Source organism: Plectrocnemia conspersa, unplaced genomic scaffold, assembly GCF_051122295.1.
Source record: "Plectrocnemia conspersa isolate PC_06_02 unplaced genomic scaffold, ASM5112229v1 ptg000003l, whole genome shotgun sequence".
Lineage (NCBI taxonomy): Eukaryota > Metazoa > Arthropoda > Insecta > Trichoptera > Polycentropodidae > Plectrocnemia > Plectrocnemia conspersa.
The window spans coordinates 9065673-9209851 of record NW_028277167.1 but is presented as its reverse complement, the minus strand read 5'-3'; the positions used below and the strand labels follow the sequence as shown (position 1 = coordinate 9209851).

Here is a 144179-nt window from a genome sequence, read left to right as displayed (position 1 = left end):
GTAATTACGATCGTAAACGTATTTATGCCCTAGTGCCTTTTTTAAGTGAGTTGGGATACAATTCATTGCATTTTCTGTGTAGTATCTACTCAATGAAATACTTTTTAAAGTTGCTAAGGGGTGGTATCGACAATGATTGCGATCGCGACCCTTTTTCATACCCATTGCGGTCAGATTGTCAGCGCTTGAGAACGCTCTTCTTGCACAAGACGCCCTGCTTCTTCACGGGCTTGCCAAGCACAATGATGTCTTCGGAGATAGCTACGAAGAACTGAAAATAAATAAGTGGCATGATGCTTATATGTTTTAGGTGTGTACCAAAACCTGTCTAGTCATGATTGTCAAATTTGTAATAAAAAATAAAATATTATTGATATTACTTACAATTGCTAATAAATTAAAATAGTATCGCTTAATTAAAAACCTACTGACTATTAATTCTGTAAAAGAAACTAGTTAATGTGTTTCCTTATATAAATTATTTATTAAAAAGCGTATATTCAATTTGAATCATATTATATGTATTTTACAGTTTAATTTCTGCAAAGTTTACACCATATTTCTATAATAACTACTCTAATGTATTTTTTTAAATTATCTATACAATGAGAGACATCTCTTTAAAATATATAAAATATTTATTACATGTAATAAGACTGTTTTTTAAATATACATATATTTATATGATAAATGAAGGATTTGGTTCAAAGCTAAGAATCAAACCATTAAATATATGGACGTACATACTATAAAATTTAATTTTAATATCAAAACCTTTTTTTTCATATATTGATTATAAAAGTACAAAGTTTAAATATTAAGCAAGACTAATTACGCAATTTTGTCATAATCGCAAATGTTTTTGGATCAATTATTTAGTGTCGAATAAAATATAAGGGGTTTCGTTTACGAGACGTTCGTTAGCGTGTTGAGAAATTCGTGCCAATTTATACATCTTCCTTTTTCGGCCTTTGTGAGGATCAGATTCTGAAGCGACAATCTGTTTTTCTTAAACCTGTTCAAATGAATTTCCCTCGTTCTTCGCTGCAGCCGGAAAAATGCGGGATTAACTACGTAATGAGGATATTACAACAAACACTTGGACCACTGGGATGTATTCCATATTATTTGTTTTTAATTTTATTTACACTATATTTATTAAGTATTATAATATTTTTAAGCCAATATACAAATACTTATATTCATTGTTGTTGCAGAGAATTCAAAGAAAATTTCTAAGAAATATCTAGAAGAGATCTAGTGTATTTTTTTAATTATAATTTCGACAACATCTTACAGTGTAAGATTTTCAACAACGAAATGCTGCCAAAAGTACGTTTCAAGATTTAATTTACTCTAAAATACCGAAATGATTCACCACTGTAATTAATTGCCAAAGATATGCTAACTTTAATACTACCTGTTTTGATTCATACAGTTAAATATTGACTGATAAAAATGTATTTTATATTAATGTACAATTCTAATATGTGTCCATACTAAAAATAGTAATGAATTTTTCATAATTTATTTTATCAGAATTTAATATATTTGATTGCTTGTGTAGGTACACGTATTTTATTACACTTTTACTTTATAAATAAATGTATACTTACACAAACATATAAAATAGTTAATATTATTCACGCGGCTTACCCGATAAATTGCGTGAATATTGAATAAATTGTAATGGAATCATTCGGGCTTCGCCAGATGTTCCCGCGGGAGTGACAAATAATACGCATTAGAAAAGCGACTCGTGAGTCTTGCAGACGTATTCCCGACTATCAGCGCTTCTCAAACGTAACGCAGCGAAAAATGTCTGCATGTCTTGTCAAAACAACGAAACATAAATTTAACTTATCACACAATTATTTGAGATTATTATACTATAATAAAATTTGAAGTAGGTTTCAATCACGCAATATATGTATTTTCAGGACTGTTTGAGAAACATTGTAATATGGTAACGTATCTACAACTTTCTACGTCTTTATTTCGTGTCGTGATAATACACACGTACTTTTAACATATGAAATTTTTTATAACGCCTCTTGCCAGATTTTTTACATTTCAGCAACAAAATTTAGATATGATTGTATATTTTTAAGCATAATGTATGTTTGTTTTTTTATAATACATGTTGGTAAAATATCATATAATAAATTTATTTAATAAAAACATAATGATTTCTTAATAATATCATTTCAGATTTAAATTAAATTAATTTTTTAGCACAAGTTTGCTTTTTTATAATATAATATTTAAATTAAACGAATAATTAAGATAAAGTACACATATTTTTTTCGGTATCTGTTTTTTTTAAATACGTTTATTTCATTAACATACTAATTATATATAATATACATACATGTTACTGGTTTACAATTATTTTCATGTTTACAATTAGTTCTTAGCTAAATTCAATAATAATATAAAATAAAACGTTTATGGTTATAATTAAAGGAAAAAATACAAAACTTTATTTGTATCTGTTAAATATTGTGGTTTGTATAAATAAATATTATCATATAAAAAAGGTTTATCTTACAATTTTGAAGCTTAATCTCTTTATATAAATCAGTAGTTTTTAATTAAAAATCGAAAAAGGCAAACAAAAGAAAATAATTAAAGAATAATAATTCATATATTATCGTATTTTTTTTAAATTACAGATTATTTATTTTTAAAGTAAATCTCATTACTATTTTCATTATATCATTGAGGCAAAGGTTGATATTTTTAGATGTTTCTGCTAATTTAGAACCTATCATTAGTTTTTTTAGCACGTGTTATTAATAATCAAATCGACTTTACATCATACTTATTGAATATTAATAAATGCTTATAATATATTTATTATATTATTTAAATACAAATCCTTATTGAATAATGCATACTTTTTCCCCATTTTACAGTCGCCTTTCTTCCGGTCTCTCCGTCACGCCTCAGGAGCTAACTGCTTGACAAATGTCAGCCGATTAATCTGCCTCCGTTCCTGTTCCTGATTTACCCACCCCCTAGCCACGTTTGCCACCCCCGTGCATATTGAATCCAGCTTCTTAGCCCCGGCTTGTTTTCTTTTTCTGTTTGCGCAAATTTCCGGCAATATTTTATTGGCCAATTGGTATACGAAAGCCGAGCGAAAGAGGGAGTTTTCAGCCCGGGAACAAAATATATCACATTATTTATAATTTGCAATAGTACTGGTAGAGAAAATACGCTTTCACTTTTCTTCGCTCGGTGGAAAAAATGTGTTGATATGAAGATTTTCAACGGATGAAAAATGGTGGAAAATTTCATTGAAAAGTTCAACGAATCCATATCTCATGATATATTATATAATATATACGTATATAAAATATAAGTTCAACTTAAACATATTGAGCATATGCAAATAATTGTAATGCGTTAATATCAAAATATATCATTGCACGCATTAAAATGACACGAGGACCTGTTTTAAAGTTTTTAAATAAACAGATATAACGTCGAAGTTGAAGCTTTGTTTGTTACACAATGCGCAACAAGGGTAGTTCGATGGCATATGTCAAAATGTAATATTCCTTATGTTTATATATAAATAGCCCTTCGAAGGGCCGCATGTGCTACAGAGTTTAGCGGCATTAACATGTTTGTACAATGCACGCACCTAATACAGAAAAATATCAAGAAATGTATTAATAAAAGAAATGACTCTGCCAGATTTACACTCGACATAATGCGATCGGGATTCAGGGTAGAACAGTTTGGGGGGAAATTATTATATATTTTTTATATATTTATATATTACTTTTAAGATATTTATATAAGGAAGAAATAGCTAATTCTCATATCTAAATTGAAATCAAATACATTTAGCGAATGAATATACAATATTTAATTAGTCTTATATGATATGTCCTGCAGTAAAATCATATCATAAGTAAATAAGCAATTACATATATCCATTATCCATTGAAGTAATGTTTTCATCAGCTATCTGTATTAAAAATGATTTTCTGCATTTATAAACAATATCTCTTATCTATATAGTACTTTCGTATGAACATCTTTTATCATTATAAAATATAAATATATTTGTATATGTATATATTTTAACAGAAACTATTAATAAAATATATTATTTCGCTCATTAAAAATAATTCGTTAAACACGAATTAGGACATATAAAGTAAATATATGTTTATTTTATGTATATGTTATTATTTAACTATTACCGTTTGTGGACTCAGATACACGTGTTATGTTTACATGTTTCAAGATAGATTTTAAAGTTATTCGAGCATGTTCACGATTAACATAAACAATTATGCAATTTGGCGGTGGCTCGTTAATTTGCCAGGTCTTCAGGGTCTCAGGGCCCCAATCCGGACCCTCGGATTATATGGACGGTCGGCTCGCGGCCCTCAACTAATGAGGTTCGGGGCCCCAGCTGCGTCAGAAGTATCCTATTAAATGACCCACATATAAAATAATAATATGATTTGTTTCCCTTATTTTGCTCACTCATTCACCTTCGGCTCAGCGTTAACAATATCATAAATGGCCGTAAATCACGCGAACACCCATTCGACTCTGCAAATTCGTTCCGCGGGGTCAATGACGTGTTAAGATAACATTAGGCAAAAATAGGATTTAATACATAATAATTAACTATGTAAAATTGTGCTTTTTTATTGCATGAACAAATTGGGTGTATAATCTTGGCATAGCAAATATTTAATTAAGAGTAGAAAAGAAACGCTTTGTTAAAGTTTTTTTGAAAATTCAGAACATACAGTAAGCTTACTTAGTTTTTTATTTTTTATCCCAAAGAGGATGAGAATATTTTAATTTAGAGAGCAAAGAAAATCATATGTTCAATTTGTATACATATGAGTAAGCTATCTACTATTTTACTAAATATGTATATTTTTTTAATGCTTTTGCAGAACATCATTTTTATTACAGAAATATAATACATAATTATATTTAGACTGTAAAATTTCAATAACACATTATTTTAAAATACAATTTAGAGCAGTTTCATTTTTGAAATGCTATATTTTATACATAATATAATAAATAACAATAATAACGTATTAGTATGTAATAAAATTCGAATTAAATCTAAAACGATCGTTTGTCAAAGCTATTATAGTTTAAAATACAATAGAGTGAGATCAAACCGGATGCTGGATTTTTCTCAAAAGGCAAGCCGAGTCCATCAAATAAAATTCCGGCGGATGTTCCCTTAAAATTTTCAAAAACGTGTCGATGAATGAGTCGATGGTGCAAATGGACAAATGATTATTTTTGATCGATGGCCACTAACTTCACGGTTATATATATGAAGTCGAACACCTTTCGCTTGTAAATAGCGACAACCCTTAAACAACCTATATTGGTAAAAATGACCCAAAAATATAAATTATTTTATATGAATTAGAAAATGGATTTAATTTGTTATAGCGAAAGAGCAATTGGTTTTGCGATATTTTTTTTTTAAATTGATTTTTATATTTTTAGGTCGTTCGAGGGTTGAAACGGCGTGGTGTTTGGTGTTAGCAAAGAGAGCATTTTATTGTATGGACTATTGACAGACTCGGTTGTGCAGATCACGTCACAAAACTTGACGGCCTGCACAATTAGCCATTGTAATTTGTCGGCTGAAGGGATCTTTTGTGGATATGCGCTTTTCGTTACTTCATCAAACCAGGGGTGTATTTCTTTAAATTAAAATACAAATGATATTTATTGCTTACTAAAACTTCTGGGTATATTTAAAAATATTTTTATTAATAATAATTTAATTTAATTAATGAAGATTAGAAACAAACATTTGTTGTAGTATTTTTTTTCAGGGCTGTGGAATCGGAGCATTGTACGCGGAGTCGTAAAAAATAGACTGACTCCGACTACTATTTAACCCTTTCCATCCCGTTCAATATTTTTTAATTGTTCGTCATGCGCCTTATGAGTGAAGAAACGTTAAAAAGTACACGTGATTACTATTCGATCGTTTTATTAAAAAAAATTATTTATATCTAGCTATTTTAACGTTATATTTATCTAGTTATTTTAACGTTTCAATTACTTTTTTTAAATTTTAATTTCAGTAAAATATATCTAGAAGCAATTTGACAATCTACATTACAAGAATATATGAAGTGTCACAAAATATTGTAAATAAATCAGGACGTATCATATCGTTTTTTCACCAGCAAATGGCTTAAAAACTGGTAAAACTATTCAAGTTTCCACATTTTATTTTGGTAAAATTTAGGTTAAAATTTGTTTTAATTAATTTGCAAAAAAAATCTTTATGATAAATTATGGCATAATCGGTTGAATAAGCTATGATAATGTATTACGAATTAATTATATATTTTTATGGTAATATGTTATATAAAAAAAATCAGTTAATTTATTATTAGGTTTATCAATAATAAACAAATCATGACATTGAGTTGTTTACCGATAAACATTAGTGAAATTAATGGATTTTTGTTTATGATTAGTTAAATTTACTATTTATATTTTACCTATCTAATTAATAAATAAACTCTTTAGTGATTATAAACACTGATAAAATATTAAGAATAATCTGCTTATCAAATTAATATTCAATCAAAAAATTTTATTTGGATATTTACTACGTAACCTAACAGGTTTCTCCAATGCGTTACAATGAGCAAAAAACAATACATGGTATTATTACTATACAAAAAAAATACATAATAAAAAAGAAAAAAAATGAATGAAATTAAATGACATGAACTGGACCAGCTCCTTGTAACTGACTCAAATATCCTCTTATAAATGTATCTTAAGAACCTCTTCTGTATTTATTTACTTGGAGATTTTCAATTATAGATCCTGATTCAAGAATATTGCGAACTAAAGTGTCATAGAAGACGCGAAAAACTGACGGATCGTCAAAGTAAGATGCAGTGGCGTAGCTATGGTGGGGCGGAGGGGGCGGGCCGCCCCGGGCGGCACTTGCTTGGGGGCGGCATATTCGCGATGGGATCGTCCAGTGTGGTTCTTAACCCTGAATGCACTAAAAATATATATAAATTTACGAATAACAAGAGCTTAATAATAACCAATTTATTATTTTAAGAAATGCTGATTTTATGATCCTGCAAAAAATATATGGTAGGGGGGGGGGGGCGGCAATCGCCCTGGGTGGCACATACCCTAGCTACGCCACTGCATTGCAGTTTTCATTTAGATGTAGAGAGAATCTCCACTTGCTCTTAAAAGTGATTTCAAGATCGCTACTGAAAGTTTCTCTAGCTAAAATGTTCCCACCGAGATTGCCAGGCTAAACTGATAGCGAACGGGATCAAGAAAATTACACAGCACGGCACTTTCGAGAGTAAAGAGGTTGACGGAATCCAATCTCCAAACTGAATCTAAATCACTTTACAGAGAGAAAAAGCCCGCAACAGATCGAATGCATTTTTAAACAATTTTAAATCGTCTTCATACATATAAAACTATAATTTGTAACTGCCATTAATAAATAACTTGTAGAGCAGAGGGCTTAAGTTTAATCCTTGGGAAGCCCCCGACTTTTCGACAAACTGTCTACGATCGCTCAAATAACTCGAAAATAACCGAGTTAAATGACCCGAGTAACGATTTTTAAAATAATAACCCATGACAAACCTTGTCAAAAGCCTTCTCAAAATTGTTATGTACGACGTCAATTTGAATTCCCGCATCGAGAGATTTTGTCTTCGTTTTGGTGAAAGATAGAAGGTTCGTAGCAGTGGAATGAGCGGGATGAAACAATGCTGCTGGTCCAACAAAAATTGCTGAAAGTAATTGGAGAAGTATCCATGGATAATTATTTAAAATAATTTAGCGGGAGCTGACAACACTGCGACTGGTCTATAGTTCTTTATGCATAATATGTCAGCATTTTTATCTATGTCTTGAGAATTAGATCAAAAATAGGGTTTAAAAGAGCAGCAATATTGACTCTGCAACACTTAAAAATATTTTTTCTCTCAAAAATAGTAAAATTACACCAAATTTTAATTGACTCTTCGTCATTTTAATGTTATTTGGCAGTAAAAGTGTTCTTACGAAAATAAGTTAGCCTGCCATGTATATTTAGTTGCATATATTTGGTGAAAATTTAAAGTTCTGTATAACCATAATATTTAAAATACAGGCATTACTCAAAACAATTTTAATTTTAATGATGCAAATTTCCTTTAATGATTTATCACCATTTGGTATCTCAAAAGTATTTTTGATATTCATATTTTTAGGGGTTTAGTGTTTAATTTGATCTATATTAAAATATAATAATGTTCTTCTTATAAATATTTTTTTATATTTTTTATAATTTGGAAATCACATCATGTAGCTTTGTTTATAGAAATCAGTCGCTCCAACCCTGGGTTTATATCTAGGTAATTCGAAGGGATGGTACGTGCAGGGGATGCATTTATCGCAGCCAACCCCTCCTTTGAAAGGTACGAAATCCTTGCATGAATGGGCTTCTAAACTTTTGTGCTCGTAATAGGCTTAATAACATCGTCAACATGCCGTAAAAATAATTCGGACTCGGTCCCCTCACTATATACCCGGATCCATTTCCCGGGACAAAAGGTTAGTGCGGTTTGAATTATAGTGACTTTCCGACTTTTAAAATGCCCTTCAATTATACTTACTAATACGCATCCGAAAAAAATACACAATATAATATAGTTAATATTAATAAACACTATTAATTTTAATGCATAAATATTGTCATTGCATCAAATACTATTTTTGTTTATATATCAAAGAGTTTATTATAAATAATCATAAAAATATTTTTTTATTTAACTTGTGAAAGAATCGGCAATAACAATCGATAAACTTCCCTAAAGCCCTATTAGTCAAACTTTAATACTTCGCTCACACTTACGCACACGTACGTAGCGCGGAAACGCTAAAAAGTTGGATTGTTGTTGCCCAACTGGGGTTATATTTCACAAAGATTATAAAGTCACAGTTTTCTCGTCGCTCCAATAAATTGGATAATGTCCCGCGCGATGGGAACGATAAATCTAACGCATTGTACGCACACTAAGAGTGTGTTTTTTTTATTCATTCGGAATAATAAGCGAGTGTCCAGAATCAATATTGGTTTTATGGAGACAAAGCGATCGTAAGATAAATCTGAGGCGCTTGACCAGATAGTCGAGGGTTGTAAATTTTTCCGAGGGGAACAATCTTAAGATTTATCCGTCGGTAACCTGAAAGGCCACCCGAAATTGATTTAATCCTCAGTTACTATTCACGTACCTCCGAATTTGAAAGTCGCATACTTTGAAAGCGTTCGAGCGACGATCATTTTACGCTCAGATTAACAAACTGGATTCAATTCGTGAACAATTGTTTCCTTGGAGTCATTCAAATTGTTATTGCCGTGCGACATCAAAAGGTCGGCTGCTGTACTTACAAAGCCTCTCAAATTTTTATTTATACATTCATATATACTATTTTTAAAATAAGTAAAACGATATTTGAAGTTACTCCAATAGTAACGAAAAAGCAAATCTTTAAACGTAAATACGCATAAATTATTATTTATTATAATTCCTATTAATCTGATGCACTAACTAATATATTTCATAGTAATATTAGTACAATTTTGTGTATTAAAAATATATTACATAAAGGTATTTTTAATGTAATGAAAAATATAACTTTATTTATAGTTCTGTTTGTAGAATAACAATCATAAGTTATATATGTTACAAAAAATCAATATAAAAACCTCGTAAAACTATAAAGAATACAGTTCATAAACTTCTAAATTCTACCCTAAAAAATATTTTAGCTAGTATTTATATCTTTATACTATCTGTATTTATTAACATATTTACTAACCTCTTTTCCACAAAAAATATAATAGTGAAAAAAAAGGCAATAATAAAACTTGTAAATATATATTAAAAAAATGACTTTTACTTATGAGTTTTTTTCTTTTTTATTAATAAATCTTACGTTGTAACCTGATAGGCGTAAGCCCAATGCGTTACAACAGGGTAAATCTGTACCAACTGAGTAAGTCAATCAGATGTAATGAATACATATAAGAGTCAACCACCAAACTCAAAGTCTAAGAATTGGTGACACCTATATTATATGTGTTATATAATTTATAACCAATTGATGTCGCTTTAGCTGGGTCAGTTTTTTTTAATAATAGCGCATTTATATAAAATAAAAATTCGAGTGGCGCTGCCGGGGTTCGAACCCACAACCTTAGAGTTATTACTCTGAAGCGTTACGGACTACGCTATTCCATCCTTATTAAACTTATTTTAAATTTTTGGGAACAAGAATCTGAATGGAAATTTTGTAGTTAGCTTGAAAATGGAATTAAAAATAATAATAGGATATTTTACATTAGAAATATGTTAAAAAAATATTGAATACTCGTACACATGGTCTATCAGAAGGATAAGGGACAAGAGAGACAAATGCTCTAGGCTTCACAATATTAAAAGCCTCATCTTTGTAATCGAGCAAAAATATTTACCCCATCTTATAAAAATTCTCTTACATTAAGAGTATTATTTTTTATTTAAAAAATACAAATGAGAACCTTAGCTGATAGAGGAATATTAAATTTGCTTATAATTGAAATTAATGAGCAAGTAATTGGAAAAAGCTGCTTGAGCGCTAATTTAGTAGGAGTATAAAATATTTTCTCTCAGAAAGAGTGCTAGCATTTTTTGGATTTGATTCATACATTGAAAGTCTACATAAAAGTAATATTATGGGATTACAAAACTAGTTAAATAATATTTGTAGTTCGTTTGTAGAAAACGCGATCATTGAATAAATTAAGAAGGATAAATATTTTAATATTATTGTTGACGCGACACCAGATTCATCTTATTAATTATTCATTACTTTAAGCTCAGCGAATTGAAGTTTTTAATTGAAGAAGTTTTATATGATTTGATATTTTTTATGATAAAACGAGCCAAGAAATTGCTAGCCCATGCTTAAACTCATTTCAGGAATTAACATTGAATTTTAAAGACTTTGTGGGACAATGTGGTAAAAGAATATAATGATGTTCAAGCAGTTTTTTTGCGTGAAAATAGCAATTGTATATTTTCTGGTTGTGCAAATCATACTTTAAATCTTGTCAGAGTGGATTCGTTTAGTTTTATATTAGTTTTGTTGCTAGTGTTCAGCAAATTAATAAGTTCTTTGATGGAAGTTCAAAAAGATAGGAGACTTAGCAACAAACAACATTTAGCACTCTATTCCTAATACAATATTTCAAAAAGTGCCACTTCTAAAAACATGGAAGTCAGTTCTTGATGTTTGTAAAAAATTGCTACCAAAAATAAAATCACTAAAGAATTTTAAATAAATCATCATAAAGAAGATTTTAGTTAAACGTTTTTGACAAAATTATCAATTTATTTAAATCGCCGAATTAAATAAATTCATTAAATAAGACAATATAGTTTTTAATGCAGCCCTGATCATATATAAAAATATATTAATTAAGTGTGAAAAAAATATAAATTTAATGAGAAATATATAAAAGCACTTATTTTTTTTAATTTCACTTATACAATTTAAATGTTAAAAAAACATTATTTAAATATCAAAATATGATGTGAAAAACATTTAAAATCAGGAAAAAATATTTGAAAAGGTTTGGAACAGTTCGACACTGTCCAGGTGCTTAGGAAACTGGTGTTAGCTTCAGTCGTAGCACTAATATTTGTTACATTATACTAAGTTGTTGCCATAACTTCACAATGGAAATATGTCAATGCGATTACGATCTAAAGACCGATACATTGACATCCGCCATTCATCTGCCGAACCGACTTTTCGTGACTCTGACTAAATTGATTCCTTTTTTACGAAAAACGCAACCGTTAAACTTCCTGAAAGAAGCAAAAAATACTAAGGAAAAAGACGCAATATGATCGATTGATACGGATTAGAAAAATACACTGATAAATAATAAATATATTTTTTTATGGTTAGATTCAAGATTTTCTGTAATATTTTTGGCCATCCTGTATATATAATAATGTGTAATATATAGCCCATTTAGCATATGAAACTTGTGAATATTGCGCTACTGTGCAGAGCAACCGCGTTATTCTAATTTATGCATCATCATTAACTATCTGCCATTTGGGCTCAAATGCGGCCCAGTGAAGATTAGACACAGGGTTGTATTGGAGTGATGATAAGATATTTATGATCATGTTAATTTACTCTTTAAAGTACAGATTAAAAAATATTTCAATGCAATATGTAAAGTCTTATTATTGTTCCTATTAAAATATCTTTATTCCACAAAAATACGCGTGATCCAACTCTCGCAATTTCCACTCTCACATTTTTAAGCTATTACATTAAATGTTACTCATTTTGAATTTTTTTCTACGTCGTTATAATTATAGATAAAAATACTAAAAAACACGTATGTTCATATATTAGATTTGGATAGTTGAATAGTCATCTAATGATATTTTAATTGTATTTCCATATACGTCTATCTAAATTTGATTGTAGTATATGGCTAATGCGTCCCTGGTAGCCGGCTGTCCCTCTGTCCAGACGATCGGATTAACTGTCCTGTTGTTAATTTGATCAGGGCCATAGATTGTCCACCTAAATCAGGCTGGGTTGCGGCTTGTGGCGTTTCACGTCCTGTTTATAATGACTATATGTCTGCGATTAGAACGACACTAATAAGAATTGAATGAGCTGCGGTTTCAGTGGATCATTGCAGCTGAGCCGCGGTTTGGTCCAGGTACAGAAGCTGCATACGAATGTAAATAATCAACGCGTTTGTAAATATTTGATATTGAAGTGTATGTATTGGTCTGAATCTGAATCATCAGACAATTACATTGATAATAAATATTGTAAGAAAGTGCTAGTGTATATTTATCAATTTCAGAAGTGAATATTAAATTTCAAATAAACTATTTTTATAAATTTATAAAATGAGGCAAAGCTTAAATAAAAAAAATCAGGTAAAGTTAAGTTAATTTTCTAGTTTATTAAATAAAATGGATGAAATAATTACTTGTGTAAAAATAAAACAGAGTCAACAACAAATATAAATACTTTTTCTTTAAAATGATCTTTAATATAGTATTTTTGATTCGCCAAATTTATACATATGAATTATCAAGCTGTCCATTTACCACTGGTGTCCCTGATACATTCAACAGTATTGACTGATAAATATTTAAATAACTAAACAGACACCAAAACACTAAATAAAAATAGTTTTTAATAAATCGATCATTTCCCAAGCTCAAGCAAGATTATCTCGCGAAATTCTTCATAATGACTGTAAACGAGCGAGAAATATACGAGCGACAATAAATTATCACAAATATATGCATTGTTTATTCGGTGTTGGTATGTACATATGTTTTTTTTCCGTCGGTCCAAAACCGGTGATTTCCGTTGACCGAGCGGGTAATTTATGTTACAAATCGTATTTTATGGCTTTTATTTCACACTTTGTATCGTTTAAGCTGCGCGCGCACTTACGGCTCAATTATTATACCCATCGAGGGGTGCCCAGCCACCAAAAGTTTCACAATCTCTGAGCAACAATGAAGGAAATCGATTAAACACCGCACTTTTCACACCGTAATAAAAGCGTAATAATTATTATAATTTTACACTCGCCCGAGTCGTAAATACTTTCAATATTGGGCCAGCGTTATCACGTAATTTACCTCACGGCCCACGGTTTGAACATTGTTCGGGAGCCGCATCAAAAGTATTAACAAACGATATTATATTTATATAAGGCAATAAAGAGGCGAGTCAGGAGGCCTCGGTTGAGGAGCACCACAAAAAAAATGAACGGACCTCATGTACAGACCTCAAATCCGGGCTATTATTAATAAAGAATAAAAGAGGATGCTGTGAAATATCACGAGGTGAGAAAGGCGGTAATGATGAGTAATGTTTTTATTATGATCACACATGGTAGCACATTTTGTTTGGCTTATGAATATGTTCCTTCCATTCGCTGTGGGGCCGGACTGGAACGCACTTAAGCAAATATTGGGTTATGTCGTTAGTTATGGCGATAAATCTTCAACGATAATAGAAATGGGATAGTTTTAATAGTGTAAAATAAGATGATAATGAGAAATAGAGGATATGAAAAAGTTTTATAAGATATTCTATTAAATTATGATATTATCTATATAGTTATTTTTCTACAACATGTGTAGCTCTCAATTATTATGATAAGCTTGAAAAACATTATATATAGCTCATACGGTACAATAAAAACCACAAAATAGTAAAGTAAAGCACTGAAAATAAATGCAAACATCTCCTAACTTTAGTTAGCTTTATTCCCCGAGAACTAATCATTTTTATAAAAAATGTACACAATATATCTTTCATGTAATAAAATATAAATACTAACTTTTATGATACTAATTAAAATAAATAACTTTTATAAATTAAATTTTAGAAATATTATTAATTATTTGCTTTATTATACATACATATTATATGAATATATCATAAACCATCTTTATTAGATAAATTCATAGCAAAATAAGTAACTATCATTTTTTTTAAATGTATTTTAAAAATTTTAAGCCGGTGAAAACTTTCACTGTAACATATATAACCATAGTTTAAGACTGTCTCAATTTAATTATCAACTAAATTAATAAAGATTTTTACATATTATATACATACTATATGTTATACTATATACATATATATAATTATATAAATAATAACAAGCATTATATTTGATTGAGTGAGTTTTGAATAAATGGAATATTTAAATTTTGATAGTCAGTATTTAAAAGACTGGTCAGTATCTAAACTATATAGATATTGAATGGTCAGTATTTATATTTTTTTATTATAATTTATTAAATGGCTTGTCTTATAATTTAATGATATCTATATTTTAATAAAATTTTGATATTAAAAAATGGACGATATGTTTTGATAAATATTAGGTATTATAAAATTGCTTCATAAAAAACTAATATAAAAATCACATTGAATCCTTAAATTATTATTAATAATTTACGTAGAAATGAAATAAAAAAAGAAGTTTTAGTGTTGTTGATTTGACTGGTTAATAGCGGCAAGCGAAACTTATATAACATTTAATAAAAATGTACTGACCATATATAATACTATAAATATTGCAGATCATTTTATTTAAAAGTTACTGACTTTTTATTTTTACGTGGTTATTATTATAATGTTCTATGGTTTCTTTGGTTGCCATAATTGTGGTATTCATCCAAAGTTAATCATTATTAATTGATAAAAACATAGGTGAAAAAAAAAAATATAAATGAAAACAATTATTTAGGTTGACTTTCCATAAAAGTGTATTAATGTACTTAGGTTGTTTAATTAAATTTAAAATACAACTGATTTATAAGTTACGAAAATGAAAAAAATAATTTAAAAAATATTAATTTTGCGATTTTATAAGCCACGAGGTTTCGACAAAAATATCTATCAGCATCATCTGGTGATGCAGAAAAAAATATATAATATTCAGCATGATGCTGAAATATATTTTTGGCTAAGCATCGTGAATTTACAAAAATGCAATGCAGTAAATATTATAATAAACACAAAAAATACTGCGTAAAATTAATAAAAACATACATTATTTAATTAATAAAATAGTAACCACTTCATTATAAGTCATTTAGAATTGTCAAAATAGCAGTTCAAAAACTTTTTTAATATTTAATAAAAAGGAATATATTTTACTTTTATTTACTCTATATTGATTATATATTCAGGATAATTAGCAATTATATGATAATAGTATCAGAATTAATTGCATTTTTTTTATAATTTAGCAAATAATGAGTACAGTGGAAGTAATAAAAACTAAATTTTCAAACTATCTATTTTAAAAAAAAAATATATCAAATAGTCGTTTGGTTGATAATAAAATAAGTGGGATTCCTTAACATGTTAGTTATTCGTAAATTTGTTGTTTTATTTATTTTTTATTGAATACATATAATATATTCTTTATGAGTTAAAGAACCTTATTATTAGAGAATTTTCAATAGCCGATATGTACGACTTTAATTAATCATTGTGATAATTATCTCCGTGATTATGAAAATATAGGTAAAACTAATCTGTAACATTCGATTAAAATTATAATTATAAAATAATCGCTAGTTTCGATTTCTAAGATACGAAAAAAATAAAAATACTTAAATCTATATGGCATTGAATTTCAATAGTAAGCGACTTATACCACTTGTCTATCGCGCTAGTTATTATATTATTATGATTGGATATAACAAAATACACATATTTCTCTCAGAAGGGATTAGTAAAAGTCAAAATGGCATAGGCGTTTAATAAAGTTACATCCTCTATTCTCTTATTTTTTTACATACACTTGGAGATGACCATAGAAAGGAAACATATTAATGGTCATTTAATTTTTCGCTATTTTCTACGGTGATGACATAAAGCAATTCAGCATGAAGCAATAAATGACGAATATTTCAACAAGCAAATGCATCGCTGAAAATAATATTCGAATGTATAGAAATAGTGTATGCGATTTCTGGATTAAAATCCAAAATTGAGATGGAGTAAGAAAAATATTAAAAGGAATGTCATCAACTTTTTTTAAGAAAAGAAATTTGTAATACGGAGTAAAGCGAATAGCAGGAAGATAACTGAAAAAAACTCAAGTCTGATGAGGAAATGGTTTCACTTCAGCACATATTTAAATAGTGGCTAATATATTTATTTTAATTAAAATAATCATAAAGATTGCATAGTTAAATAAAAATTAAAACAATTAAATAAGGTTTCCCGTTACATTTTATGTCAGCAAAACATCTAGTGGTACATTTTGAAAACGTTTTAAAAACACACGTAAAAATAATGTTTAATAGATAAATTATTTAAGATTTACTTCCTTTTTAACGATTTACAATTATAATATTAATATTCTAAATCTAAATACAAATAATATTGTAATCCTATTGGTTAAAAAAAATATAAATTTTAATCAAGATTAATCTCCCAATTCATCCCTTTTTATTAATCTGCCACCAACACATGCAAATGAAGATTCAGTGATTCGTTGACCGGGAAAGCAGTGTAATACAGTAGCGGCAGGTAGATGGCCATTGCCACCGTCGCGCTTTGAGATCAGAAGATACAACCAGATATGTTCATATATAAAACATATATACACATACACAATATAATATACAATCAATAGAATTTTATTCAAATTAACCATGGCATTTTCAATGCAGTGAAGGTCGACTGGAAACTTTCGAGCGGCTAATTACGGCAAAAAGCGCCAAAAAACGGAAGCCGATTCTAGAAAAAGCGTGGCGATAATTGCCACTGGGTTTAACAGATTACCAGATGAAAAATCGCTAGTTCCTAGCGACGGGGGAGATAAATCAAAGCTGATGAAACGTCGCAAGGTGTTCGTGGTTCCCACGGACGGACGGTCGTTAATGTGTTAAAGATGCCACGTAATGAGGTCACATTTGTTGAATTTGCTTTTATTGAGCCGTGAGAGTTTTCATATTTTTTTTTAACAATATTTAGTTACTTTGCTAGCTGAATGTAGCTATGATCAATTATTCATTTTTAAAGTATGCGTTAGTACTTTTTTTGAAGTTCGTATAACAAAAATTATAGCACTCAACATGGTCGGAAGATTGATTCCTACGCAGACGTCTCGTGTTGCCAGCAGCATTTAGCAAAATTGTTGCAAGAAAACGCATGCTTCCTGATTTTTTTTCCGTGTCGTTTCGTTTTCCAGATGGTGTTTGTCTGCCTAAGAGTAGCAAGGTGCCTTAACCATATAGCACAACACGTTGTTTTAAAACTTCTAGATGGACAAATTAATATTTACAATTAGAAAATGTTTATCCTGTATCTTTGAATAAGAGATTTTGTAGCCATAAATTATTTTGTAGCTGGAAGAACAATTTCACTTAATAATTGTATTTTTGACACCGGAAATTGGACTGGGATTTCAAAGAATATGGTATAAAGCGAAAAATAATAAGAATGTAATGAAACATTTTAATAAACACAAAAGTTGTAAATATATTATAATTCTCTCGCGGATCATGAGTGGTCCACGGACCACAAGTTGGCTACAATAAATATATCGGATGTATATCTAATATAGGTATTTATTAAAAAAAATATTGATTAACTCTAACGTATCTCTCTGATATAAAATATGTGCACAATAAACTATATAGTTTAGCTAAAAGTTTTCTCATTTTCTCATTATATTCGTGCCCTATGTATCGTTGTTCGTCAATATTGCTGGGGAAATATTTTTTTAAATGCCTAATCTTTGCTATAAAGCTATTGCTCTATGTGAAAGTCAAACTGGAATAATTAATTTAGGCATTTAATAAAGTATCGCAAATAATTGTAAAAAGTGACATTTCTTCTAACATTGGAAACCAAACTGGTTAAATAAAACATTGTTCAATATCTCTGAAAATTTTTAATTTTCAATAATCATAAATACTAGATAGGAAACCCCATACACTTAAGTTACGAAAAATTAGATCAAAACGAAAGCTGAATTTAATAAATCTCAGTTTTATCAATAGATTATGGGCAGGCGAAGATCCCTTCTTTCAATTAGACTTAATGAAGCAGCGAATTAATGTGTGTTGTAAAAAAGGAAACTACAACATAAACTTTTTAGATAAATGTATTGTTAACAGTCTTACCAGAGCTTAAATGGTTTTAGATATAAAGTTAAGGATGTTCAAAAACTATGCTAAAAGATTTTAAACCTTGTGAAATTGTGGAAAAATAACACTGAATGATTCTTTAAATTACTTAAACATCAATATAAAAAACAAGGTTGCTTCTTGATGCATAATGAACTGACCATTTTGCAGTGATAATATATTTATTTTATTAATTTATTTACCTAATAGATAATTGTATATTATTACAAGCAAAAAAATAACATACATATAAAATATAATACAATGTCTCATATGTATGATTTTTTATAGAATGTATTAGACAATTTAGGGAAGTATAAAATATTTTAAAAATGTAACCATCAAATTGTCAGTTTTTTCGAATATCTTTGCCGACTTTTTAAAAATCCAGATCACATCAAATTGACATAAAAATAATTAACACATTTTTAATTATTTATAAATATTAAAATACGGAAAAATATGGCTTACAATCAATAAAACATATTAATTGTAGAAAATTGTTTAGAGCTTACACTTATATTTTAGAATTAATAACAAATTATATAAAAACTGTGTAATTACATATATAAATAATAATAACAATTTATTTTATAAGACAAAAAATCATATAACATCAATACTTTATAGTCTTCTTGTGTTAAATTATTAAATGACTTTCTATTGTAAACTAAACATTATGATTATGGTATTTAAACTATGGCTAGCACACTGAAATATTAGTGAAGCCATTGTTTAGCAAACAATGGTTCAAATGCCATATGAACATGTAAAACTAGTGTGCTATTTAGTAATATATTATATAGATAATAAATGATTTCAATTTATTAAGCTATAAAAATGTATTTAAGATATTTATAAACAGATTGCAGATAAAGAGAGAGAAATTAAACATATTTATATTATTATCATCGCAGTATTCTAATCCTAGAATTGTTAAAAATTCTCAAATCTGATTAATAATAATGTTTTTTAATAATGTATATCAAGTAAATATTACTGTATTTTATAATAATAACCAAATTAATTATAGCATGTGATAATAATATTGTAATTTTTAATTTAATAAAAATCACGTGTTAATATATATTTAGATATATAAATCTTATTTGTATAGAAAATTAAAGTATTTGATTTTATATATTTAAAAAATGATAGATAAATAATTTCAGTTAACTTTTGAACCAAACTTTATAAGCGTTTTCAATGAATTTATGACATACTTTATATAAAATTACATGAAACATATTCAAGTGAAAAAAGTGTTCATACACATATTTAAAACCATCTGATCGTATTACAGTTCCTAAAATTAAATATTTTGTATAAGATTAATAATACAGGAACATCTGTGCTTAAAAACTGTATTAGATTTACAAAAAATTTTTCAAAGACGACAGCTTAAATTTAGTGTAAATCACACCTAACACTTCTTATTCAAACGAGCATTTAGCACAGTAATTCGAGAATATACAAGAAATTCTACATCACTTATGTCATGGCATTGACAGAACACTGGTCTCAACTCGTCCGTTCGGACATTCCAAATATTTATATGACATTATAAAAAAAGAGCACGCCCACGCGTTTACAAGTCATTGCACAATAGAAATAAATTCAATTGGACAGGATGCGAACGTGTTTTATCACATCTTGGCTTTTCGGCCACCACAGCATCATCATATTATGGACCAACAATGGGTCGAAAGGCCAACCACTGAAAAGATGGCAAACTCACCATAACCATACGAATAAAGCACCTGCACTTTTTAATGAGCTCGCAGACCCTCAATCTAAAAGATCGTGCTGTAAATAACCACATCATTTGAATATTGAGGGTTTAAATATTTTAATTAGTCCAATATAAATATTATACCTTTTTTTCCTAAACCAATTAAAAATTAAGATTAATTAGGATAGCTTTTAGTAAATATAGATTGATACATTTTTATTAACTAAAGATTTTTAATAATGCGATATTTTAAACTGTTATCAGAGCAATTTAACCATTAAATTTGAGAGGTAAATACTAGTTTTTATGTCTATTCTATCATGTATGCATATACCAAGCATGTATATGAATATAAGTCATGTTCAAACATCATTTAAAACGTGACGCAGTTATTTTTACGATATAAAAACATGATTGATGATCATTTTTTTGTGTTTTACTCCTCATTATTTCAATTGACAGTAGCCCGGCGATCATTATCTACTGTGTAACGATTTATTCATTAATAGGCATAAGCTACCTGTGATTGAAGCTGTAATCAATATTAATCAATGCACATTACATTAGCTTGTACTTCAACGAATATCAAGAGCTCAAAATATATTTTTGGCTTTCAAAAAACACATACAAAACAGAACACGTGGCTCATTGAAAATGGAAGGTGTCAAGTGATCATCCTTCCTGGACACTATTTGTTATCTTTTCAAAGTGACACACTTTAGAAATCGTGTGACAGGAATCACCGTAATCTGCTTACTGAGTTTCAGATGTAGTAAACCTTATATTTAAGATTTTTATTATATTTTTCGATACTTTTAATCTGGATCTCTCAACTTCGCAAAAGAGCCTCAAGTCCAAAATCGTTCTTGTTTTGTATTGTTTTTCATCTCTTTAGCATTCTCAAGAATGCGCTCTAACACCTCTGAATGTGAATACGAAAAGGTGAGCTTCATTTTGACTTCTCTCGTCGACAATGGAACGGAAGTGGCCCTACAATTCCTCTCAGACTCTTTGAAAGTTATCCTTGGCCAGGTACAATAATAATAAGCCATCCATTTATCAGTCGCGCTTTTTTCGATTCAGGCGTTGCTTCTTTCGACCCACCATTGTACGAGGCTTAAGCACTAATAAAGCCAGGTATCTGTATGTGTGTATGTTGAATGCCTAGATGAGGTACAGTTATTGGTACGCTTTAATTGCGGTGTTAAGTTGAATAATGAAGAAGCTCGGTGTTCAGTAAATGAATATGAATGATGTACTTTAGATACGTTGTGTAGATTGTTTATTAACTTTTTGAATAATTTAACAGATAAACTAAAGTACATTGGATTATTTTTAATGCATTATATGTATTTTTAACATTATCATATACGGATTATAATTATAAAGGCGTATTAATTAAAAATATTACTTTTAGAGATTCATTTCTAAATGTTATAACGGAATCCTTAGTTAATATACACATTCCATCAGGATAAAGCGACTATTTTATTCGATTAAATAAAAATAAATAAGCTTTATACATAGGGCATCCAAATACCCGCCTAAATTCATTACCCGGTTCTCGGGTAATTTCTTCAATTATTATAAACTGATCCGGAGTTCAAATTTACGAATATTATGTATCTTGAATTTTAATCATAATTCATTTTACATTTTTGATACCCTGCTTATCACTACCTACTCTGTATGCAGCTGTGATTTTAATGGACTTCATGGAAGCACCGAATATCGTTGCCCGGAAGGGCTTAACTAATCTCTAAATCGGTTTTGTAAAATAGAAAAATAAAAATATGGAGAATTTTGCTTCTTTAAAAATGTATGATAACAAATGTTTAAAAAAAATAAACATTATATTGAAATGAAAAGGATCGGGTACCCATTAAAAATTACCCGGTTCTCGGTTCATTTAAAAACACGCGGGTACCCGGGGGGCAATTCCGGTTCTTAACCGGTTTGAAAGCCCTAATTATATATATATATTTTTTCTGTAAAACTTACAATTACCTATAAATGTAATATTTTGCAATTGCATTATTTATATTTCACAAAAATGTGTTTTATTGAAATTTTGTGCAACTATTTAATTAATTTAATTATGGAATTAAATAAATGTTATTAGTTAGTTCAAGGTATATTTATGTTTTAATTTTCAGATCAACCTGTAGTTATAGAGATGCACCGCCGGTTAATGTTCTCTTCCTTTTTGACACCATTGATAGTTTCACAAAAATATTTTTATGATTTCCTCTACCTGTTTTTTTTTACCTCCCCTACACACATCCATTGATGGATTCTACCGCGAGCGACAAAAATGCCAGGAATCAGACAAAACCCCACCTTTAGAAAAAGACAGGTGAGTCTTATCCCAGCAAGAGACAGAGACAAAATTCGAGCTTGGCAGACAGAGTGGCACCGCGGTGTCGTTGCCACTGGAATGTTTGAAATTTTTTTATCTATGTCCGAATAGACCTCAAGATTTGGGTAACAACCGGTCCGTCTCAGATGTCAGATAACAATCTTATTAAGGTGGCACATAATAATGGGATCAGGCGACGAAGAAAGGTGGCACCGGTTGATTGGATGACTAATCCCCGCAGGAGCGTTGGCAAAAATCAATTTAGAGTTTCCTGTTATCTATTATGAGATGGATATCGAAAATTCAAAAAGCGATCTCGAAATGTAACCTGTATAATTTCACAAAGGACCTTGTTCTTTAGGGGAAACGTTGATTTGAAAACTTGTCCAGAAACGGTTTGAAACTTGACGCTTTGTAGCAAGATATAACAATATATTTAATATAATTTTTAGCATTATATTTGTACTATGATTTAAGCAATTTGATTATAAATATACAGATATTTAGTCTTACCTGAGAATCGCCTATTATTTTTATATTTTCCATTGTCACTAAATTCGTCACACTCAATAGAAATAAATTCAAAGCTTTCTCAGGGGTGTCATAAATTATGTGAACATTTTTTCTAGATATCTTATTTTTTGTTACTAATGTTACTAATTTGAAAACCGGATGATCAAGCGTCACGTGTATCCGATACACCGCAAATTTGTTATTTTTTCATGTCCAAAGTTTATTATTACTAGTCTTCCGGATGCGATTGAAGACGACGAGGATTGACAAGAATTGAACTCTGGGGAACACCATGCGGGTTGCATCACCGAAGTTGTAAAAACAACCAACATCCTAGACAGACTGACGCCGATATTTTATTTTTAGTGTATGAGATAAAAACCCGCATCTAAATTTGAAGCTGTTTAGAATTGGCTGCTATTAATATGTACCTCTGGATTTTCAGATACATTGTATAGCAGAAAAATATAATATTAATTAATTATGTACATATCTATAGTTGTTAATTTACACAATAAATAAATTTAATTATTATCTGTTATATTTTATTTTTAAATAAAATTTCAGAAGAATTTTTATAGTATTTAAATTAAATATAGTTATTATACTTTTAAGATAGCATGTGTTTTTTACAACATAACTGATCTTTGTGACTAAAATATTGTTATCAAGTACAACCCAACCAAAATAATACATACAAAGTCAATTTAATTGAAATAATAATTATCACTTATCAGCAATACAAAAAATATGTTAAAATATATAAATAATGTTTTTATAGTGATTAATTAAAAAATTCGGTAATTCCAGTGAAACGTACGTTTATTTTAATTTTATATTTTGGGTTAAAAAAATATAAAGAATATTTAATTTATATTGCTTATAATTTATAAAATATTGCTTATAATTTATATATATGCAATAAAAATAAATTTATTTTTTCTACTAGTTATTGCAATTAAAAATACCTACTTCGTTATTATGGTTATATATTGTGTTGTGAAATATAGTTATATTAAAAAAATATCATTAATTAAAGATTCAACACGATTTGTGTGAACATATGTTTCTTAAACATTTATTTGAATATCATAAAATTTATATTTTTTAAATAAAAAATCCATAATTATAATTTAGAGCTCATAATTCAGATTTATATAATTTATATAGAATAATTTTTATATTAAATTTTAAGTTAAAAAATCATGAAAAATGTTATGTTTTATAAATTATAATTATTGATTTTACTATTTTATGATTGTAATTAATATAGAGCATTCGTTTAAATACATAAATTTTCCCACTTATCAATACAATATAAATAAGAATTAAAGGATATTATTGTATAATAATGTTAATATATTAAATTGTGAAATATAGTTAATTTTTAAAAATGATTTGTGGTAAATCATATATTTTATAGCATAAAATTTATATTTTTATTGTAAGAATTCATAAATAAAATCTAGCTTTATATAATTTCATATTAAATAAATATGTATGTTTTTTATGAATTATATTTATTTATATTTAAATAAAGTTAACACCGTGGTAGCCTCAAAAGTTACCATAATACGTCAGATTGGTCAAGAAACTATACGTAACGTTATTTTAATGCACAAAAAAATATAATAAAAATAATGCATAAGAAGCATTATGAACAATAAAATTAAATGTTACGAACCAGAGCAGCTCCTCGTATTAGATAGATCAATATGGACACGGATAGCGACAGTCATAGGCGAGTCGGCTAGTGTGGATGTCAAGATATCAAAAGAGGACGCGATCGTGATTCTCGAAGACGTTCCGGAAGGTAAAGCTGATTTGATTGCTCACAGCACCCTTTAGTAGTACAAATAAATGCTTAGCAACATACAAATTTCTGCGAGAACTTAGCGAATTGTATTCTAATATATTATATTTTAACAGCTTACCGCATGGGATTTTTTTTTTGACAAGCTTTGCTTGGTGATCTGGCGACTTCTCAGAATAATAGCAAACAATTATATTTTTTAGTAACCTTACAATATAAGCTTCAATGTATAACGAACTAATAAATATATTATGTGTTGATTGCGCGTTACCTAGTTACATAATATTTCGAAAAACAATGGAATAAAGAAAAACGGTTGTTTTTTTTATTAATTTCAATGTGCATTGTTTTATTCGTTCAGAGTCTATCAAAATTTGAATCGTAACGGCTAAATATAATTCAAGGATTTTCTTTCGAGTAAGGCTAAATGATAGATGCAGAATTTAGTGAAATATATCGATTCTGAAGAAATTTCACAAGTGTCCACATCTTGCCGTGCTGTCGATCCATCAGAAAGGCTTTCGGATAAGCTGAAAAATCATCAGCCAATAAATGTGTGAGAAGATAATGTCGTGTTTGTTCTGCAAGTGAAATAAGGAAAGATACAGCAAACATGTGTTGAAGTTGCGAAATTCCTCTTCATATTGAGGAATGTTTTTATACGTATCAAAAAATAGTGAAATATATAAAAAAGTGTAGTGAGGTTTATAAGTTTAATGATAAATATAGTGTGGTTTATAAGTGTAATTATGAAAATAAATGTGCCCGTGGCAGTTGTACGCAGAAAATGGATGCCAAAAAATTTGGTGAGTGCAAATTTTATTATATTATAAATAGATATGTTTTATAAATCGTTTTTTAAACATTTTTTAAAAACGCATTTAAACGTACATATTATTAAATTACAAATAACTAGTTTGTAACCATTGCAACTAATTTCAATTTACACAAAATATTAGGAATGAAAAATAAATATTTATTCGCTTATGATTTTATTCTTCAAAAATTCTTTTAAGCGCAATAATATTTTTTTTTAATTATTTTACTTAATGATGGCAATAAACTAATACGGCTAGAATTTATCCGAATTGTAACTTTTTCTCCCTGGTTTCTTAATCTATGAATCATCGCGTAGAATGGTTTTTAATAAAAGCCTTATATACATAATAGACGAATATTCCATTTATATTAGTATACATTAAATACATATTAATTATTAGGTAATAGTTTTTCACTCCTAAAAAAATTCTGTTTGTTATTTTAATTTAATTGCATATTCTATATATTATTAAAATCAAAATTAGGTACTCCATTATTATGTATTTACATTCTTATTGTAAAGTAATTATTAAACTTATTTTTATGTTTATAAAAATTAGGAATTTAATATTTTTTTAAGACTACATTTATATTATAATTGGAGCTATGTAATAAAATATTCGTTAAAATCTCATGTTTATATAACGGGTTGGCTTAATGCCCGTGCGTTGGAATCTATTTGCTTAAAACATACTTTTCTTATTGAAACTATTTTTAAAAGTTATAGATATTAATTTTTATTAATTTTTAAATACATTTGCAAACAATGCAAATTGTAAACATGAACCTACTTGACTCGTTGCAATCGATACTGGGCTTAGCGGTATTCGGCATTGAAACTACTTCATTCACAAAGACACGAGACTAGTTCATTGTGATACTTCTGAATGAGAATTCTTATTTTTTTCTCCAACAAATCTGTCGTACACTATCACAATAGCGAAATAGCGTAGGATACGTTTCGCAAACAATGTCCCATATCCGCTTATCCATTCACATATTTCATTTGTGTATTTTGGAAACCGACACTCGGTCTGTGGGTCCGACTTTTTTTGTACAATAAAATATATATGCAAAGTTGTATCTCACAAATGAAAAAAAGAAACAAACATAGATTTAATCTAATGATTTGAGCATTTGCGAATAAAGTAGCGGATGCAAATAAAATATTACAGTATGTAGATTTTTTAAATAATGACCAAATAAAATCTCACAATTATTTTACAGTTAATATTTTATAAATAATTAAATTAATTTAATCCGAAAGTAGCATTTTATCGCATCGTAAAAAAGTTTTTTTAAATTGAGCAATGAACAATGAAACAATAATGAAAAAAATATATTCTTACATATAAAATCATAAATAAATAAATAAAAGTTTTATGTTATTTTAGCAATACAATGACTTAATGTTCCAAAATTTATTGCGCGCGGTGTGTATAGTGTATAATATTTTTTTCATGGCTCGCGGTCGTAAAATACCATTAGCTTAATGCAGATTAAATTGAAGAACATAAAAAGTCAATATATAAATAAACACAACTACGATTCGGAGATAAAATTTGATTTTTAGAGTAAGTCTAGAATAAATCTAATGTTTATGGCATGCGTCAGATTCGATTGTTTTGGTAGTTAAATATAGCTATATATATATACAATATTTATGGATTATATTGATATCAAGATATTATTTTTTATTGAAAGTATACATAAATATATTATTTATATTTAATTTTACTTCTGTGCGCGTTAAGGCAATAAAAGGTCGTGTTATATGTTCTTGACACAACAATGACAAAAGGGGTCTGGTTTTTCGATCATTCTGATGTGTGATTTGACTGATAGTCGCATTAATGACGATCGCATGTCATTTGACAGTTACGAGTCCTGACGAATCCTATCTGGGGCGAAGTCTCTGGATTATAACCACGTGATTTACGCAGATGCCACTTTTAAGACGCAATCAATCAATATGAAAACGATTTTCATGGTTTTGTAATTGTATAGTTTTTTTATGATTATGTACTTTCAGGGCTGGCCCAATAATAATATTTTATTTTTAATATAAGCAACTACTTTGAATATCAAAATAACTATTGACATATTGTTTTGTGCAAATTTAATTTTAAACTATATGTTTTCGAGTTTCGCAACAAATCAACTACAATACATATTAGCTTCTTTGTAATACATTTTAAAATAAGGTTCGATATTTCATTTTGTGCCAACGGATACTTTGGAAAGATTAAAATTCTGAACCTCATCATTAATGACTATGGATACACGTCTGGAAGCCACAAAAATTTTATCGGCGTCAAGATTTGTGTTGGCAGTAATAATGGTTATTTTCCACCGATGCATTTATACGACTATCACCGTCTCGAGTCCAGACACAAAACCGAGGGGTAAGCAATAAAGCGATGCCATTAAACATAATTTAACGTTCCAAGAATGCCATCGTTGTCCAATTCCATTACCCAAGCCGACACCCACTGATTGAAACCTGCCAATTATCTGACATTTTCTTCATAGAGAGCTGTTCTTGCCTCTAAATTATATTCACACATTGTTACACATTTGCCATATGGTTAAAACCGCAAAACTTTTTCGAGAGACGTTTAAGAACTCGACTAAATAACTCATAATTATGATAATAAATCATCAATGTTCGGCCACCATGGTATCCATTGAGGATGTGCAAATTATGCCATAAAATTGAATACAAAATAATGTGATGTATAGATGAAAAAGAAAGGTATGAAATATATTTCACGATAACAATTAAAAAGTTTTTAATAAATCTAGTAAAACTTATGAATTAATATAGTCATAGAAAATATTTAGTGAGCTTTCGGAATTTCCACTGGGATGTGTGTTATTAAATGACGTCTCGTAATAAAAATTGAAAACATTTTATTTACAAGGCATTGGAATGTTTGTTATAAGTTTTGGTTGCTCGGCAATTAGGTGTTCTTCAAGATTTATTGCCTTATAAAAGGATAAGCTTAAAAACCCGAAGTCGTTACACGTTCGTGCCGTTTAAAGGTGACTTCTTGTATTGAAATTATATATAAAGTATTTTTTAATATCACTAGATTGTGTGCATTATATAATATTATACACACATACATATATTATATTATACACTAATAAATAGTGTAGTAATTTATGAGTCGACTTTGAGTTTTAAATATATAATTTATATCCCGTACCTTATTACGGCCGTTTAATATTGTAAAAATTTCAATTTTACGATTTTGACTCCTAATAATAAAAAATTGATTGATTGTCAATTAAAAGTGTTTTATGATTGACATTATTTTACTCTCAACTACAACACAATTCACTGCTTATGTCATGAGATTTTTTTGTTGGTATATTGCGCATTTTAAAAAATCGTATTATTTTTATTAATCTGATATTTATGCGTTATAAGAGATATCAATCTAAAACCAATCTCAATTAATAAAAATGTTTACAAATTCCCAATATAAAAACGTCAAAATTATTAAAAAATTAAAATGCAAATTTTTATTTTATTCACACATAAAAATATATGCGTATTTTACGGCCTTAATCGTCATTAAATTGTTATGGCGACACGTACAAGTGCAATAGAAAAGGACTGGTTTCATGAATATTGATGAAAATGGCGATTAAGAACAGATGTTGCGCGCGAATTAAGTATGTTTTAGCACATTTATAAAAAAAATGATTTTTTAGACGTTAGTATCGATGTTATTCGTATTTCGGTCATAAAGTGATTTTCTCACGATGTATATGGAAATAATTGACGATTTATGATTTAAATTTGATTTTTATTGCAATGATCCCGACCAATTAAAATTGATTCGATAAATTTTATTGGTCATCATTTTTATTAGATATATTTTTTTTATTTGAGTAATTTATGTTATGTGTGATTTGTAAAATCTTATGAATCCGATTTGCCTCTTCCTTTCGTGTTTCCGCACTGAAAGCCTTCCTAACTTTCCAGCCACTTGATTTCACATCCCCTCTACAAGCGTTTACAACCCTTGCAGGGGAATAAAACATTTGCAAGTTTATATTATGCAGACAATATTTTAATGTCAGTTAAAAATGATTTTACTAACTCATTTAAAACACTTTTTGCTATAATTATTATTTATATAAAAGCATAATCTAGTATTTTTAAAACAATAATATTATCTTATATATAGGTTATATGTCTTTAATAAAAATATTGATTTAAAAGTCAGAGACTATATAAATATTATAAATATCAACCTTTTGTATCAGCATAAGCTTTAAACTAGTATTAAAATTGCTTAAATAACTGTAATATAATGATTCTAAGACATAGTATTTTATATTAAACATATATTTGTAATATAAGCTTTTTTAATAATATGCTATAGGTACATTTGCTACTTTACTAACCAGTGCTTCATAATACCACTTAAAAATTTTTTTGCTGAAAATAAATTTTATGGCTTTTTTGATCCTTCATAAAACTACCAAAAATGAGCTTTTTATGTAGTTGTTATATGTTTGTAACATATTATATTTATAAAGACCAAACATGTTTGGTACAGCAAAGGCTGTGAATTAAAGTTTAAATTGTTTATATAACATTTATATCCAGTGATACTTCAACATTTTATTTTATATTAAATATGTATTCGTAATATGAGCTTTTTTTAAATAATGTTTGTTACAAATTTAAGTCCCTCTTAAACAGTGCCCCAGAAATATAAAAATATGTTCATTTTCAATTATTGTTTTATTATTTATCAATACATTTTTTTCAAGAGCTTTTAATATTATTTTTACTAGATAATATATTGCAAACTTCTCTATATAGCAGTGCTATTTAAACATATTAAAAATGAATTATTTACTATAGTTTGATTTTTTTGCTTAAAAATATAACGACTATATTACGAGAAATATTCGATAAGTAAAAATCCAAAGTCTAGAAATATATCTAAAGCATTTCCTTAACCCTTCGAGTAGTGAGTTGATTTATAAACATTTGTTAATTTGTTAGTATACACCTGAGAGTGAGTTAATTTTACGTGTATTTTCATAATTATTTCTGTTATAATTTATTTATTATTATTTAATATTACATTCATAGTAAATAATAATAAAAATATCAGTGATTCTATTAGTTGTATTGCTTTGATTTATTTTACTACTTTTTTGTATTAGTATGTTTTAATAATTTCTTTTAACACTTTTCTATTATTAAATTATAAAAAAATATTTTACATATTTAATATTACATTATATTTATTTATTTTACATATTTATTATATATTAATCTACTTTTGTGGATTTTTTTATATCAATATAGAGGCTTTCAATATTTTTTTATAAAATTAATATTAAATATTTTTTTGTTATGGTAGTTTATTTCACAATCTTTAATTTATTGGTATTTTTTTGTATAAAAATCATTTAAAAAAAATATTATAATAATATATATGAAATTATGTATATTATATAACTATCTAGGGTACCTCAGAACAGTGAAAGGTCGACCGTCGTACATGTACGGCGATGCTCCTTAAAGGGTTAAGGTGCTGAAATTTATTTAGCCTAAACAATGTAGTCCATAAGGCCTATAATCGCGCAGATTCAATTTATTATTAATAAAAATACGATTTTAATAAATAAAAAAAAACCATTTTAATCTGAATACACTTATTGTAAGCTACAAAAATTAAAATTAATAAAATACATGTATGTATATTTTAAGACTGACGTCTCAATACTTACTTGTAGGTGTTGCCTGTGTTACACAGTTGTAACGCATTGGTTAATGCGTAACACGTTTCAACTGTGATTTACAATAAAACATACTAGTATAAAATTATAATTTCTTCGCAGCACTATTTTAATATTTATTTTTAAAATAATAATTAGAAACTAGTTTCTTGCTCAATGTAAGTCTAGCATCTGTTCTAATTTTTGGAACCCAACTTGCGCAGTTTTCGATAGCCTATTATTTCGGTAGCAAATCATGCAAATCATCACTTTTAAAACGTCATTTTCATTATGAGTTATGATTTTTTTTGCATAATACATTACGTATGTAGCATACAATTGAATGGAGTAGGTTGTGAAGCACTATACATTATAAAGTTCATTGATCGTTAAACGAATATTAAAACAGATATTTTTTTAACAAGTTTTTCAGTAAATTGGATAGCCTTTTGATCCATTTTCAATATAAAACACGTTATTTACTGTAAATTTATAACACTAATTTACCTGTTCATAAGCAAATTAACTGTTTGTATGAATTTTAATAGCAATTTTAACAGCAGTTTAACAGTGATTAAAGACGGGTTTCTTATCTCATTTTTGAAACCCATTTCGTGCAGTAAAGAAAATTTGTAAAATATTTCAGTTACAACAAATCAGAAATTATGATTAAATTTTAACTATATGATCTATTTTATATTATACGATCAGCAAAAATGTATTGATATTTGCAATCAACATGAATTTTTCAAATGAGCTACAAAGTTTTTATATACATTTTCAACTATCAAAAAGAGACATTGAATGTTATAGCGTAAAAAATGGTATAAATTTAAAGGCACTAGTTAATAAAGTTTGTCGATTACTACACACCTAATAAAACTTTTTCACTCTTTGAGTGAGTTCATCAGCGAAAACAGATAGCCTTCCACTACAATCTTGCTTTAAATTCACAACACTATTTGCAAGTTCATATATACTTGTGTGGATAAATTTTAACAGTCCTTTCTTATTTTACACATAATAAACGAACTCAGTATCTCACATTATGAATTGATATTCTTATTTTAAGTATAACCTCTGTCAGTCAGATGTTTGGAAATGCTACGCTACTCTATTGTCAATTGAGTAAAAGAAGCTATCATTTTTACTAGTCTTCTGTACAATTTACTTTCCGAATATCGTCCTATTATACGAACATAACATAACTGAAATTTATATTTTAATACACATTTTCCTTGTAAGTTTTCCCGTTTTTCAACCCCTGAAATTTCACCTCACCCCCCTCAGAAATACAACGTTGTTCCCACACCCACGACCCGTGTTTTACATTTATAACTACATCGTCGCGAGGGCCGAGCGTTGCCACGTCACTTCATCAACCGAAAATGAGCCGTGCGGACCACATTATTACGGGTTAATATCCTGCGACCGGATGGCGAGATTTGGGAACCACCATCGTCAACCCCCACCCCCCGTACGCCGCAGACAGGGTTGCCATGGCGACCGCGGGAGGCTTTCGCTACTCACCATCCCCGCCGCATCCTTTCTAACTCTCCACTATCACGTGATAACGACTGTCATGGCTTCCCGCGCGGGAATACCTACGATCTCTAAAAATAATAATAATAATTTATATTTTATTTTTTTATGGTAAATGTACATAATTGTATGTGCATAATCGCTTATAAACATTTTCCTAATAAATTAGGAATTTATGCACATTTACACTGGTAAATGTTGTGCTATAAAAAAATATTTCATATATACCTTTCGGAATATGAAATAAATTAAATTAAATATTTTATTCGATAAGATCATGTTCTTACATTTTCTTAGGAGAAACCTTGTATCTAATATTTCCATAAAAACATTTTTTTTGTAACTCATTTAATATAAAAGTAATATTTTTAGTTAAGACTTTATAGTTAGTGGTATGTTAATTCGGCTCTAATGAGCACGTGACATAAAAGCTCTGCTTCTCTACTCAAAGTTATATGAATTATAAAAAAAAATGCCCAGACCTGACTGCACGGCAAATTAATAATGTTATTATATAATAACACATATGCTAAAAAATTTTCATATCTACAAAATTAATCATAAAAACTTCGTTGTCACTTCTCAGTAACACTACAAAATATATAATTATTTATATAACTTCAACATTTATTATATTAAATAAAATTTAACTTCTACAGTATGAATTGCGATCATAAAAAAACGTGCATGTAAATAAGTCGGTGAAGATTTTCATATTACTTTATATCAAATTAAAATACAGTTTAAAATTTACATTTAAGGTTATCTATATTTATTTTATTAGTATTTATTTTGTTTTAAATAAATATTGTTTTATGTAGATCATAATACATATATATTTATTACGTAATTTATTTGAAAGGTTAAGACTGAAGTAAAAAAATCTAGATGCTTAAAAAAACATTTTTTAATAAAAACTTTAATGTACATTTAAATATATGGTTTAAATATACAAAAAAATCTTTCGAATAAAATTTCGTACGCAAATTATTCTATTTATCCAACATCTACTAATATACAAGGCCAGTAAACTCACGCGTGACGTTATCAGTGAAAGGAATAGCACTTTTAGAACAACTTTATAGTTTATTATTTTGAAATATCAATAGAAGAGTTCTTACATTTTTATTAAAATTGATGAGCTTATTATAAATATTAATAAATTAGTAGAAATAACAAATGTAAATGGTTCACCGGATTATTGCGTAAACGAAAATTCTACACAGCAAAAATTCTGAATATAGGCGATTGTTTGATTGTCAAATATATTTTACTTTTAATTCAAACTGTGTTATATTTTTCTCTATTTTAAAGTTAAGAAATGTGTATGTGTGTTTATTGGAAATAAGTAAAGTAAGTGAATCATTTTAATGTAAATTATTATAAACTGTAAACTGTTATATAAGCAGATATTATTTTTTTATAATATACATGTATGTGTATATTATTTTTTTGCTATTTGTGTGCAATAATCATAAAACCATGTAGAAGTAAAATATTATTAACATGTAAAAATATTTGTAAATGTAATATTTTACATTTTGTATTGTGGAGTATATATGAATTTATATAAATATTTATAAATTTTGTGCAATAAAGCTTTGGATAACTTTCTTTCAAACCGAATAGTTGATTTATATGTATGTGAAATAAATGCATATATACATAAAATTAAATTTCAAGTTAGCAAACTATAGCTTTTTTTGTCCTTACGCTTATGGTACCACGATTAATCTGTAACTGAGCTTTTTAGCCAAATTTATTTGATCTTGCTTTATTTTAATAGTTTTACATTCATGCTAAAAATTATTTACAATCAATAAATATCCCGCTTTGCACAGACAAACAAATTTCCACTGAAGCTTCTTGATTGCCCTGACGCTTATGAAGTCACAATAAATATGTAGCTGAGCTTTTGTCCACCTGTATTTTGTGTAATTCAATTTAAAAACCTTCTACACCTATTAATATTTATGGTAATATTTTTTAATTCAATTATAAATTAGTAATAAGCAATAGTTTTCACTTGTAGCACATATAAATAAATTGTCATTAAATATTATGTTTCGCCCTGAATATTGTGATGTCACAATAAATCTGTATCTGCTGTTTGGCCACATGTATTTGGTGTTCGTTAACCTAAAAAATTTCTACATGTACCAATATTTATGGTATTATTTTTTAATTCAACTATAAATTAGTAATAATCAAAGCTTTCACTTGTAGCATATACAAATAAATTGGCATTAAATATTATGTTGTGAAATCAAAATAATATCAAAAATATTTGGTGGGTGTTGATAAATCTCAAAATTATCTATATTTATTAATATTATTTTAATTTTAATATAAATCGTAATAGTAACAATTAAAATACGTCACGTGTTGTCACAGACGAACAAATACCTACTGAAGCTTTTTGATTGCACTGACGCTCGAGACGTCACTAAAATACTATAGTTAAACTGTTTGTTCACACGTAGTTAGTGTTGATCAATTTAAAAACGTCAAACATTGACTAATGCGTATTGTAATATTTTTAATTAAACTATAAGTTAGTGTTAAACAACAGCTATTACTTAGAGCACAATTAAATAATATTTTTTAGCCTGACGCTTGTGACTGTTGTTAAGCTGTTAAATAAATCTCAATACTACTTTAACGCAATTGAAAATAAGTTACAATTAATATCTCTCAGTTGTAGCACAGACAAATAAATCCCAATTCCTTGATGCATGTGAGGTGACGATGATCTGTAGTTGAGGTATTTTGTCAAATATATTTACTGTTGATATTTCCCTATAGTTCTACTTTTCACATTTTACACTCTTCTAATTTAATTAGAATTTGTTTCACTCAAGAGCATTTATATTGATATAAATATTGTGATGCATGAAATCTCTGAAATCATAATCATAATTGCCAATGTTCATACATATATTAATTTCGCTAGTTGCTAAAATATATAAATATATACAAACCTATTGAATGTTCAGCATATATAGGCAGATGAGGGTTGCAAACCACTGAATTAATCAAGTAAAAGAAAAATCGACGGAACAAATTTCATAATTTTATTATATAATACAAATATTCTTAAAACGTAAATTTTATACATACATTTTTTCTTTTCGAAAGCTTAGAAACATTGTAAGTTTTCCACATAGTATGTTCATAACAACGCGTCGACTGTCGTTCCAGTACAGATTGGGCCAAAATTATGCGCGTAACAAATAAAATTTGATCATCTTAAACACTACCGTTTCATCGCCATTGAAATAATAAATAGATTGAATGTGCTAAGATTTTTTTTTAATTTTTAATATACATTTATTTTATAGCGTCGTAGACTTAATTTATCTAGAAACGACCTATGATTGCACTGGACATTTTTATTTTTAATATTTACAGGTTAATGGTTTCACATAAATATATTTAATGTTATCGTTTTTAAATAATCTTAAGCTCGGTGTATACTATATACAATGAAGAATTATTAATTAATATAATAAATAATTTCACATAATCATGAATATTTATTGTTTTGAAAATGTATAAGAACGAAATTAAAACACTTTTTATTATTTACTTAAAGCTATCGTTATATGAATTTCGTTCAAGTGCAATTTTTTGATTAAATGTATTTTTATACAATGCTTGTATTGTTCATGTGTAAAACAATTATATAAATTAAATTCGAATCAAGCGCCAAATATACTGGTACAAGCATATTATATTCATGATTACTAAATACGGCTAAAAGCCTATTGGTATTGGATAGCGACAAAAATCGCACTATCCTATACAAATAGTAACACTTTTCGACTAAACACGTTTCGCACAATCGTTAAATATTTAATAAAGTTTTTTATCAATCACTTAATTACATATATTTTTTCATAAGCTAAAATCACTGTCTTTGCATTTATATTTATATATTTTATGAGTCACTATAATCACACTGCATTTCACAACAGTCAGCGCCTCTCAAACGTTTTTAATATATATATATTTTAAATAAATTATAGTTTGAAATAATTATTGAGATCATCGTTTAAATGTTATGCATTATTAATTATGACTTATGGTATTTTTTATGGTTGTTGGTGTTTTTTTAAGAGGCGCTTTTCTTATGGAGATTCCATGGGTCATTAAGGCCGATGATGTTGCAGTTCTCTGCGCAACCGCTTGGCGGCGTTGTCATCTTCTGGGTCACTTCGACAGTCATCATCGTCCATTGGTGGTTCTTCGCATTCTTCGCCGAGTTCTTCTTGTTTGCGTTTCGCGGTTGCCATTTCTGCCGCGTGTTTTTTGCGCCATTTGGTTCGTCTGTTTTGAAACCAAACCTGAAAATACAAAAAAAAAACAGCAATTAAACAAAGTTTTTATTAACCCTTTAGAAGCAAGATGCGGATAAATCCGAATCACCGTGCAGGGCTCTTAAGTGCGAGATGCGGATTTATCCCACACTATAAAATATATATGCATGTACATACAAAAAAAAATATTTAAATTTTTTTATTTGTATTTTTCCAGAAAAAAACAGGAAAATTGTTGCATTATTTTGCTGGTTTTATCCGGAATAAATTTTATTTTTTCTATATTCTTTTTTAATTAATTTTTATTAAGTGATTGTCAAAAACATTTATATTTTTTTTCTTACCCTTCCATTTTATCCCTTTTTACTTTTTAAATTTAATTCTGAAGGTTAATAAAGATGCAGCAGAGAATGACTATAAACGTATAAAAAAAATCACAATTATATCTTTTACTTTTTTTTTTTAGTTGATAATTGACATATTTCTTGACTTTTTATAAAATTTAATTCCGCACATAAAGGATTCATATCTTCTCATCTTCTTCTATTATACATTTTATTCCACATAAAATTTTGACCAATAAAACAAATGATTTTTTGGTTCTACACAAAAAGTCGATCTATCATATTTTGTCAAAAATGTTATTTAACATTTATTAAAACTCATAGGTTGCTAATATTATATAATTAAACGAAGTTTATTTCGTCGTTCATTTCAATTTAAAAAATGGGATACAAAAAACATCGCGATACTATTAAATATAATTTGATCAGAAATCACAGTTAGTAGGCAGTATTTAATAAACGCATATCATAAGTTTCTGCCAAATTAGCTCGTCATATGTTTTTTTTAACTACTTCGTTGTTTTACCGCATTATTTCGAGATTTATATTTTGTGCTGTGTTTTGCTTTCTAAAAATTGTTGATAAATTGAATTCCAATTGAACCTAATTTACCACAGTTTTATTGTAATTTGTATAAATTTTGCAATGACTATAGATTTATTAATGATTTAAATCTAATAGTAGTTTTTCCCTACTGATTAAACTGAGTTATAAAAAAGTTAATATTTAAACATAGGATAGAATAATATTATTTTAATTTATCATATCAAATTCTGCCTTTATCATTAAATTTATATTTTTAGTAAATCGATTTTATATTTTGTGTATAGTTATGATAAAAAATATTTTGATAAAAAACAGTTTTCACCGTACGCATTATTTTATTTATAATATTTTTTATAAATTAAGAATAACAAATAAATATATTGTAACTTTTACAATTCTATAATAAAATAAATATAATAATATATCAGTATTATTAATTTTCATAAAAAATTCAATATACAATAGTTTTTGATTTTCAAATTTAAATTATAGGGGGGCTTAACGCAAATATAATAATTTAGTTTTTACTTATAACTGATTGAAGGGTAGATAGTATTACTGGAATAAAGAAACACTTTCGAAAATTAAAATTATATTTTTTGTACAATATGTTTAGTCGATTTTTTGTTTATTGTATTATATGGTTAGTTAAAATATTGACGAGATATTTTGCTTCACTGAATGTGATGTCAAAATCAATTATGGTTAGTTATGTATTGAATCTGTATAGAACTGAGATTTATATTTATATCATTAGTATTTTAGATCTTTTTTCTAAAACGAAAAAAAATATTTATACCATTATTTTTATACTAAGTTATGTTATATAGAATATATTGAGGTATATGTTGAATTTATATAAAGCTGAGATTAAAATTTTTAAAATAAGTGTTATATACTACATTTATATTTTTTTATAAAATTTAAATGTTTTACAATTTTATACACTAAGCAAAAAATATTTTTATAATGGGTTATGATGTTTACTAAACTGAGGTATGTTTTAAATTATTTAGAGCTGAGATTTGGATTTCTGTGATTATTATTTGTATAAGGTCTTGCTTTTGAATTTTAGGAATTTATTGAATTTTTTTTATTTTTATTCTTAAGAAATATTACATGTGATTTTACAGAAAAGCTTAATTTTTTAGATATTTTATTCCTAAATAAGTAATAAAATAAAATTTTAATAATAATATATTTGTTAAATTAAAATTTAATGTGAAATCGGCAAAGTCTACTATAGATTGCCGCAATTATATATAATACACCTATGCTTAATTAACTCGTAGTATGAATAAAAAAGCAGTGTCTAACTAGTAGTTAAAACAATAATAAAACACTAACTCAACAAAACTACCTGTCATACATTTTGCTCTAATGTTTTCTGAAACATGTAGTTTTATTACTAGCTTTTATTTATATTATTATTCTCTTTTATGCATTATTTATTTCTGATAATTTTTACAGTAAAGTAATGCCTTAAAAATTATTATAAAAATAGTTTATATTTTATTATATTCTACGTACATTTTTCGTGCCGTTTTTACCCTTTAAAATATTATTTTTGTTACGGTTTTTATTCAAATTACAAATCAAAAAATTATAACTAGTAATGAAGTGTATATTCTAGCTTAGCTTGATGGTTTATTAATTCGCCACTAAACTTTAGTAGTGTCTTAATTGATTCACCACTAAACTTCAATAGTATATACATTTAAGTAACTATATGTATGTTTAGCTTGGATAAAATAAAATACAAAGAATTTATTTTAACATATATTAAAATTTCACAAATATTTATAATAAATTGTGAACATAAATCGATATTTCACAATGTTTTATTTATTTATAGTGCTTCATTATTGCTACATCTGAATGTTTGAGTGTAGGTTTTATCTCTGAGCAGTATTTCGTTATTGTTATGGAATTCTATAAAACTCCAAAACGAGCCTATGGCCGAAAGTTTCGCTTTATAATTAGATTCGCCTACTCCAAAGCTGTGCGGCTTTGTTGCGAACGATTCGTATTGCGAAATTAATTATCTAGTCGCATTTAAGATTTAATACGCAATTAATTAAGCGGAATCCCGCTCTCCCCTCGAATTATTATTTCAGGCTACGGTTCAACAAACTAAATCCTCTTAAAATTAATTTCGACGGAGGGACGGTAAACAGTACAACGGCGTCAACAGTCGTACTCATACACTGCGCACAAAGTCCATTATTGCCAGTGCCGGACTAGAACGAAAGTTTACGGGGCCGCATTTTTAATAAATCTATTTTAAATATTTTATTGCAACATGACGTTAGCGTTAAACTGGTATAAATACAAGCAACACCACTAAGTATGTGGTGATACACACGACTGAAATCAAATTGTATAAATCAGTTAGATATATTATTTCTAATCATAAACCATTGTTAATAATATGTCACAATGAACATCTTAACTTGATTTAAATATAATTATTAATCTGTGATATTGCAATAATTAAAAAATAACTAATCTGTAATTATTGATTGAAAATTTAATTGTAAAATAATCACTTTTTCTGATCTCAAAGACACGATAGAAATTGGAATAGGAATTAGAACTTAAGTCTGATATATCGCATTTAGGCAATAAAATAATATGGAAATAATTTATTTTAAATTTAAAAAATTGTAATGTTTTAAAATATTCTGTTTTTTATAGTTAAATTAAATGTCTGTTAACACTTCTGATTTATTAAATATCAATAACTGAATTATAATGCCGGGTTATATATGATTTAAACTATAAACTGAGATTTTGATTTATTGGATTAGTATTGACATAAAATTTTGTTTTTAAATATCAGAACTGTTAAATATTTTATTTGTTATTATGTTTAACGTTTTTCAATTTATATTATATGACACAATAATAATAATTGTTAGGTTATGATTAGTATATATTATATAATAAATATAAACTGAGGTAGGTGTTGAATTTTTTTAGAGCCAAGATTTGGATTTCTGTCATATGTGGTCATATTTTAGATATCAGAAATTTAATATATATTTTTTTCTTCATAAATTAAACTTTTTAAAATAATTTAAATTGCAGTTATATGGTTTTAATATATATTGCGGTATTTTTTCCAAGCTAAGATTATAATTATTGTATTTTTTGATTAAAAAATTATATTTTATGTATAAAAATTACAATATTTATTTTAGTCTGCTGTTGAAATCGATTTTTATAAATATATAAAGCAATCTTTTTTAATTAAAATGTTATAAGGCGTTTAAAAAAATGTAACACAAATCAGAACAAAGCGATATAATTTTCTTAGTTTGAAATGATCGAGTTCTAGCGATACATCGTAGAACTTTATACATCACACTTTGATGGACTTTTATTATTTTTTTCATAGTATCGACCGATCACAATTTAACAGCTTGAAATCGTGTAAACATTGACAATCACTGCTCAGATTGATTGATAGCTGTGAAGGAATTTTGAAATGCCATCCTCTTCCAAATATAAAAAACTGATTTAAAGCGCGTTCCGCGCATAAAACGACGTGTTTTAACAGCGTTGTTTTACGATATTATTTATATTGTGAACCATTAAAAAACAAAACGAAAACCAACGGTTTACGGCCACACAAAAAGCTCGGCCACGGCGAAAGCTCAATAAAAAGAGCTTATTCGCGTGACCTTAAATCGCGGAAAGCCTTTCATTGTTGTGCCGTCTCTCTTTGTTGTTTAGGATAACGTAACAAATAATTAATAATAATGAAGCGATTTCCGTACTTCGCCTTCATGTTTTCGGCGTAAGGGGTTGTTAAGAAGGCCTCGGGGGTTGGGGGCTGTGGGGGTCGATGATTAATGAACATTATATGGCCGGCTAAGTACCGTGTAATTTGCAAATACAACGCATAATTACCCCGGCGATGTTTTGTCTTCGTCTTGCGTTAATAACGATGGAACGAGGTAGAAGGAGACGAATAATAGGTAGTCAGTGCAGTATAGGAACGGTTCGATAGGAGAGGCTCAACGGTTCTTAATCGTTGATATTATAGGAACCCCTTAAAAATAAAAGTAACATATTTATTTTTAAATAATCTATAGATATTTCCGCTTCATCCAGAATAATATGTGACGTATGTAACGCTGTCAATAAATATTTTTGGATTAGTGTCAGATTATTAACACGCTCCCATATGTTGCGAGTTCATGATAGTTTTTATAAAGTTATATAAAATATAACAGAAAGCTTTCACAATAACCTGTTCCATTTAAATGACTAACAAAACATCAAAGTTGTTTATGAAGTATAAGATTCACTATATTATGACATCAACTAATTTCCGGAAAAATATATTAGTTATCATAAAGTATGAGAGTCTTAACTGAATATTTTTAATTTAGTATTTTTTACGTTTTATCTTTTATAAGCATATGTATTTAAGATATTAAATTATTTTGTATAAATAACGTTATTAATGTTTTAAGTCTTAAAACTTTAATACATATTTGTTTATTCATATTAAAAAAATTTGTTGAAAGTATTCCAGTTAGTTCTAAATGAAAATGTTATGCAAAATGATCTCTTCAAAGTTGATTGTTATTTTTTATGTTTAGTTCAATCGGATCAATGTCGATAAAATTTAATTATTTCACACGAAACTCAGTTTGAAAATCGCAGACAAAGCTCCAAAGACACGTTTGCGTCTCGCTCTGGCTTCGGGCAATTTTCACCGCATCGTATATATCCGTCTCTGTCGTCTGGCATTAAAACAATGAGCTGAATTTAACAGAGACGGAGTTTGTTGAATCTTCCAGTTAACAAAGTTGAAGCTCGGCTTAAAGTGAATTTATGCACGAGACGTGTGGATGCGAATAATGGTTATTAATTGGAGATTAAAAAAGGACAGCGACCATTAATTACGTCATAATTATTGCAAAACGGATAAGACAAGCTACAGAAATATTATCGCAGATAATCTTGCGACGATATTCCAAAGTTTCCTCTCTTTATTATCATAATTAATTATATCGACAAAACAAATTCGAAGGTCGGCGCTCTAGCTTCAGAGCGGTACTCAATTTTAAAAGTTAAACCATAATTATTATTATACCAACTTTCGGAATCGTTTGCGAATTAAACCAACGCACTCAGTTTTAACGCTCGCTAATGACGATTGCAAATCGTGTTTGTAAACTATGTAATAATTGAGATATATGTATTTTGTGCGCAATCTTATGTCTATTAGGAGGCGTTCTGGGGGAGGGTTTTCCAGAGGGTGTTTGAAAATGGCTCTTAGGGGTGGTCATTAACCGATGTTAGGACAAATTATTTGCGTTATCAAGACGCTATAACGGCGAATATTACCGTGGCAAACATGATTTAGGGCCATATAAAGGGCTGATTAAACTGACGTGGCCTTATTTAATAAATACCGGATATTATCCCTTTACGCTCGCAACTTGTAGGCGAACAATTAACTTGATTTATTTATTTATGCATATACGTATCTGTATATAATAATGAATATTATAATATATGTTTATACAATAGTATATATTTTAAGTTGAGTTTTGGTTAAAAAATATGAGCTTTCGATATTCGTTAAGCTTAGATATTAAAATAAAAATATTTCGGCTTTTAGTTTTTATCATAAATATTAGCGAAAAATACCATAAATAATTATATTAATTATATTATCACAGGAATCACTTATATTAATTAAGTTGAGCTTATGGTTAAAAAGTGAGTTTTTATATCAAAATTTTGAGCACTTTTTATTGATTTTTAATAAAATAAAAATATTTCGGTTTTCAGTTTATATCAATATGAGTTTAAAGTTAATATTATGTATCATATATAGTAGAAAAAAAAACCGTGAATGATTAAATAAATTTTAGTATCACACATTGATCTTTGATAAGCTGAAAATAAAAATATTTCGATTTTTAGTTAATATGAATATAAGTTTAAAGTAAATAGTAATTGTAGCAAAAAACATTACCAATGATTATATAAATTCTAGTATCACATGAATCATTTGCAATAATAAAGTTGAGCTCATACTAAAAAAAAGTGAGTTTTTTGGTTTATTAGTATATGAGTTTAAAAATAATATATGTATTATAATTTAAATAGTAGAAAAAAATACAATTTTTATTTATAATAATTCTAGTGTCAGACGAATTATAAATATTTAATAATTAAGTTGAGCTTATTGTAAAAAATAAGCTTGCATTACATACATTTTATCATTTTGCATTGATTTTCAGTAAGGTTAGATAAAATAGAGTTTAAGACTATTCATATGTATCATAACATAAAACACAATTAATAATATATAAATTCTGGTATTTCGCGAACCATTAAGACTTATTAACTTGAGCTTTGGATAAAAAAAATGGGTTTAATCATTTCGTATTAATTTTTGATAAGCTTTGAATGATTAAGTTTAAAGTTTGTATCACATATAATATATTTCAATACCTCCAATAATTTTATAAATTATGGTATTTTACCAATCATTACAACTAACAAAATTGAGCTTTTGATAATAAAATAATGATTTAAAAAAAAATCAAAATTCGATCAATCCTAAAAATTTTAGTTTGATTTTTATAATAATTTAAGGTATAATCCAATAATCTAGCTCTACAATAATTAAAAAAAACTTAAAATAAACTTTTATTTTTTTCAAAGTGAAAATAATCCATAGTATACAAAAAAAATGTAATATTATTAGTAATACTATATATTTACTAACTTATTATTTAGCACAGCATAAAATTACTTTCTGTGTTTCAAAAAAAAATATATGTATATTCTTAAGACTAATATATTTTTATTTTTTTTCACTGCTATTTTTGTTATATTTATATTAGGTAACAGTGCATTATGTTATATTTATATTAGGTACCTGTGAATCCAAATATAATAACATGTTAATTGATAAAAACATTATTTCGAGTTTATATTTAATTTCGAGTTAAGAATGATAATTGTTTATTTATTTGACACGTTTTCATATTAAACAATCATAAAACTTTTCTTATTTCTATAACTACGGATAAATAATTTTACAGTCAATGATATGTAAAGAGATTTTCATTATTTAATAAATTGTAAAGCTGAAATTTCGTTACAAAAATATAATATTTCTGTAGAAAAATATGTACTGTCCTAATTTTAATTAATTTCTAACTCGATCTTTACACATGTAAATGGAATTTATTTTTTATCTTCCTTAAGTAATTTGTGTAATATTTAATAAAACGTATTATTGGAAAGATCATGTTAACCTCAAAATACATATTTTTTATTTAGCTGTTGTGTTAATTTTAGGTTTAACAAATAGTGTACTATGGTAAAAATACTACAATTATACATTTACGATATCAAAGTTTATATTACAATACATCAATAGTATTTGTTTTATTGTTGATGTTGTAAAATGTACATCTTTTTAGTTTTCGAGCATTTTATGCATACATTTGAAAGAATAAGCTAATCTTAGTATTTTCAGTAAAGTTGGTTATTTTATCGATTTTACATTTGATTTAATTTAATGTTTTAATGATTCTCAAATACATTATCGTATTAATTATTTTATTGCTTTGTAAATAAATCACTTTATTGACCTTTTTCATTATTTTTACAGTTGTAAATGTTTCTTTCATAATTAATTATTTTCCTACACATTTATAACTAAAAATCTCCCGGATCATAATTGTTTTATATTATGTAAATCTTATTTTAAAACAAATTTGCATCGCCTATTAATTTTAATTGTATCAAGGGCGGTTTTGTTTGGCGCCAATCACCCCATATAATTTGCAAAGTAATTAAGAGGGGGGATTTAAGGGCGGCCAGGGCGGGGGTGGGACAGTGGAAGGTAGTATCATTTGATACAAAGTGTAAAGGGGTGCCTCGTGAAAAGGGGAAGCCATCGTCTGCTACTACACTTTCGGAGGAGAACGAGAGTAATATTCCTCGTGCCCTCCGAAACGGGAGGGCTAAATCCTGCGTGGGGCTGTTTTGGTCATTTGTCTGCGGTGTCGGAATGAAGTGGCATAATGCTAGCGGATGAAACGGCAAACGGGCTAAATCTAATGTGCGCTAACGGCCTTATAAAGCTGAGACTTTTGAGCGAAGCCCTCCGACATACTGTTTTGGGGCGGTTGCACGGCTAAAGTGGAAACTTGTGTCGTTCAGCGTAAATGTGTGTGTTTGAAGGTGATTTAAGAAAGTTTCTTTAAACATATTTTAACAAAATGAGCAACACAAGCATCTCTTTGGTTATACAATAATAAGTTATATCTCTAAATATAAGTTTGTAAGTGAAATTATGACACATTTACATTTAATATACAACAGGGTAGGAAAGACGTGAATTAATACAATTTTGGAATCAATCGCTTATTGCTGCTCACTGCTTTAAGCAAGACACTCTTTCAACTGACATACATTATTTTTATTAAGCTAGTACATATTTCTTAATTTAATGTTTAGTTCTTCAGGCTTTTTCTTGACATGCTCTTTCACTTGACATGTACTTCACTTTATTTGAATATGGAATTATATTGTTTTTGAGATAAATCAGTAAGTACGTGATCTTTTTGTTGGTAAAATTTATGTGTACTGATTTTAACTTATTTAGTTTGATTCTCCATTTAGCGGTCCATTTTTAAATTTCACAGATTGAGATGTTTAGTTTTTTATCCATTCTTTATTGTTTCTTATAGTTTCCAAGATTCGTGTCATCGGCAAATGTTACTGTAATGTTGGTTGAAACTTTTAGTAGATCATTGGTATAGAGAAGGTAGAGGAGTGGGCCCAGTACACTACTCTGAGGTACACCAGCGTTGATCTTCTTAATTTCTGAATAGCTGTCTCCTTGGTTAATTCTAAAGTAGTGATCATCAAGGTATGATTTGAATATATATGCATAATTACCCGGAAGGGTCTTTCGAGTTTTGTGGTTTAGTCCGTCATATTAGACATTGTCGAATTTTTGAGAGACGTCGAAAAACACAACCGAGCAGACGTTATTTTCTTTTAGTGGTTGTTATATCTTTCGAGTTCATCCAAATTGATGGTTGTGTTTTAACTTTTTTTTCTATTATGTGTGTTAATCTTTTGAGAGGAAGTTTTTCGAACAATTTGGAGAGCACTGGTAACAATGATATTGGCATGTGTGATGTGACTACTTTCAGCGGTTTTCCTAGCTTAGGGATCATGACTACTTTCGCGATCTTATACATATTTAAGTCAAAATACTGCGTTAAGGATTTTAGTGACTTCTTCAAGACCTGTCGATTGATTAAGTCATAAATCATGAGGCTTTATTCAAGTTGATATTGGATCTTATATTTTTTTGTACTTCTTTGACTGTGGCTGTAGAAATTATAATTTCTGTGTCTTGTAGTGAAGCACCGGTAAGCGATTATTCGTTTTCTTCTTCTGGGCTGGGTGTGAAAATGTCTTTGAGTAGAGATCTTTACTTTAATCGTTTTTGATCCATTTTCTTTGCATCATAATTTTATTTGGCAGTGTTAGAGAATAGGACGTAAATCCATTTTGTAGCATTTCAAAGTGAGTAATCTGTGCAATGTTCGACCGACAGTTTGCTTAGGTATGTTTTGACTGATTATATTTTGATTTCTTCATTAAGATTTCGGATAGCTTGATAGTGGATTTGCGCTCGTGTTCGCTACCATCTCTTTTGAGCTTTTATTTTTTCTCAGATGAGGTTTAATAATTTCGCGTTACATTTTATATGTTGTTGATGAGTTTATTTAGTTCGGTTTCAATTTGCTCTGGGTTTTCGATTTTTCTTAATAGTTTTAATTAAAAACGGATTTTGTAATTTTTGTATGATGTTTTTGCTAAGCGTGAGTACAATCGGAATACGATCAGAACTCAGTTCATTATTTCCTTTTATTTCATGAATTTGTCTGATATGTTTTTGATAATAAAAAAGTAAATTAGGTCAAGTTTTTTGTTGGAATCCGTTGGACATAGATAGCTTTAAGGAGTTCCGAGCCTTTATAGTTTTTAGCCTTGAATATAAAACGGTTTCTAAATTGTTTTTTTCTGAATACTCGTGTTCTTCTAACTTATATCTTAAGTTTTAATATCTTCATGATGTTTAATTTCAGTTTTAATATCTTCATTATGGTAAATATTTTGTTTTATTAGATTACCAATTTCTCTCTTTGTACTGTTATTGGGGTGATAAGCATGATTTGTATCCTTTTAATCTGCATTTTGTTTCTCGTGTGGCATGTGTTTCAAATATAAGAGATATATCTATATTGTTTATTGCTAAGACTGTGTGAAATTCATTGCGTTTGTGCATGAGTCCATTGGCATTCCAAGCCGATTTTTAAATTTGTTCTCTGGAGTGGAACGGTTTTTAATTTTCCCCAATCAAATCAAATGTTTTACATTTGATTTGATTTCTTCAACCATTTGTTTTATATTTTTGTGAACAAATTCTGTTGTGTTTTTGTTTTGTTTGTTGCGTTTTTATTGCAATTATTTTGCAAGCATTTGTATTATATCAGTGTTTCTTAACTTTTAACACCCATGGCCATGAAAAATTATGAGAGCATTAGCCAGAAATAGAAGTAATGGAATTTCGGGAAACATATGGAGATTCTTTGAATCGTATAGCAGACTACCAGTTAAGGTTAACTGTTATCTATAGTTTAACTCTAAGGACCTGAAAAAAATATAGTCACTACACTTCAATTAAATTTTGCATAGCGCGATCATCTTTAGCAAGATGTAAATAAAAACGGTATATACTAAAAATATATCAATGTTGTACTAAAAATAAATGATGTATATTTATATTAATTTATATACATATTCATACGTCAACATAAAAATCCGCAATTAATTTTACATAATTCGGACTTATCAAATCCGCACTAAAAGATTATTAACAAAATTTCCCCAAGATTAGTCAAATGTTTCGACATCTGAGTCACTATCACACATATGACTAAATAGTATTTCCTATTGCGATTTTTAAAATATTTTTAATATAACTATATCTTTATTTGATCCGAATATGAAGCTCAAGTTGTGTTAAATATTTATAAAGTGAAAAAATGCTGTATGTGGGCAACCAAATTTAGTTATACGTATGTATATTTAAAGGGTGTAACTCCACTCGTTTTAAAACATTCGATAAATATTGTCGCATAAAAATAATTTTAAAAATTCGTCCAAATTCAGTTTGAAATGGATTACCGCAGCTCACAGTTCATAGGCGGACCACCCCCGGACGATAAATATGTCAAAAATTCGAGGCCAGGGATCAGCGATAAAACAGATAAATCCATCCGATTTTTTCCTCTGTTTTCGTCCGGTTTTATGGCCGCGGCCGGATATCGCTTCAATCGCCGACCGGAAAACATCCGAACGCAAACACACATACACCAAAAACGGAGAATAATTTAAAAAAACTCGGAGAAAATGGATAAAACGTTAAAATGGCGCCCACCGTAAATATAGCCATCGTGTGCGGTATGATGGACATCGCAGGTTTGTAAAAATCGACATCCATGGATTATTTTGCCCCCAACGTCGTAACGAATAAATAACGCAAAGCTCGATGTGTAGCCGCGTCATATATTCTCTATTTGTGATATATTGTTGACGAAAGATAGCGATGAAAATATCAATACACATCTCGCACAAACACGCAAGTTGCGATAACATCATAAGGCAAAGATTCAATAAATATTATGACGGTGGAGTGAGGAAAAAATCGGGGAAAGCTGGAAACGTCGGAAAATTTAGTATCTGCGGTTAAGATCAATTGGGCGGAAAAAGAAAATCGCCACACTGAGTACGGTTCGTATTTAATCTTGCGTATACATCAAACGAGACCGAAAAACTCTATCAATATAATAATAGTAAAAAGGAATGATGATAAAAATATTTGCGTGGAAATATATACATCTATGTATTACATATATTTACACAGTAGGTTTTTTTAATATAAAAAAAATAAAATTTATATTAAGTCAATTAGCAATATTAAAAATTGCAATTGTCGCTCGCAAATTGGTCAATATTGAAGCAGTCCTCATTAAAAAAGGTACGCCTGAGCGAGATATTAACATTCAGTGGGTGAATACTGAACAGATTGTCCCGCGGGTGAGCCAAGTGGGAAAGGGGGCATAGCTACACATGTAACTAATGGGCCGGGGGCCACGGGCCTAATTACTATCTCCCCTGGTGCCTCCTTAATACCCACTTGCTTAACATATTTCCAAGTGCCATTGTATAGTGTATGTGTATATGTGTATACAAGATGAGCTGAAAACAATAAAAGTTTAACAAAATTTTAAGAAAGATGTTTACGGACGCAACATCTCTCAAATGCGCCATATTTTCTCGTTATGCAAGTCTAGAATATTTCTAAAGAATTTTATTTCAATATTGCTTATAACACAATTAAAACACTGATTTATATATTTCAATATCCCTTGTAATATGACATAGATTTTTTTAAATAAGATCGTTTTTTATATATGATTGATTTTTTCTCTGACATTATGACATCTAAATATATTATATACAGATAAAAACCAGGTTTAATTGCATTTTTATGGTTTATTATTTTATAGTATAACGCGTAGAATATTTTTATCATATTTATAGCTGCGTTTTTTACTTTGTGAAAAAAAAAATTTTTTCGTATAAAAGCCGCCAGATATCTGTATTATATTGTATTTTATATTTTTTTGGTAGTGTATATGTATTGTGGCTTTTAAAGAAAAATTGAAAAATGTGAAATATTTTGCTAAATTATTTGCCACTCTTGTGCTTGTGAGTCAAATGCTAAAACATTTTACTAATCTTGGAAATATTTGGTTAGTGTTCATTGGTAAATAGTTAATTTGAATTAAATATAGCTACATTTATAAAACTAATATTCCAGTAATTATTTTTTTGCTAATTCTTTTTTTTTTTAAGTGGACCGTGTGCATTTTTTAGCTACAAAGATTTAATAGTTAAATTTACTGAAAAAAACATGGGTACCAAAAAAAATATTTAAAAAAAAACGCGCATTAACACAATTACTTTGTTTTACGAAACGAATTTTTTTAAAACACACTTTTCTAAGTGCTTCTAATAAACCAATTTTGCCAGTACGAGTTTTGAATCAGGTCAACAAAGTAGGCAAGCAAGGGTTTTCATCGAGCTTTTGTCCTTGGCAGGGCGCCCCCATTTAAGTATTCCACGCAGATAGGCTGACATCGATATTTTAACTTTAAGCGATTATAAATTTTATAGCACATAATAATTTATAATTAATAATACATATATATCACAGATTCCCAGACCTTCAGTCTAGTGGTTAATATACATACTTATCAATATTCATTATGTGTGATTGACTTACTCAGTTGGTACAGATTTGCCCGTTGTAACGCATTGGGCTTACGCCTGCCAGATTACAACGGAAGATTTAATAAAAAATAATAATAATAAAAAAAACTTTAAATTGCGTTTTTCCAGTATCTGCGATCCCGACTTTCTTACATATTCTTAATCAATCCTAAACTAAAAAAATAAATGCTATAGTGTTTTTCATAAAATGAAATATGCAATATGAAAATGACATATTTTATAAAATATTTACAATAATTACACATATAGTTTTTAATTGTTTTTTAACCAAATATGCTTTATTTAATGTTGTTGTAATTTTTTGCTAGGAGGTATAGTTTTCTTGTTGTGCTCTTTTAAATATTTAGCAATAAATTTAAGACCCCTTTTTTAAAGAAATAAGGGTAAATTAATGTAACTATGTCAATAACGGAATATTTAAACTATTTTAAAATCATTTCTAAGGCAGTATTTGCATGCAGCACATTATTGTTCTCTGGCAAAATTAAGTTGATTATTTATTATAATTTTTAACAATATTTATTATATCTATTGACTTTTTTGCGCAAAAAGACGTATAAATCTTATTATTTATTAAAATTGTTTTTATCAAAAATAATACGCGTGGCCAAAAATAAAATAAAAAACATAATATATATAGCAGATAATGAGAATGAATCTTTGCAAAAAATATTTTATTAATATGATGCACACAACTATGCATCACGAATCCGTAATAAAATGGCGCAAGACAAAATAGTGCTGACAAAACAGCGCAACGAATATACAAAAAAATATAAAACAGTAATAATTCTATAGAAAACCGTAACTATAGAATAAAAAGCACCAAAGCTTTTTTCTAAACATCCACATTTGCATTTTTGCTGATGTTGCCATATTATATTTTTAATATATGCTTCGTAATGAAACTTAATTTGTTGATTTTCATTATTACGTTTCACGTAAGTGTGAATATAAAACATGTTTATTTTGTAAATAAAATAAATTATATCTATCGTAAAATATAGTTAAGGTAATACAACCTAACACTGTATTAATGGTTTTTAATTCATAGATCTCTGATTTATATTAATATGATTTTTACTTCAGTCTGGTGTCTCACTATTTCAATAATAGTTGTTGATTGTTTTTATCTCCTAGTAATGTACTAAGTTAAAGCATGTTTCGTTGCAGTATAAGATATACAATAAACATAGAGATAATATTGTAACGCATAATAATGTTTACATTTGTTGCAGTTGTATTCCATTTTTGGCTGAGAAGCTTATTTATATATTATTTATATCTTAAGTACATATAAATCGTCACAATTTTTATTTCTAATAATGAAATAAATAAACCGTATATATTACAATAATACATTTAAGTACGCTTTTAATAGCTTAATTACGACGTGACGCAATTTAGTGCGCGAGCCTTGGCAGTAAACTGCCTAACTTTTTAATTCCGTTTTATGGCTTATCAATACAGATTATAGTCGTGTCACAAAGCACTAAAATCTGTTTTGATATGCCCATCTCACTCGCTTCCGTCTTTCCTATCACGGCAACAAATTGCCATCAGCTTCTTTTTTTACGGTCGGCCTATTTGTTTTTATGGGCGGTTTACGATATCAATTTGATAAAATACCCATCATCAACACAGCAACAGCCAAACACAACAAAGAAACAAAAATCCAGACACGGACGGTCTAGGGCCATAGAGGAGGCGGACAAAACGGTTGACAAGTTTATACGGAGTTATTGCAGCACTTAACTAATTGAATCATTGGAAATGAAACATCGCGACCGAGTTGTAGCTTCCGCCATAAAACACGGTGCCAAAGGGGGCGAGGGGCGCGGGCGAGCGGGCAAGGGCGGTGCCCTTCAAGGGGTGACAAATATAAAATCTGATGTGTCTAATTGAAGTTAAATAGCGTCTCAAGTGTTCAATTAAACATCGCTTGAAAAGCTCTAATTACAAAATTTAATAATTTATTTATAAATTAAAATATAACACTTATATTTATCTACAAGATTATGTATGTTATGAGTCAACGCAGAGCGTTGATTTTGATGGGTTAGTCGTTTTTGATGACTGTCAATTATATTTATAAATATTTTTGCTAAAATTGATTGCTTTTTTAATAAATAAATAATACAAAATACTGTTTATTTAGATATATCATTGATTTTATCGTCCACATCAATTTTTTTTTAACTTGATTAAAAATATTTTAATAAATTATTTTGTATCGAAACTATTGAGACAATCACAAATACAGCATCTAGTAAAAATACATCAAGAATAAATAACAATAACTCAGCCAAAAGATGCAGATCGTGTATCGAGAAACAAACATTCCCGAAACGCCATAATATATTATCATGCAATAAATATTGTGCTCGATCAATAAAAGTGTGGACCAAACAATGTGATATTTCGTTTTGTATACGACACCATATAAAACGCATATAGCCATACGTATATATACACGTCGGATGTTTATATCGTTCCCAGTATCCAATTTGTCAGATGGGCCACGGTTACCCCCAAAAATCCGGCCCTGTGTCTTGCCGCTACATCAAAAGCATTGTTCCGCTATCCTTTTATTTGTTCGCTATTTGATTTCATTGGTCGTATACTTCCGCCATACAGCGGGTGGAAGAAGAATATGGGGACGGGAAAGAAGTTATCCATAAATATACATAATGCTTTGGCAAACCACCCAAATACGTATACACTTATTATTTCATACAAATATAATAATATAATATAAACGTATACAATTACTTAAGTGTGACACCAGGATAAAATAATTAACAATTAACAAATTGTGGCTTTTGTGTGAAAGCTTTCCTCTTATCGAATTACAGATACATTTATTTTATTGTTACACAGAGTGATACAATAATAATAAATATAAAACTTTAATTATCATCCTGTATAAAACATATATATTATTATTTTATTATCATACAATGAAATATATAACTCTTCATTGTTCTGCACAAAACACATTTGATATTCATGGATAAAACATGAAACGGTAATTAAAAACTTTATCGCTAGAATTTAACCGTCGATGATAGTCGGTTTATGTGCGTTATTTCAGTTTAATGCACGTTTTATTTATTTCATACGCACAATTGCAATATAAAGAGGATTTTAATTAAATTTGATTTCACAGCGTGGTTATAAACGTTCTTTATTATTTTTTTTAAATACGCCTCAGACGAAATTGTATTATGGCGAAAGCACAGAAAGGGAAACAGTCACAAAATTTAATTATTCCCGAGGTGTGCGTTTTATAAAAATGTTATAAGAGGAAAATATAAATAGAATCGCGGTGGGATTTTTCCACAGTACGATCGTAAAGTGTATATATTTATTGTTTTTAATCTGATTTACAATTTTAATTTATTTTATCTAGTTTCATAAAAAAACTAACGACAGAATTTATAATAATGCCTAATTTATTAAAAAAAACTCAGTAAATGTTTTATTTTATTAAGATTTTTTATGTTTTATTTTATTAAGATTTGTAAATAATGCTTAGAAATATTTTCTATAAATATTTTTATACAAGATATAAAATTTCATAATTTTAATCTAAATCAAAAAATATAACTTGAATAATTTTCAATCACAAGCAATCCACAAATACAAATAAAATAATTTTTGGCTATACTTTCATAAATTTGCAAGTGATAAATTTAATTAACCTTTAGAATTTTTTTTCAATTATTATATTTTATTTTATTGTATAAATATATATATATTTTTTACTGAATATAAGAGGTTTTAAATTTTATTTAAAATCAATATATGATTTAAAATATGCAATTATAATAGAATCAGATTTTTAAGTAGAGGTTATTATGTAGAATTGAGAAATCATAATTTGAATCTAATATGAATCGCTAAATTTAAAATTAATTAAAATAAATATGTACTATAAACATATAGATACTTTTTAGTATGCATTTAAATAATAATAAGCTAATATAATTTTATTATCAAAAGTTTGTTAATTGCCTTTCTAAAAAAATATAGAACTTATCATAAAATTGCTTTTAAAATATAGCAATTACTGTATATAAAAATAATATTTATTATTAATATCATAGTTTTTTGTCTGAAAATTAAAGAGATTCTAAATTACAAAATTACAAAAGATACGATTTAAAATATTTTTATAAATTACAATAGAATGTGTAAGATATTGTAAATTATAGTAAGAGATTCTTATGCAGAATTTTAATCTAGATCGCAAAATTGTTATTTGAATATGTATTATAAACACATATAGTCACACAAATACAATATGAATATATGTTGGGTATATTTTCATAGCAAATGATAAATAAAATTTCTAAATTAAAAATTTTGTGAAGCGCCTTTTTAAAAAAAATACTTTCCATGAATTGATTATTTCATAAATAGTTTGCATTCAAAATGTAAAAAAATAAGTTGATTATTAAAAAAAATATTAAATTAAAAATTATATTTATTAATAATATTATCAAGCTGTTAAAACTAAACCTAAAATAAATTCCAAATTATATAATAAGGATAGGATTAAAAATATTTCAATTGATTACAATATAATGTGTGAAGTTTTTATATAAAATTTAAGAAAGTCATAACTTTAATTTAATAGATAATAAAATTGTTATTCAAATAAAATAAATACGTGTAATAAACATTTACAGTCACACTTGTGTACATTTATAGCAAATGATCAACTTAATTTTTCTGCCTTTTATCAAGTGCATTCTTAAGAAATATATATATTTGGTATATATTATATAAATTTCCATAGAAAGTAGTAAATAACTAATTTGCATTCAACATATTACAATATAAGTAAATACAGTTAAAATTTTATTTATTAAATATTACTATTATTAAAGTTATTTTGACCAAAAATTAAATAGTTTCTAAAACATTTGCAATCAAATATATAAATTAAATTTATTTTATACTTAACTATATTTATTTGAGAGTGTCATAAAAGTTAAATAGTAATTTAAGTTGCTTAAAATATGAATTAGCTAAATTAACTAAAATGTGCAAATCAAGCTACACTGAAAAATCTTAAAATTCTCAATTTTTTTTTTGCGAACAGAATATAAAATAAATTGTTAGTTAACACACTTATGATTATTATATTATGTGATGATAACAGAACATTTTTATATCATAGAATTAATGCCTTCCCTGTATAGTTGACGATTATTAGAGCTGTGTAATTTACAATTATTGCATTCAATGTAGTTTTTTATTTTATATTATGTTACTAAAATTTATTTAAAAAAATTGGGTTTATTGTATATTCAAAATCTAAAGTTTTTTTATAGTTAAAATATATTCAGTAATAAAAATTATCACCGACAACGTTCGTGAGCGACTTTACGAACGGGGTGTTTTAATAAAAGCTCGATAAAAAGCTGGAAAACGCTATGATGAACTGAAATAAAAAAATGATGCGCGCCGCTCGGAGGCAAAGTGCTTTAAAAATGGCGGTTACCAACGAGGGGACATTAGTCAGGAGGAGCCCGAGTGGGAGGGCGAGTCCCCCGGGGGGCGGAGGCCCCCGTTCATAGCCTCACAATTTCTGGAAATCTTCCATTAATATGTGAATCTTTCGTCGCTGAGTGGCCACTAAAGCAGCGGCGGCGAAGCCTTTAACGGCACGAGAGAAGACCTCTCTTTTCCTGTGTCTCTCTCTTCTTTTTGCCATCGGAATATAAGCGTATGAATTTTCCGGGGTGGAGAGCATGAAAAAAAGATGAGGCGCCAAAGTGTGTGTCCGAATTTTTGCGAGGGAAGAAGAAAATTCGCAAACGATTCGCTACTCTGCTCTGCTCTGAGGGTTTCATTATGCTCGCACATAAATGAATTTATGAATTGTTTTATGGCGGTGAATGTATTCGGACACTGTTATATTATTATGTTATGAAAAACGCATGCGCATATATTGGGAGAAAAAAGAGAACAAATGAACCTATTTCAATGTAAATATTATTTATTCGATTGAGTGTTCAAGATATATATTTAAATTACATCGACGAACACACAGTGAAGTCAAGAAATATATAAAATATATTACATATAAGCAATTTAATTGAAATATATAACAGTATATTTGTTTTCGCGAAACAATTAATTACATAATTTAAACTTTCGATTATTTATTTACAATTAGAAAAAGCTCACACTGACTTGATAATTTTATTCTAAACAAATAATAAAGTAGTAGATTTATAAACATATTAAATTTATATTTTATAAGGTTGCTTAGATATAAAAAAGCTTAAAAAAAAGCGAACGTATACCACAAGTCGGAACAATTTTATTTTAGTTTAATTTTGATTTTTAAAATACTTTATGGCTTAATTTTTGTCCAGCCATTACGCTGACCGCTCTTTGCTGTGTTAAAAATGGAATAAATTTCATAACAGAAAATTTTTCGGTTTTCATTCAGTTTGTGCGGCAAGCTTTTATATTTTTATAGATGTTTTAAGTAGTGCGAATTTATTACTAACATCTAACTTTTGTGGTAGCTTTCGAATTATTCCATGTTCTAATTTGATTAACATCTTCAGTAGCTCGTTATAAACTAAAAGCCTACAATCTTCTTTATCTTGTGATTAAGGTTTTCGTTCCAAGCACAATTTATTTCTAAAAATTACATTATACGTTCCTTAGCAGTGGCCATATAAAAGTATTGTTTAATTTACAAGCAGAATATGCTACTTTATTGCCCATTATGATCATACAAAAATTGCTATCAAAACCGTTTTTCCCATATTTAATTAAATTCCTAAGAAAAAATATGAGTAAAATCTAATTTGATATTAACAAATCACATACCATTTAATTAGCAGTAAAATTATATTCCGTTGCAATATAACATGTGTTAGCCTAATGCGTTACAATGAAGTAAGCACTATCAACTGCTAAGTAGTGCGACACCAGATTAAAATCATTGTCTGTAAATCAATGACGTATATTTATTTAATTATAAACTGATACCACTGCTTAAAATCAATAAATGTTAATATATACAAAATAGTGGTATGTATATTTTTTAATTAAAAACTGTTGGACTGCTGATATATTCTCTCGCGTTCCATTTGCGTTCCAAGATAATATGTTTAATCGATCGCGGTGTGAATTTAAAATGATTATTAACATTTTCTGTAAAAAATGAATTGTTTTTAAGTTGTTTTAAAGCTGTATTTGCTGCTGCATTTCTACTAGAGTCGCATTTTAAATTTTATCTTTAATTTCTGTTGTATTGGACGTGGTAAGTTTATTTTTTTTTTATTTGCGTTCCTTAAATACATGAATTTAAATTGGTTATTGCAGCTTAAGTTAAAACACAAACTATACTTTTTATGTTGTTCCATTAAATTGAAGGTATTGAACAGATGTGATCTGAATAGAATGTAATAATCGTTTTTAATAACATAAATTCTTAATTCGTCTTACCTAAGCCTAGATAATAAAAAAGTTATGTAGATAAACGTTTAATACGAATGGAATATAACTAAAGAATACATTGATGTATTTGCAGTTGAAAATAATTAAAAAGGAGTAGTAAAACAATAAGGGAACATAACTGTAAACAAAACGCAGGTAAATCCATGTACAAAAGCTTGTTATGAATATACATAAACATATATAAAATAATCATTTAAATGCCGTCATGAAAAATATCATACATGTATAAAAACAATTTTATAGATATTACATCAAAAATTATTTTATTATTAGAATTGTAGGCAATTACCTGATATGTATATTTTCATAGAAATCGTCAAAAAACACCTCTCGTTCGATACACAACGATACATTGAATTGAATTTTACAATATCAAGTGTCAAAAGTCGCTTGTATCTGAAATTGAAATTGTGTACACGAAGTCGTTGTAAGCCAAAATTGTATAGCCGAATCGATAATATAATTTATGGCTGGTGAAAATAAAACGACAAAATAACACATACACGTGTACAGTCGAACACCATTATATATATTTTTATGTTGTTTTAAAATATAATGCGAAACAAAAATATTTTAATATTCAGCCTCCGTAAGAAAGAAAGGAGCGTCTCCGCTCCTCTTTCACCTCTCCCCCAATTAACTAATATCTTAGATCATTTTTAAAGCGGCACATTTGCATTTTTATTAAGGGCAACTTTTCCGCTCTCCCCCTCCGCGCACCCCCGACACGCAAAAAAAACACGAGAAAATATAATGAAAAACACAATAACGGGATTTCACTGTCCGAGCGAGGGGGAGAGATTTCCGCGAGATAAAAAGGGATGCCAGCATCCCCGAGGCGCGGATACACGTCTAGTACGTCGTGATATCTAAGATAATTAAGCTTAAACTAATTACAGCGTAATTTCTTAATATTAAAGATTTTTTTAAGGCCCCTTTTAATCCCCGCGGGTGGGACGGAGCGTTTTTTTAATATTAATAATATGCAAAGACAAAGGAGTAATTAAATTTTAATTTTTCGTGTTCGCCGTTCCGTTGATATTCTTTTATATATTTTTTCTCTCTCAGTCTGTCTTGCTGCTGCCCACCCTTTGCAGATGACATGGCGACTGTGCGAGAGGATAAGTTTTCTTACTTTAATTAAAGACCGTCGAGGGGCGTAATTAGAAGCGGAGCAAAGAAGATTTGATTTACCTGCGTGCATGGACAATGCTGCAATAATTATAAAATCTTTCTGTAATATTAAAAAGCTTAAGGAGAGAATATTTTTTTATACCATCATGTACAGTGTGGCTATAAAAACAAAATGATATTTTAAATGCAAATACTTAACGCTACAGAAAAAAAATACACTCCATAAGAAATACAATTTAAGCTCTTTATGTTCATGTTTGATTATATAGTACTTTTTTAATGGACACAAAAAATAATAATGGTACTGTTAAAAATAAAATAAAAAATATTAAATGAAAGCGCATTCCAAGGAGATATTTATCATACAAAAATACATTAGTTAGCCTGTCAACGTATTTTATTATTTCTTAATAATTTATACTAGAAACTGAAATCAAAACGCGCTTTCATCGTTTGAAATTAATTATAATCAAATATTATTTTATCAGTAATAGTTCATCAAATATTATTGCCATTCATTATTTTACTTATTTGTAATATACATTTAATAAACGGGGTAAGAAAATGACTGATATTCTGCAGTCCTGATAGAAAAATATCATAAATCGAAATAAGTCGTGGAAATACAAGTTCATCTATTCTGATGTTGTAAATTCTGGATTTCTGGAGTAGATATAACTTGGAAAATTTTTTACTAAAACTGTTAGCAAAATTACTAGTGAGTTAATGTAATATTTCGTAGTCCACTCTTTCGTGCTTTAAAATTACACTTTTTCAGTGAATTATTGAAACCATAAAGATGAAAAAACTTGTAATGAATTACACCAAGCGCAGACAATCAAATTTATGTGGTTTTATTTTTGTTCAACCGTTATTATCGTAAAATATATTTTCGTTGCACATTAGAGTACGATCGCAGAATAATTTTTACTGTTCATTTAGTTTGTGTGGCTTCCTTTTGTTAAGCCTTTTTATTTTCCCTTCAGTTTTTAAGTGTACCAAAACTCTTGGGTTGTAATTACGTAACTCTTATGAGAGTTTTCTTAGTTGGTCAAATACTAAAAAAAACCGCTAACTAACTTCTTCAGCTTTATATCTCTTGCCTCCAGCACAATTTTTTATACAATAATTGTACCATATGTTCTTTAAAAAATAATGTATAGTTTATGAGGAATTTATGCTGTAAGAAAATATTTTCAGCTAAATTTAATTCATTATTACAAAAAATCAAAATTATATGTTTAAATTAAATAGAATGAAATGCTATTTTCATTACAAAAAAAATCTTAGCAACTTATAAAATTAATTTTAACTGACCTACACAAATTTTTTTTTATTTTGAAGCTATTTGATCGAAAATAAAACGAATTATTTATCAATAAAAACATTAAATTTTTAATGGTAAATAACAATGCAATAGGTACTAAGAATAATTTTAAAATTTGGAACTTCAATATAATATATGTATTTTTACAAAATTAAGAATGTCTATTTTTAAGCATGATCCTTAAAAATATCATTCGCAATATATATTTGATTTATTAAAGGATGTAGGGTTTAATGGAATACTAAATACAATCGGACGTATGAGATAATTTGACTAGAATATTAAGGATGAATTCGAGAAGGGTTAATTTTTTTCTTTATTTTATAATAATTTTCTTCATACTTTAAAGAGTTACAATAATCTAAAATATAATATAATATAACGAAAACAGCTTATACCAATATTTATCACAAGGAAAAGAGGTAAAATGTTCAGTGGGTGGGATGGGGTGATATTATATTTTAAGATGAATTAAAAAAAATTAAAATGAAAAAAAAACATTTTTTCATTTTATTTGATATTCTCAAACACATCATTTGGAATTTTTAGCATACATTTATAACCTAACCTTACATTGTCTTCGATGATGGTGTTTAGACAAATATGTATATTTTATTGTATTAATTTCAAAATTTTTGTTCAATTAAAAATTATTATTCTTAACTTCAAATGCATTTTAATCATTTCACATACAATTTTCTATAGATTATAGAGATTGTTACAATTTTTTTAAATTGCGATTTTTTTACATATAAAAAAATCAAGGGACACACTGATATTGTATTTACATTTTTTGTGAACTGTCATTTAACCTTACTGTGCCAAAAAATCTACAAGCTCCAGTGCTGTACACTGTACACTCAATGTGCATGTAAAAAAATGTTAATATTAGTAAAACATAGATATTATAACAAAATAATATTTATAGAAATAGTCATAGTCTAATATAAGTGCTAAAATCGAGTCAATGATTACTTTGTAAAAATGCACGTACTTTATATTTATTATTAAAATAATATCGCAATATCAAGTTACAGATCTCTGTACGCAAACATTGTATGGATGTAGTAAATTACACCTGATTTAAATATAAGTAATTTATTGCAATGTCCTTATTAAATATGGAAGTGAATCATGGACGAGTACTTTAAATATAAACATTTTATTTGAGATATTTAAAGATTTTTTTAAATACTATGATGATATGTACACTTGGTATACATCATAGTTAATGCTAATCAAAATAGCATAAAATTTTTTCTTAAAGTACACAATTTTTTTATTAAAAAAATATATTTTGTGCTACCATTTATTCTGAGAAAACGTCATGATTTTAGATTAAAAGCCATTAGTTACTTGAGAACGTGATTTTGCCATTTATTTAATTAAAACAAATGTCAAAGTTTAAAAGGGCAATTTATCGAAAAATGGATATAAAAAGCGCTATAAATGATCGAATGTTTTAATATAAGCTATTATTATATATAAAAAATTAAAATGTAGATAATTTATTTTTAATAAATACAATGATAATATGATGTAAAGTTAAATATATAAAATTTTAATCGTTTCTCAGCAATCAATTCACGTCTGGATGAAAGCTCGTTATATTTTTTTTAAATCGCGACAAAGCTCGAAGCTGGAGAGCTTTTTACGTACCTCATACCCTACACGTTCACCCCCATATACCCCACCCTTCTCTGGCGCATCCAACAATGGCGAATGGAAATTTTCTTCGGTGTAGACGCGAAAAGCTCGCGGATATATGAGCCACGTAGGGCGGAGGCAGTATTGAGCCACTTACGCCGCAACAATGGTGTACGCTGAGGCCAATTCTGCGACACATTTTCCACAAATAACAATGGCACCACCACAAATGTGGCGAGCACACGAGAAAAACTATTCCCGAACTGCAGAATGCAGCTGAATGTAAAACTGTGGCGTATTATTTAATGTAGAACTGAGTACCTAATACGACTTAAAGCTGTCAAATGTACAGTTAACAATGATCAAAAATTCATTTTTTAAGATAGTTAAGGATGACATGACATTGCTACTGAATCTTTAAGTAATAAGCAGTACATAGTTAAATCATAAATATGTGTATATAAAACCAATTTTTTGCAATACTTAATCAATGTATATATTTGCATATAATATATATTCAATATATGCGGTGAAATAAATTGTATGCAAATAATTATGAGTGTTCTTATTTAATACTAAATTTATAAAAAATACACAAATTTATGAACTGATCTAATATACTATGTATCACATACGTTATAATTCTCTTTCATGGAAAATTGCATTCACAAAGCCAATTTATGCACTTCGGCGTTGCAATACGAGTCTTTGCAGAGAGTTTTACGCTTGCAAGAGTTTCAACTCTTGAAAATTGTGCTTTATAACGACGTGGGTATATAATTTTCAGTTCGATTTGGATCCTCCACCTTGGCTCTGTCTCGGGGGGTTTACGAGCGACAACCAATCGCGAAATACCCCCTAACTCCAGAGATTTAGAAACACCGATTTAAAGCGGGAGAACCCTACCAATAAAGTCTATAGGAGACGCAGATATCCGCAATTGGAACACGGATACGGTTTTATCGCTTTATCGCTGCCTTATCTTCAACAAGAAATACCAATCCAAGTGATGATTCATATATATATATGAAAATACAAAAATGGTTTACAATAGATCAAATTGAAAAAAATTAACCATTATCTGAATTAGATAAAAATTTTCAAAGCAGGGTGTTGATACATCCTCTTCGAGTTTGTTTACCGTTGCCATCTTCTTTATCGGACTACATTCACTCCACAAGGGAAATTCTCTCTCTCGATTGTCTCTTTCTCTCTCTTCTTGTTCTTGGTATAATTTCGAACGGTGCGCTATCTGATCGCGGAATATTTTCTGGAGCTTTCGCGGTTGGTTAGGATTGCGAGCGAAAAAAAATACGGCGAACCATTTGCCTCTTGGGGAGATCCTTTTTATCTTTCGCTTCGTGTTTATGTATCTACGAGCGACGACCGAAAATCGAATGGCAATGGTTATGTGGTAAATTTTCATTATATATTTTTTTTTAATGTATAAAATACAATTTTTAGATATGTATAAACATTCACATATTGTATATATTTGAGTATATATGTGCGTACATAAAGACCATGCAACACATTATTCAACGTTTCAGATTCTAATCTGGCTTAAGGCAAAGCGATAGTGTCGTGTACACTTGATTTGTAAAGCTTCGCTATGTTTTATAAAGGCCTCTCGATAAATTTTCCTTTAATTTTAAAATCAGCATATTATTGAAATTTTGTTTTAATTTTAAAAATATACTGTTTTAGAAATATATAAAAAAAATTATATACATATGTTTTGAATGAATTTGAAATTTCTAATTTTTTTTAAAAACTTTTATTAAATTGAAAATATACTTTCAAATATTTATTTTACAAATTTAATTACTTGATCCATCTGTAAAATTATACTTTTGTAAATTAAAAATGTCCAGTTTCATCTTACAAAGGTTATGAAAAGAAATATCTTATGAAGAAAAACAAAATTAATGACTTGTAATTTTATATTTTAATCCTTTTAATGTTTTTGTTTGAACAAGAAAGTGTTAAATTGTTAGATTAGTGATATAATTTCTGTAAAAAGGATTTCAAAAAGTCTTTAAAAATTTTGATAACTTTTTTTCTAGTATACAGTGATGCCTTGACTTTCGTGACGGAGCTCGTAACTCAAATTACTCGTATGGCAAATCAATTTTCCCATTGAAATTAATTGAAATGCCGTATATCCATTTCAATGGATAAAATTGAAATAGTTTATTGGCAATTGAAATTTTAAATACATACTTTATAAATTAATGATTAAGTTTTCTTTTAAATCACGCATTTTTTTCGTAATTTGAGGCTCCACTTTATATTGTTTTTTTATTATTATAACCGATTTTGATAAATTTTATTTTTTAGTTATGGCGAGTATAGTTTTTATTATAATACCAATCACTCAAATCGATTATACCAAAAAGCTCTATTTGCTAAAACAGACAATATTTTCTCAAAACTATTACGGGCTGTAATACAATTTTTTTTAAGCCAGGTTTTCTTAAACGAATAAAAGTTATTTATTAGTTAATGTGGTTTTAAAATCGAGATTATGATTTAATGTGTTCTTATATTTTATTTTTGCGGTTAGGTGTATTATTTAGCTGTGATAAAATTTGATGGTTATTTTTTACCACAATATTCTGTTACATAAAAAAATTATGCTCTCGTTTCTCTTAGTATTTCTTGTAATTATTTACATAAATGATAGGATAACATTGACATTTTTGAAAAATTTGTTATTTTTTACTTTCATCTGGCGTGCAGTTCATAATTATAGAAAAATACAAAGCATTTTTTACCATCTGCAAAATTTTGTTGTGCATTTAGTGTGCATCCTTTCCAAACAAAGAGTAGTAGTGGTCCGTCATTAACGCAGTTGTTTAGTTGTACTTTCGAGACGTGTTTTAATTTGCTCGAAATGGTCGTTAGAATGTTTTATAAATTATAACGAAATGTGCCGGTGGTTGAAACCCTCAAACTATTGCCAGGAAGTGATGCGGATAAACCTAAATAGTATTCTTTGTGGAGGACATCGATGAAAACATATATTAGAAAAGTTGTACAATGTAATTAATTTATTATTTATAGTAGAGACACCCAATTGATGACTGTCACGTCATAAGTTTTGTTTGACACAACAGCGGCCGCAGCATGAACATCGGTAAAGCGTTATGACTGCCGCCGTGCACCGATGTTGCCACCATCAATCACGACTGTAATTGATAGTGCCGGTGACGGATTTATCCGTTGTCGAACGTGTATGGGGTTCGCCCCGTCCGCCCGTCTAAACTGTCCGACGCTCACTGTCCACAAGGAGGGCGATAACGCAAATCCCAAGAAATAAATGGCACCGTTTAAAATGCAAACTTTCAACTCGCAGCATCACTCGCGATTATCCCCGACTGCAGATGCTGCACGCTCCGGTTGCACGCGAGATAAGGGGACGATCTTTTAGCGCGCGATTACGCGAGAGGCGTTGTCGCCAGCGATGTTCAACAGTTTTTTTAAATGATGATGAATCACCGTGTTAGAGAAACTTTTGTGTAAGGATAACAACAATATATCTATCTAGTGACTTCTGTGTTGACAAATAAGACTTGGGATTCGGGTTTTTAAATATGCCAATCAGAATGTTTGTCTTCACAACAAACTGCGTTCAATTTCACAGTTTCTCCCCGCGGTCCATTTTTTTTTTATTTAAAAATTACAGACAAGTATGAAGATATTAAATATTTAATAAAAAAAATGTATTATTTTTGTTGAATGAGAAGTATTATAACGTTTCTATTATGAATGAAAAAAATAAAACAAAGTTGCTATTAAGCGGGTTAAGACTTAAAAAATAGTATAATGAAAACCAAATTTACAAATGTTGTTGAATATTACAGTGTAAATTCAGTTAATTATTACAATTGTATAATTTACTCTAATTTATACCAAATAGGGTGATTGTATTTATTTATATTTAAATACATACAAACACAATTGAGTAATAACTTGCGGGTAAAATGTTAAGTCAGTGATGTTCGTTTAATTTTAATGAGTAGTTTATTTTGTTTGTAGCGAATAAGTAACTTTGAAAATGTCGATGAATAAAACATTAAGGAGTAGTTAATATACTATTTGTGTGATCTGTGAGTGATGCAGATATCGTTTCCAATATCAGTCAACCAGAAGAAACAAATAAAAAGGATGAAAGTATAAAAAAAGAAAATATCAATAGCATTAATCACAATATGGCGCTTACTTCTCTTCACATATTAGCTGAGTACAATGGGGATTCAAATATAACGATGAAAAAATAGCTTTTGGGAAAATTCATACTGACATTAGAAAATCCCAAAAGGATTGAAATATTAATCTGATTTAAAAATATTTAATATGATTTTAAAACAAGTTTTTAACAAATAAATTTGCGCATATACCCAATTTATATTTATTTTAAACATTTTCTGTTCTTATTTTTTTTTCGCGCTAATAAGACCGCGTGATTATGTCAGCGCGCAAATGTTAGCCACGTATATGATGCTGCGCGATAATGACGGCGCATTTATGTCGGGGCGTTTTTGTCCGGCTTGCAAATGACTAACGTAAGGTCTAGTTTATGTTGTGATACTGAGATTAGATTCAGAATAATTTATGAATCCAAATGAATGACTGATCGTCCGGTATCTTCAATGTCAATTGTGTAAACAAATTGTTTATAGACTTATTACATTGATTAGAGAAGTGCTGCTCTTTATAAAAATAACTATTACCTTAATAATATAATTAAAAAAAAGTTTTCTTGCCAAAAAATTCAGTAACATGATCTATAAATAATAACATCATACTAGTATTATTTGTGAGATAAAAAAACAATAAAGAAAAACGATAGTGCTCTCGAAGATTTTAAAGAATGTGTTTATAAGCAGTAAGGTAACCTTACGAACTATATTTTGTAAAAAAAAATTAAATAATAAATTTCTTTCAGTTTATATATTTTCATTTTTCCACCCTGTATTTCATATTATTAAAAGAAATAATATTTTAAATGATAGCATATAATACGCAAAAAAAAGTTTTTTATATGAACACGTTTTCGGTCACACCGGATTATATTATTTGTACACGTTCGTGTTTATAAAAAGAAATAAGGGGCGGAAAAAAGTTTATTCGCGTTAAAATCTGAGAAGACATTGCAACGGCGGCGAAAGGACCCTAAAACCTAGCTTATCTCCGGCGGCAGCCTCCGCAAGAGATCGCAGATGATATATGTATACATAAATGCGAGTACAGCAACAACACATTGGTATATATACACACATTCGGCCGATGAAAAAGTTATACGTCTACAGTATGTGTAAAAATAATAATAAAACCGTGTCGGATAGACGGCAGGGGCAACCGAATACAAATGGCCGTATTATTTATTCCCGCATCGGTATCAATGAACTCGATACACGCACGCGGTGCGTATGAGTGTGTGCAAAAAATCTAATATGTTAAAATCATGACGTTAAACTAAGATATTTAAGCAATAAAGGACCAATCATACTGATGCACCACGATAGAAATATAATTCCCGGAATAGGCTATTTGTATGACATATAACTTTTATATATTATTATTTTACAATCAATATTCCTAATCTGAATTTATATATTTGATCTAAAACTATGTTATTTTTAAAACCTCGTTTTGTTTATTAGGAATTAAAAAAATATGTTTATCATGTAATCATATTATGTTTTAATATAAATAAAAAGTCTTTTATATCTTTATCCTCAACTGAAAGCGTATATGCAGCATTTTATATACCCATTTACCAATCTACAACTTTGCTGCTGTATCTATCCGTCCTATACAGCTACATTAAAAATTTGTCTCCGCCGACTCAGCATCCACGAGTCGATCTTTTTTTATATCCACGAACGAAACTAAACGATAACTCCGATTTACGATCGAATTTTCCGGTTCGTTTGGTGCACAAAATGGCCGCGACGCTCAGCAAGATGGCGACGAAGGCTTTTCTGCGAGGAACTGATTCGACAGCAAAACAGAAAAAAACACTATTTGAGACAATTTTATCTATGCATACGAGTATAAAAAGAAACGAAATGAGGGAACAGCAATCAAAGCTAATAAGGCGTCGCGCTATTTGCATGCCGCTCTCGAAAATTTTCCGCTTACGTCAAGAAAAACTACTCCATACTTTAGGAAATGTTGTTTTTAAGTATTTCGAACTTACACGAAGTATATAGGATGATCAATAAAAAAAGAATTGTTATAATTAAAATACGCTACAAAAAACAACGTATTTCTATATACAAAAGAGTTTTAAATATAAATTTAGGTTAAAAGCTTAATACCGCTGATCAATTTTATCATAGTTTTTCAATTATACATTCTGCAAATGTTTCGTGATTTCTAGAAAAAATAAAAGAACATAATCTCAGATAAAAAATTGAATTTCTTTAGACTGTGAACTATTATTATAATTGACACAGTCTGCATTTAAAAATTTAAACTATAAACTGTAAGTCAAGTATAAATTGCACATTTTGCAACTCATATAAATAATTTAATTTTGATGTATATAATTACGAATCATTAATGTCTTCTTTTTAGCAATTTAAGTTTTGTAGCTTTAATAATATTTTTAGCATATATTTGACATGTATTACAAAATAATAATACATTATAATACTTTTAACATAATTTATGATATAATGTAACATAGATTGTATTTGGAAAGCAAATAAGAAAAGAGATTTCAGAATATCTACTTTTCATAACAGCCAGATGATAGACACAGCAAAAAAACCAAGAACGATCGGACTTACAATATATAAACCTCAATGTATATTGGTCCTAAATAAATAATCGCGCCGAGCAATACATAGTTAAATAATAATATTTTGAAAAACAATGGAATAATTTTTTTTTTCATTTATTTCAAATGTTATTTTTTATTCGTCCAGTGTCGATCAAAATTTGAATCGTAACCGCAAAATTAATTCAAAGATTTTATTTTGAGTATGGCTAAAGGATGGATGCAGAATTCAGTGGATTCTGAAGACATTACACCAGTTTCTACCACATCTTGCCGTGTCCGTGCTGTCGATCCATCAGAAAGGCTTTCGGATAAGCTGCAAAATCATCAGCTAATAAAAATAAAATGTGTAGAGAAATATGTGAAAAAAAGTGCTGTGTTTATTCTGCACGTGGAATATGCATACATGTGCAGAAGTTGTGAAATTCGTATCAAAAAATAGTGAAATAAATAAAAAAAAGTGTGATGAGGCTTATAAGTGTAATGATAAATATAGTGTGGCCTCTAAGTGTAATTATAAAAATAAAAGTGTTCGTGATAGTTGTAAGCAGAAGAAGTATGCCGAAAAATTTGGTGAGTGCAAATTATATTTTATTATAAGCGGATATTTTTTATAAATTGTTTATACAAAAAATTATGGGAGCATTTAAACATAAATAATATTAAATTATAAATAACTGGTTTGTAACCATTGCAAACATTTTAAATGTACACAAAATATTAGGAATGAAAAATACATATTTATTCGCTTCTGATTTTATTCTTCAAAAATTCTTTTAAGCGCAATAATATTTTTTTTGAACTATTATACTTAATGACGGCAATAAATTAATACGTCGATAATCTATCCGATTTGTCGTTTTTTCTTCCTGGTTTCTTAATCTGTGAATCATTGCAGTTTTCGAAATGGTGAGTAAATTTCAAAATAACAAACACCGGTAAAAATGTTTGTATGTTAATTAATGTTTTTTTTTATTATTATTATTTTTGCAATAACCTACAGAATTTTAGGTTTAAAAACTTTGTTAATTGTTGTACTATCAACTGGGATGTTTCGATTTCTTTTGATTGGATTGGTTTAATGTTTACCTAGCCAGACCCTAAAATTTATTTCTGTTCAAGAAATGTAACATTAAATATTATTTTTTTTATGAAATCAATGGTTCATACATTTTTAAAAAAAATTAAGTGTCCTAAAAAAGCGACGTCTCATTCATTGCATTGCGTCACAATGGGATAAGACGAATCTTATCACAAAAATTTGAAGTAAAGTATAATTTATTTTTTATTTGCTAGTACCTAGAAATAGTATTCTGTCGTCATTCAGTTCTTTAATACGCTGGCATTACACATTGATGTATTTAATATTAGCTACGATGAGCTTGTCTGGTATATTCCATTTAATTTTAATATCTTATGATTTTTTATAATAAAATTAGCAAACTTAAATCTGCGTCGTATTATAATAACAAATATTTTTTTAGAGTACGCTCGGGATAAGGATGCCGGTTTGTTATTGTGTACGTGTACATGTATATGAGAGGGAGAAGCGATGTAGCGTGTACTTCATTGTCTCGCTTTCTCTTTTAAGGACAGTCGCTGATTCGTCAACGCTGGTATTCGTCATTAAAGTGCAGTGTGGCACAGAAGTTCGATCTTCTCTAGTGATTTATTTTAAATAATTTTGTGTTGATATTGGTTTAAAACCCAGATATGCCCACTGTCCTATGGGTAGGTCACTAAACTCGTGCCACTGTTTTTTATTTATAAATGAAATTTTAAGAGAACAAAATTTCTTGGACATATCTGGGTTAATTGATATCAAGGCTTCAAACATACACTGTCAATTATTCGTTCTCTTACCCGTGGATTAAAATATTTTAATTATTTGTCCATTAATCCGTACGTTGTTCGTTTTTTTACACTATTCTCTGTAAGGCTTAAAAAAGTTATTATTCTTAACGTTGCGCCAATGATAATTTTTTAATTTATTCAATGGATTCTAATGATTTATTAGAGTCGTCGAGCCATTAAACAATCTGCGAATAATTTATTTCTCCATTTTATATCTTTTTGCTTTTGAAGAATAGCTAAAGACTTCATTATTTTTTTGACTAGTGAAAGATTTTGAATTTTGCAAATATTTAATTAATGACATCAATGTCTGGTTTCTTCGATTATATAATATATTTTTAATTGTCCGTTGAAATTTCCAATTTAGCTCAGATGTATGTATGTTAAATAAACATAAATTTTCTTTTAAAATCAAAAAATTAAATATTCTGAGCGAAATTGTTTTGAGCCACACAGTTCACGCACACAATAACAAACCGGAATCCTTATCCCGAGCGTACTCTAAATCCTTACATCTTATTTTTATTACAAAAAACAGTTGATAGCAACGTATACAATTTGTAAGTCTTTGTATCATATATAGATTTATGGTAGTGGCGCTTTGTTATGAATCTATAGTAATTTACTTCCTTTTCCTCCATATTTTGCCTGATTCTGGGTAAATCCGATTACTAACGTTCGCCCACTTGTAAATATAATACGTACACATGTTTGCGTACTAGGCACTTTCAAGAATCTGTACATGGGGCAAAGATAGTTATCCTGTTTCAGGATAGCGCCGTTCGCTACACGTCCCCTATCGTCGGTCGGGCGAATCCCCTTCCCTCGCCGTTCGGGAAAATTGTTTTCCTTTTTTATTGCGGCGCCCCCGCGCGTGTGTATAAAAGTAAATAATATTATGACTTTCAATCTCCGTGGAATAAGCCATAAATACGTCGGGCCGCGGTTTTCAATGTCCATATTTCAAAGATATTGGATCTGCGTGCCCGCCCGTGCGCCAAACGTGACCCGATCATATTTTTGTATTTTTCATCTGTTACCGACGCCGTTTGTTACTGTCCTTTCACAAAGCGTATCTATTTTTTATCTATGTATGTATGTGTGTATGCTGCATAAACATGTTAGATTTTATTGTATACGATATATTGTAAAGGAATAGCAATCGAGTTGAAAAATAATGTTATATAGCAACGTTTCTGAAAGTTGTGGATCATCATATAAAATATTTATATTTCTTTATTTAAGGATGATAATATATTCAATAATGATTCTAACATAGCTAAGATATAAAATTAAACTATATCATTAAATAAAATATGTAAAAAAATATTTTATGTAATGATATAGTTATTAAATATTAAGTGCTTAATAAATTGTCAAAAAAATTTGAAAGCACTTGGTTTTGTTATATTGAATTATAAATTATTTTATTTGTATACCATCATTGTTACAGATAATCTAAATAATTATTTTTATCTTCAAAAATATGGAATACAATTTCTGTATTTTTTGAAGTTAGATGTTTTTGTTTTACCCCTCGTTTCATATATACATAAATCCACAAACCGCGAAGGTGGTTTAGCTATCTGTCGCGTATCGGCTTAGTCTATTGTGTACACAACAAAATATGATGGATAAAGTAATAAGACCCCTTGTCGGCGGTGTCATTTACATTTTTATTGAATATCGCGATAAGGGATGTTGGTCGAGGATTAAGGGGGTGGTTTTCCACTAGGGGTTTAAAGCGTCACCCCGACACAATAAGATAGCGATTTACAGCGATGCATTACGGTCATATCTAGATGAGCCCATTACATCAACAACAAAAAAGCTATTTAAATATAATTATACACAGTTTGACAATCTGCGATGTGGGGACACTGATGTGAATTCCATGATAGGGTAGTACTCTATTCACATCAAAAACCAATTACACGCGCATAAAAATGGTCGTTCAATCTGGATCCACAGAAAACCGAATTCGGGATTATTAATCACAATCAATCATAGCGGTCACATTTCGAATATATGGAATTGTTTGATCAAAAGGTCCAGACCTGAGTTACGTGGGGTCCGCGTAATGCGACAAACTGGTATCAAATCTAATCTTAGGTAATTATCAAAATTGTCCACACGTCAATCATATATTTTTTTAAATCAAAGGCGGCGCGCAGGGACTCGATCTGAAAAATATTTGGATAATCGCTTTAATCGGCTCAACAATGAAAACTATTAATGTATTTGATTGACGTAAGCTCTGTAGACTTAAAATAGTTAATAGTAATATTACACTCAAAGTTTAAAGGATTCGTTTTAATATCATAAAATGATTAATTGCCATTCCGACGTTGTTTACATGCTCATTAGCGTTTGCGTTTTTATTTCGAAGCGAATATCAATTAATAATGCGCCGCCACTGAATTGACATACACGGTGCTGATATTTATTCGGATGCAGTCCAGTGCTTTTGTCATGTGATTGACAGCCATCGCCGCGGCATATGGCGTAACACTTACCAAACTACGACATTCATTAAAAACGTGTATGATAGGCAATAATTTGCAGGAGCAGATCTAAATTTTAAATTTTGTAGACAATATGGTGCAATTACGAACTCATTGAATTATTTGTGTATTTAAATCAGAATAGTTTGATTAGATAATATTACTATACAGAAAAAATAGATCAATACAAATTGAGGCAGGTGGAGTTATGTCCAGCAAAATATTAATAATTATTGATTATAAAAATTAATTAAGCCTTTGTAATTTATTATAATATAAAAAAGAGACGAAATTAATATAGGTATATTTTTAATTATTGCAATAATGCATAAAATAATAGTTAAAACATCGTCTTTTATAATTAATTGAGCATCTGTTTTAAAATATATTTGCATAAACTGAATGTTTATGGATTTATTTTCACACAATTTTGAGGATCTGTGCAGATATTTTTGGAATTTATTCAGATTTTACTTAATAAATTGCCATTAGATCTTTTTAAGTTTATAAATATTAAAAACAATATGTACATTAAAAAACAGTTTCACTTGAAATCGCAATAAGTATAAACGTATGATAATATTAACTGCTTGAATGGCGTAAAGACGCCGGTGTCCAATTTAATTTTTTGGTAAAATTATGAAATCATTTTTTCGATACTTGGGTACTTATATAGATTTTATTTTGTTCACTCAATTTTTTTTTTAAATATATTTTTAAAATCATTAATATGTAGCAAAAAAATTCTTGCCATTCTAAGCATAAACCGCCTAATTTCGCTTGGTATTAAAAGGGTTAAGTCTAAGCATGAATTTTCTGTGTCTGTGTTAGAACAAGAATGACAATTTATTTTAGAATTTACAACATTTTATCAAAAATAAATGTTGTATTAGCCTTAAAACCAAAAATGATGAGTGTTTATTCTTATTGGTTATATTAAAGAAACCAATATTTAAAGAAACGCTTTAAAATAATCGATAAAAAACAATTAATATGCTTCTTAAAGAACTTGAAAATGTAAAACATAGTTTTTTAACATTTATGTAACCATTAAAATCGCAAAAAATATAATTTATTTTATTATATGATTTCTTGGAAACGATAAAAATTAATCTAATAGCTAATTAAATAGTATTTTATAATTTTTGTAATTTTTAAATAAAATCAAAGTAAATTAGCAAGTCGTTCAGTCGGCAATATATTAAATTATATGTAATTTAAAAGTATATTTTCTAAAGATGAACACGAAATTAAAAAATATTACTTCAATTAATATATTTTAATAGTTAAGGCTAATATTATTTAGTTTTATATTATTCTTAAGCTAAGCTGTGTTATATTTATTCTAAAGGAATATAATTCCTAATAACCGAAAACTATTTTTTTGTATTTATTATTAGTATTATTTAACTTAAACTCATTTAACAATTATATAATTCTGATAAAAGCTTTAGGCTGTTTTTATTATATCATGAAATTAGAAAAATACAATTCACGTATTCATTTTGTGATATTATTTTAACTTTATTTCTTTATTGTATGACATGACGTAGATGAAATTAAATTTTGAAGTGGAAAATGTGTAATTTTAAAATATTGTTTTAATGATCATAGCTGTAATGGAATAACTTGTTTATTGCGTAAAAATATTTTTTTACATATGCTTTAAAATCTTTTAAATATCAAATATATAAAGTAAATTGTGCACATAAAATATTAAAAACAGGAGCAAAAACCTATATTTTTAATATATTTGTTCTACTGATTAAAAGTTATTTGTAAAAAACGTTATATAAGTGATTTTGCGATTTCAACCAACTTCTTAAAAATATAAAAAAACTGGAGTTGGAAAAATATCTACCGGCAAATAAAAAATTATTTAATATAAAAAAGTAACGTTTTTAATTTTAATTCCTTGTTTTCTAAAAAAAATGATCGTTTTCAACTATTTCTTGTCAAATTTTTTTATTAAATCTTTTTAAAATTACTTATTGGTAGACAAGTTCTCTAAGAACGTTATAAATGATCAATAGATACTTGTTGTCATACAGTGGAACAACGTTAAAACATCATAACTTACGTTATTCCACAATTGAAAATGTTTATTCTTGACAAATTCCAATATCCTGTTATATGGATACTAGTTAAGTATGAAAAAACTTTTTGATGAATAAATTGTGAAATATAATATTATAATAATCTAAAAATAAACGTATGTAAAACTGTAAATTAAATTTTCACCTCCTGTAAAGTTGACTATTTACGTATTTACAATTTACAACGTTATTCGCGTCGCATTGACAAATATTTTAAATATTTTTTATTTATAATGAGTTTCTATCACCAATTTAATACAATTAAAATAGGAAAATATCGGTTTCGCTTTTATATGCTCGTACTAAAGAATGTTAAATTACTGAAGTTTTAAAATTATTTGTGTGTGTATTTTTCCCATATGTAATTCTTTATATGTGTAATTTATTCCATGTGTAATTTTATCACAATTTTATAACAGCTAATGAGACTACTTTTAAAGTCGTATACATATTTTTCAGTAGGCATTAAATAAGCTATTTTTTTTTCAAATCAACACTTTTTACAGATTTTATTACATTGCATAAACCTTAAATGCAAATATAATATTTCCTAAATTTTTATTTTTAATAATATTAGCAAGCAAAATTGTCTTCTAGAATTGTAGAAAAATATTATTTTTAAAATAAATTTTTATGATTTTATTTATTTTTTAAATATTTACCAAATATATTGTTAGTAGTTAGAAGTAACATAAAAAATAATAAAGAACAGTTGTTGTAAACTATGAATTTAAATATTATAAAAAAATAAAATGCAATAAAAGTGTTGCAATATCAGGCTCACGTTTCTCCCGATATATTTCCCAATACATCAACGCTTATCCTGAGTTTTCCCATTTTCATCCACGTCTCATCGCCACACGCAGGAATTCCCTTGCATTATTTATACGATGCTCTCAAAAAAATCGCACGGATTCGTTGTCGAAAATACACGTTTGGGATGCAAATTGGATTTTGGTACGTCTTTGCTACTACCACACGGGGGATGGAGGGAATGATGATACAACCATTTATGTACTGCTTCTACATTCGCCCCCCCCCCCCACACCCCACACCCTAACCCCTGGCCGCATCACTTCAGCCTTAACCCTCAGTGGCTGTTTCGAAATTGACACAGAGCTGGCTGCTCTTTCTACCCCGCTGGGGTTCTTCTATACATCCCTCCTCGTCACCCTCGTGGCGAACTGCGGAGGCTCCATTCAATTACCTTGGTAATCCTTCAATTATAACGACAGATGTCTCTGTAGACAGCCGTACAGATTGCACAGCGCCATTTCCTTAGCATCGGACGCCCCGGATAAGCTGATGATAATATAGAGACGCATATAGACGATATACATATACATCGTATATGTGTAAATACAAAATATATTTTTAATATATACAATAATAAAAAACAGGACAGTATAAATAGAATAATGTAAAACACATTTTTTTCGTAAATGTACTTAGAAAATATCACTGGCATGTACAATGTTATAGCAGATTTCATGAATACGTGCCGAGTTTTCTTCTTGAGAACAATCGATGACCTTAAGTGTAAATTGGCCAACTAAACTTTTCGGCAAAAATTACCATTTATTTTTATATGTATGATATGCAAATCTTATCTTTATTTTTAACCATTTTACCTGTTTATAACGTCTTTGTTATGGTAACATAAAAATATTATTTTACACATACTTTTTGGCGAATATGTAACGATAAAACACGGGTTAGTTTCTTTTTTAAATAAATCTTACGTGACACAAAATAGTCGCCAAAACCATATAGTTCTTCCCACTGTCGCTTCGTCCGTCTCTGTTGCCAGTGTACCGCGTTGCTTCAGGTTAGCCAACTAAATATGTACCCCCACATATTAAACGAATTTTAAAATGATTTTTAATATAGGTATGTTAAAGTTATTTTGTATAAGTTTAAATATGACCCCACATGCATCTGATACGCGTCACATACCTCATAATAAAGGAAGCGTTTAATCACCAAGCTTCCACTCCGTATAACCAACTGTCCGGGCGGTGAATTAAAAAGTCGAACAATGGTCTAAAGTGCACTCGGGGCGTAGCTCGATCGTGAAAAACGACATTTTGATATCGGCCGAACAAGTTTGACCGCACCATTGGCGGTGGAACGAGACGGAACGGAGCGGAACGAGACGGAAAACGGGGACTATTATGTGCGGAAAATAGGCGGATCCGGCGGTTAGCCCAGAATCAACCCTTGAAGCACCCCTTGAGTGAAAAAAGTTCAAACACAGCGTATGGGGATCAAAACTGCAGCGTCTATTTGTTATGATGTGATTAATATCACCCCAGGTGATATTGTATTTCACCCCCGGCGAGCATTAATACTTTTTATTTATTATTGTTATGGACCATTATGATATTGAGTCAATGGACTTATTGACTATTTATATAAGTAATTAATTCATGGAGCTATACTGTATTTTGTAGAAAAAATAGACACTAATAGGCATTCTAGTTTCTCGATTTTATTTATTTTACGATAAATGAGAATTTTGATAAATAAATAATATATGTATAACTTAGTATGTGATTATAGTAATACAATATATTATTGTAGATATCTTTATATTAATGCTTTAAAGCAAACTGGATGATCGTTTAAGAAAACAAATATAATAGAATTATGATTTGTTATAATGGACGCAAAAAGTTGAGGGACCAGATCGAATCAGTCTACTTCGATTGATTACAGAGCGTTGAGTTACGAAGGAATTTTAAACTCTCATATTTATACCCGAATCATCAAAAAAAATGTAAATAACAACTGTTGCTATTTTTTATTTTTTATATTTCGATTTTCGATATTTAGATAAATATATTTTAATTACAAAAAACGTAACTTTGTGAAAAGCTCTCATACATTTTTTTAATCTGCCGATTCCCACTCAGAATGGTTTCTTCTTATCTAACTATACTAAAGCAAAAATAAGGGCAATTAGAGTAGTTGAGAAAATCGTAAACAATATTTTTCCATTCAAATACTTCCGACCTCGATTAAATTTTAAAATATCTGGGACAGACATACCTTTTTATGCAGTGCTATGAAAAAATTATAACGGTTGTAAAACATTTAAAAATATTTGTACAAATTTAATTGTTTTTCGAGAATGAATACTAGATACGGAATTTAATATCGTATCGACTAAAATATGAACTATAAATTAACCTGCAATTTTTACAGTTACAATCGTTTAATCGTTGAAAATATGGCTCCAATTTTATTAGTATTACAATAATCTCTTATGAAGTTTTATTTTAATAATGGCATACGTAAGTGGAGTTTTATATATTTAAACAGCTTTTTATATAATTTTTTTTATTATGTTTCTAAAGCTTATATTATCAGATTTTTTTTTTAATTATAACGTTTATCAATGGTATATGGGGTGTTGTTTTTGTCTCAAAAGAGACTTTGGATTAATGTTTAATAAATTTAATTTTAAGATTACAATAATGCTTTTTAAAATATTTTTTCACAAAATATCTAAAAAGTCAAAACGGATTTTTAATAAATGTCTACTGTATCCATTGCAGTAATTTTGCAAAATTATAAGAAAAAGAAAAGTGAGAAATAAAACACTAATAAAAAATTCTACCGCACTGTAAAATATAAAAAAAGCCACATGAGGGTTGTATTCAATATTAATATTTTTATTCACATTTTATTATGTAAATACTGACGACTTTCTTTATAAAATATAAATTAAATCTCGCTCTTTGTTATGTTAATGCATAACAAATAACGCAATAAATCACACGTCTCATATGCAGTATGTGAAAAACGCTCATTACAATAGAGCAGGGTGTTTATACACTATATATTATATTTATAAAAAAATATGGCGTCTTCATATTTTACGATTATGTATGAATCATATTGTAAGGCTACTCTTCCGGTGTTGCCATATTTATATACAGTAAAAAATATAATGCAAACGTTGATTTGTGAGCTCGATTTTAAATCATTCTGGCAACACAATGAACTAAATCTGATCACCAAGATATATGAGGATTAGGAAAGGATTTTTTTTGATTAAATACTGACGCACGCCCACATATAAATATGTTAACATATTAAGATAAAATCTGTTATACTAAAACATAAATAATAAATCTTATTCTGTATATTTACATTTATACTAAATTATGCCAAGTATTTGGTTGCTTATAATCATGCGATAATTTGCGAATAAAGACCTCGCATCAAAGTGTGACTGAGATCCCTAAACGTTACAAATGAAGCATCAGAGCGTATCGAGAAGCATCTCCATTTGCACCCCTAAAGTTTAACAGCTCGCATCCCCAAAACCAGGGTTGACATTTTCACACACTTAAATGAGTACGATAAGGTCAATTAGGCGAAATTATTTTATCAATACATTTAAAGACTAAGAAAACTTATTTAAATAATATGCATAAAATTACTATAAATATAAATGAAAAGCTTCACTAGATAATTTCTAGTCTTAATACAGAGATTTTAAAACTTTAATTAAATACAAAAATAAATATTAAACAGTTTTATTAATGTTTTGTGTCTGTTTGAATCGTGTGCTACAGTCGCAAATGGGTGAAAACAGGCGGAAAAGTTTGAGTGCGGCTGGAGCTGAGCTTTGTGTTTAAGTGGGAGCTTTTGTGTAAGGGTGCCGCAGGAACGCCCCTAACAAAGTGAACAGGGGTGACGGCGCGGGGTTGGGGGTTTCGGGGTGGCAGACTAAGGATATCTTGCTCCCCTATTTTAATTCAGACAGATTGTCCTTAACGCGCTGTTACAGTTTATATAACACGAGTGCGTGCTCGCCCGCTTTTAATATTGCTCGCATCGTCGCCGTTTCGCACCTTTCGAAACGAGTTTGGTTTATATATGTGTGTACAGATAAGAATAGTACACCTTTATGTGCCGAGTTTGTGCTTTTATAAGGGAGAATGGGTTTTAAAATAAAGATATGAAAATATCACGAAACGTGTTATTTTTATATACATACATATGTATATATAATAATAAACTATTTTTATTTATGAACTAACACATGATTCAGATTTTATTTATATTTGTATTTCAATACTAGCATGATAGATCAATGTTGTTAATATAATAATAACATCTGAAGAACGTAAGTTCGAATCATATTTGAATCTTAGAATATTTTATTATTATTTTTATAAATAAAAATTCGTGTGCGCTACCGTGGTTCGAACCCGCGGCATCTGAGTTATCAATCTGAGCCTGTATGAACTACTCTATTCTATGGAGATGTGAGATTTGCATAGCATATGTAGTAAAAATAAATGGATCATATCAAATCATAGCTATTTTTTTTATCTTAAAATATTTTATTGTGAATAATTACACTTTGAGGAAAATACTTTCAATGAAATAAAATAAACTTGTTTTTATCTATTTTAACTCATATTTTATTACAATTCACATAGCTTTTTACGAATTTTTCTCTTTAAATACAGGCCAATGTGCATTTACTTAGGATGAATATTCAGATTTTTTCTTTGGGAAAAGATTCGTAGCAGTATGTTATTCATGGGATGTTCACCGTTCTGACCAATCCTCTATATTTTTTGTTTGCTATAAAGTTGCTATTTAAATTTTTGCTCGTATTTATTTCATTAATGAAATAATTATGAAAATAAGTGGACAAGTTTAAAAATTTTAAAATATAGTTTAAAATTAAGTTCAATCATGTGGTTACTGAATATTTTTAGATTTTCTACAAATGTTTTTTTTTTATGGTTATCGGATTATTTGTCTTATCAAAAATCGAATAACAACGACTAAAATTATGAGAGGGAAAAAATATATTTTTAGATCCTAAATTAAATATTTTTTTGGAAAAATATATATTTTAATAAAAAATTATGGTATTTTAAACGTTTTAAAAGTATTACAAAATGTAATGATATCAAGAAAAATACCAATATTGTATCAATTTTTAATTGAGAGAGTCGTTAGTTTTAACATAAAAAGGATTGATTTAGTTATAGAAAAAAATTGTAAAATTAGCAATTGGGCCCATAATATTAATTATAAGCTTTGCTCACACTTTACTAATCCGATTAGTTTTTAATAAATTTTTGTATTGCATCATATAATCGCAAAACATTTAGATATTGTATAGATGCAGAGATAAAAAGATTTGAAATAATTATTCATAAATATCTTTACAATCACTTTCAACAAGTTTTATTAGACCAACAGCACGGGGTTCGTCCTGCCCGTTCCACTGTTACTAATCTTCTGTCGTTCACCAAAACGGTGACAACTTCTCTCGATGCCGGAATTCAAGTAGACGTCGTGTATACAGATTTTGAGAAAGCCTTTGACAAAGTTTGTCATACGTTATTATTAAAAAAATTGTCGAACCTCGGTTGCTCAGATAATTTAACTCGGTTAATTAACTAGTTATTTGAGCAATCGTAGACAGTTTGTAACGTATGGTGGCCGATTGTCAAAGGAATATTTTACCCCTTCGGGGGTTCCTCAAGGATCCAATCTGGGACCTCTGCTTTTTGTGTTATTTATTAATGACATAAATACTGCAATTAAACATTCAAGTTTTCTTCTGTACGCAGATGATTTAAAATTATATAAATGCATTCGATCTGTTGCGGACTCCTTCTCTCTACAAAGTGATTTAGACTCTCTGTGGAGATGGGCTTCCGTTAACCGTCTGCCCTTTAGTGTCGGAAAGTGCCATACTGTGTCATTTTCTCGATCCCGTTCGCCATCAGCTTATTTCTACCATCTCGGTGGTAACATTTTGACTAGAGAAACTTCCATTAAAGATCTCGGAATCACTTTCGAGAGCAAATGGAGGTTCTCTCTACACATACACGACGTCTGTGATAAATCTTCCAAGATGCTCGGCTTTGTTATGAGGAATGCCTTTCACTTTGACGATCCGTCAGTTATTCGCATCCTCTATGACACCTTAGTTCGTAGCATTCTTGAATCGGGATCTATAATTTGGAATCCCCGAATAGCCAAATATTCCCTTTTAGTGGAAAAAATTCAAAAAAGGTATTTAAGATACCTTTACAAAAGGACATTTGGTTATTATCCGTACTTATATCCCAGCGCCTTTCTTTTAGGAGCGTTGGGATATGATTCGCTGAGTTCTCGCAGAAAGCTGTATATCGCTAAGCATTTTTTTAAATTACTAAAAGGTGCTGTCGACAATCCAGCTATTCTCGAGGAATTCCAGTTTTGGGTTCCTGAACATTTTCGAGAATCACGATCGAGACCTCTTTTGATGACCGTTAGGGCTAGGACATCCGCACTTGCCGACTCGCCTATGGCTGTGGCCATCCGGCTCCTTAATACGCTGGCATTACATATTGACCTATTTAATGTCAGCTACGAGGAGCTGATCCGGTTTATTTCATTTAATTTTAATATTTTATAATTTTTTTGTTATGTTTAAGTATTTTTATATTTATGTATATATACTTTTTTTTATGTTTTATAAATTTAAAATTTGTTTTCGACCATCGTGGCGCATTGGGGTAACCTGTTAGGCCACGATGGTCTTAATTTAATCTAAAATAAATAAATAAATAAACAACGCTTAAAACTTTTCTAGTTTAAAATTCAATACGATGGAGAGAAAGCATACATAAAAATCAGATTAGCTAATCTCAAACTTTGGGGTGAAATACACATAAAAATATACTGAATTTTCTTTTTAAGTAATATTATTCAAATTGCAATATAAAATCGATTTCTAAGCCCCAATAAAATTGATAGATACTTTGATTTAAACTGTGAACTTTTTTTTTTTTTTTAAATGTTTTTATTTCAATATAAAATAGTTGTACAATAAATTACAATATTTAAAATACAAATATTAGTGCCTAGTTTTATATCTATTTCCTAATTTTACAAATATGAATTTAAATTAATATACTACGTGATTTTATCTTATAGCATGGTGTTTATGTTCATTTTAAGTTTAACAAGAATTAACAAGAACTTTATTATTTATATATATATATGTATAGCTATATACATATAATTACACACTCAGGCATACGATAAAGTCATTATATTTATATAAAAAAATAATGCAAATATTTTCTCTCATACATATAAACGTACACAGATTATCCAGCAAACTTTCGCTCCTCTTTTATCGCCGGTTCGCCGCATCGGCCGTATTAAAATTCACGCCGGCGTGTCCGAGCGATATAACAGCACAACAAAAATGAGCGCGTAACGATAACAATAAACATAAACAATGACAATAATAACGATAAAGTTGTAGCAAGTGCTATTATGAAGTCGTTGTACTCTATCGGACCGACCCCTCTCTCGCGGCAAGATGTATTTCATTTGTAACAAACGCCGGCCACCGCTCTCCTCTCTTTCCCCAGAGAGTGATTCAATTCAATTTATCCCAGTTAACCTCACTCTCTCTCCACGCTCTCTCTATCGTCTATCTATCTCCATCCTCCACCATTGGCCACTTGACCAAACCTTCGCTGCCTAACTACCAATTATGCCACACTATTTCTTGCGGCGGTCATCGATTTCGTTTTTACGCTCGACATTATACGTAGTGTCCGGTGTTAAGGCGTTTATGTTCACATTTGGAAGGATTTTCACGAGGAAAACGTTTTTGGAAAAGGTATCAAGTTTCAGTGAGAATTTTCTACAAATAGATGGTATTTTTATCTATTTTTCCTGGATATAGAATAACTCGACGGAAGCAACAGTTTTTTTGGTCAAATATCCGAGCAGCAAATATTTTAGCCTTTGTTTATGTGATATGGCAGATTTTTAGACGACTTTTAATACAGCGTTTCGTACGTATCATAGTTGATTAACAGTACACCAAAATATATTCTGAAACATTTGTATAATCTCTTGATTTGTCGGTTTGATACAGCTGGATACAAAAGGTCCATATGGATTTCGGGACCTATTTGTATAGCATTAATTTGTTTTCTTTTGAAAACGGTAATTTTCTTCTCATTGGCCTTCACAATTTTCTTATTTTTAGTGACTTTTATCTTTTTATTTATGAACTATAAAAATAGCTAAAAATTAATAAATAAATTATTGAATTCGATATTCCCCTGTGAGATCTAATCTGTGATGATTGATCAAATTTTTTACTACAGTGGTGACTTGATTTACGAGTTTTATTAATGTAATTTGAATTACTCTAATGACAAATCAATTTTCCCCATTGAAATTAATTGAAATGCCATTAATCCAGTAGCGTAGTTAGGGTATGTGCCGTCCGGGACAATCTTTAAAATTGCCGCCCCCCCCCATACATTTTCTTGCAGGGTCATAAAATCAGCATTTTTTAAAGTAATAAATTGGTCATTGTTACTCTTGCTATTCGTAGATAGTACATAAATTTTAGTTTATTCAGGGTTAAGAACCACACTAGACGATGCCATCGCGAATATGCCGCCCCCAAGCAAGTGCCGCCCGCAATTTTAAAATACCTTCATTATTAATTTGCACTTAGGTTTTAAGGTGTTAGTCACTTACTTATACCACTGATTTATAATACTTGAATAATATGTATTAATATATAAATCGTAAAAAAAATTTAACCTTATGATTTTTTTTAAACACTGAAACTATTTTAAATATTTTAACCTAAAATCATGTATTTTGCGAATGGATGATCACTGGTTGCTAATAATTTCTGTCAAGTTTAAATTTTCATTGAATAAAAATGATTACGAATATAGGGCCGGTCGTCGAGGCGTTGTGACCGGCCGTCGTTCTCCCACCTCATCCGCAAACCAGGACATCGCTCCATTTAAGTTTTCTCAAATCCATCTCCTAACTGTACAACATCAAACATGTATCTAGAACCCAATCAATGATTCTTTCTATCCCTCATTTGATAATATAAAACTTTTCGTCAGTAAAATAATATTTTTTATTAATATTAATTACACTTGATGTTATAAAGAAAATTATATATAAACCAGCTTCATATACTGTATTTATGTATTCATAAGACGTTTGGTTTTAATAAATAAAACTTGTTGTATACATACATATATATTAGATAGATTATTATTATTTATTAATCCTAACGTATAAAATATGTGTCTATATTCTACCATCTTAAAAATTGATATTTCTCAAAGAGCAATAAATTTTATCTACTACCATTATCAAGATGAAATATTTGACGATCCATTACGTCGCTCCAAGTATATAAAACCATCAATTCAGCATCAAAAGCGTAACACAGCATCGCTCGAATGACTTTAAAAAACACACACATTCTCAAATATAAACCATGAATCGTCAATATCCAAGGAGTCATATATCAAACGGTTATCATTTCGACAATAATGTATATTTATATCCAACACCCCACCGTTTTCTACATACACTAACTTATTCGCCCCCCGCAAATGTGCAGTAATGGAATTCGGCCATTACACTAGCATCCATTTGATCATCGAATCAAATGAGAGTTGATTCGATTTAAAAGTCATATTCGCCTCTCTCTCTCTCTCTCTCTCTCTTTGTGTAAATGGGGATCCCTAATTCAATTTGGTTATGAACGGGATTGATCGTAATGAAAAGTTTAATCATCGTTTATTATATGGGAAGCGAGCACGCGTGAAAGCATAGTTTTGCGTGACGTAATTTAGAATTAGTACAAAACGGAGAGAGTGAGCGAATTTCATTAAGTTAAAAGTTAAACGCTCGCAGTTTACACCCGCGCATACATATGTATAGTCATAATTAAATTTTAATTTTGTTTACCATCTAACAAAAGCTTTAGCTTAATTGGAATGCGTAATGGGTTAATTTTCATTCCGATTTAAATTGATTTATATGTGTTTTCATAACATATCGATGATTTATATAGTTGTGCTTTTTTCATTATCGCCTTGTCAATGTTTGGGCACAAACGCCGTTTGTGTCTTTCTTTTCCCTTTTGGTCGTTGGTTGTACAAGGGTGAAGAGTCACCCTCATAATACAGGCCCTAATTGGGTTAGAGGCTCATTACTCTGAAAGCTTTATTGTTATAAATAACATCTCTTGAATACGTTACGGCGCTTACGGCCATTGATACATGCACGTTCCTCCTATTGACGACTGCAACGATTTAAGGGGTGTCACAATTTATGTTATAATTTGTTGTAATATTAAATAAATATGAATACTACGAGCTGCTCTTAAATTCGCCACAGTGTACTTTTAATTTAATACAGTAATTAAAATCAATCTCGAATTCAATCAGTCTCAAACTCTCAAATTTTAAGTTAATAAATATTACAAATAACCATACTATTCAATTGAATTTTTCAAATCTAGATAATATATTTTGTCAACCCTATCTCAGAATGGCTCGGTTGATACGCTCGTATTGATACTTGAGCTTTCATATAAAACGGTCGACTTGTATTTATTTCTTGTTTAACCGAACGTGACAATCGAATCGCGGGTGATAGCGGGGTCTGCTAAAACCCACCCCCGAAAACGTTACCCCTATATCTATTAGTTTAATTGAGTTGTTCCGACTCGAACATTGAGTCTGAACGACTCGTACGTCTTGTTTATTAGCCCGTGAACAATTCTCACTTAGCCAAATGTACACGCGAATTTATCGCAATCGTCCAAATTAACACCATACATTTTCACATTGAAGAATTGATCTTACCTTGACTTGGGATTCTGTCATTCCTAATGCGTACGCCAACTTGGCTCTCTCTGGACCCGCTAAGTATTTTGTCTGTTCGAATGTCTTTTCTAAGGCGAATATCTGCTGTCCACTAAACGTAGGCCTCGTGTGCTTTTTCTTTCCGTCTTTGTCCGATTGAGGTGAGACGCCCAGCGCGTTGGCCGACACTGCAAAATATAATGAAAAATATTGTTAATTTTTAAGCTGAATGTTTTTTAAAGTCAATCTCATGATTACAATAAAAAACAATAAATTAATGTTTTTCATATATATTTTTAATACGTTACAGATATTCACTATAAGCTGTAGTAGCTCATTATTAGATAATTTTAATACCATGTACGACTAGCTCGATTTTTATTCATCATCATAATAGTTATTCATGAGATTAAGAAAATCTGTAAGCGACTTAAACCATTCGTCTATCATGATGGATGTATGCTTCGTTTAATTAGTTTTTATTAAATTTATACTGAGTCGATGAACAATTACTTTATAATATTTTCATAACTTGTAACTCTTGATTCGTTCGCCATTCCTTAACCAAAAACAAATGTATTGGTTCATTAATGTTTCAACCTCCATATGAAAATACGTTTTATAGTTTATATGGGCAAATTAAACTATTAAATAATTAATATATTCGGATTTAGCAAGACTTGAAATTTTTTTTTTTAATTTGTATAATGGATTGATCTTTCAAGATCGTTCGAAATATTACAATTCCATTTAAAACTAACATATAAATTAGTGATGGTGATCCTATAAAACGCCAAGTGTTAGTCTCACAATGATATAAGAGTTATTAAAGTTAGGCAATGATTACACCAGCGAGCGAAATATGTATGATTGCTATAAAAACATTCCGTGACTTAATCATTGATATGTCTAAAGTTGTGTCAGTGTCGACACTCAATATAGTAAGAAAATATGTAGAGCTTGTGAAATTGTTTATGAAAGCTATCGGACGTCTACTTGTTATTTTTCATTGTATTATCTGTTCACAAAAATATTAGAGCGATTTGTAGTAATTAAGGTATTTCTCAAACATAAGAATCAAATTTTTCTCAGCTCAAAATTTTTATTAGCTCAATTGTTGAGGTCCATCAATAAGCATATTAAAGTTTTTTACAGATCTCTATTCATATGAATAAACTGAATTTAAAATTGCAATGTTTTGGTAAAAATATAGATGTTATATTTGCATACATTAAAACTTATAGGTTTTTTCCTCCAGTAAAAAAGTATTTCGAGAAGGCCAAATCAACTTACAAAATGAAACAGAACATACATATTGTAAACTAGTTACTTGATCAGTGCTGCAAAAGATTTTATTAGCTTAGAAGCCTGGAACAAAAAAATAAAATAGTTAAGTATCTATCGTAGAATTTAAAGACAGCATCTTATGTCCAAACTTTAGCAATGGCTTTACACACCATTTTTCCCTATACGTACTTTTGTGAGTAATATTAAAGCTAATAAAAGAAACCAACTGACAGATATAGTTAGTAGTGCTTTCTTGAGCTTCAAATGCACGAAATACTAACCTTCAATTAAAGATTTGGCAAATGCAATTCAGGGGAAAAAAATCACTAATGGTAATAATTATTTACTTTTGATTTTCTCTTTTTTTACAAGGGCTCCAAATATCACAACATTATTTTATAGGTGTGACACAGCTTTTGAGTTGAGTTAGGTTTTCTCAGAATTTCAACACAGAGAGCTAAAAAGGTTCGATAGAGCAGTATGAAATAAAATATTACGATATTAATATTATATCATGAAATGTTAAAATACTACAATTGGTTTCGTCTCATCATTGGGTATTCAAATAATTAATTATTATTTTATTATGAGATTTTGTAAAGTCCAGTTATATTAAATTTATATTACTGAAATTTCATAAATTGTAAAATAAAAAAAGTGCAAAATTAGTTGAAATAATATAATAAAAATTTAATTACGAAAGAAATTATCAAGCTTATAAAACAATTGCCTTATAGAGATGTAGATTTAATTGATTAAGTCAAAATGAAAATAGACTAGTTGTTAGTCCAGATAAATTGCCAGTTGCAAGTATCAATAAAGGACAAACATTATAGCAACAAAAAGCAAAATAGTAATATCTTTTTGTAAAATTTTTGAGAAAAATGCTTAATCGAGAATTCTTATTTCAAGATATATTAGAAAATTTTTTCAAAATTTTGATAGAGACTTTTTTTGTTTAATATTACATTTGTACCATTATTTGAAAATGTTTTATAACCACTGCATAAAATAAAGAGTCCGTACCAGATGCTTAAAATATGCATGCTTTTTTGAAAGCTACAAATAGAGTTCGAAAGTATTTAAATTACAAAAAATTGTTTACCGTTTTATAACTATTCTAATCGAATTTATCTTTACTTTAGTAATCAAATAACTGAAAGTATTTTAACACATTTTAGCAGAAAAATAATGTGTAAAAAATCTTATAAAGAAAAAAATAAATCGAATCTAGTTGTCTGACTTAGGGGCTAAAAAAGAAGTAATCATAGGGTTCCAAGCTTTATGTTATTTAAAAAAAATAAAAGTTAATTTACAGAATAAGTTTACTTATATGTATATTTATAAATATTTATTTTTAATACGATAGATAAACTATCAATTAGAAGTTTTTATGCATTAAAATACTACCCAGGGCTATTTTTGATCTATAAAACAGTTAACATTTTTATTCTATGCAGTTAATTAAGAATATAATTTTCCGCATATATAGTATGTTAAGAATAGCAATAGCAATTCTATTATCAAAGTCTATAAAAAAACAGTCAAGTTAATTCAAGCAAAATTGAACTAATTAAAGTTTGTTTCAATGAAATATCGCATGATATTCACATCAGCTGGTAATTTTAATGTGTTTTTATTTGACAAATAGATTCTGTGCGAACACAATACGAACTTTGTAAAATAAAAATTATTGAAATAATGTGAAAAGTGCATTATTAAGCCTTGTAAATGTTCAGTAAAAATTTTTGTTCATTACATTACCATTTTTGGTGCAAAAATCTTTTTAAAGAAGAAACATATTCAACTTGTTTTTTTTTGTAATTTGAGATTTTCATAACTAAATTCTATATGAACCTATTCCTTTACTTTTTGAATCAGTGGATGCATTTGGGGTTCTTGCATTAATTTATTTAAATCTCTTTATTTAATAAAAATTAAATGGATAAGTAAAAATCATCGTTACCAAATAAATGCCTTTTCTTTGTAATTTTCATCAAGGAGAATCGCAATTTTTCTTTTAAGTTCGAAAGCTCTTAAATCACTATGTCACGAGATATTCCTTAAGTATAGAAGTAAGGTGTATTTCTAATATCTATAAACAACTTTTTAAACGACTGTTTTAAATGTTGTTATTTTCCTCGCTCACATTTTATGCCAAAATACTGTTTTGTGAAGAACGCAGTGCGTCCAGATAACTTTGGGTGATTTATTTTTAATTAATACTAAAATAAATGACGTATGTCATTTTATACACATATCTTACTTTTACTATAATACAGTTATTTCAACTTATTTAGTTTATATTAAGTTGTCAAATATATAAAAAAAATCATTGGACCCGACATTTTCAGAAATTGAGTTTCAAAATATCATCGTCTATCTTCTTGTATATAATTTAGCGGACAACGTTGTATTTGGACCGCTAGTTTAATATATAATAAACTAAACTCGAGAGTTACATATTTACAATAGTCATCAGCATTGACTCTTTTACTATTTTAATTGAACTTTATTAACCAATAAAAAATAGTGCAATATCTGTACAATACTTGAACCCACTTGATTGACATCATATTTTAAAAAATCTTTTTTAACACCTACTTTCATAGTGTGTATGTGGATGATAATCTGTGAGATACAAAATAGAAAGGTGCTCCGCGGGAAAATATTAAAACAATCCGCAATCTGTCATCCGAGCGCGGGGGAGGTGCGGATGAGCAAAAAAATGACACTGTCAGTCATTGTCGGATCTGTCAGCGGATAAATTTGTCGTTTTTCCAACCAAATTCCGACAAGATGCTAAAATAAATTATTTTTTGAACGCGGCTTTGCGTATACGGTTTAACGATTAATTGTTAACTAAATAGGTTTTGTTTTTGTATCCGATCACTGTAATATGAATAAACGGCTAGACGTATACGTATGTGGGTATTTTCTATGGATTCAAAATAATTTTTCATATTTATATTTTTTTAAATTAAACAAAATTTGTTTTCACCATTATTAAGCAATATGACACAAATTGCTTAAAACGAAATATAAAAAAACTAATTTAAATTAAAAATTACAATTAAGTACATCTGACATTTATTTGAATTTAATAGTATATTTCTCATAATTATGAATCGCATCAATGAAATATTTAGTTATTTTACTTAAATTTAAATTAAAGCTATATTAACTTTTGTTAGAGTTGTAAAGATCGCTTAGTAAAAAATATATTTATATTAATAAAATACAACAAATAAATAAAAAGTATATATCTACTTATTACTAATTATTTTGTTATTGATGTAAATGTCAGTCAACTAAAGTCAAATGGGTTAACCTAATCAAACAATAGTTTTTCTTGTAGAATACATAAATTATACATACATAATCGCATATGGCAATTATGTTTGAATTATCCATATTAAAAACTTAATAATGGTTAATTTTATTTCAGAAAAGAAAATATTTAGTATGTATCTATACTATATTTGAATTAACACAGTCAGTTTGAGAGCTATCTATTTCATCATTATTCATAATTGAGAAAGAGATTATTTGAATATTCTGAAATATATTTAAGTCATCAGCAAAAAATAAATAATATTCATTGGAGCGACGATTGCCGTAACTCAAATATTGAAAAATACTAATAATACTGTTCAAATAACTGAAGTTGCTAAACTTTCAGAGAAGCAGTTCATGACAATTTTTGTAGAATGCTTTTCAAAAGATTTTGGATTTTAAAATTAAGGGATTTTGCACAAGCCCAAGAGCGACGCGCACGAAATTCGTGTTGTTGGTCTACTAGCGCTTGTCTCTAATGTGTTTAGATTGCTCGCATACAGACAAATACGTCTATGCCAATATTCATATTTATTATATTGTATAATAACTGACAAGTTTAACTCCTTGATTTCGCTATACCCACTGACACACACTTTCTATCTATACATATCACAAATTGTACCAAAAAATCACTCGAAGGATAACGTTCCGTTTAACCTCCCCAACCACCCATTTTCCGATCCGGCACCCCCTCCCTCATACACCCCCACCTCACCCCGCCTCCCCTCACCCGATGATGAAGGTAATATATCAAGGGGTTTTTATCCGCCGCTCTCCGGGATTACCGCTAACACCACCGATGAAGTATACATGAAAACACATAGCCGGATCATTCGCATAAATATTTAGCCGTTGGCCGTATTTTTGTGTCGAAAAAATAATGGGTTTTCATGGAGACAGATAAACGATATCCGTTTGTCGTTATCCTTTCATTATATAAATTTTTCACGTCACGGACGCGCGTTTTTCTACATTACGCATTAATGTGAAGGTATTACGTATAATATATACTTATGTATATGTATTTATATATATGTACGTAATACAATAACGCTAATTCTTATACATTTTTTTGGAATATAATTACGTTACTGTTACATTCTCGCAAACAAATAAATATTTTAAGCAGACGTTAAAATGACACATATACAGAAAGTTTTTATTAATAAATACATTTTGAAGTAGCAGAAGATAGTTATTGCATGTGAAACATAAACATCAAACTCCATAATATATCTAATTCTTTGAGATCGTTAACTGACATAATGTTTCTTAAATAATAGTACATAACTTTGATAGAAAACAACTTTGTTGTAATATATTTCGTAATACATTTACTATTAAATTTCATTGTTGATCGTAAATCGTAACACTTCTAACTATAAGATGATTTGAAATAAATATATATTACCCAACATTTTTAGTAACTTTGTTAAATTATTAACGATTTAACATAAAAATTAGTGCAAAATATATTATATAATAGATTGGGTAATAAGTTATTATATTATGCACATAAATATTAGTTTTATCGATGTAAAGATGCTCTTAAAATTTCGGTGTTAATAGTCCATTATATCTAAAAAAAGCAAATCATAATGAGTTTTTTATACTACAATGGAGCTATTACGAATGTAAATGATCATCACGATATATATTCGTAAGATTAGGAAAATTAATTAAATATAAATTCAATATTCGGTGAAATTATTCTACTTTTATGTACTCTTTACATAATAATAATTCATGAATGATTTTATAGATTTTTTGACAATATAATTTTTTTTTATATATTGTTTGTATTCATATATATAATTTGTGTATTATATATTAATCTTATTACGCAAATATAAAGTAAATTTAATATATTTTAAATATTATCTTTTACTGAAAGACATACACATGTGTACCTAATACCTCGAACGTTCGTTACAAATGTTCGGTAATTAAATTATTGTTCGTCATTATATTATACATCGACATTGTGAAAATTTCAACGTCCGATTCGTCGTTGCAAAACATCTCATCAATCACGAAAATTTCGCGAATTGTCGCATGTAGGGCGAGAGCCGTTTTGGAACGGGTGGCGATAAAGCTATCCGAAACGTGTGCCACTACCAAGAGTTTGATGATGATGACTATTGATCCGCATAATTCAGACTAATGACTCCAAATTGCCTACAAATGACTCCACAGTTTCCCACCGAGAGCCAAAACCTGCGACATGTACCGAAACGCCGCGTTCCCTATCGAAACGAATGCTCAAAGTGTGGGGAAAATGTTTTTAGGTTAACTGTATTATTAAAATAAAGTTAGCACTGGATTTATCTCAACTTGCAATTAATAAAACTAAAAATATTAATGGCTAAATTTATAAATAAACATGACTTTAAATCATCGTTAATGTTTATTACGTAAAATATGTTGCAATTAAATATTAATGATTGTGTATGTAGCAATTTATATTTTTAGATAAATTAAGCTGATTTTAACTTTAACCAGATTAAATCTAGCGCTGAATATCAACCTTGTAAATCATCAGTACTTTCTATTGCCAGTAAAAACATTTAATTTGTATTAAACTTTTTATTACAAATGTTTTGCAATTTATTGTAAAATATGATACAAGTAAATTAATAAGAAACACATAAAATATACTAATAAATATTTGTAATATTTTAATATATATGATATATGAAGAAATATTTTTGTATTATTGTTAAGATATTACTAGACTGTATTCAATTATTATTTAGAAAGTCGAAGGAAGCATAAAACTTTTTTTGGTTTCTCTAGGTTTAGGTTACAAGTTAAAGGTCGTTAGCCTAGATGTATATTCTATAATGTTTATTAAATTAGTTTAATAATGTCATTCTAATTTCAATGAAATTTCAATTAAGTTGTGATTTTTTAACATTACCACTGCAATTGGCACTTCTTTGGTCCAGATAGTTTTTGAATTTTTTTTTTATCAACACGTTGAAGCGAGAAAAATTTTGACCACAGTGAAAAATTTATAGATATCTTACTAATAAATCGCAATTTAAAAAAAAAGGTTTGTATTTAAATGTATTTTTATTAGACATTAACATTATAACAATAAGTGAGAGTTAGTTAACCACGCAAATCGATAATTAACATATTTTTATCAATAAATAGTTTTAATTAACCCTTTGAGTAGTGAGCTGGGAATTTTTTTACAAAATTATATCTGTTGTTATTTTTTTGATTTTTTTCTGTAATTTAGTATAAACTTTTCAGACTAAGTCTTAAGGAAATTTAGAGTATTTTTATTTCAATAAAACTGATTTAGCATTTGATGTATTTTATACACTTCAAATGCATTGTTTCGATAAATATTAAGAAAAGTATTCTTAATTAAAAGCTGAAATAAAATAACTGTGCAATATTAAAGACGCTTTTTCAAATATTTTGCAGCATATTTATGATATTGCTATGGTAAATTTTCACGATTTTTTGTATTTTTTATTTTATAGAATTTATTTAGTATAATTTATTTATTTAATATTGCTTTATGCGTGAAGTTTATATCTTATTAAAAACATTTAAATATGTATTTTACAAACAGTTCAAACCCTTAGTTCCCATAAAACTTGTAGTGTGCTGTAGAACAGCTGTAGTAATATTATATAATTAATTTCAATATAAAATATTTTCCCAGCATATTTACAATATTTCTACGATGAGTTTTTACGAAATTTATAGAATTTATATTCTATAGAATTGATTTATTATCCGATATTTAATAAATAATGCTTAATGTGTGAAGTTCATATTTTAAAAAATATATATTATACCAATAGTTAAAGACCTACGTCCCTATAAATGTTAAATCTCAAAGACCCTTCAGAAATATTTTCGTAGTTTATTCTTTAAATTTTCCAAAATAAGTTTTATTAAGATTTACATGATTTGTATTTTATTAAATTAATTAGGAATTTGATATTCAGTAAATATTACCATCAAAAGTATAAAAATGTATATTTTACAAACCATAAGTATATATAAATGTTACAATAATAGTTTTAAATTAAAAACTACAGTTAAAAATATTTAGTAATATTGTAAGAAATTTTAATTTGAAAAAGCTTATACAAATATTTACGTAGTTTATTTTCAATTTTTCATGGAGAATTTTTATAAAATTACCAAGATTTATATTTCATAGAATTGATTTAGTATTCGATATTTACAAAGAATAACTAATGTGTAATATTTATATATATTATATTTGTAAAAAACATAAAAATGTATATTGAACAAGCAGTTACAACCCTTCGTCCTTAATCATGTTGAAAAAATCATTTTAAATTTAAATCCATAGTGAAAATACTATAGTAATAAAATAGTTCATTTTGCTTTTTAAGACACTTTCACAAAGATGTTTGCAGCACATTTGTAAGATTTTTATTTCATAAAATAAAATAAGTATTCAAAATTTAGTTAAGGTCGCTCTTGTGTATAAATATTTGCCAAAACATATTAAATTTTTGCTACAAAAGCAATATAACCAGATAAAAAAATAAAAGTTCACTAAAATTTGTCTGCTAAGGTGTGAGCAATTTTCGCTAACGCTTAAATTTTTATATTATAAAATCAACTTTTAAAGATAAACTAGTTGTCCTGTCATAATCTATTTAAAGTAAAAATTATACTTATTTATCTATAATTCTTAAAATTGCTATACCGAAAAATATTAATATAATTAATATAGTTTTATTAAATAAAGGTTAGATTCACAGAAAGATCAACTTTGCTTTATTCTACATTTTAATCAATTTAAAAGTTTTTTTTTAAAATACCTTAATTTTTTCACTTATTATAAATTACAATCTTCTTTATTATATAATAAAGATAAGATTTTACTTTGAACAAAATAACTCACATTTTTGATGAAAATAGTACAAAATATTCGATGTACACTGTTTTATCAGGCAAATTTAAATGCTTCTAAATATTTTTATTTTTCATAAAATATTTTTAAAAGAAAAAAAATTGTAATAAATAATTATTCGTAGATGTGTTACTAATTATTTGAAAAGTTATAAAATAGCTTTTGCTAGGATAATATAAATATACAGGGGAATTTCTCATACAAAATTTTTCTTCATGTGTCTTTTTTTCTATTGTTATGGTTGAAATGTATTGTTCTTTTTCAAAACTAAAATTGCCATTAAATTCCAAACAACCTAATCTCTTCACCACACTACAATTTAAAAACATTACCATCCAACAAATATCCATAAATCACACGTGCCGATAAAGATATCAAACAATCGATCTGAGACGATTATTCAAACGCTCGCGAGGGTCGGCCTCGAATATTTGGGAAGCGCTGATTTATGTAAATCCGGCATTAAAGTCCAACACCCACCGGTAAGGACATGTTAATGGATCCAAGCATCTATGGCCCTACGTACTTATATATACCCACTCGTATATACATAAATCCCCATCGCCGACGTAATGGATTTAAGATTGCGTTAATGATATCGCGCGGATGTAATTATAGCAGATATCAGATACTGTGATTACTTTTGGATATACAAGTTGTAAAATAACATTAGCAAATATGTGGGTATGATATAATGGCATACATGTGTATAATAAAATGCCAATTCCCGGGGGAGTATCTTTAATCTGTCCTTGTCTGTGCTACGTCACGTTTCGATCATTGTTCGGTTGTAATCCTTAATGACACTGCCGTGGCACATTTTTGACTATTCATCGATGTTTATAATATACTGGTTGCGAGTTCATTGATGAATCACGTTTTAATAACAAATGATCAAATGAGATTAACTAAAGTCTGATTTAAGAAAAATACATGTGTGAGAAAATTTTACGATGGCAGAATTTTTACAAAGTCAACAATTTATATGAAATTGTTTAATATAAAACATTGCCAACTACAGGTAATAAAAACCATTGTGAATTTGTATGTTATTTATTAGATATCTGGAAATAGCAAATATTATAAATACTGAAGCAAAGCTTATAAATTAAAATCTGCAATAGATATATTATATAATAAATTTTAAGCTTTCACTAAAAATATTTTTATAGTTTTCCTTAAATTATTGGGTCAATAAGTATATCTATTCTATGGCTTAATAGCTTATGACAATTTAGTTAAAACAATAGTTAGTGATTTTAGTGTGTTGAAAAAAATTCAACGGATTGAAAAGAGCTTATATGTTTTTATTCTAACACTTTTATAAACGTATACTTTTTTGTATAACAGTATTATATCTAACAGCTCTCTAATTATTATAATATGCATACATCTTTTTACCCCAATTACAAAATTTAAATTTAAATAAATGTATTTTTTTATAAGAAATCCTATCAAATATCCAAAAAGTTTAGTTATGACGCGTCTTATAAATAACATCTCTAAAACTTCCTTATCATTGTGTGTGTGTGTTTTATTCTCAGAACAACCATAAATTCAATTTTATAGACAAAGTATCCCTCGTTGCTTCGAACGTCATATGAGCTATATCCCACGTGCAAAAGATACACCATCTGTATAACCGAGAAAGATAGTATTATATAAAGTGAACAAATAAAATAGAGAGGAGCTCATGATTGGTTAGCTTATAACGAGCCTACTCGGGGGAAAATGTGATTAAAAGTGTCACTATTCTCCAATATAATCCAATCAGGAAGTGTTCGACATCTGGTACTACAACGTATAAAGAAAACGTTGATGAAGCAAATCTCGCAAGGGTGGTTCATAGGTTTTCCGACCACGTACACCATTTTGTCAGTTTATGAAATTGGATGTCCAAGCTTTTCCAACGGTCGTGCATTTCACATCGATTTCCAATATCTGGCCGATTGTTATTTACTAGCTTTACGATCACAACGAGCGAAATAAAATAGTGTAAAATAATAATGTGATGACTTACTCCAATCCAATATCTCCCTACGGCCACCGTTTACTATAACAATACACAACAGATCATTTAGTAATATTCGATATTGGTTTCAAATAAAAATAATACATTGATATACTAACATAATGTGTGTTAAAATCAGCAATAGAATAAAACGGCTGAAGTTTTCTGAACAGCGCGGGGAATATCCGCGATATTGAGTATTCATGAGGCAGGTGAACGAATGTTACCGAAGGTGGAGGCTTTCGAGGAGATTTCCTAGTGGAATGCGATGCCATACAGGCTTACATTATTGGCTTATATCTCCCCGAACAGTATAATCATATCGAACATAAAATGTCCGGAACACTTTTTATTGTATCATATTACAGTCCCCGTTTTCCCTCGACACTCTTTCCTTCAATGTTGGCGATGAAATGCAATAGGGTGCAGACACTGTTTTTTTAATATATATATATATATTGTATAATATTTATTAATATAATTTAGAATAATGGGACTTCTTAATTAGGTTGTTTGGCTTAGTACGATTTTTATTTTATTAAATTCAACAAGGACGCTTTTATGTGTACAATTTTATATGCGACAATGAATGTGGAAGCTTCATAAAGTTTCCGAACACATTTTTCATATCTCTATAAAAGTTGAAGAAAATTTTCCGACGTTCACACGTTTCCATCGCCATGTATCTGAGAAACCTTTTATAACAGACAGTGACGTACGTTGGCACGTTTATATGTAAGAATAATTATTTTTAATAATTTAATAAAAAGCAATTTTACTGTTTTAAAATAAACATTAATTCAAAATATTTTTGTATGATTTTAATATTAAAAAATAGATTATCTAAATAGCCTGAAACTACAATATTATTAAGCTATTGTTATATATAATAATTTAGTAATATGTTTTATACTAAAATCATATTTTATATCTACTATATTTATCTTCCCTGGTGAAAAATAAATACAATGTGACGAAAAAGTCACTTTTTTTTTATATATAGTGATATTTATTACTATGTTATGGATATAACTATTTATTGTATATTGAGGCCCAAATATATTTGTATCACTAACCTTTCAAGAGGTTATTTCACTTACTTAGTTACTTACTTCACACCATTCATAAAATTAATAGCACCTATTTTATAAAAGAGCTATAACTGGTGTATATTTAAATCAATAATAATTTATATGATATCAGTATTGATAATTTTATGCAAAAACTAGTATTGTATTTGTTGAAAAATAGAGAGTAGTAAATCATTTGTATATGTATACAATAAGCTTATTAAATTTATTGCGTTTTAAAATAAAATTATTATTTTTTAAAGTAAAATTGTTTGTTAAAAAATCTCTATAAAAAAAATTTATCGATATTTTTTATGGTTATTGAAATAATTTTCTGTGATTATTTTACTCTAATTAACTTGATTCATATTTTCTATTACAGCATTGTCTTCAAAATTATGTTCTTAGTATTGATAAAAATTAAAATAAATGATCCAACAGTAAAATTTGGTCGATCATTAAATTCTAAAACATTATACGGTAAAAAAAGTTAGAATTGTATATAAACAGTAATAAACAGTAATAATATAAGATTATAATTTTATTGCACCCTTTTAGCCTTCAATATTGTGAAAGCACGAAGTCATATAATTAATCAATGATTCAAAGAGTTTATGGTTTAAATCGTTGTGGCATATTTTATCGAGCTATTTTATAGTTTTGTTTACTCATTGAATTGTGAAATCAATTTTTTCCTAATAATGACTCAAAGATCGCTTTAATCAAGTATTTGTGTAGAGTCATCTTAACATTTTTTCTTATATACTTATATATTGTAGCAAAGTATAAATTTTATTTTTAATTTTCGATGCTTTTAATTAAAAAAAAACAACTTATTTTTGCCTTAAAATTTTAGTGTAAATTTTAGCGCAAATTCTTCTTCATTTATTTTCTGCCACATTTATTAGATAGTTATTAGATTTTTATGACATATTTAAGTATTAAGTCTAATACGTGTTCACTAAAAAATATCTGTCGGTTGACACTAAATAAAATAAAATAGAGGTAATTACATCAAATAAAATACACGAAAAGTTGTTATTTTCAATAAATAGCCATACTAAATATTAATTAGCACCCGCATTAGAATTTAATATCTAATTATCGTAAACAAGCGACGCGTGTTAGCACTAATCCACGTGTTTGATCTATTCCACTATCCATGTTTTACCATAATTAATTTATTACTATTAAACACCAATACATCATCGTAGTGTTCATTCCAATATAAATCAATTTCGTGCCAAAAATAAAACTGTCCAAATATAACTCTACATCGCACCGTCCCTGTAAATATTTTACCACCCCCTTGGGGAAGATATTCACTATCCCGCCACAGTTAGCTATCAAAACATTGGAAAGGGTCTCGACGACACAAGGCCCTAAGTGCCTCGATCGCTCGAGTCCCAGAAGGTCGCCAAATACGCACACATACACAACGTTTTGGCAGACAAAAGTTTGTCGCTTAAGACCATAGTATATCGAGGCAACCGAATCAATATCTAGTAGGGATGCATGGTCAGAGAAAATTCAATAACGCTAAACTTTGGATGAACGGTGCTAGATGGCGGGTATATGGCGACAAAACGCTGTAAGGATGTTTTTATACACCGGACACCGCCGCCGAGTCGTACGTATGTACGTAGAAAACTGTATAAATTTACGAAAATTGAGTTTGGCGAGGTGGTTGTTTCGAAATTTATTAAAATGAAAAAACGCGATAGAAAACGTCGTCGCCAAGTTTGTATATTGGTTTTGCTCAGCAAAGTTTAGCTTGAGAAACTATTAAAGTTTCGACACATCAGTCTGGACGCCTAATAATACGTTAGTGCTGTCTTTGTCGCAGTAAATATAAATATAATATAGTGCATCGGTATTTATGCATTTTTGATAATACAATAGTGAATTTTAAATAAAATCTATAGAGTCATTTTTATATTTATACCAAAATTCTTTAGTCTTGTCGTGGTCACTGATTTTGGAGATTAATTTGGTCTCGCATAATATTTTAATTGTATTTTTCAAAGGTTTTTAAAATAAGTGTGAAAATGTATTGTATATTATTTTTATCAATTTATATTGAATGACTGATAGCTTAGAAAAAATAAATTATTCCATTAGCATTATATGTTAGAGGCTTTGATGCAAAATATTCTGATCGTCCCCTTTTTAAATTATCTGCATTTTGATATTTTCACGTCTAGAAGGTCGCATTGATCTTAACAAATATTAGGCAGAAAGAACAAGGTCTGAAGAATGAGGTGGATGAGATAAAACTTTTCACCCAAGTTCCTTGATTTTATCGAGAGTCAATTTCGCCGCGCATTGTCATGTTGTAAAACTATTCGTGCAAACCATTTTATCACTTCCTCGTGCACAACAATCCAGTTGATCACAGTAAAAGCTTGCTGCTATTTTTTGGCTATGTTTAAGAGTTTCGTAATTCAAAATCGCTTTGCAATCCCACTATACAAACAAAATATTTGTTTTTTAGTTAATCTGGGCTTCGAAGTAGGTTTTGCTACTTGACCCTTAGATAAACACTGCCTTCTATGACGATTATTGTCGTACAGTACCCATTTTTAATCTCCACTTATTAAATGATAAAAAAGAGACTCACCCCAAAGATTTAGAAACTCTAAAGATATGTGGATAAAAATATTGATTCAATTATTTCTTGGCTTATTTGAATTTTCCATTAAATAAAATATTGATTTAAGTTTTGTAGAGACAATTGCAGTTTAATTGCAATTCGTTTAAGACTAGTAATGACGGCTGTGTCATCAGCATATGTATAAGTCAGTCTTTTTTTCAAATAGGAATTTCATTATAAATATAATGAGGAGAAATGACCGAAAAAACTATCCTGTGGGACTTACATTTTACATAGTTTCGGAATTCATTATTTAGCGAATTATTATAGCTTTTGACATTTTAGCTATGCGCATATTTTGTGTATAATATAATCAGGAGCTTTATATTTAGATAATTTCATACCAAACGGCGTCGAATGATATTATTATATCTAGCATTATTATTCCTGTTTTTTTTTTCGGGAGTCCTTGCATGTTTTTTTGCAATAATCAAACTGTAAATTTATTTTTTTAGGCGCGATCAGATTTTTTAAAAATAATTTACTAAGCAAACTAATGGAAACATATATTGATCAAAGAATCTTTTCCCAATGTTTTTATAATTTGATTAATTTTAACTGTTTTCCTAAGGGTAGAGAAATATCCAGATAATAAGCATGCATTAAATATTTTAGATAGGGATTGTATCTAATCTATCAACATAAAAGGATTATTTATTTTGTAATATTTTGTTGGTGTTTTTTGTGTCAATGTATAGGTTATCAAAAATGCGTTATCTAGCTTCTCACACTTTTCTAAATTAATGTCATTTTTAGTTTTAAATGGTGGAATATTGAAGCTTTTTATTTTTAAACAATTTAGATATTTTCTATAAAGAATTGTCAGCCGGATTTTTATTTTTAAGAGTACACGACCCTGTTTATATTTATTATTATAACGCGCATATCGTGAGTCAAGTAATCAACCCTTTCATCGCGGATGGCCAGTATTCATTAGGCACCTAAAAGTGCAAAAGCCTAATAATGTGGTTATTTAGTATAATTTAAGGCTGTAAATCACTTGAATTTATTGAACCATAATATTTTTTTAAATATGGCATGAATAGGTGCCTCCTCACATATTAATAAATTTTGAAATGACGCGTAAAAATATCAGCGGCGGTGAAAGGGTTTATCGACGTTTTTAATCGTAATTAAGAATACTTTGAAAAGGATGATATCCATCATATTATAGTCAATAATAACTAATAATTATTTTCCATTTTTTTTATCACATAAAAGTAAGAATATAAATATATTATATTTTGACTTATGTTACTTTCACGTTAATTTTAATTCCATACCTCAATTTCCCTCCACTCAATTTCATGCAATTTTTAACACTCGGCACACATAGCAAATTTGGATCGACATCAATGGACACAATGTAGTCCCCGTAAGTCGAATAAAGTGAAGACCGACAATGCAGTCGGACAAAAGGGGGTTTATTGCGGCAAATAATGCCCGTGACAATGTTGCCCTGCCGGCGGTGGTCAAACCGTGGCGCGCGCCACCCCATCCACCCACTTTAACGGTGAGACCGCATCGGCGAATATTCGCATACCGATAATAAAAAGCGTGCCCGAGCACTCGAAACTATTACACGGATTCGATTGTATTCGCTCGGTTTTACGACAGGATTACGTTCTGTTGAATTTTATCAACGCTTATATCTTATGTAGTATATTTGCAATTTTTATTAGTATTATTATATTGAATTTACTCGCGTGTTTGTCCGTTTTGCGGTAAAAGCGAACGGAAGTTGGTGCATCGTTTCGATCGAGATATAGAAACGCTGTTATTGAGTTAGAGTTGTTTTATTCTGTTAGTTAATTTTCTTAAAACGTTTTATATCTTTAGCGAGATTACAATTAAAAATATATGTATTTAATACACACAAAAGATTGCATATATAATTAACTAAGATGATATTACAAATTAACTAAGATGATACTATAATTCACAAATTTAAGTTGTCTTGTTTACGCGATATTTTCTAGAACGTATCTACCGCATAAATCAAGGGATATGTTTGTATATAAATATTTGTTTGTATATAAATATTAGAACTAGAAAAGTAAAAGTTAATAAATAAAAATTATAATTAAAATATTTTGTGGATAACGTACACAATTTTTGAGTTTGTTAAATGACAATTTTTATACTGATACTATAATCCACAAATTCAATCTCAACATTTAAAATTTGTAGAGCTTTTAATTTGTATTTACACAAATATTTTATTTTCTATGAGCTGAAGTAACTCATTAATTGAGATGTTTCATACCAAATATATAGGACCTAGCTTGATTTAAATTATTCATCTTCGTATTCAACCGTGAAATAAGAAAAATCTAGGAAAACTTAATTTAGGTATTAGTCATTGACTATATCATTATTCTATTGTGCTAGTGAATGCTTTAAAAAGTTTGGACAAAAATATTAATTTTTGCTGTATTTGATAAGTCTACTAAATATTTTAATAAAAAATAGTGTTTTTATAATATGTTTAATAATTAAAAAACATTGCATGTGTATTAATAATTATATAAAAAATATCAATTTAGGCAATGCTTTAAAAAAGCATAAAATATTAATCACTATGCATCTTGAGATAACCAAAAAAATAAAATGAATTCTGAATTTTCTATAAGACATCCACTAAAAAATTAAAAATTAAATAATGTTATTTGATTATCTGTTAACAATTAACTTTAATTCAGTTGCAAGTTTTCTAGCAATATCTGTGCATTCTTATAACGCTAAAAAGCTTTTTTTAAACACTGGTAATACTACTTTGGAAAATATGATATTTTGTATCTTTTTCATTCAAAACATTTGTTTTTAAAATAGCTGGCGTTTGTATTTAAATCGATTTTATTTTACCGCTATTTATAGCTGTTTGTAGTGAATTTTTCAGATACGGTAGTATTTCATAAATCTGTGAAAAAATATGTCGATGTACAATATACATATGTATACATATCAATGTGACTCTATGACAACAATATAGTCTCACTTTTCTCTTCTTAAATACGGTCTTCTTAAAATTTAAATATGCAAAATTATGCTTTATTTAATTTTTCTTGATAATCGCATTATTTAAATTATATATTTAATCAATAATTAATCAGAAATAGTATAAAGATAATATGTCCCTTTACAGCACAGTGCGTAAAAAAGTTGGTCTTTTTAATCTGATACATATTGTTGTTAAATCAATTACCATTATTGTTCTGTGTCACTTTTCTCACAACAATATAAAATATAATTTATTCATTATCCTGAAGATGCACAATAAAAATCTGTAGAATATTTTACGCCAAAGAAGCAGTATGAGAAGAAGAAGAAAAGGCATCAATCCAATCTCGCACAGGACAGGAAGGTAAGGCAAGTTTTAACGACTGGCAGGGTCCCCGCGAGGGCCCCAAAGTTTATACGCGTTTAACATTTTATTATGATTTAACACTTTAACCATTATACGGCCCATACGGAGAGCGAGGCTCAATTTTCACCCTGGCCGCAAAAACCCCGCCGCGACTCCCATCTCCGCATTTCGCTGCCGCTGGGGTGAATCTCACCCCCCGTTCAACGGGCAATACGTTTCTGCTTAACTTAATGTGCTCGCTACAAAATTAAATCCCGACCAATGGAGGCCATAATATAATAATGCCTCCTGTTTCATCCGGGGCGTATCTTTTCGCGTTGTTTTAAACGCGAAACCAAGAGATAGCCGGGCAGATTTAATATTCACTGGATATGTCGGCGTATTATCATATTTTTATTCTCTAACCGAACATAATAATCTTTTATCGCGTATATTCTCCGATTGATGGCATAACCTAATTACATATCATACGAATAATATTATTATTGGGAGACGAAAAGGCGATAAAAAAATGTTTTGAATATATTACGACATCGGAGTTTGCCAAGTTTTTTTAATGTTGAATAATTTTCTGTGAAAAAAGGGTGAATTAATATTTATATATAGCATATAAAGTTTTTATAAGCAAGCTTCTTATTTAAAAACTGCTTTTTACAGCAACAACAGCATACTAAGGAACATTTAGACCTTTGGTATATGTATCAGTGACTAATACCTAAAAGATCTGAGCTTAAATCACATGTGGACGCTAATGTTTTATAATTTCTATAGTAACTGAGAGATCGAAATTAGTGATTATTATATAATTATAATTCTAATGATATACAGATAATATTTCCCAAAATTTTCCTAACCTCACATTTAAATATTGTGATAAATAATTTAAATAAAATCGAACTAAGCTGTGCATAGTATAAGCTGTAATAATAGTCTATAGTTAATGAAATTTATGTCACTGATAGACTCTGAATTTAATCTGATTTTTCACTACTTATTAAGCACTTATTATTGTATGCTTGTTTATGCAAATGCTTTATGTATTTAAAAGCCCTTGTATTTAAAAAAAAATCATGCAATAAACAACTAATAAGACCAGAAATAACATACGTTTGCTCGGTGTGGAGTAACACTAGTTATTTATATTTTTTCTTTACTCAAAGTCATTCAAAATGACTATGTATATACCACATATTTTTATACTAATCATAAAAAACTTTTTAGTGAATTTAAAATATCAATAATTACAGAATATTTCCATAATCATACCGAAAAATATTATAAAAATATAACCCACTCTTAAGTTTAAATATTTTAAATTCCTACACACATCTTGCTTTATAGGTATATTTTTTTGTAGCTTATACATTTATTAATGGTCTTAATGACTTTCTTATATTTTTTTTAATTATTTTTATTTTACATTTTTATCTTGTAATGTAAACTAAAAAGTAGGTGTACACTAATGTATGTATTTTTAAATAAGCATTTATATTAAAAATAAAAAAATCAATGTTTTATAAAAATTGAGCTAGGTAGTAGATATAAGATATAAAATTTCCTAATAATGAGATAGTTCAGCTTATAAGTAAATTTCAAATATATAAGGAATACTAATATTTTGATTTTTTACAATATTACATTTATTTAATGTTTAATATTTCTTAATAATAACTTGCTGAACTAAAAATAAGTAAATATTTCATTCAACATGCAGCTTTGTGAAAATTATATTGATGAATTATAAAACAAATTACAATGACATTTGGTAAATATTATATTAAATGTTTCTTACGTTACGTAAGAAACATATGATATTTACTTAATGTCATTGTTACGATCTATTGGAAAATATAATAGAAATTATGAAAAAATATCCGTTACATAAAACATATATGTAGGATCACTATTTTTATCAGTTCTGTTTTATCATACTTTCTCGCAAAGTGTATGTATAATATTTTATACAAAATACCTATTCCTGCATATTTTGTAAGCAATCTAAACATAAAGGTGAACATACTCTTGTAATTTATGAATTCATATAACACTGGCAATTATTTTACATTTAAATAAATATAAATCTAGCCTAGTTGTGTTAACTATATTTTGTAAATCAGCCACTCGTTCATTAAAAATAGTTATTGCTTTATCACATCCACGAGCTAATAATTTATGCATAAATACATAATTATGTCTAATGCATAAACTCTCATATTTATATATGTATATAATACACAAACGTAATACATACACACGATTTAAATTTTCCCCGTATGTATTTATAATTAAAATGCACGCGAAATCCGACTGTAGCTAAGCGTTAATTAAACAAAACGTATAAAGCCGTACAAATGAGTGTAATGATTCAGTTTATATGATACCGGGAAAGTTTATCTCGTGGCTTAGTGGAAACGGGGGATTTCTGAATGTTTACTACCACGCACGCCCTACTCGAACCACCGCCCCCCATCACGGTACCGGGGAGGTGTTTTGTATGTAGGCCAGATCCGGTTCCGGTTTGTTGTTGCAAAACAAAGATATCTCTCATAAAAGTAAGCGAAACACGATGTATTTTAATATGGTAACACCGCGTAAAACGGCTTGTGCAAAATGGCTACCGGTGGGGCGGCGGTTTTCCCTCGCGCGTTCCATGTCTAAGTGTGTGTATGATACAGTATGTGAATTGGTATCGGTGTTAAGGTTACATTTATTTACACGCCTGAGCGAATGATGATGTTTGTCTTATTCATGGAGATAAATTTAAATTATAATAGCTATGTGTAATATTGGCATTATTAAATTAATTAATTTATTGTATCGCTGTATCGATAAAATGTTATGGTATTAAATAATTTTAAACCATATTAAAATCAATTGCTGTAATTATTTTTTTTATAATTTTAGTACTAAATAAAAAAATCTCATTCAAAATACTTATCATAACTCAAAATTAGTAAAGTTTGAGTTGCCGTAATGCAAAAAGTTTTTATTGAAAAGAAAGTCATAAATCAGAAACAATAAAACATCTACAGCTATAAAACTGGACTTTTCTTGTCTTTCAATGTCACAATGGTTGAACCAAACTAAATTAATTTAAACAGCTGTTTTACGCACTTTTTGTTAATTACATCTAAGCATTATTTACATTATACAGCAAGTTAATTTATGACTCCTATATTTATGAATAAAAATTTCAGTCTAAGATCTGATAGATATGTCCATTTTCAGTAAACTTATTTGAAATTATGAGTTTCATATTCAGTGCATTATAATTTTTATTTTTCGGCAGAACTATATGTAATATATAAAAAAATAATATACACAGCAAAATTTGTATCGAAATTATAAGTTAAATTTTAAAATATTTGATTATATGGGTCTTTAAATAGCGAAATAATTAATAGTAAAAAAAGTAGTTTAAAAAAACATATCCAAAAATCTGTCTAATTATTTAAATATTTTTGCCAGGTATCAAATGTGACGTCGTTCAAATCTATCATATCTGAGAGGTCAGAATTAGTTTATTTTAATCTTACAGATGAATATCGTGTTAAAGTTTTAAATGATTAAATGAGGAATTGGTAAAATATATTGATCAGGGTGTAGATAGTCTGTATTTTGATAATGTACATAATTTTATTTACAAAAAATTAAAATGGTTTTAACCTCAAAAAATCATGAAATTCAGTATATACCTAAAGGATGAATTCAAATCCTATATGAAGTCGATGTTCTATTTTAATTTTATCATCTAAGAGATCAAATTAGTAATTTCTATATAGTTATAACTCTAATCATGATCGATTATTACGGATTATTTTTTCTTTGCTGTTCCTAATCTCGCGAATAAATATCGCAAGGGAGTTAAAATTTTTTTAATGAAAAATGGATAAAATAAATTGACTTAAATTGATAAATTATGCACTGATTGATGTGAGAAGTTTATAATGCAATAAATTGTATTGCTATATAAAATTACATTATTAAAGATTCAAAGTAAATATTATTATTAAATTAAAATTATAAGCATTTTCTTAGTGAAAAAAAATACGTAGTAGCAAACGCTTAACATTCTACTTTAATCGTTGTTTTCGCAGTGAATTTTAATTAAAAACGCATCCATAAATCATTTCACAATTTATAACTAGCACATATAACATTTTATTACGACGTGTAGTAAGAGACGGTGACATTGTAGTCGTATGAATAGTAGGATATTATTGCGTCTCGGCGTACATATAATGGCAGAGTGTCTCCGAAACTCTAGTGAACGAACACCTACCATAATAGCATAATGGTGCAACAGCATATAAAAGTTTTAGTTACAGCTTTGTAGTCCTCGTAGCGTGCGGTACTAGTAGTAGTAGTAGTTGTAGTCGCCAGAAGCACCGCAGATATAATTACTAGTAGTCGTGTACCGAAAATTTCATAGCATTCCATTAGAAAGTTCGTTTCATTACTGGATGGAGATTCACTCGTGCACCCGGGGATGAATAATTTAATTATTATCGTTGGGTGTATCCGGAAAACTCGACAAGGTTAATGTGCGTTTTAAGTTACAGTAATAATGCTAACTGAGAATCGAGCTCGAAACAATTTGAGACTTTATGAAAACACTCAATATATATGTTGTTAAGCCAAATTGGTTAAATTGCCTATTAAGCAAAATATGCAAACTATTTATAAACACGCGAACAAAGTATCATCATCATAATCAATCATAATTAAACAATTAAAATTATTTTTTAGTATTTATATGAAAAGTTCAAAGACGGAAAGTTGTTTTTCAGTCTCAGTCACACTTACTATTACAATATTAAATTAAATTTAACTGTCAATTATACAATCTAACATAGTTTTTTATTGCTCTAGAATTTTTTTCGTTATACATTCAACAACTTTTATTAATTTATATGTATGTTATTAATAAAAAATATTAAAAACACTATGATATTAATTAGTAAAATGCAGAAATTTAATACATTCTAATGCAATTTAAGAGATCGCGGTAATAAAGCTGGGCATTGCCGCTTAAATATCCTCTTAATACGTGGCCGTGTGCTTCAATAAATCACTTTGGGTAATACCTTGGAAGTTATAAAATGCACTCTATGCCTTTAGCCGTTCCCCCCAAGCCCACTTCTGCCCGGGACAATGTCCAATTTGTAGGATTAACAGGCTAAATTATAAAACAAAAACATTCTTTGGACATTTAATAGTCTCCTGGCGCGACCCGCGTCCCTTTAACGTTTTAAATTAGCAAAATAAGTGGTCTCCGCAATTAGCAGGGGTGTGACGGCGGCGAGGGGGTGGCGCCACCCCTCGAAACGACTCAAGGGAGGAGTCACCGTTTTATATTATTATCGAATGACCAATAAAAGTTGGACACTTGCTTCGTACATGGGCAATTTCAGGTCTTTAACCCTTGCGGAGGTGGATAATAATAATAATAATGGTGGATGAGAAGTAGAAAACAATGAAAGTAGCAAAAATATGAAGTGCTTCTAAATTTTAGTAGTGTTGTACCTTTAACTTAAATTGGTTAATGCTGGTTTTCCTTATTTAATCATGAGGCTCTAATTTCACTATTGAACACTTTTCCACTGTTATACATATGTGACAACTTCTTGAATATTTAGCTTTTCTAAATAATGAAATAATACTTAAAAATATTATCCGTTTATTTTACAACAATATGCATAGTTTTTTTAGCTATTTATTTTTCATTTGTGAGATCCAATATCATTTTTAGATATGGAATAAGTGAGTTTGGATATTTTTATATTAACTTAAAAATTAAAACTACATACAATGCATTTTCTCAAATTAAAACTCTCTAATTTTCTCTAGGGTAGTATTTATGGTTTAAAAATTATTCATTTCTGTTTATATTAATTACTATTTTATTTTATAATTTACTGCTACGATGATAAAGGTAAAATTTTGTGTGTACACATATATTATTTATGTATGTATCTACTCACACGATTCGGTGGCGTTTACCTGAAAGATCTGGGTTCAAATCTCATATGGACCATAGTGTTTAGAAATTAGTGATTAGTGTATAATTAAAATTTAGATTATTAATAATTTTTATATGTTTTTTATCTTACGTTATCTCTGAATGAAATTAGTAAAATATCTTAAAATAGAGTTTTTTATGAAAAAAATGTTGATAAAAATATAAAGTTTTATGACTGCTTTGCAAAAAACTTTTAATTTTCTTTAAAAAAACACTATTTAAAAAATTGACTGAATTAATTATAATTATCTTATGTGGCAAATTAAATTTCTAAGCAAAGCAAATCAGTTTACTATCTATGAATTTATTAAAGCATTTTTAGAAAAAAAATACAGATATTCTTAGGTCTTATTCCATAGTTTTGGATAAAAGTATTAATATTTCAAATACTAATTCTTTCAAAGAATATATAACAAAGTTAATATTACCGAAAAACTGACTTTCCCAGTTTCAGTAAAAGGGGATGTTTTTTTAAACAAATTTTTGTGAAGTAATAAAAGCAACATCTTTAAATTTTGCTTAATCGTTACATGTTTTATGTAGTCATTGATTGTTGGATAAAGGAAAGACTAGTGAAACTAAATTGTAATTTACATTTCATGTAGTATCACTGTATTTTACATCAAAAAAGTTACTTTGAAGTTTCTGAATACTCTAAAAACTAGTTACAGAGACACTATGTACACTATGAATTAAAAAGAAAAACCGTCACTTTAATCTTAATTTTTTAGCAGATATCACTGCTCATTTAAATCAACTGAACGTAAATCTCAAAACTGTGTATCAAATAATGAATTGACAGTTTTAAACAATTACAGCATTTAAAATTAAACCAAAATTGTGACTATTTAAAAATAAGAACAGTAAGTTAATTCACTTAAAAAACTTTTTTGAAAAAAAGCTATGTTAATAACAAAAAGCATGCGGCTTTAATTGCTATTTTATCTCGTGACCATGTGAGTAATATCAAAAAATTAGTTGTATTTAAATACATTTATATTTTTTTTTTCTCAGTTGACATTACCACATTCTCTGCGAAAATGCAGATATAATTAGATATACATTATAGTGTCTTATTAGACTTTCAAATATAACTGCATAATGAAAAGTACTCTGCACTGTTCATGTCGTCTTTTTTGGAAAGTACGATTAATATTTTTTATATAAAGAATACAAAAAAATAAATAAATTATTATATTTGTTTGCTACAGGAATTATAGTATGTATGTATGTGATTCATAGACACATCGACAAATTATTTATTTATTTCTTGCAATTAAAACATTAACTTAATGAAAATATATAGTTAATCAAAATGTGATAATTAAAAATCCTTCCTCTTTAAAAACAAGCAATTATTTTTTATTTGCGTTAGGGCAGTAACAAGACGCCATAATCGAGACCCTCTCATAATGAATTATATTATTCGCTACGAATTATACGATAACGGCGTAGGTATTAAATGCTTAATTAAAGCAATTATTCCATAGGGCCGGCGCTCGGACAGGGGTGGCAAACATTGACACAGGCACTCGCAGCATTGAGACATAACCGAGAGATAGAGGCACAATAACGTGCACTCCCTAATTGATTTAACGGCCGCCACTTTCGTTAGTCGTAACATACTGTAAGTCGTAAACGGGCCGTTAAAGCGTTTCGGCCACCGAAACTGCTTCCGACGCCGGCGACGCCCCTGCGTACACCCCCGAAAACACACCCTGAAGAAGGTCAATGTTTATTGCCAGACAGGCCATTTTCCTCCATAACAATTATCAAAATCTATACTAGATTTACAACAACACTAAACCGATCAAATTAATTGCCCTTTGTTTTGATCGCGTTAAGCATAATGTCTCATAAACATGAAATTCGTACGTTATAAAAGTACTATAAATATATTGAATTAAAATGTTACAGAAATAAAATAGTCCATACCATGTTTTTGGAAACTCACCGAAAACTTCTAGCCTGAATCATAATATAATACTTTTAACTAATTCACATTCAGTACAGATTTTTTTAATCATTCTTATTAAAATTCTTTGACTTTTAAAACTAAACTCTTAAATGTTATTTCAATCGAATACATTTTAGTTCTTATATGAATTGACATTAAATACAATACAAAAGTTATTAAATACATAATTTTATATAAATTATATGGCAAAAAATATTATTTTGTATTATTAAATAATAATTAAATCCTAGTTAATATGTCATACACGCTCAACAAATTGCCAGTTTAGCAAGTCTTTTTTATATACTTTTTAACCCCAATTCATACCACATTCAACTCCCATATTTGACAATATATAGGTATAGTTTAAAGCTGTGAAAAATTTATTAGTATGCTATTCAACCAGATAATTAAATTTCAAAGCTATAAATGATTTCTAAAGATCGTATTGACTAATCACAAATAATTATATTAACATATCTCTATATTATTCAATTCTCGATTCAATGTAGTGTTGCATAATATAACATATCGTTTTGTAAAATAGTAATAGGTAATGCATACAAAATGGCGTATTTGATATGCCATAATATTGAAATAAGCGGCGTATTTAATGGCCGATGAGATTATCGCGCCGCCGAATAGACAGGGAACATTATCACGTAACGCACAAAGCCTACACCTGTCTACGGCTTCATGTACCCGCATGGCCTACGGCGTAGCGGCGTAGACCCAACCACCTACGCGAACTAACATCCTCAAACATTTATGGTAACTACTATCATGTAAAAATGATGTTGGGTAATGATTTTAAAAATATATTATTTATTTTTCACACGGATTTTTCATATTTAATTATTGCAACTATCCGCAGACTTCTTGCTCTATTACGAGTAAGCTTAATATTATCAGAAAGGCTTTATAAGCGTTAATCAGGAATAGAACTATGCCCATCATTAAACGCTAATGTTCACTATTTATATGTATTTTTTTAGTAAAGCATAAAATCGTGTGTTCCGCTACTGTTTATATATTATACAATAAATAAACTAAAAATATAGTTATTCGTATATAAAATGTAAAAAGTATAGGTAGTCTCAAAAAATGTGGGTTTGAGAATCTGCGCGCTCAGATGGAGGATGGCTTACATATGTAAACATTGAGCGTAAATAGTGTGTCGTGTGGGTGTACGTAGGTGGTTCGTACACGTGTAGGGATTCAAGGGGAAGAAGGAACATCCACCGTGAGGAGGCACAACCACCGTGAGCTGAATAAGGAAAACGACGTCAAATTACCTACCCCATTTTCCATACGTCAACGGTTCGCTGGAACCGACCTATCAAATGTTCCGCCTCAATTCGGACCAATCGAGCGATGGTTTTGTCTGACCTCACATATCAGGGTCAAAATAAAATAGTTTGAAAATATTATTTTCAAAATCTCAATTAAATTTGCGTTTAATTGCTTAATATTGTTTGCACTTACTATTAATATTAAATAATTTAATATCGATTACAAGATTATAAATTTCTTTAAAAAAACGATAATTATAATATATCTTAGCTATATTAAAAAAATATTTCTTCAATATTGTAGATGATTTATTATATTATTTCTTTATATATGTATTACTCATTTATAAAGCTAAAAATTATATAGCTTGTTCTTTTCTCGGAATAAATGAGTCGAATAAAATTAGTCATTCAATGACGCGATTAAGGAATCAAATATAGACAGATTTATAAATAATATTGCACATTTTTTAGGCATTGGATTTTTCATTATTAACACTTGATACAAAAATAATATAACTTTTTTTCTCAAAATCTTTTTCCCGCAGTATTTAAAATATCCTTGATTTTATATTTTTAAATTATTTTTGTAAAGATGGTAAAACACAGAAACGCAATACAGTAAATATTTTCTTTAGTTTAAATGAAACGAAAAAGGCTCATAATAAAATCGCTACAATAAATCTATTATTTTATTACAATATAATTAGGCTTGTAATTTAGATATTTTTATTATCAAAAACATACTACCGCGATCCTTATTCTAATATAGCATAAATTTACAGCTGAGTTCTAGACTCAATATACAGTACATAAAATTATAAAAAATCGAAAATCTTTTTAAAATTTTTTTATAAAATTCTTATTGGTGTTGTTTGGTTTTTATTTTGTAGTTCAACACTAACTGCAGCCGACTAAAATTAGTATATTATTATATCTTAGATATACTTTAAGGCTTTGAGTTCTTATTTTTAATAATATTAAAATTTGAATAAAATTGCTTCAAAAATCATTATTTATAAAAAATCGATTATATTTTATTACAAAAAAATAATTAAGTTTAAATTTATTAGATTTGTTTTAATATTTAATATACGTTTTAATATACACTCTAGCTTTGACAAATTAAAAAAAATATTTATATACCTTTATATATAATATTGTAAGATTCTATGATCTTTCTAAAGCTCTCTATGAACAATCTAAAGCTGTGTTTTAAGCTCTTGATTAAAATTGAATTTTTAAATTACATTTAAAATAGCTTAAAAGAAATTAAAGTAAAATCTTTATTTTTTTACATGAAATTTATCTTATTTATTTTGTATATTTTAATTTAAATATGTACATTTTGGTTGTATTGAGTTTATATAAACTGACTACAACAAAACTTTTTTTGTCTGATTTCTGGTCTCAATACTAATATAAATATAATACAGTTAATAATTAATAATAACGTTATAAAAAAATATAATATATTTTTATAACGTTATTATTAAATATTGATGAAATTAAAGTTCGTACAACACAGTCTACCTGACTTACCACTTTAAACTATAAATAGGAAGAAAAGTTTCAAATAATTATTGCTACAAAAAAATGAATTAGAAAATATTAAAAAAATATTATTTAATTTTTTATGAATAATTATAAAATATTATGATAGGACATAATGAATAAGATGATAATCTAAAGCTAAGTTATAAGCTTTTGATCATCATATAATTTTTTAAAAAAACATTTTAAATAAAATTAAAGAAATCAGAAAAATTCTTTATTTTTTTAACTTTTACTCTGTGTATTTAGTACATTTTTATTTAAATCTTTTTATTATGGTTTTATTTAGTGTCTTAAATCTACCTATAGCAGATTTTTCGAGTCAGATTTTTGGTCACTACAATATAAATATGACATTAAAATCGCTACAAAAATATATTGTTTTTTATACCGTTATTATTCTTAAAATTTTGGATATATTTTAATATATAAAAAAACTAATTGTTTACGACTTAAGTTTGAGACATCATAAATTTACCAGTTTACAACTTTTCCACCATAAATAGATAGAAAGTTATATGTTAACGCAACAAACAATTCTGATTTTAAATATCATTTTTTATTGAATAAAATTGTTTTGAGATATTGTTTAAAAAATCGCTATTATCTTAATAAAATTTTCATATTTATACCTTATTATTTTGGATTTATTTCGTTACTCAACAGACTTTTTCGGTCCTGTTTTCTTTATAAGATTGATGTCTGGTTTCTAAGCTATAAATAATATATTAAAATAAAATTTAAGTACCGCAGATTTGAGTTTTAAACGAAATATATTAATTGCCAAATTTTTATATTTATAATATACTATAAATACAATTTAAAAAATGCAAAATATAATCGCTGTAGAAAGTGAATTATTTTTTTATAACTAAAATGATTATTCTAAAAATTTTGATTTTATTTTGTTAATAAAATCCAACTTTAGCAGACCTAAGTGTGCTGTGGTTATTTTTATTAGCTGATGCAATCTTTATTATGGTTTATTTCAGCATTTATACAGCTAATTATGACACGTAGCTAAATGTATTATTTCGCAAGGATTAAAATATTTTCCGCCTATTATAAGTTTAATTATGCGCTGATCTTATATATGATTTGATATTATAAACATGTAGTAATTATCTATTCATAGTATTTTATGTAGTATTATGTATTTTTCTTAATAAATAAAATAGCTTATATTATTTTAAAACAATATTAAAAATTTTTAAAAATATAAGCAATTTTTTTTATATTAAAATTTAATATTTTATTTAAAAATTCAAAATACAACTTTTTATATATTCATGATATTTTAAGAATCGTAGCTTAACATAATCAAGTATTTTTGATTTGTCTCCAAAGTAAAAGTTTTGACTATATCTGAAAAACAATGATACAGCTGAAATCAACGTTAAGAGTTAATTGCAAATCAAATTATTATATATGTGTAAGAAAAAAGAGCAAAATTATTGTAGTGTAATTAGCAATATCAAGGGTCAGACGAAGGGTCCAAAAACAATAATTTGTATCATCACTCATTACGTCGGCGGCACATCCGTCACCGCATTCTAATCGCAATTGATTCGCATACAACCCTTGGCCACGCCAGCTGACGACATTTTTTTTGGTCACCCTGTCCCCTCTCGTCCGTGGACCCTTCTGCGCCAGAGCAGACTGGGGTGATAGACCGGGAGCCAGACGTCTCCCAAATGGAGACACTTTTGCTCTTCTTTTAACACATACTTATAACGAATTCATTTTTGTTGAGCTTTCGCAGATTTAAATGATCGATAGCTTGATTTTATATTCCAATTATTTATAATGAATAGTTTTATCAACGATGAAAGATTTACACAATGCATAATTAAACGTAGAGCATCCCACGCACGCTCCATCTAATTAAATAGCATTACGCGCGGAGTAAATCATTCAGGTGTTGCACTCAAGGACCCGTCATTATCCTTATCTGTTATTGAATTATTGGTAAACTAGCTGACAAACAATATAGCACCATATGGCCTAATTGCTATATATCCACATATTAATTCGCAATACCTATATATTAATTTTTAATAATGACAATTAGCGCGTAACTATCTGTCAATATAAGACATGTTTTTATACAATAAACGTGTTGAAATAAATATTTATAATTATAATAAATTTATATTTGAAATATCTGGTTAAATTAATTCAATTTTACAAAACGCATTGATTGTGCATATTTATATATCTGCGGATCAGTGGCGGCTCGTGATAAAAAATGATTTCTCCATAATCTTCAGCTTTTTCTAGATTTTTTATTTTCTCTTTTATTGCTTTTTTTGTATGCAAATTTTCATCAGTTTATTCACATAAGCAAGGAATTTAATGATAAAATTATTTCAAATGGCAATGGTGTAGTAAAATTTTCTTAACACGCTTTTATATGTTGCATTTTTTTAAGATTTGCATTGCATGTGAGGAAAATGGTATCAATTTTACCGAAATTTTTTAAAGATAATTAAAAAATATAATATTAAATTACATTAATTCAATAAATTTTATTTTTAATTAGGGTTTTTGCATTTATAAAGCTCTCTAGTCGAGCCGTCCCTGCTGAACATATAATGAACAATAATTGTTTAGATAAGGGATCACATATTTGCGCTTTAATACACATACAATATATTATATCTATAAAACGACGCGTTACAATGACATTATAGCAAACGAGTGACATAAGGCGAAATGACACTTATCACATATATCATTCCATATCATAATCTATCGACACTCGAAAAAGCGATACTGAAGCATAGTAACGCCGTTATTAACGCGCGGGATTAAAATATCATACATATGTTATTGTTTATGTTAATTATTAAATTTGTTATTATATATAATATGTATGTTATTTATAGTTTGGATTTTCATTTGGTGCCATATTGGACACGTTGCTAGCAGTGGATTTGTCCAAAACCGCCGATTGTTCCGGCCAGTCTTCGCTACAATCCAATAAAGTGGCCGGCGTGACCATATGCCGTAATAATGTTCCGGTCATATCACCTTTGCTGTATTAACTGTGATATATTTCATTAGATGTCGTTGGACAGGGGTGTTTAAGTGGTGGTGTTGGCTTATGATGAAATCAAATATTTTTCAATCAATACAATCACACGTGACGCAAGTCTATAATTGAATCTGCGATATTATTTCCACAATAATCTATATAAAAAATGCAATAATATGTTATCTCGTTATATTAACGAGAACATGGTATCTGATAATTATACATAAATGGGTATTGTTTCATTAATTGATATCAATCGCTATGTTACAAATATAGTAATGAATTAACATGATTTTCCGAGAATCAAATATTACATATTCATGCCAACCCTTTCCACTACTTATAAATGGATATATTATGCTTCAATTTATAGAAATAATGCTTTGTTTGGTATAATATATAAATTTTATACATATTGAATAATTTTAGTCTTCTTTATATATTTGATATATCAATTGCCTTAAGATTGTATAGCTAGTTCATTTTTATTCATTAAACTATATGGTTATTTTCTGTAACCGCAGAGAAAATGATCTAAATCAGTTAATTAACACACCTTTTTGAATTAATTTACCACTTTATTTTTAAAACCATCATAATGTATGTTATTATATATAAAAAAGTATGTTGCTTATCATACTTATTACAAGTGTTATGTCGATTTATTTTATCAAAGATCTATCGCCAAAAAATTTTTGATTTTGAATAAATTCTCTAGAATGCGTGAAATCGTGTTCTATTTAAAATAAACTAATAAATAAACAAAACTTTTATTATTATTTTCAATTATAAAACCTTATTATCGTCTCGTTGAAATATGACTTATAAGGTAAAAAATTATTTAGTTAAGTTTTTATCAGACTACCTTTTTAACATCATGCTTATTAAATCCTAACATCATAACGAGTTTTTCTTAGCGAAAAGTCCTAGACTTGGAATACTTTTTATGGCATACATGGAATAAAGAATGTAAGTCAAAATCATGTTTTTTTAAAAAAAAATTTAAAACAAAAAAATTAATAAACAGAGCAAATAATATTTTTATTTGTATTATCTCAATAATATCACTTTAAAACATCGCATATATAATATTATTTTAATTTATTTAGTTTAGTTTTATCAGACCTATCAGAATATTACTTAAATCGTATTATCATAATTTCGTAGAGTTTTCTTAGCGAAAAGTTCTAGTCTTGGAATATTTTTTGTAGGAAGCATGGAATTGGGAATGTAAGGCAAAATCATGTTTTTTGATAAGTGCATTTTAAAATGAACTACATAATTAATAAAAAAAATCTAATATTACTTTAAATATATTATCAGACTTATTAATTGTTTACTTATTAAATCGTATAATAATAAATAATGACTTTTTGTTGATGAATAGTTTTCTTGGTTAATATTTTTAATTTTATATATAAATTTTGTCACATTAAAACATGGTTCACAATATTTTAATTTATTTAGTTAAATTTTAATTAGACTTTTAGTTTTTCACATTACACTTATTAAATCATAACATTATAATTCAATAAAGAGTTTTCTTAGAAAAAAGTTCTGGACTTGTATTACTTTTTATAGCATACATGGAATTAAGAATATAATTTAAAATCATGTTTTTTAAGTTAATCGTTTTAAAACAAACTGATAAAGAAATAAACTTATATTTTTTTGTAATATCTCAATAATATTACGTTCATAGTTTTTATCAGACTTAATAAGTTTTCACTTTTTAACATCATGAATCGTAACATCATACTTCAATACAGATTTTCTTAGATAAGGGTTCTAGACTTTTTATAGCATACATGTAATTATTAATGTAAGTTAAAATCGTGTTGTATAAAAAAAATTAAAGCAATTAAAATAATAAACAAATCTACTTATATTTTTGATTTTAATATCATGTTAAAACATGACATAATATTTTATTTTATTTAGTTTAGTTACCATTTAAGCATTATTTAAAAATAGCAGTAGTAAAAATTGTATAACTTATATTCTTAATTCCATGTGATCTATAAATATAATATGAAACGTCTATTTATGGTTAAATTACGTTATGAAATGAAATATTGTAGATACATATATTTAAAATAACTATGGTTCGATTTTATTATAACATTTTTTTAGCTTTAATCTTTATGAAGGTTGAAAAAAATTCTTAAACCTTTGTAAATAAATTATTATTTACACAATAGTCTAACTAAATATTACACAATTTTACCCCAAATTTAAATGTTATACACATATAAGACATGTAGTAAATTATCTAACAACAGAAAAATATTTTTAAAATAACTTAAATTTAATAAATTAATTTAAATCTTTTAAAGTTTCTGAAAGCACGAGGGCTGAAAAACTACTTTGAATTTCACGATTTATTAATTTTTTTAAGTATTTATTTTAATAAAATTTAATATTTTATTATTATATTTATATAATTAAAATATATTATTATAATAATTTATGATAGTAACAACACTGTTTAAAAAAATTAAAAACGATCTTGGAATAAGAAGGAAATGTATTTTTCACGCTGTTTTATTATTACTGGTAAACTCATCTACCATCATTCAAAAACTTTACAAGCCTTTGTGATTAAATATACTTTAAAATAAATCGATTGACACTTGCTTATATCATTATTTTTAAAATCTATAAGTTCATCTTTGAAATATTTAAAATATTCAAATACAAATATAGTACGACTTGAGGTGTAATCATCGTTAACAGTATTCAGACATGTTCCTAATTTCAGTACAGTTAAATATAAGGCTAGTTCATTTTTAAATTGTTCACGATCTTCTTCGAGGTAATGTATTATCTTCTACATTTTCTGTTAACTGTTACGGCATAAGTTAGTGTAATAGTGATATGCTTTAATTGTATATCATGAATCAATCACATGCTACGATTTGTTGACTCGATTTAGAAATACCTGCGTATATTCATATAACCAGGTACAGTCCAATCATTTATCATTGCATTCACGTAATTTATCGCACTTGTATGTGTGTTTGTATACATGTGCGTGTGCGTTGTGCGAGTGTTTTGTTTGATTTGGCAAGTTAATAACGCCATGACCAGCTGTCGACACAATTACTGAACCACCCAACGCCCACTCGCCTCCCGACGACCCTCACACCGTTCGGACCTCCGGCGGTACCTCTCGGACGAGGAGTGACCTTTAATCGGCGACGGATGTGAAGACAGACAGGACGAGAAATTTTAGCACTTGTCCGTTATAACGAAGCGGGACGCACGAGGTAATTTTCCGGCCGTCGCATCGCTACTTGTAAAACTGATAAACATGATAATTTCCATGTAAAGTATTTTACCTTAGAATATACGTCGTTGACTATTGCGAAACGATTGATTACACCATAAAAAACATAACGTCGTAACATTGTTTAGAATAGGTAACGTGCAGTTTCTTTTGAATTCGCTATAATCAATTAGTTGTAATTTATTCAAGATATGCCTATTTTAAATGGCTTATAAGAGTGAGATTTAAATCATTTAATAGTATAGAGCTATATATATTTAGTTTTATAAATGACATCAATCAAATATTTAATTATTTCACTTTCAAGCTACGATATAATAATAAAGAGACATAGAAAATGTATAAAAGTCAATCTTATATTATTAATGCTTCATATTTTTTTTACTAGTCATATAAAATTGCAACATGACTTTGTAATAAATATATAAGTGAAACAGGTCAATCACTCGTTTACACAAACGAAATACTTTAAATAACGCTTCAGCGTTTTAATAACTATTCTTAGTTAGTATAAAAACCAATTATTAGGAAGACATTGAAATTTATCTTATCACAAAAAATTGATGTTCCTTATTACATCACATTTTTTCTGTTTCGAGAATTAAATAAAAATTGCTACATAAGTACAATTTTAAGATAAATTATTTATAAAAATTGTATAGATGGTTTAATATATATAGATTTCAAAGTAATGTTTTTAATAAATACATAGTAAAAATATCTCATAATGCGGTATGATATTATTATTTAGATAAAATACTTTAGAATATATTTTTATTATTGATAGAGTATTTTTGACCATTTCAAGTATTTTTGAATATCGTTAAAAAAATATAAAGGTATTCTAGAACTGAACAGCACAAAAATACTAAAACAAAGTGTGAAATTGTAAGCTATTTATAAATAAAAATACATATTATAAATATTTATTTTTATGAGTTGATAATTTAATATAATTACTATTATATTTGAATTGATATTTTAATAATGTTCATAAAAAATATATAGTAAAAGTATCTTACAACTATTATTATGTTGATAGAACATATGTTTAAGTGAGCCAATTACATTGTATCATTGCACTTTTTTTAGTGTTTTTTAATATTATTTAATCGTTCATTTAAAAAATGCATTTTCTAGAACTGAGTAACGTAAAATTATGAATACCAAGCACGGGATTGTAAGCTAATATCAAGAAACGATCATATTATTGTCTTATTACATAATATTTATTGCACAACATATAAATACCAATATATAAAATAGGAAAAACTATTTTTAATTTTAATATTGATTAAAACAATAATTTATACAAAGAACCATATTAAATAATGCGATCGTTTTTTTATAAAAAAAATAGTTAAATAATTAAATCATTAAAAATTGTTCCATATATAAACTACTAATAAAGTATTTTTAAAGATTGATAATTTAATACAATCACTTATATATATATTGATATTTAAATAACGTTATTAATAAATACAAAGTAAAAATATCAGACAACATTGTTCGAGACTACTAAAGTAAAATATAAGTTTGAATAAGCAAATTCAGATTTTTACGTTACCTCTCTCTTAATAATTTATTACAAAATAATAATGCATATAAATACGGATTAATGGTTTATAACTATCTTCTGGTTTAACAAAATAAATACGTATTAGTTAATAAGGAAGTTAATATTTTTATTTATTTGAAGTTTAAAACATATATTTACTTAATTAACAATGGATCTAGAGCGACTGAAAGTTAAATTATTGTCTCTAAAGCATTGTTTGTCAATACTTAAATTGGTCTGAAGGTAGTCGTAGTAAATATGGTATTGTTAGTATTAAAATTATACAAATTTTTTATAGGGTCTAATATAATATAATTTAGAAATGGGTTACTCTCGGTCTTACGGCCGCAATGACAGCAAGCACTCTAGACATGTTTTTTTAGTGAAATAATTGACTTACTTGAACTTAGTCGGTCTCTCCACGCCAGAGGGTTTGTGAGCAGTCCTTGGAATCCCGGCCAGTACAGGCCCCTCTGTGCCAAAGCGTCCATCTGACCCTGCTTGGCTTGATGTTGGAAGTATTGAGCGACGTTGGCAGCCGCCGCCGCGAGGCTCAGCCCCCGGGTCCCCAGCGCCGGCCTCGATAAAATGGTATCAATCCCGTGAGGATTATTAGGACTCGGAGCAGGATTTCCGTGGTGTTGCGAGGTGGTAGGCGGGCTCGAATTCCTCATCTCTGTCATGGAATGCAAGGCTGCCAACGGGGGCCCCGGCGGGAGGAAGTTGAGACCTAAGTGCGGGTGATGCTGGAGCGCTGGGGGCGGCGGGGGCGAGGGCGAGCCTTCGGAGCTGTCGGGCAGCCGCCACCCGCGGGCCCCGGCGCCTCCGCCCCTCCAGCCCAGCAGCGTTTCGCTACACATCCACCCGCCTCCCTGACCCGCTTCCTGATCCCGTTCTTCCGATATCTTGCTGACGGTATTTAACACCTTCGCTCCTCGCAGAGCATCACACACCAGTCAGAGTCCAGAGTCAAAATATAGTCTAAATGCAACACTGAGTTTTGTTTATGTTTTTGTTTGCGAATCGCGATGTTCGGATCGGATCGGGTCGTCGTTCGAAAGACGCGCTTGAGTGCTACCTCGCCGAGGGTCAGCGCTCGAATGACTCGGGGTCCGAAAAGGTTTTTCAAAAGACTTGGCCCGAGCGAGACGGTTTCCGGTCCGTTCGGCTCGAAGGTGTGAACTGAGTGACGGCCGAGTCGGTTCGGGGCCGCCCATGCTAGTCTTTATTGTTAAAGGGGCGGTGCCGCACGGGATGGGAGAGAATCGTCTGCATCGTTGTAGTCTCGCTCTCTCGTATTCGATTTTCCGAAGCTAAATATGAGACGCGAGATGTGAGTCGTTAAGTGGCTCGGTTGGAAAAACGCGTCGCGGGACGTATATATAATTGAGTTAACTTATTTTTTTTGCTCTCGACCGTATGGGTGGAGTTCATATGCGGAGGTGTTGTGATCGTTCAAAAAGTAATGCCGCATAGATTTCATTTTTGATTATAACACATTTATAAAAACACCGTATAATAATTACATACTTATATTCACTTTTTAATATTTGAGAAACGCTAAGATTTGGGATAATTTTTTTATTTACATAATAAATAAGCAAGAACAACTGTTTCTACAAAATTAAATATTTATTATTTATGTAAAGTAATATTTTAATATTCAAATCGTTTTTAATGTTATTTTAAACGTATACAAGGTATTCCTTAATTACTTGAAATTTCTACCTGTCGTTTTAAATACACAAAACTCTTCCTTTTTAATGCCAGTCTATGTTGCCTAGCATATACGAAAAATCAATAGCAAAAAATGTTTAATAATAATCAATATTTTTAAATAAGTTTTAACATAATTTAAGTATTATTATTTTAACCTTTTGAGTAGTGAGTTAATTTAAACACATTTGTTAGTTTGTTAGTATTTACCTGGGAGTGAGTTATTTTACGAATTTTTCCTTATTTTTTTTGTTGTTATTTATTTATTATTATTTATATTGCATTTATAGTAAATTATAGAAAAAATCAGTGCTTCTTAACGTTTAATTGCTTTGTTTGATTTTACTACATTTTTGTATTAGTGGGTTTTAATAATTTATTTTAACATTATTCATATATTAAATTTTGATAATTTATTTTTCATATTTTTATAACTTTTTTGGCTTTTATGCACTTTTTTATATCAATTGAGACGCTCTCAATATTATTTTTTTTAATTAATATAACATTTTTTTTTATGTTCATTTACGTGCTATTTAATTTATAAAATAAATATTATATAAATATAATATAATATTTTTATTTATTATTTATTTAGTTTTATATGTAAATAACTGTCTGGGGTACTTCAAAACAGTGAAATATAGACCGCCGTACATGTACGGCAATACCACTCATAGGGTTAAACCTGATACTGTGAATAATGATTGTAAACAAATATTGTAAAGGACTGTAAAAAATATTTTTTAATAAAAAAGTACCATTAGTCTATTACGTTATTTGAGGGGGGGTTAATTCCTGGGGGCCTTTCTTCTTGTGAGGCACAACTCAAATCATAACCATAATATATTTATAAAAAAAAGTAAAACCCGATCTCAAATAATTAATCTAAACTAAACTACAGTTGTTGGAGATGTATGTACTGATGTATTTCGTGTATACGTTCCTTCAGCCCTATTTATGCATACAATAAATAAAAGGAGCGAAACATTGCCTTCAAAATCACCCGCTTTCTAAATAATACTTTCACAATAAACATTATTATTCAAAGGGGCAGATTTTAGTTTTTTTGCTCCGTTTGTATTAAAATTTGCTTGCAAATTATTGTTAAATTTATTGCTTTTTAAATGCTTAAGACTGTAAATGTAAATTAGAAGCAGTAAATTTTAGTATTTTATCTGAAAATTCAGATCGAATACATATGGAAGTAGCAATAAAATAACGAATTATATAAATTTAATGTTTTTATAGATTGTACTATCGGTAATTTGTGAAAATGAATTTAATTCAGATAAATAAATAAATAATATATTAATTTTCATGTGATTAATCTTAAAAAAATATAAAAAAAATCTCAAATCTATCCCGAAAACATTTTTAAAAATATTATTTCAGAAAAATCATATTTCCGAAATCTTCAAGTTATTGTTTTATTTTCCTATTTCCAATTTTTTTATTTAGTTTTTTGTTTCTCCAGTAAAATTGTCAAACATGAAATTTGCAATTTTACACTTAAAGCCATCGATATGAAAAATATATAATAAACTTTTTTTTACATATTTTTCATATTATAAAAAATAATTATGAAGAAACACACAAACTGGGAAAACATAAATTAAAGCAATAGGGCACAAAATTATTACAAAATTCTGACTAAAATATTTAGCGCGGGCTTAATTATTTAATTAATGATATTTTCCATTATATTTTGCAAAAATATGACATCAATGATTTATAGCATTTACGTGAAAACATCAACTCTTGTTTTGTTTATCCGGCGAACTAATCCTTGCTTAAGATTTAATTAGTATAATCATTTTTAAGTGAACGTCGCATTCCTTATATTTATTGATGGTCAGATGTTTAAGGAAGTTTAAATAATATTTTGGCCAATCGTAATTCTTAAGGTCGGTCATAAAACTTGAATTTTCTAACAATATAGGTCGTTAAGCTGTTTTTAATAATATTTTTTAAAATGATTCTGTAAAATGAATTTAATTAGCTACATGTATTAAAATTTGTGCTTTATAAACTAAATAAATTATTACTTATAATTTTAATTTTAATATTTTAGAGTTGTTCATTTTATTAATTGAAATTAGACTTTAAAATGTTTAATTAACATCATTAATTCAGGTTAAAAATATTACAAAGAACTTAACATGAATAACATAAAATTTCCCAACGTGTATTTTTGTTCAGTTTTTTCAATTTAATCCGCTGGTTTTTTAACTTAAAATATTTGTATACTCTTATATGTTATTATACAATATATAATTTTTAAAATCAAATTTGTAAAAGATTTGCAATTTAAAGATATATATATTTAAAATATTCAGACTAATAGTATAGTCGTTAACAAATACCTGAAAGACCATAGTTCAAATTTCATCGACCAATTTTACGACAAAAAACATATTCAAGTACTTTTAGACCAATACATGGTTTATCATCAGCAAGATCAGCTCTATAAACCAGCGGTATGTGTCAGTGACTAATACCTAAAAGAGCTGGGTTCGAATCACATATGATGTTTCCCTAGACTTTGCTAGTTGCACGAAAAATATCGTGATGAATATTTTTCGTAAGATATAATAATTAGATTAAGTTAGCTATGATTTAATAATTAGCTAGGTCATGTAAAGTATTTATCTATTGATTGTAAACTGTAATAATAGTTAGTAATTATTAAATGTCAATAATTTACAGACTAATTGTAATTTAGTGTCTCACTATTTACTTGTATTTATAAATAAATTTAATATATAATAAATTTATAAATCAATATAGTGTATTTAATTAAATTATTTAATTTCTATATAAGAATACTTTTTCTTTTGCCCTTTTCAACGTACTTATTTTTCTGCTTATACTTTTTTTCTGTATTGGTATTTTTTTACCAGTGATTTCCCAAACCAGTTATTTTTTTGTCAATATTCTATACTAAACATTTATGCAGCAGGACTTTCTTTATAAAAGGTTTATTTCAATATATAATTAATTTTTCAAACATACCATTATATACAATACATAATAACCATTTTCATGTTTACAATTGTGTTATTGTGCTAGTGGTTACAATTTCGTGGGGGGGGGGGGCTTAAACTCTTTAACAATTCAAGTGCAAATGAACTACGATCTAAAGTACCAAATAGATTACGATATTTTTAATATCTAAAGGGTAATCCAACTTTAGTTAAAATAACCCACAAATTTAAGGATGTCTTCGGTTTTTTTATTAATCGAACATTTGATATACTTCATTAATTATTAAAAATAATATCAAATAAATAGCCATCTTTAAACAATTTTCAGCAGCCGATCCATGACTTTTCTTGACGATATCTCAGCTATAACTTGGCGGATGTTGGTTTTTATGCATTTTAACGTTTGGGTCTGTTGGCGTAGACATGACCCTTAGCACACAAAAAATCTAATCTACGCATGTTTTTCGCTATTCATGGCCTCTGAGTTTCAGTTCTTGTATTTTCTAAATTTTATATAGGTGTAAATGCAAGTCCAGATATAAAATGCGCCAAAGCCCAAAAACTGTGAACACCATCGAATCGACAATTCTGGGTCTTCAGCTACACTTTCACTTACAGCAGCAATATTCTCGGCTGAACAGACGCCACTGTGATGCACAGGTCTTGCCATATCTCCAACGCCTCCAGTATTTTTAATTTATATTTATTACGTTGTGAATTATTTGCTCAATATGACGATGAAATTGACCATCATCTTCCCGTAATTTTCTATACATAGTTCGTATACAGAATTATTATTTTTGTAGAATAATTGAACAATTTTAATGCGTTAAGCGGTGTTTCATTAATAAATTTCATTAATTTGATGTTGAAAACAAACATTTGCCACTTTGAACACGCGTGATTATTCACAGCTGTCTGATTTACAGTGTTGCCAACATAGGAAAATCAAACTGGATAATCTTGTACAACATCATAAAATTCATTGTATCTTTTTAGTTCAGTAATGTGTTTTAAATTTATATGTATGTTTCTGTTTATATTAAAAACACATCATAACTGGATATAATAGAATAAAATATTTTCTAAATAAACCTACATATACAATATTTTATTCTCCAATACTATTTTACAATTTATTAATGAGTAAATGTTGAACTTTAAAGTGATTATTCTTATTAACTTATTTATTTATTTTAAATTGCTATGGTTAACCTTTAAACTTATTCTAAATCTCGGTAAATCCTGGAATTATGACCGATGCTCTTCCAGGTCTATAAAAAACGGTGAAAAATCTTGCATCACGGTTACAATTGTTAAATATTAAAATAATAAATATATAATATAATAAAAAAATATAATATATTAAATTCCTATTAAAATAGAAAAAATAAAATAAAAATTTAAATATTTAAAAAAACAACTTTCACTATATTTATATATTTTATTAGAAATCTTAACATATATTAAAATTATAAAATACATACGCCTATCTTGCCACACTCCGTATAAGTATTTGTTAAGAAATTTTTTGGTAGGGGAATCGTGTGGTCTGCGGACGATAAATAACCGCAGTCGTGTGGTCTGCGGATATACGAATAACTGACGATAAATTTAACGCTCGTTATACGAAACGCCGTTCGTTGCTTTTGCTAAAGAGTCACCACTTAGTGGCGGAATTTGGTTGAGATGCGATAATAGGCTACTCGTAAATAATTTAGCTGCGGATGTAAATGCTTACAAAAAAATATATAAATAAAAAAATACTACTAAATGTAAGCATATCTATGTGAAATATTTTTATTTATAGTATTTTGTTGTTAAACGGGAAATGAATATGTGATTAAGTAAAAACAGGAAATGGTATCAAACCGTTACATTTCACATATTGTACATTATAACAAAACATTTTAAAATCAATGTATAGATTATATAAGCATACATTTTCATACCAAACTAAGCTAATACATTTTGAAAATTAACTTCTTTAAATAATGCCTAATTAAAATATATGAAACGAATACCTAATATTTAATTAGCTACATGTATTGAAATTTGTGCTTTATAAACTAAATAAATTAATATTTATAATTTTAATTTTAATATATTTTAGAGTTGTTCATTTTCTTAATTAAAATTAGACTTTAAAATGTTTAATTAACATCATTAATTCAGGTAAAAAATATTACAAATAACTTAACATGATTAACATCAAATTTCCCAACGTGCATTTTTGTTCAGTTTTTTCAATTTATTCCGATGGTTTTTTTACTTAAAATATTTGTATACTGTTATATGTTATTATACAATATACAACGCGTATTTAAAATATAACTGAATTAATACAAACATTTTTTTAAAATTATTTGTTGATTTACATTTACTTACCATAAGCCCTTTTGAAACCATATTTAGTATAACACCAAAAAGCCAAAAAGTCATGCTGTTATGAGCTAAAAAATAGTTACCTCAGACATTGTGATAAAATGGCAGGTGACAAAAATGTTTTTTTTTTAAAATGGAGATGGATCGTTTCTGTTTGCGAAAAAAATCGTAATGGTGATTTTTTGCTTTGTATTCAGTTAGTGCGGCACCCACTTATAAAGATTTTAAAGTTTTTTAATTGCTTTAAGTAGTCTTAACTGTAGCTATTTGCTTATACTTACATACATATATGTAGCTACAATCAAGCAGCTAGATATCTATACATATCTCCACTTGAATCAAATCAAATCGTTGCATTTAATTGCTGTGAGGGCGTCTCGAGACGTTTTGATGCGGGTAGGTGGCATGGCACTGCGATTCGCGCGTTTTTGTCTGTATGTCACGTGTCGTTTAAAACGAGATTGATGAGAGTTTGATTGGCGCACTCAAAAATGCGGCGGTGCGATTGGCCCGTCGTCTAGGAGGGGCTACCGCCCAAAGCCCGCCTCCCAGTTCCCCCACCCCTGCGCTGCCACGTGGAGCGACAGTCGGTCGACGAACGTGCGAGTGGATGCTCCACGTTATTGAAAACTCTGACGATTGCTTGCTATCCAAATTTATCGTAATTTTGTATGCATAATGATAAATTTAAAATTAATAACAAAAAAGTTCTGACCTTCTTTACTATACTAAGAATAATTAAAAATCAATATTTTTTCAAATACCTCCGATTCAATTTTCGCAAAATTCACCATGTGATAAGAGTTTAACTATTGAATAAATGAATACTAGAACTTGATTGTAAAATAAACATTGATAAACAAATTAATCAAAAATCTTCACGCCTGCACCACCTCGCGTTTCAAAACATAAAAAATACACCTGTTGTGAGATAAGCGTTACACAATAGTAAAAGACGAACTATGCGTGCTGTTTCATTCACTTCTTTCATTAAAAAGGGCTCTTCAACTAATAATTCAAATTATAAAATTTAGGTGTTAATGATCCGTTTCACTTTTAACGTTTGCAGCATTTCACTCAGACATTGGTATTTTTAGTTGAGTTTTAAATTGAGTTAAAATGCCGTTATTATTATTATATTGCCAAATACACTATGAAGTTCCGGATAATTCCGGTTTACTTTATTTATTTAATAAAAAATACATGTGCAATTGACGCTAATATAAATACACACTTAATTTATCTATATCATATAATATTTATCGTATATATAGATTGATTTATCAATTTACTTATTAGTATATTTGTTTCGCAAAAATGGGTCAAAACAGTGTTTGAGATCAAAACGCGTGATCATGTTTCTGGGCAACTTGAGTTTGGCAATTATAGAAGGACTATGCGTGATAAACATATTTTACCCACATAAAAAAAATCTGAGTTTGTAAGATAAACTTGCTTAAATATTAGGAAGTAGAATTTTCGACTTTTTCAAAAACTTAAAAATGATGCTATTCTAATAATAATGAATATTAATTGTTATTGGGATTATATGTTATAATAAGTTATTTATCATTACCATACAAAATCATTTTTATTGAAAAATTTTATTATTATCAATATTTTTAAGCAATTTAATAATTATTTTAGTTTTCATTTTAAGAATTTTAACAATCTCGGAATAATTATCTTTAAAATATCTACAGTGTCTAACTTTCTAAAAGATATTACAAGACACCTAAACTAACCTAATTTTTCAAAATAAATTGCTTTAGAGTCAGAAAAACACGTTTCAAATGTTTCAGATCTTTAGCAAACTATATGTTTATAAGTTTTTAATTCTTTGTTTAGTTTTTCTCTTTTTAATTATACAAAATATCTTAGTTTTTCTTATTAATTATAATATCTAATGTATTGTAATTTTTTTTTTATTTTGTCATTTATACATCACAATTTTAAGCAAAAAATTATAAAATTTACAATCACATATGTTTATAAATTTATTTATCATTGTGAAATATGCGTTTTTAACATAAAAAAATATTAAAACATCAAAACACTTGTCAGTGCTGATTGGCATTATTTTTTAGATAAGCCCATATCATCAATGTTTTTAAATTATCTTATAGTCTATAGATTTTTATATCATTAGTATTATTGAAACGTTCAGAAAAAGCTACTAAATTTTCTTACTAGATAAAATCTGCGGGATAAATTTATTTTGAAACAGTATTCTTGTAAGATAATTCTAGAGAGAAAATTTTATTTTTTTTACTAGAAAATAAAAATTTTAGGCAAAATCTATTTCATTTTATTTCGTTAAAAAATATACATACGTATCAAACGACAGTATAATGTTTTTTGTATATTATAATACTTGTACAACAAAATTATTAAATTTTAGTGAAACATTGATATTAAATGCATTATAAAATCTACTTTCTTATGTACAAAAAAACTAACCTTTTCTAACCATATATTTTCATGCGTACTTCAATTTCATATTGTTACAAAATTGTTACATAGCTATGCTTCCTAATATTAAATTTACTACACCTACGATTTTTTTTTTTATTTTTTATATTAAGTTTCCACCATGAAGTGGCAAATAATAAATATGTATTTAAATTGAATTAAATTTACAAAAAATGCATTTATCAATTAAATTAATATTTTGAGTCTAATTACCAAAACTAAATATGACAATTTTAGTTAATATAAATATTTAGCTATTTGCTATAATAGTGAGTAGATAGTACATTTTGTTTATTCAATTTTCCTGTTCTTTGATACATACATTTATAAATTTGAATTTAATTTAATAATATAAAATGGTTTCTTCATTATATATGCAGAAGTGTAGACATTTTATTTAATGTATTTAATTTCCAAAAACAGTTTTAACTCATACAAATAAAAAGAGTCATAGCATTTATATGACGCTACTGATTGTTATATGGGTGTAACTTTTTATCTTATTTTTGACAAAATGAAACAAACCCAGAAAAATATTTTTCGACATATACTGTAATTTTGTTATATAATTAAAATTATAATAATATTTCATGATTTAAAATAACAAAAAATAGTAAATGTGATAAAATTGACTAAAAATTAATTTTATTACAATTTTTATCAGAATTTGAGAGAAGGAAATGTGACTTGTATGCTAATAATTTTAGTCTTATATGCGTGATGCAAATAATATACCCATTTTATTAATGTGAACTTCTAACTTCTTTTCATTATTAAATCAATCATATCCCTTTGAATTTCAAATCACTAAGAAATTATTGCTAGTTACCTCTAAAAAATATATTTATCAAAGATTGAATTACTAGAAACATAAGACTGTATTTAAAAGCATAATATTACGAATAATATTTTTTAGTGTTAAAATATACTTTTAGATTGACAAATACTACTTCTGAAACATACCTTTATTTTATTTTTAACATAGTAAAAATGGACCTTATAATTTTTTGACTTCAATACTATGGAAACATCTTTTTTTCCTACTAACTTTCTGACTCAAACGTTTTTAACCTCTTTCAATCCCTAGGCACATTGCAATGTACATAAACTGTTTTAAATATATATTTAAGTGTTATTTTGTAATACTTCATACCATTTGTACACTGCATTGTAAACTCTGAATTTTATGAAAAAAAAGGTAAAATATTAAAAATTAAATATTTTTTTCAAGAATAAAAAGTTAGGACTAATTGGATTAAGTTCATCAGTTAACAATCTATAAATACTGTGCGAATCTCGCTCTTTTACACTGCCATTTTAATCACTCACTGTAAACTAAATATTTCCGTTTTTAAGGATTAGTAAACTTCAGTACATAATGTGGATACTACTAAAAACAATATTGCTGCCAACTGAGTATATTCATTTTCCGAATAGTTCTCATATTTCTTAGAAATAAAGTTTTGTAATTACTTTTCTCTTAATCAAGTTCATAACAATTCTTGTATTGCTTGAAACATATAATCTAAAACTGCTTATTTGTTTTACATTCATGTAATTATTTATAATGTTTTTTATCTTAATTAAAAAGACCTGTATAATTTTAATACAACCCATTTTGTAATTGAATATAAAAATATATCCCACTCTGACTTGAAATTGTTTATCTTTTAAAAGTTAACGTGTAAATGGCTATTATAAATGACTTTATAAAGGCAACAATCTACATAATATAATATATTATACAATTCAGACAACATGTGCGTATCAAATATATCACGTACAAGTGTAATGTTTGTTTATGCTTTATACGTCACTGACAGGTCTTTGAGCTGTTTTTTACTCTTCTCCGGGATAAAACTATCCCTTCCTTTTTAGCCACAGCGCAGAGTCTGTTGAGCCGTTTGCGTAACGCAAAAAACCCTAAACTGGTTAAACATAATCCGAGCCGAAGTCGCGGCTTATGGGGCAAACGGCAACTTTAACTAAAGTGCTCTCGCAGCCCCACACGGGGGTGGGCAAATCGAATTATTTCCCCCTATTTAACTTTGTATATTTACAATATTAAATTTGTATGAAGGGACAAAGCGCATTGTTTGCACACCCCCAGCGGCAACGAGGGTGGCTTTTAAACGTATAAATTAATGTTGTGTTGCCGAGCTAGGATTTTGGCGATGATCAATTTGAATTATTTAGTTAATGTCTTCAACGAGCGCATAAAATTAAACGCGCTTTTAACGAGGTCGTTTTGGCGATGCGATTGCAACCGCGATGATTCATAGTTAGAAGATGACTATCGCATTATTGTTCTGCAGTGTCGGTAATTTAATTATAAAGGGATTCCAGCATTTAATTAAGATAATGAGTTTTAGTATTAGTTTTCACTATTCAATAACCCGACATTGACCGTCGCGGTGACTATAGTCCGTTTATTTTTAAGAGTCAGTGGACCATAACTTGTTCAATGAATGATCATCAAGCGCTCTTTTTAGCTTTGTGATAGTTGTTCGCTGAAATAAATGCACCAGTGCGTGTAAAGACACGGGGCAGTATCGGTTTGTTGTTCTCGAGGTATAGTGAATATTGTTTACTATCGCTTATTTTACTATATTTTAAAAACATAAAAATGTCTACTGCGAAATCCAAAAAAGTATGGAAAAAGCTGCTTTTCAAAGTTAGATAATAATACAACTACTGTTTTAGGAATTTATATTTTATTTAATATAGTCCTTGCTTTTGCTTTTTTTTTCATTGAGTTGCCCTCTAATATTAACAACGCTACATATATGTGCAGAAATTGAAATAATTCTACCTGAAATCTATCAAACCTTTTTTTATTTTACTTGAAATTTTTGTTGATTAAAAAATTTGTAATAAAAACGTTAAATATTTCAATTGCGCCAAGAGCGTCGTTAAACAATTATTAGACGATCGAAAAAGGATAGTACCGATTTCTTGTTGGTTGTTAACCTCTTTTTTGTGCTTAACCGTTTTTATTAAAACTTAGTTTTAACAAAAAAAATATATTTAAACAATACATACACTTACTGAATCATTATGTAACTAAGTTAGTATTTATGTAACTGGTTTATTCCAGAGGTGTAAAGACTTTTATAGCCAACGGGCTAAACACGATTTTTGGGCATTAGGTGGGGCCACTCTTAAAGGGTTAATTTAAAATTTTAATTAATACATTAAATTTTTTATTGAAAATCAAAGAAAAAAATCGTAGTTTGGTTTTTGTAAGCTAAAAATTTACGATCATACAGATAAATTATTGAAAAACATATTTTTAAAGCTTGATTTTATAGTGTGAAAATTTGTTGATTCGATGCAAAATCTTAAATGCAAAAAAAATATTATGCTTCTTAAAAATTATAACTTAAAATGATTTATGTTTTTTTTTATAAATAATTATTATTTAAATTATTGATTAATTAACGTGGAGTTAATGAAAATAACAGACGTTATTTTTATTGTGCTAGTAAGCGAACTTTAGCTTTTATATCGATAATAAACTCTTAAATAAGTATAATTTTGTTTGGTATTAGATCAATAAGCAATGACTTTAACTAAAAATAAAAAGGCCTTTTAATTTTCATTATATTTAATTGCAGAAATATTTTTTTTTCAATAGTACTTTTGCTTAGCCAAGAGTCTCACTCTGATTAACACTTAAGGCACTTAAGCATAATTTTCAGCCAATAATTTTTCAAATTTTCGATGATTAAGTGCCAGAGATTCGCTATAATTAATCTCGTTGATACTACAGTGAACTTTCTCATATTGCTTGGCGATTTGTTTTGCAGATGTATTTTTAATGTGAAAATGCACAGTAGAAAACAACATTATTATTATCAAGTGCAAAATATCAGGTTGTTTTTTTTTTATTTACAAGTTTTTTAACCTGTAGCAAATAAAATTATTAATAATAATTTAGGTTTATTTTTAATCGTACGCAAAAATGGCACAACTATTTGGGGAGTGTTGAATAAAAACTAAATGATTGGACACGTTTTATTTATTTTAATTTAATCGCTAAAAAAAACTTTGTTTTATAATTTCTCTCTTGATTAAATAAATTGAATTTACAGCTGTTTTAGTGAACTGCTTTTTTTTTTTTAATTGAAAAATGGTTAAAGTAACAAAATCCTGCTGTTTGCAAAATATCTCACATTAGTAGCAAAATCCGCATCAATTTATGAAACTTATTCATTCATATTTAATCAATAAATTTGTTCAACTACTTTACATGTTTTTGTGAATGGTGCAGTTAAAAATTATTCTTCTTCTTTACAAAAATATTTTCTAAACAAATTAAATGTGATGGTTTGCTTTTGTGAAGAATGAAAGCATCATTGTTTAAAGGTTAATCCTACTTTTCCAATTTTTTACCCTATAGTGTTAACATTTTTAATTTACTTTTATTGTAACTTAATTAAAAAATGTTTTTTAAGTTGTGTTAAATTAAGAAGCTCTAGTTTTTAATAACGCAACGTTTAATTTCAATAGAAATTCATTGTACAAATAAAATAATCAAGTTAACACTAATTATGCTTTATGTTTATCATGTAACTTAAAACACAATCATTTCCCAGTTTTCCACAGAGATTTGATAACTACACATTTATTATTATTATACTTTATTATACGGTCTTTTTTTATTGATAATAACAACTTGTGTACTTTATCAGTAAATCTTCTTCACAATACTTAACCCGTTAAAACAAAGTAAACACAATCAGTAACCATAAAATAGATTAGATTTACACAAAAAAAAACTAGGTCAGATAGGAATCAACCCAAAATTTTTCAATCACTACACCACATAACTATCGTGCTAATAAAAAAATACAATTCTTCATAGCTAAATATATTAACGTTTATAAATTTAATATAAATTAATTTTTAAATAATATATTAAAGCAAAACTGCTAAAAGACAATAAAATTTGCCTAAAATGATAAAATAGTTAAAACAACAAATCACGTAAAATCTATTTAATTTTATACGGTATTTTTTTAATAATTTAAAATCTTTTACAACGTATGCTAATAACAATACCGGTTTTAGAGGTATTTAAAAACTTATTTACCTAATTTATCCTCCAAGAGCATTCAAATGTCAAGGAGTGTAGTCACCACTATAATGTCATATTATTTATATATTTTAATAAAAATATTTACAATATTTTATAACGACATCAAATATCAGATATTATAATAATAACAAATTCATAATTAATCGTCTGTTTTTTTGAAAAGCATTAATTTTTCTAAAGTATTTCTAGTATATAATACATAATATAATACAACTAGCTGCGGTACCTCACGATAGTGAAGGACCGACAGCTAGCATATATACAATGTATTGGCACTAAATTCATACTAATAACGAATTAAATATAAATTTATGTTAACTACTAAGACATGATTTAAAATTTCTGATTTTTTTGTTAATGTCATATTTTTAAATTATACTGAAATTATTCCCTAATTTAACAATAGAAATGTACATACAAAATAATATTTCATTATTCATCCAATATATGCATGTATCTCCTTTAAATAAATAAGATAAAGTTCTATTATATCAATATATTGTTACAATATATTTTCTCTTACTAGAAGTATTAAAATACGTTCTCCTTAGGCGATTATTTAATACCAAAGTTTTAATGGCATACGTAACTATTATTGCCGATTTTATCGCGATATACCATTAGTGAATACGTGCAATTGTGCCTCTTTTAAAACATTGTCTTTCATGTCTTATCTCATATTAAAGCCCTTGGTTCGACAAAATACCTACTCGTCCCATAGGTGTGTGCGACGAACGACGTCATAAAAAATGAATTATTGTTAACATGTGTAAAAGCTCAGACGCTAAAAATGTCATAAAAGACACACACCCAAACGGGGCCTCAGCCACATAAAAATTACAATGCAAGTTCGTATTAAAATATTATATTATATACGTAAAGGTTTATGAATATTCCAAAAAAAAAAATATAGATATTAATATGTGTGTGTTTATACAGACTGGCCATTAGTCGAAAGAAGGAATGACATATCAATGCACCGGTCGACGGTTTGTTCCGATTGCCCACTAATAAAGGGTATAAATCATCGTCGTACAAACGTGACTTTGGTACAAGAGTTATAGTGGTTCTAAAAATGGGTATGACTTAAAATATATATTTTTACGGTGCATTAGTATGCATGTGTAAATATAAATTTAAAAAATATTTACATCCACATCAACATGTTTTATATGATTAACTATTTAAGTCTATGCAATTATTAAATAGTTTAGACATGCATGCAAAATGCATCTAGATAACTTAAATATTTTTAAATGAAACTATACGAATTTTGGTCAAATTTTTACAGCAATTTGGATTAGTGTAACCGCATTACAAAATGTATTCTTATTCTAGCAACAAGCTTAGGGACTAGTCGAGATTTATTTATAAAAAATACTCATTTCTGAACTACACTTTCATTATTCTAGAATCTAGATCAGAGGTAGCCAACCCGCGGCCCACCTTGAACATTTTTGCTGGCCCACGAGACTCATCACACTTTTACAAAATATATTTATTTTTTAATGACCAATACACTGTAGACAATTTTTCAGTCCAAAAAACGTTTATAGTGTATCTAAATTTAATATGGGAATAAATAATTTAACATGTGGCCCGTGAAGTTATGATGTATTTCCAAAGTGGCCCGCAAGGCAATTTGGGTTGGCCACCCCTGATCTAGATGCTTCAAAAAAGTAAAATGAAAGAAGTTAAATCGATTTTATTTTGATTAATGCAAGTACTATTATTTTCAAAGCCATTTCTTTGTAGATTCTTTAAACACTGATAATTAAAATTCTAAAATAAAACAATCAAGCACTTTTAAGTTACATGTAATTTTGCATTTCATTAAAATTGTAGATGTTTTTTATAGTATTATTGTTTGTGTTTGCAACGTACAATTAAATGTTTTCATGATTATGTGTCACATGAAAATAAATGGGTACCGCACGAACTGAATAAACTGTTTCGAAATTTGCGTTTTTTACAAAATATAAACTATTAATTTCTCAATTTTATTGTAGCATGAATAAAAAACTAATGTGATTCTTAATCCGTTCACCACGACAAATATTTTTGCGCGCTATTTTAAAATTTGTTAATATGTGGGGAGCATCTATTCGTGCCATATTTTTTTAAATATTAAAGTTCAAGAAATTCAAGTGATTTACAACCATAAATTGTACTAAATAACCATATTATTAGGCTAAAATGTTTATTGCAATGAGTACTTGCGATTTTCTTGATGACTTCTATAGAAGCCATCCACGATGAAAGGGTTATGACGAAAGAAAACCCCACGGATTAAATTATATTGACTGGTGACCTGCGTTCCATATAATCTACTACAATTTTATAAATATTTGCAGAATCTATTACAGCTCAGGGAAAATGTAAATAAATTGAAAAAATGCAGTAACACCGCAATGTTATTAGTGCTGTGGTCCAGTACCACCCACTAATGGTTGATTCAAGCTTCCATGGTGGGCGATGGGTGTTTTTGTCTGGTGCTACAGTTTTTTTTTTAAAATGAAACATTGCTATATAACAACTTTGCATGTTTGACTTTTTAAAAATATTTTTATAAGTTTGCCCTATAACCCAGTCACGACAGAAAAATAGATTAGAACATTGATTTGCCTAGATTTTGTTTTTTGTACATTTTATATATGTATAACAACTATACTTTTGGCTTCACAAATCTTCCACTGTCAGTTATAATACTGAAAATCTACCATGTTTTTATGATAAAATAAAACAATAGGTACTCACATATGTATATAATAAAAGGTTTTAAAAGTATGTTGATCTAAAAATTTACCATAGAACAATCTTTAAAAAATATATCGCTCAAATTTTTGTTGTCAGATTTATATACATATATACATTGACGTCAAACTGTTATGTTATGCATATATTGTAAATTTTTAATACATTTTTAACAGGCTTACTTTTACCTAGTGATCTTTATAAGTTTATTATTCAAAATAAAAAATACCTTTGATTTAGTCATAGATTTTTAGCGCGACTGTTTACTTAAAGTACGATTTTTCCTTATTTCGTGCGTGACGTTCGTCGGGTCCGTTTCGCGTTATTGGAGCGTGTTTTTTCCGTCTTGGTTTTAGTGGTTTGCCGTCTCTATGAGGCATTTGAATTCATACATTCGGAAGACATGAGCATTAAAACAAATGAAAGGAATAAAAGTTTACGGCCGCCCCACCTGGCCTCAGGTGCCCTCCGACGCAAACATTTTACGAGCGCCGGCCAGAAATATTATGCAATGTATTGGGAGGAGGAGGGATCCGATAAAAAAAACGGAAGGAAACCAAACCAAATGTCCCCGAATCAAGCATCTTCACTACCCTCAAGTTTTACCCTCTAATAACCGGCCGCATGCTGTAAGGACCTCGCTCCCGGGTCGGCCGTCATCTTACGGACATGATTATTTTTTATACGACACTTTGCATAATCGAACCGGGAATTAAACTTGTATACGTTGATTTTATTCGTTTTTTTACTTTTCTTCGAATCTATATTACCTATGCGATGGATATAATTTTGTAGAAAAATAAATTCAATAATGAAAAACATATATCTTTAATGTGATCTAGTCTACATAATAACACATATGTAAATACAAACAAGTTTACATATATTTCAAGATCCTCATATTAACATTGATATGTAGATGTGATTAAGTTATT

At 28.3% G+C, this 144179-nt stretch overlaps 1 protein-coding gene across 2 annotated transcripts; it reads right to left on the bottom strand.

The window, feature by feature from the left end:
- Nucleotides 1–36423: 36423 nt before the first annotated feature.
- HGTX (HGTX homeodomain transcription factor) lies at nucleotides 36424–126986 on the bottom strand. 2 transcript variants are annotated; one of them, XM_088182420.1, is made up of 4 exons: nucleotides 126230–126986; nucleotides 100037–100069; nucleotides 88476–88663; nucleotides 36424–37648 (listed from the first exon to the last, which is right to left on the bottom strand). In XM_088182420.1, exons 1-4 carry the CDS (start codon nucleotides 126687–126689, stop codon nucleotides 37454–37456), a joined length of 876 nt encoding a protein of 291 aa, XP_088038546.1. In that variant the 5' UTR covers nucleotides 126690–126986; the 3' UTR covers nucleotides 36424–37453. The 2 variants fall into 2 exon arrangements, with proteins under 2 accessions (XP_088038546.1, XP_088038547.1); XM_088182421.1 differs by lacking the exon at nucleotides 100037–100069.
- Between the last annotated feature and the right edge of the window lie 17193 nt (nucleotides 126987–144179).

Bases quoted from the DNA above. Each gene is read 5' to 3' on its own strand.
- HGTX (XM_088182420.1), bottom strand. From the start codon at position 126,689: ATGTGTAGCGAAACGCTGCTGGGCTGGAGGGGCGGAGGCGCCGGGGCC. The intron at 100,070-126,229 runs GTAAGTCAATTA...GTATTGTTATAG, and splicing joins GAGAGACCGACTAAGTTCAA to TAAACGGTGGCCGTAGGGAG. The intron at 37,649-88,475 runs GTAAGATCAATT...TTGTATTTTCAG, and splicing joins TGACAGAATCCCAAGTCAAG to GTTTGGTTTCAAAACAGACG.